The sequence below is a fragment of the Melopsittacus undulatus genome, chromosome Z (assembly GCF_012275295.1).
Source record: "Melopsittacus undulatus isolate bMelUnd1 chromosome Z, bMelUnd1.mat.Z, whole genome shotgun sequence".
NCBI classification, from domain to species: Eukaryota; Metazoa; Chordata; class Aves; order Psittaciformes; family Psittaculidae; genus Melopsittacus; species Melopsittacus undulatus.
Genome location: NC_047557.1, coordinates 44,018,266 through 44,162,444, shown reverse-complemented (window position 1 = coordinate 44,162,444; position 144,179 = coordinate 44,018,266). Strand labels below are relative to the sequence as shown.

Sequence of the window (144,179 nt, the reverse complement as noted above, 5' to 3'; positions counted from 1 at the left end):
TTGTAAATTTGTCTCAGGCTTGTCACCTGTTTCTCTGTGTGATATTTGTGATGTGTCTATTCTATTTAAAAATGTTTGTATTTTGGTTGATAAGAGATAGCTGTTAGAGAAGGATCCATTTTGACGTTTTGCTTTTTTCCCTCAACTTCTTCCCCCTCCCCTTGCTTTAGCTTGCCTACGCCTGTTTAACAATGCTGCGGTGGGACTGTGCCAAGTCTCAGGGTGCCGTGGGGCTGGCAGGAGTCTTGTTGGTTGCACTCTCAGTGGCTGCAGGATTGGGCCTGTGCTCATTGATTGGAATTTCCTTTAATGCTGCCACAACTCAGGTATTTAGGAGACACATGTCTGCTGTTAAATTACAAGTACTCTGCTAGTAAATCAACACAACTGAATCTTTCAGGGGTGAAAAACCTGCAAAAGTATTTTGGCATGAGATTTTTACTTGTGCCTTTCTCCCATCTCATAGCTTTTGCTGTAAAAAATTATGTGGTCATGCTGTAAAATGATATTAAGAGGCAAATATCATGCAGTCTGTATAATTACTAGATTCTGGGTTATTTGATTATTTTGTTCCCAGCATGAATGGAGGCATCCAGTTGTAGATAATAAGCTTTGTCTTTACATCTAAATTATCAGGATGCTTAGATTTTGAAGATATTTTTACTATAGCTTGAATTATTGCCAGATATTCCTTGTCTACCCCAAAATTTAATTATTTTTGGTGTAGCTGTAAATGGTATACTGAAGTTCCTCAGCAGTATTCCAGAATAAAAGCTAATAGCTCTATCACATCCTTTTGATTTTCATGTTACCGTTGGGTTTGTGAATAGTGTAATGTAAGTTGCTTTAATTAGCCATTTAATGGGTAGCTGCATGGCAGATCATAAAACAGCTTTCTTGTTTGTTTTTTGTTTTGTTTCTCCCCCAAGGTTTTGCCTTTTCTTGCTCTTGGAGTTGGTGTAGATGATGTTTTCCTTCTGGCACATGCGTTTAGTGAAACAGGGCAGAATAAGAGAATTCCATTTGAGGTAATAATGAATGGGGATTTGGGGGAAGACAAAACAAGAAGTGTTATGTAGGAAAAGATAACTGTATCCAGAATTAATAAGCAGTGATTAGAAAAACCTATATTGTTTCTCAAAAGCTTTTCCTAGGGTCTGTAAATTCTTATGTCTGTCAAGATAAGAAGTAATGGCAATACATGTGATCGTAGAATGTTTTGGAATGTTCAGATTCTTTTTTCTTTTTTAATAGTGTCTTATATTTATTTTATCTTGAAATTTAAAATGTATAGTTGTCATACAAAGACGAATTTTCATAGTCCAAATTCTGCCCGAAATTTCAACAAAAGTAAGTGTAATTTTAGGAACAAACTCAAATATAAGTCTGACAATTAAATGATAGAATGCTTTCAATGGAAGAATGCAAAAACTTGAATGTGTAAAGATCGAGGAGAAGGAGAGCTTAGAAAACAAAGATTTCTCTTTTTTGTATCAACTACTGGCTCTACTTATTTGTTTTGATCTTAAATTTGAGTTTTCTATTTTTTTGGGGGGGCTTCTGTTCTGGTGTTTGTAATTGACTGTAACATTTGAAAGTATAACATATTAATGTTATGAAATCTATGGTGTCATCAATTTTATGATTCTTTCCTTTTATTGACCTTTTCACACTCAGTCCAGAGTTCCATATCCAAACTACAAGCCATTTAAAAACAGTATATATTTGTTGATTCTGTTCTGTACAGGCAGTGTCTTTCTTGTGCTCTTTCCAACTGGTTTGGCATGCAGGCACTACAACTCACTCTACTACAATCCCCATATGCTTCAAAATAACCTGTTGGGTTGGGAAAGGGTCACGTGTTTATCTTGATTTCCCTGTGTTTTTTATGTGTGGTGCCTGGGTTTTGGGTTGGTGGTTTAGTTGTTTTTTTTCTTACATACTTCAAGATACATAGGTATGTTATGCCTCACACTGTTAATACATGCTTATTTTGCTTGAAAAATGGGAACACCAAGTGGAACTAGTGGAAAGTACATCCTACTTAAATACAGATGTATTTGATATAATGTAAGTTTGATATAATGGATTTGATATAATGTCAGTGATATAATGGGTTTATAGCTGATATAAACCCATTTAGTTTTGTGTTCTGAATCAGCTGATAATATTTTCTACCCACAAAAAACATGAACACTTCATGTGCCGTCTGCTTTTCTCCTGAACAGAATACTTAGTATACTGTTTATTCTCACTACTCTCAAATGCACACCTGTGTTCAGAGTTTCATTGTAATAATTTTTCACTGTTACTGTGTTATATCTGTCAGATGACCCCTTCATTTGCAGGACATCACCTTATTCACTTGACTTTTAAGACACATTATTTGTTTTGCAGGACAGAACAGGTGAATGTTTGAAGCGAACAGGAGCAAGTGTAGCCCTTACATCTATCAGCAATGTTACTGCTTTCTTTATGGCTGCCTTAATCCCTATTCCTGCTTTACGAGCATTTTCACTCCAAGTAAGTTTGTATGCTCTTTGTTGGCTCTTATGCATGGTCCCATCATGGAAAGCCAATGATGATACCTGTTAGTAGTAGTGTCAAAGTTTGCATTCAGTGCTACTGCAGTTCACTGAACCAGTGTGTGATCACTGTTTACCATAGATCTGGGTGATAACAGCTGCTGTCTGCCCTTGATTCTTCTCCTTCCGTTTCGCATGCCTGCAGTCTCTCGCATCCTACTGGCAGGTGAAAGAATACACTGCCTCATCACTGGGTTGAGTGCAAAGTCCAAGATTTATGTAACTAAGAAGAAACAATTCTTCAGAAAGATTTGCATTCTTAAGTCAAGAGGAGTAGACTATGCTTTACTGTGTATTGTAACATTCCTCAGTAGGAATTTAATCTTTCATTCATGTTTGTCGCATTTGCTGCTCTTAAAACTATAACCATAATGCAGTGACAGCAGCAATTATGCATTTGCCATATTAATTATTACTGCAGCAGTTTGTACTCCTTACTTCCAACGTAATTTTAGCAACTTGGAGAAAACTTGAAGAATTTTACTTTCCAGCTGCTTTGAGAGAAAATGTGAATTTTATGTGCTGAACCATGTATTGCTTGCTCTGTCTTTTTCCCTTTGTCTTGTATTTGTTTGGACAATATACCTTCAGGAATATGAAATATTAAGGATGCTGGAGAAAGCTTTCTTCTGCAAGCAAGGGCTCTTTGAAGAAAGCTTTAGGAGTTCCTCCTCTGACACCAGCAATTTATAGCGCTGTCTGACCTTGGTGCAGAGCAGGCAGACTTAATTTTTCAGTAGTTATTTTTCCTCTGCTGTAGCCTGGTTCTCCAATCATTTTTCATTCTCCCTGAGCCCTTGGCTACTCAGAGGAAACACGGGCTGCAATTTTTCTTAATACATGTGGCAACTGTTTTCAAAGATTTATGTACACCTGCATTAAGCTGTAAAATGGTAAACTGTTTGAGATTGCAGTTATGTTACCAATAAGCATTAATAGTTTGTTTACCACTTTCTCTCAGTAGGCTGTTTCATAGTGGATAATAAAAGAAAGTAAAAGCCTGTTTGGTTTTATGCACTTTTTAGCAGATGTCTGTGGCAGCTAAAACTAGATTTCTAGTCCTGACTGATTAGCAATATTTAGCTCTCCTGATTTGCCAGAAACCTAGATGTCCATTCTTACAGGGCATGTGACAGTGAATTGTTTTATTATATGGCAAAGAACAGTGCCAATGTGTGAAATATATTTTGCAGTGTAACACTTCTTGTGTTGGAAGAGGTTACTCATGTCTTCTAAATCTGTGGCCCAAAGACATTCAACATGTAATTTAAGCAGCCAACAGGCTGCTGGAGATCTTCACCGGCAATGAGTTGTTCAGCCTAAATGTATCTTATAACAAGTGTCCAATAGTGATGGACCTTTTTGTCGTAATTGCACTGCTAACCCGTTGAGTGTGAGACACCAAAATTAATTCTTCCTTATCTGATGAAATTTTGCTCAGCCTTTCTCTGTTCTTGCTCTTCACATGACATGTTCATCATATTCATCAGAACGTGACAGGTTGCTTTTGGAACGTACATGAAGACATCTGTAATCGTTACTGTAATCGAAGTATAAGTTAAATATACCTTTCTAAATTTTTTTCTTTTCTTTTTGACTGCTGCCACTCTGGAGTCTGAGTCAGTGAAAGTTCATAAAATAAAGTCTACACAGCAAAATGACAAACAAAGAGTTTCCAGTGAGATTTCAACATATTCATGTACGAACATGTTGATATTATTCAGAATAAAAACATCGCGATCACAGTCCTTTCTAAGGCAGTGATTAATATGGAATCTATGTGTAGGAATATTTGGGTGTCCAGAAGTTAATGTTTGAGTTGCTCAATCTTTTTCTCACATGCATCTGTAATTTGTTTTTGCTTGTGCATAGTAACCCCTTATATATATAGAAGAGATGGAAAAATGTGCAAAAAAGAAAAAAAAGAGAGCTGGAGACCCATAATAAAGATTTACTGATGGCAGAGCAATATATATGACTGATATGTATATAATTAACCACTAAAATAACACCCTTTGTTGTTAGAAAGGAACACCCATTACTTGCTTTGCCTATCTTCACCAGGTAAAATCAAAATCAGGTGATACATTAATCATAACATTCAGGATCCCATAACCATGGCAGATTTTGGTGGGTGGTCTGTATTTATGTATGGATTTCTTTATTTACTGTCTTCTTCCTCCCTCTCTCTTTTACTCCGACTTGTTTAAACAAGAAGTCTTGCAGTCTTTGATAGCTTCCTATCAAGACTTAGAAAGCAATAAAATAGTGCATTTACTTTTCACAGATGCTGCCTTCTTCTCATCTAGATAGTGAATTTTTAGCAGATGGGCTTAAAAAAAGGATTGTTCTTGACCTTGTTTTGCTCTTCATTCACTTTTCTTGAGACATTGCAAGATAATTGTCAAAGTTTCCATAACTGTTGAGGCCCAGCTGCTGAGGGAGGATAAATGGCTTCCTGCATCTAGAAGCCCAGCTTTTAGTTAGAATCTCACATTTTACATATCAATGCTTTCTTCTTTCTCAGCTTCTCTTCTGTTCTGCCAGCTAAAGCAGTTCATTGATACCTCTGAGTTGTTAATTTATAGAACTCAAACACTGCAAGTCTGATGCTGTCTTAGGAGATGCCTAGGGTTAGCTCTTGCCAAGTTAAAAAAATGGAAGTCCATTTACTGATCCTTTTTGAAAGTGAAGTTTTTTAAATTAATTCCATAAAGCAGACAGGGACTGTTGTAGCTTTTTCTTTTTTTTTTTTTAATTATTATTTGTTAATCTTACTAGCTCCTTATTTAAGAAGTTTTAGGGCAGAGCTGCTGAACATGTCCCAGATACTGAGCTACAAGAATCACCTGTAAGAGTGCTCAGGACTTTGAAGGAAGAAGTCTTGAGTTTTCAGAAGTGTTTCATTTCTTAAAATTGTGGCGGAGGAAAAGGTTATCAGGGAAATCCACTGAAGGTTTTTGAAGTTTGTAGTACGAATGTCATAAACATAGCCCTTTGTTTTGAGTATAAATGAAGGAAGGCAGATTATTCAGGGAGCCAGATTATTAATTATTAATTAATATTAATTATTAATGAAGGGAGCCAGATTATTCAGACACCATTATGGAACAAATTCTGCCCAGGAAAGAGAAGCTTCACAAAAAGTCATCTAACACTTCTTGCTTACACCAGAAACTTCCTCCCCTAGCAGCAGAGGAGTGTTGTGTATTCACTAATGAGCAAGTGTGGAACTTTTCCCAATAAGTCTTAGCAGTAACTTTTTCCCTCAACAGAAGAATGACAAGGTTTTTTTTTCCTAAATGTACCAGGTGGTGTGGTGGTGGGTTTGTGAAGAGAAAGAATGTACGTTTTTAAGCTCATTCAGTTATCTTGCTCTGCTAAAGTGGTTTGTCCTCCTCCTTTTACTCACATAATTTACTTTTGCCTGCTCCTGACATGAGAATTTAACGAGAAAAATTAAAGCCTGAAGGAAAAGGTGGGGCACAGGGGTGATCTGGGTCTGTACACTGTCAAGAGGGAGTTGCAGATTGAGAGCAGTAGGGTGGAAGTTTCCTTGATGGACCTCCTCATCTGTTCATCACCTCTGGCTATACAGCACACCCGTTCTCCTTGGGTGGGCTGCCAGGAACAGCACATAGCAGCACATACCTTTGGTGGGGCCCCAGCCTACCAGCCTGGCTCACGTCTCCCTTGCTGCCTCCAGCACAGACTGCCATTCTTCTGTCTCCGTTAACAGTTGCAGCAGCAATAATATTTTTAGGCTGTGCATTATGAAAAGATGCAAAAAATGGAGTATGTTTCTCAGGAAGTGGCCAACATTTTTTTCCAATTAATGGAATTTTTTTACTACTCTCTGATCTCATTTTGCTGAATGCCTTCATTTTACACTCTTGAGTAGGCCCCATTTTATCCCTCCTAGGACTAATATTACCTGTGTTGATTTCTCAAGGAAAAGGTCTAAGGCACTTTTGCACTTGACCATTCATCTCTGAAGGGGTGAGAGAAGATGCCCTGTTTCCAAAAATCTGAAGCATGCTCTCACATTGGGTGCTGCTAACAGATTGCCTGTACTCTGGAAGCTCTGCTACCACATTTTTTTGTTGCTACTTTTCCAATCAGTGTAATAGTTACAGCTTGTGGGGTATTACCATAGTCATTTCTCATACGTTCCTATTCCCAGCCACCAGATGTCTAAATGGTATTGGAGGGGGAGCAGTGGCTGATGTACCAGGTCAGGCACTGACTCATCCATCAGCAGTTCTTCTTTTCCACTCGTTATCAAGTGGCTGTGTGTTTTTTGGTGGGACAACAAATTAAAGCTGCTACAGGAACTAGTTTCTGTATTTAATTGTGAAAACTGAGAACGTCCTTGAATATCTGGGGAGGTGGTTGAGGGAGAGAGAGCGTTCAATAAGAAGTGAGGTATTAAGTTCTAGGAATTTATTTAAGTCCAAATCAGAACAGTAAGGATTGTTTAAAAATACTTTACTTGCAGGGTTGGTACATCAACACCCTAAAAAGGGGTCTAAAAGGGATGCCGTTTTATTAGGTAGATTTACTGTGTGCTGTTGGGTTAGTTTTGATGCTTCTTAAGAATCCAGTGTGAATATAAGTAACTTTAATGGCATCTCTACCACACTCTTAAGTATTATTTTTTATGTTTAGTGGCATTAAGTGTTTGCAGTTTGTGGAACAGAGGACTTCTGTGAGTTTTTCAGCCGTGCTGGGAGGAGTAAGAATTACTGGGTCAGGCCCCAGCTGTTTTTTCCAAATCTCACTAAATCTTAGCACATCCTTGATAGAAGATCTTGATTAGAGACAACTAGTTATTCATGTTATATAAGTGATTCAGCCTTCTCTGGTTTAACAGCAATAAAGCAAGCAGTTGTATGAACTAGGTCCAATGAACACACTGCTTGTAACAGCAGCCATTTGTTTTTCTGACAGATTCAATTAATTCTAGAGAGTATCAAAAGGAAATCACTTAATTTTAAAGTTTTGGTTATAACCTTATATACATTTCTGCATGGATATATATGAATCATGAAACAGTCATTGGATCTTTATTCTCAAAGATGGCTAAATACTAATTTGGCTTTTAAATACTCGGTAAATTCTGGTTTAGTAGTTATGTCTGTGAACAACCAGCAGGACCAAAATCTTACTCCAGGCAGGCTAGAGAGAACAAAAGAGAAACACCAATAGGAAATAATTCTGTTTGCAACATATTTATTATTGAAATTATTAGAAAATATTTACATAACTAGTTGATTCTGTCATTCTCAGAGGGGTAAAAACAGTATCTAGTCTTTTTATTATACTTTGACAGCTTCAATTTGAAATCATTCAGTGTGTTAGTACTTTGATTTTCACAGATAAAGAGTTGCAAAAATAAAAATGTCATTATTTAGCCATTTTATATTATTTACTTGACATGTAAGCCAAGAATTTTAAAAACGTGGATATTGGATATCACATCTTTTTAGCTACCAGCTTTGAGGCCTGATTTTTCAACATCAAAAGCAGCCATTCATTTGTCCTGAAAAAAGGAGGGCCTATTTGTATCAGGTCAGCGACTTCATTTTTGTAGCCCAACTTTTGTTCTTTTTTTATGACTGCTTTAACCCAAGTGGTTGTTACTTTAGAAGTTACAGGTGGGGGAACTTCATAGTTTGTATGATTTCCTTAACCTGAAATCAGGCTGCAATTGAGATAGCTACTGCTTATTTAACAGGTAAAGTATGAGGATTTCAGAGTTCTTTTTCACCTGTTAATGCCTCAACTATTTTTTCCCAGTGTCTTTCCTACTCTTACAGCTATATTCTAGTCCCATCTGTGCTCAGGCTTTTCCTTTGTGATGGCTAGTGCTCCTAACAATTCTGCATTACAAATAAATGCTATTAATAATAATGATAGATCCTGCACCACATATGTTTTTGGAGATTCTCTGGGAATCTCTTTGTGGGAAAGGGTTTGAAGTAGGATTTGAAAGGAAGGGGAGGTTGGGTTTTTTCATTACGTAATACTTGCTTTACAAATTAAACCAAGTACCCTCGTTCCAATTTAAGACTCTTTTTGGCAGACTGAGTCATTAATCAAGTTGTCAAACACAAGCATATTAATACACAGATTTACTATGTGGTGTTGAATTAATTTTGATTCTCCTTTAAAAATAATCCTTAATAAACCCACAATGTTGCTCTTTCTGGCTAAACTTTTAGGGTGAGTACTTGAAGTACTTTAGAATTTAGTAAATACAACATTTTCAGTAAAATTTACTTAAACCTTCACTTAATTTCTGCTTCAACAGTGTGCTTTAATGTTATTGTGATACTTAAATTACTTCAGATCCCTTAAATGTGAGAACTTCCAATTCCATGTTTGGTTTTCCTTCCATCTTTTTTTACTCCAAATACAGCAAGATCGCATGCAAAATTATGATCTGTTGACTCTGGTTTTCCACTTTAAAAATCATCATCACATCCCATCACATTTCAGATGTATTAAAACAATATGAAGTTTATTATGGAAATAAATTAATTAATTGCAGTAGGCTTACTATGATGAAACAGGAATGTAAAAGTGTATCTCCCAGTTTACTCAGCGAAAAACTTGGAAGCATCTGATGGGTTGACATGATAAATGGGTGAACGAATGAGAACTGAAGGGATGTTTTATTTGTAAAGCTGGTGCCCTACATGAAGCTTAGTAACAACATCACTTTTCCTGTGATTGATTTCTAGGCAGCAGTTGTGGTGGTATTCAACTTTGCTATGGTTCTGCTGATTTTTCCTGCTATCTTGAGCATGGACCTTTATCGTCGGGAAGACAGGAGACTGGATATATTCTGCTGTTTTACAAGGTGAGAATCTGTGAGAGGTTGATATATGACGTGTCCTTCTTGTGGTCAGCAGTAAGTGCTGCCATTCCTTGTGAGGAGCTGGAGTTTTTTATTGCATGAGGGTTAGTATGTTACTGTTATGATCTAATTGTTAGTGAGAGACTTCCATTTGCTACTTTGTTTTTTACCTGAGGGGAAGAGTTACAGTACCTCTCTTCCCTCCCTTACCCCATTCCTTTCATGCATATACTTCTGGTTTCATTCAGGCATGTGTTTATTTTGATTGTTGGAGGACAGCTTTTTGAAAGCAGATAAAAGATCCACTCTTTGCGAATATGTCCAGTGCCAGTTTTAGGTAATATTGGAAGATTATATAACTCAGGGTACTGAAAAGCCTTACTTACAGTTAATCACTATGTGTGCTAATTTTTATGCTTTTTAGGGCTTTAAACTTAAATATATAAACACAATATAAAAACTGTAATACGACTTTGGCTTAGCAAAGTGTTTCATGTGATTATGAGGAACTGTTATGGGATAATTCTTGATACAAGTTTCTGTTATGGTTGCAATAGCAGTTTATAGTAGTAACACTGCCATTCTGAAGAGTCTGTATATGGACTCTCACTTGATACATGGCCAGCTCTGAGCATAGAGGTAGAATGAGTCTGCCGTCATCAGTGGAGCTACTGCTTAGAAATGAAGCATGTTTTCTACTTTAGTTTTTTGCTTTTTCCTGCAACAAAGAGCATCAGCTACATTTCTACACATTCTCTTACTGTCATAACAGGAAAGTGGACAATCCACCTCGTGTTATCCTAATGTTTTACACCCACCTAGCAGCTGACCTAGTTTGACATTTTCATGTCAAAAGAGTGAAAGCAATTTCCTAAATTTGTTTTTGAGGGAGTGGTTAGAACAGGGAGTTGATCCCAGGCCAAGATTCCTACTTTCTGTTTCTCATTCAGTCATCATTTCACTGGATGGCCTAATGTGCTTGAATTTTGGAGCCCAGATTCTCAGAAGTACAGACCAATCAGACGTTCTATTTATTCTCTCATCTAAAATTGCACCAAATGTGTATCAGAATTCAGGCCTGTTTGCATATGAAGAAGTGCAGTTAATGAGAGCTTGGTTTGTTTAGCTAGGCAACATTCTGAATTCCTGTCTCCCAAAAGTCTGAGATGTTATCTAGAAGGCCCAAATACTATTTAACAACTACTTTAATAGTTTTAAACAGAAGAACTCAGTGTATCCTGTGTTTACATTTTGATCTAAATAGCTTAATTCTCAGCATGGGCACACAGATGCAAACTCATACATGTCTTGTGTATTCAGGCTGTATGCACCTACCTGAATATTGGCCTGTGCAAATAATGGAGCAGTGTGGGTAGATGTCAGTGTCCTCACAGAGATGCTGGTTCCTTATTCCCTGAACAAAAAATATATGAACATATTCTCAGAGGGCTACACTTTGAACCGTGTCTGAGAAATGTTTCCTAAAGGTGCAAAATAAAATTGATCTCAAAGTGTTACATTTAATTAATGCAAAGCCTCTAATAGTAGTGGAAGCAGTCTCAGATGGAAGCAGGTTATTCTGTCGAGTCTGATTAAGTTTGATCTAAATACGAACATATGTTTTTCTCTTCTCTTACAGTCCGTGTGTTACTAGAGTGATTCAGATTGAGCCTCAAGCATATGTGGAAAACGACAATACCTGCTACAGCCCTCCACCCCCATACAGCAGTCACAGTTTTGCACATGAAACTCAAATTACAATGCAGTCCACAGTGCAGTTGCGCACAGAATACGATCCTCATACGCAGGTGTACTACACCACAGCAGAGCCTCGTTCAGAAATATCTGTGCAGCCAGTAACAGTGGCACAAGATAATTTCAGCTGCCAGAGCCCAGAAAGCACAAGCTCGACGAGGGATTTGCTTTCCCAATTCTCAGACTCCAGCATACATTGCCTTGAGCCACCCTGTACAAAGTGGACACTCTCATCTTTTGCAGAAAAGCATTATGCTCCGTTCCTCCTAAAACCAAAAGCTAAGGTAATCTGGGAACTATTTACCTGTTTTTCAAAAATAGACTCTGCCTTGCCCAGTAATAAAATTATCCTGGCAATGATTCTAAATACAAGGAATAAATAGAATTCTTTTAGAATAACAGTTATTAAGAATTTTACAGCTAATTTCATACTTCTTTAAAAGTTTTATCTTGCGAGTGCTGTAGAGAGATATTTTTCAGATTATGTTACCAGAAAAGGTTTTGGTGACCTTCAGTAATGTAAGTTTGTGAAACTAAAGCCACTTTTTAACGTTGTTATGATATAAATTTCTCATCTGTGGTGCAGAGTACCTTCAATAAAGCACAAACTAGTTAGCCCTGTAGTGTGTATGTATATGAAAAAAGAAAAAAACAGGAGAAATAAAAAGTTTTAAAGTAGACTTGATTGGCGTTTTTTTTTTAACCTGGCTTTGTAGTATGCTATTATGAATTGTTAATTTCTTTAGAAACCTAAAACCAAATGCATTTCCATTTTCTTTTGCAGATCTTGGTTATTTTTCTTTTTCTGGGTTTGCTTGGGCTCAGCCTTTATGGAACTACCCGGGTGAGAGATGGACTAGATCTCACAGACATTGTACCACGGGAAACACGGGAATATGACTTTATTGCCGCACAGTTCAAGTACTTTTCATTCTACAACATGTATATCGTGACACAAAAAGCAGACTATCCAAATGTCCAGCACTTACTATATGAACTTCACAGAAGTTTCAGCAATGTGACATATGTTTTGTTGGAAGAAGATAGGCAGCTCCCCAAAATGTGGTTGCACTACTTTCGAGACTGGCTGCAAGGTAAGAGAAAGTTGCATGAACTTTTCTTAATTCTACAGTAGTAACCACTTGTTTCCCCTCTTTGAATTTTATCACATGGTTAAAGAGTGGGAGCTAGGTGCTGATGCAGACTTGCACATTAACTCCCTGGAACAGGTCACTTAAATTCTTTATGTCTAAGTTTACTGAGGACAGTTTTGAAGCTTTAAGAGATTATATCCATAAGAGCCCATCTCATGCCATTAATTTCTAAGCAGCTGATGAGTTCTGCTTTATAATTTATGACTAAATATGGCCCACTGTCTTGGGAAAATAAATACTGGCTGTTTTGAGAACAATAAATGAGAAGTCCCTGTCCAGCAATACATTTTGGCACAAGCTTAACTTTCAGCACATGAGTGATCTGTTGGCTGCAGCTGGGACTGCTGGCATGAAGAAAATTTGGTGTAGCTTATGTGTTTTATTGGATTTGGAACTCCCTATACATTCTAGATTTCCAGTCAAATATCCTCACTGTTTCTGTGGTGCTGCTTTTTCTGTACTGAAGTGCAACAGGGCAGGGGAAGATGAGAAGGCAGGGCCTTTCAGGTACTATGATGATAATTGTATTGAAGTCAGCCTATTAAAGGTATTAAAGACACTATAATTGCACATGTTGAGACAAATAACTGTTTTGTATTTAAAATAAATAATACTGTTACATCTCAGCAAATTTAACAGCACACATATCCTGTCCAGGAGTACTTTTGTCCTACCTCTGTCTTTTTGTTGGGAGAATCTCCAGGAAGCTTTTGCCAATAGAAAAATAAATCATGCCGACCTAGTGAGACTGTAAATTTTAAACCTAACTGTTTAGAGACAATCAGTGCAGCCAGTGATTCATAGAGAACATGTAGGTAACTGCCAGTGTTTTTAGTATTCCTCCTGAAAATATATTGGGCAATATTAGGAAAGCAGATGCATCTCAGTGATGCATTTAAATGAAATGATCAAGTTTCCCGTGTGTTTAATGTACTGATAAATCATGCAAAGCTATGAGACCAATCAGCTGTTAGCTTTGGTCTTTGTTTTCTTAATAGTTTTTAAGTATATTGGATCCATTCATTACAGTCTACTTACTGGAAGTTTTATTTAAAATATTTTGCTCACATAAGCATATGGAGCTGTAAGGGAAGGTATTACTGGCAGGAAGAAAATTCAGCATACCTTAGATGTTTTGCTGGTCTGGAACTTTACTATACTTTCTAGATTTCTAAGCAAGTGTATTTCTACATGTGTTTCAAAATTCTCTTCCACTTCCGTTGTTTCTTTTATTTCTTTTGTGGGTATTTTCTGTTGTTGTTCCAAAACAGTAGGCAAAAATATATTTGGTGTCCCCCTTTCCACCTCTCACCATCCTCCAAACCTGTGATGGAGTCAGAAAGTTGAGATCATGTTCAGGATCTTCACATATTAATGCTGAACCTCAGCACAGTGCCAACAGTAGATGCGCGAAGAGATGCCTTCGGGTCTGCTCCCTTGCTGGCTTCCTAAAGTGAAATGCTGAGGCTAGCCCACTTGATGTTGCTCCCAGGGGTGCTCATATTCCCACTGCCACTCTCTGAGGTCCACCACATACTTTCCCAAGGCTCTTGCACTCTGGATGTCTCCCCATCCTCTTTGTAATCACTTCCATGTGCTAAGGACCCTTTGTGTCATCCTGGCCCAGTGCCAAGGGCCTGCACATCTCCTCTATGCTGTGCACATTTCCCTGTTTGCTTTTCTGTTAGGGGTGTTCCTATTCTGGTCTTATTGCCCATACTTACCTTCCAACCCATATTAGCGTACCTGTCCTTCTCCCTTGTCTTCCAGTAGAGGAGCTGTGAGTATTCCTGATAACCTGGATATACTGACAGGGTGCATGGAGCTAAAATGTTATACTGGAACAGTCAGGGAGACTCTAGAAGCAGTGACTTGAGGTGATTCAAGTGGAGATGCCAGCCCTGCTACAGAAGGTGCATTGCTTGGCCTGTTGATTGCCCACAGCTTTAGAATTAATCGTTATGGTTGCTAATTTTTATTTAGGTCTGTGTCCTTACTTCTCCTTCCTGCCTTCCCTAAGAGAGGCACAACAATTAAAACAAACAGCTGCACAATTAATACAAGCAGCCCAAAACAGGACTGTCTTCTCAAAGTGTAGTGCTGCATTTAAAGAACTGTGAAGAAGGATATTGAAATGTATCAATAGAAAGAAGTTACATTTTAAATGGTGAAAGGGGTGAACTAAACTGTTATGCTAAAAGCTGCCACACTTGTCATAGTTAGGAAATAATCTCAAGGAGGAGATAGTAAGACAAAATAATACCTGATTTTTACCAGTTGAGGCTGATGGCAGAGGAGGAAAGGTGAAAACAGAATTTGGAAACAGGGCTGGATTCAAGGACGAGCATTGCCTCTGAGGTGGGAACAGTTCTACTGCTGCATTTTTACATGCTGGAGGAGCAGAATAATCAAAGTAGAGACAAGTTTGAACTTAATGGCTAATTCCTGACGACTTGACTAGAGTGCTAGAGATTAATGGCTCAAGGTGGCCTTATGACATGCACGCATTTGTCTGGCAGAATGAGGGAAGAGACAGCATGTCAACAAAAGCTTTTTTTTTACCAAGAAGGTGCCTCTGGTCTTAGCCATGCATTTCTTCTCGTTTACTATTAGTGGTGTCTCTTCCACCTAATGCACTTCCTTTTTTCAGAGGTTTCCTTGTGTGCTGCTTTCTGATGTCATATCATGTTAGCATATTTTCTGTTACTGAAAACGCAACAGAACAAGAATTAACACTAATCATTCATTTAAACTGGAAATGTTAACATTATTTTTGTAAGTGACTGAATATAATCAGGAAGCTAGAATTCCCTGATGACTTGTAATTAGGCTTGTTTTTGCAAAGGGTAATCTTATCTGGTGTTTCATAGTGCCAGCTGTTCACATGAGTCAGTAGGAATTCCTTCCTCACACCCGTTCCTGCATCCCACATAATTTTGGAGGATTTCACTTTCTTCTGAAGCATTAAGCAAAAGTGACCACTGATATGAAAATATTCCATATAAATGTTTTTAAGATTCACTAAATTTTTATAACTTCTCTGCAACAGAGGTCAACAAGTTACTTTTGTAGTTCTGCAATCTAATTACTCTCATTTATACATTTAATTAATCCCATTTATAAAAGACTAAATGTCTTTTAAAATCATTTGTATGAACAGTTTATAATGTAAGTACTATTTAGTTTGAAAGTGCAACTCTGCTATTAATTTCAGTGTTATGGGAAATACTAATGCCTGAAATTCTGAAATTGTTTAGAAATTACACAGAACTGATTGTGGTTTCTTGGTATACTTTCCACAAGCTTTCAGTGTCAGCAAGGTCAGTAATTAAAACAGAGCATGAAGTGGTTAAGCCACTGAGGAATTAAGATATAACAGGGAGCAGGGTTTGAGTGATGACCAAACTTGCAAGGGCAGGGGAGGGAGGAGAATGTGAGAGAACTGAGTTTTCACCTGCTGCAGTAATCTTAAATGTACCTGCCCCTTTTTGACCTCCTCTGCAACCACAGATTTGTAATATCACATGCCAATGAATATGTTTCTTACTGTGGGTCTGTGGAGCACTCTGGGGTTGGATATTAGTCTGAAAGTTCTACTCCCCTGTACTGTCTGTCATGCCAATTTGTATGCTCTTCCTGCTAAAGGGAGCCATTTTTATTGTAAATCAAGCTGTTCTTTGGTGGTCTCCTTCTTTCCCACGTGCTTTTTGACAGCCTTCTCTTAACCTCTCAGACCTCTTTCACATGACTGGTACCATAGCACAAATGCTCTCACCTGGCCACTTACTGAGAGACTGACATAGAGCTGAACTTGGCACAGGAAGGATGGATTGCTGTTTTTGCATGTTCTAAGCAATGTTTACCCTGTCTGGGGACACCAGCAAACTGCTTTTTTTGAAGGAATCTTTGAAGTCCTTTGATGGTGCCAGAAAATGTGACAGCCAGTTGTCCTGCTCCTGGGCAGGTGCTGGAGGGCCGTGTGCAGAGGTGGGGCAGGCTCCTTTCATTGCTTGGTTCTCAGCCTGTTGTTGGCTTTATGTGTGGGTACGATTTGGCCAGACAGTATGGGAGGCAGTTTTCTAAGGGAGAGGGGATCAATTTGTACATAGGAGTGGGAACTGTGGCCTGGAGGCAGTGTCGGCTGAGTGCGTTTTCTCTTTCAGCGCTGTTATCTCTGTGCAGCTGTGGCTAACCTGTGCAATCTGTAATGACAGTTTTCATTACAGCTCCACAGCACAGCTGTGAGGTGGGTCGGCAATTTCCTCCATCAACATTCCCCAGCCTTTTTCTTCCCTTCCCTGGACATGCGGTTTGTCATCTGCTTGCACAGAACCTCCTTGTACTGGGCTGTGGCTTCCTGTACTAAATCTGATCCAAATTTGTGCTGTGAGGTATTCCCTCCCCCTTGAAGGGTGGCAAGGAGGAATATAACAGTTGAGAGTGAATAGGTGTTGGCTGTGATCTTTACATGTGCTGGCAGCAGATCCCACGACTTGTATTAGCTGCACAAGTTGAACAGATGGAACAAATTGACAAAATCGTGTTCACTCACGCTGTGCTCGAGGAGCAGCTGAGTTGCTGTTTGAAGTTGAAAGTTGGAGTGTGTTTTTTTTCCCCTTGTAGTGGAATTTCTGGTTATATTGTAGAAGCTATTGCCTCAGTGCTCTGCAGTAGCCCAGTCCAGTTAATGAGAGCGGTGTGTGTCCTCCTCTGTGATTCAGTGCACTCAGCCAGAGTTTTGGTGAGGCAGAGGGGAGTATGAAGTGTTTCCCCTTTAGATAACAGACTAAATGTTTCCCCTGTTTTAAAGCCCATGGTAGGCAGTGAAATTGGATCAGGGCTGAATTCAGCCCCTCTCTGTTCTGGCAGGTTAGGGCAAGGCTTCAGTTGTATTTTGAGGAGAGGATATATGAAAGAGGGGATAAATGCACATGTGTTTACGGAGTTTTGAGTGTGATGATTCCGGAATTGTTCACAAGGGGAACCGCTTTTTATTCTAGACAAGCTTGGGTCTTCTGCATATACCTCACCAACCAGAGCACCAAGTTGCTGTCAGAGGCTCTGAGAAGGAAGCAGGACAAGATCCCATCCCAGATCTCCTGTTTGCCTTAGCTGGAAGTTGTTTTACACCAGTGGACATAGCATCTGCAGCTTGCTAGCTCAGCCTTGCTGGCCTGTACAATATAGGAAGACTTGAGTCTTGTCCCTTGCACTTTCCTATTTCCCCTGCCTTTCTTTGCACAAAAGAGTGGACATGTAACTCATGCTTTATCTTCCCACAAACTGCTAGTGAATGAGGAGCACCAAATTTAGGAGGCAGCAGGTTGATAATTTACTTCCTGATTCAGCTATGGAAAAGAGTCATCCTACTGAAATTTGTTTCTAAAGAGTGGTTGCTTACCTGTTTGTTCTGTCTTCTACTTGCCTCCCTTAACTCTTCAGGACTTCAGGATGCATTTGACAGCGATTGGGAAAGTGGGAAGATCACTTACAACAATTACAAAAATGGATCTGATGATGCTGTTTTGGCTTACAAACTCCTGGTACAAACAGGCAACAGAGCAAAACCCATTGACATCAGCCAGGTATTGTATCAAACTCCATACTGGTTTACACAGGAATACACAAGTCAGCAGGAGTGGATAAAGATGCAAAGTGCATGTTATATTGTAGTCGCTTTATTCATTTTGATGAGTTAAATGCATGAGTTACACCTTACTGCATGGCCTTACTGACTCTGCTGAAGTCACTTGTTAGCTGCAATCTGGCCTGTGTTGTGAAGTGTTCAGAATCAGTGCTGGGAATGCCTGCCCTTGATTATTAGTGAATGGTGTGTGTTTGGAGCTGCTCCTGTGTCAGACACACTTGGTATCCGCTGAGATTGTGAAAAATATTTTGCTGCATCCGTAGGTAGACTGAGTCTGGTTGTGTGCCAGACAGAGCCAACATTAGCCTTGTTGCTCTAAGTGGCAATTGCTCCCGATCTGAATCAGATTGCCATATAGGGTTGACCTCTGCTCAGCTTTGTGCTGGAATTTTGCATCCAGCATTTACAACTATTTGGTTAGTTCCTACTGATTTACGCAAAACATAGCATTTAAAAAAGATGACAGTGGATGGGGACTGAAATTCTTGTACAGTCACCACTAGATTCAGCTATACTGCTGTAGAACTTAGAATGGCAGTTTGAGCTGCCTAAGTAAAGTATGTTTGAGGTTATCACATGCAGTTATCACACTGCATTTGCTATAGCTTTTGGTAGGTGGGAATATTTTAGGTTTGACTTCTTACAGTAAAACTAGGTTTCAAACCTCTAAGATGAAATCCTGCAGTAACGTAGCTTCTCCTCTTGTAGAGTTCTTATTGACTGTGATTTCAGGCAGAAAAATAGTCTTTCTAATGAGCTTCTTGGCAGATCTCCTTATTGTCTTTCTTTTTTTCCTGGCATTAAAGGTGAAAGATTTACAGAGTACATTGTTCAAAGTTGCTATGGTGTGTAAAACACACTGTTGTATAGCAACAAGCAACATGCTGTCAGGTCTGAATGAAACTTCAGCTATGAGTTAAGCAAAGAATGGGAGTTGACGAGAAAACCTTCATTGAGATTTTGTTTAGCAGAGTGTACCAGGTACACTGTGGAACAAATGTGATTGGACTGCAGCTGCTGATATAATTTCCTGTGCCTGGGAGGGAGAAAAGTGTGGTGCACCCACAGGGGCTGAGCGCTGTACTGTGCAGTTCCAGAGACAGCTTGAAGACATACAGTTGTTGCATATCCTGTGGACTAATTGAATCCAGATCCTTGGAATCCAGGTTTTTTTTTTTTTCCTTTTTTTTCAGCTGCTGTCACTGTTGTTTTTCATTTCATTAAAAAGACCTGAAACTGGAGCCAGGCCAGTATTTTAAACAAACAAAACAGAAAAACCCAGTAATACTTTTCACCCACAGAGTCCTCTGTCAGAGCTCTAGCTGTGCAGGATCTGGCTGCAGAACCCTAGAAGCATACCACTGCTGTTTACCCCACAGATACATTTGCCCACAGTGACCCAAATAACACAGGGCACTCGTCTGCTTTCTTGATGCTGGGCATTTTCTGAATACATAGGTCATAGGAGGCAAGTGTTAGAAAAATTTATACAGATGTTGTTTTATTTTTATAGCTCTCCTCCATTTACTGGGTGGCATTTCCTTCAGTGTTAACAACAGAGGTTAACTGCACACAGACGTGTATAGGGACTCTTGCCAGGTTTTCTTTCCCTGTCTTTAAATGTGTTTCTTGAAGTTGGTTGTTTTTCACTCTTGGCTGCAGGCATTCAGAATTTGGATTCAATTGGCTATCCTGGAACCATATGCTGATTTAGTGGTTATTGTAAATATTATATGAGTACTCATTTATAAATAACCACTTTCTACTGTCACTGTTGTACTTTTTTTTTTTCCATTGTCAAACAATAGTTTATAGATAAGTCACTTCGAGTGAATCTCCATACTCCTTTTCTCTTCCCTCTGATATGTGTGTTGCATCTCCAGGCCATTTGTTGAAAGCTTTATGGCAGGAGCCCTGAAAGCAAAACTCATTCTGAAAGGCTTCTAATTTTTTCCATTTTGCAGTTGACCAAACAGCGTCTGGTGGATGCAGACGGAATCATTAACCCAAACGCTTTCTACATCTACCTGACAGCCTGGGTTAGCAATGACCCTGTGGCTTATGCTGCCTCGCAAGCCAACATCCGGCCTCACCGCCCAGAGTGGGTCCATGACAAAGCAGACTATATGCCAGAAACAAGACTGAGAAGTAAGTAGCATTTCATCTTAATGTCTTACTGTTTATTATATAAACTGCAAGGAGTGCCCCCACTCCTTCCTTCGAGAGCCAGTAACTCTGTAGTGGTCTGGTGCTGCACCAGGGCTCAGAAGCAATATATTGTGTTACTCCGTAGCTTTAGGATACGTATGCACCACTGCAGATATGGCACCATTGCAGGGTTTTATCATGTTGAAAAATAGGATTTATAACAGTTTAAGCTCTAAAAATTTATAGTAAGCATTTCTCTCACCTGAGAGTTCTGTCTGTGAAAGAAACCTGGAGATTGAAAGAAATTCCTGTCTGTGTCATTCTGAAATTTTGTCACTGGGATTACATCATGTTTACCCTCAATTATTAATGCCTAAGGGGTTTTTACCAAGTTAGCTCATATGCAGACTTACCAACACTGATGTGATACCAGAGCTACTTAGGTAGGGGACTAGTCCCATTCTGTGCCAGTTTTCATTGCTATGCTTCAGCTTTCAACTTTCTGAGAGGATTGCTAGTTGGACACCAATGGGGAAGGGGAGAGGGCATGTAGGGGAGGACTGGTACACTTGGAAATGTGATTGGGTAGCTGTGATTCACAAACCCTAGGGCTTTGTGGCAGACCGCCAAGTCTTGTCTTAATGAAAATTTATAGTTGAGATTATAATAGGGCAAATAATGTTTAGCAAGTCAACTGAATGACCCTGCAGGGTCTGGAACACACAACGGCAGTAACAAAATGCTTGTGGAAGATTTTTCTTTTCCTTGTCGTACAGTAGACTTAGCACTATGCTCAAATAGAAGTATGGAGAATGTTGGTTGGTTATATTATTAAAAGATAAAAAGTTATCTGTTTCTTCAGTAAACCATTACTTTTATATTAGGATTTTTCCCCAGTCATTTGCATCAGTAACAGCACATGGATTTCTGAATCTGACTTTCAAAATATTCTCTGGAAATCTTAAAAGCCAACCAGCCTGTTCGAGCATAGTTTTTCTCTAGTTCTGTGTCAGTGAACCTCAGTTAATCCCAGGGAAATTACCTTTGAGTTCAAAGGAATTGCATAAAAGAAGAGTGTTTGGATAAAGTGTTTAAGATTATGTAACCATCTTATTTATATTGCAGTTAGGGATTTTCGGCAAAGTATTCAGTAAAAACCACTTTAGCACTGATGAGAATTAAATACATGTATTGAAATATATATGTTAAATTATACAGAATTGCTTGGGGACTTGGTGTAGAATGTGTTCATCCAATTGCACTGCATGATAAAATCTAGTAATCTTGTGTACTGCTTCAGTGTTTGATTTATGGATGATTTTTTAAAATGTCACTTGTTCCAAAGTAGTAAAGTTTAAATTCAACACTTTTAAGCATTTTGCCGCAGAGAACAAAGTGTTTTGTTAATCCTGTTCTCTGGGTACCTTCTTCCCAAGCACACATTTTAACACTGCTATCCTTCTCTAGTTCCAGCAGCTGAGCCCATAGAATATGCTCAGTTTCCTTTCTACCTCAACGGATTGCGTGAAACTTCTGACTTTGTGGAGGCTATTGAGAAAGTGAGAGCTATCTGTAATAACTACACCAGCCTGGGGATCGCGAGCTACCCAAATGGTTACCCATTTCTGTTTTGGGAGCAGTACATTGGGCTTCGTCATTGGCTCCTCTTATCAATCAGTGTGGTTTTGGCTTGCACATTTCTGGTGTGTGCCCTCTTCCTCCTAAACCCCTGGACAGCTGGGATCATTGTAAGTTTATTATAAGGGTCTTTGTTGAAGTCAGATTCCTTTCAGCATAGCTCTTGCTGTAGTCGGGAAGGTTTTGTTTATGTCTGGTCTTCTGGTGGAGTATGTATATTGCATCATTCATTATATATTTATTCAACTTAAGGGGGTAGGGTTCATGCTAAAGGTACAAACCTTAATAACCTTAATCCTTTGGCCACCTTTTTTTCAGCTTTGAAGGTTTCTTGGAAAAGTACATAAACTTTTGCCCTTGCTCAGATACATGCGAAATAAAGACACAGAGGGAAATTAAGAGCTTTATTAAATATTTAAAGTTATTTCTAATTATTCCTTCTCCCTTTTTATCAGACATAGTTATTTTTCAAGGCAGTTTCTTGAGACTAACTTGCCCGTAAATTTTCCACTAATTTCTGAATGCAGTCTTTCTGGAAAATCGGAAATGGTTAGGTTCTACAGTGTGCACTGTGGAAAGAGTGTGACTGAGCTATCGAGGAGAAAGAGCCATAAAATTATAAACTGTAGAGAATACTCCTCCATGCTTTCTGCTAGGCACCATAAGCCTCTCAGTAAACATTCAAGTTAAGTTGAATGATGATGTTCCTATGTTTAAATTCCATAAACTATCGTATGGTTTATAAAATGCCAGAAGTAGAAAAGCGTAAAACAGTTACTAGTTTTTGTAATGTATGTTTATACGACAGGTATGTTAAAAGGTAAATGTTTAGTCTAGAATATTTTTCATAGCAGTTAATCAAGCAATTTATGTTATTACTCTTGATTCATTAGCTTATAAAAATCATTTATTGTAGTGCATACTTTTTCCCTTGGAAAAGGCGTTTATTTTCAAAGTCCACCATTGCTTTTATGAGTATGCCTATCTTTTTTTCCCTGCTTGGCTTTAACAAATTTTAAAGTTGATTATACAGATTTCCTCCCCTCCCTTTTCCTCATTTTTTTACAAGGTAGATGAAAGAAAAATAAAAGCTTTCCCTTAGATTTAACTGTTCGCTTTGTCCATGTCAATCCCTCAAAGTATCTTAAAAGCTCAGAGCTCCTCTGTAACCTGAGACTCATCAGCTGATTATGGCATTCACTTTCTTCTGAGCTTTAAACGTACTTAGGATTCTGTCATCCTCACTTATATTTGCAGTTGTGCAAAAGAAATTTCAATACAGGTAGTTGAGAGTTACTTCTTCTGGAAGAATTGTCCAAGAAACAAGGTGAAAAATAGAAAATGTATGTATCTGTGATAAGGAAAAATAAATTGTTTTTCAAATCACTGGTAAATTGTGATCAATACAAAATTGATGCTTGGTCTGATAACTGCTTTTTAGGAGTATAATTTAGACTAGCAATTCTGCAAGTCATTGCCATTGAGCACAATGATACAAGGAAAAGCAGATGGTCTTCAGGAATATAGCATGGCTTTGAGGAGTATGTTTTGAAGTCACCATATTGTTCTGCAATATCTTTCTCTTAATTTGTCTGGAGTATAAGAAGTTACTAACAGCTGTTTGAAATCATCTAGGTGGTGGTGCTGGCTCTGATGACTGTGGAGCTGTTTGGCATGATGGGTCTAATTGGAATAAAGCTGAGTGCAGTTCCTGTGGTTATCCTGATTGCTTCTGTTGGCATTGGCGTGGAATTCACTGTTCATGTTGCATTGGTACGTAACATTAGCAGTGTTAGGATCAGAAATCCTTACTTACTCTCCTAAACCCTGATTCTCTGCAATAAATTGGTCTCAAGCTGTTTTGTGTGCCAATAAGTTTGTCTTGATAGAAGTAGTTGCTGAGTCAGTATCAGAGATAAAAGGGGATATATTACCTGTGATACCTATTTGTCTGAGTGATGCAAATATATAGACATAGCAAAGCTCTTAATGCACCTTACTGCAGACTCTCCTTGTCATTTTATGCAGCCTCCCTGTGCAGTGCTATGTGACTGTTCATTCTCTCTTGCATGTAGATTCTGTATCTTGTGGAAGAGAAGATTTTCAGTCACATATAGCGTCATTTGATCTCACTGGACCACTAAAATTTGAATGTATTTGGATTCATTTTCCCCTTGAAAAATCTGCACTTTCTTCTCAGAACGATCACGTATTAATAGGGCACAAGCATGCAGTCTGTAGGAAAATAGTTTTCCAATGTGATGAGGAGGAGCAGAGAGGAGAAAGAAGTATGCTTTATATGCAGACTTTCAACATTTTCAGGGTTAAGAGTCTGAATAGAGTGTGCACTTACTCACCCAGCTTACTCAACTTAATGTGCAAAAATGTGTAAAGATTACAGTGCTTGCAAGGGGGCAGATTTGGGTGTTCAAGATATGCAAACTCATCTTGCTTTATTTGGTGACAAAGAATAATGGGCTTTTTTTCTGTGTTCATATTTGACAATGCCAGCGCTGATCTTTCCAACATTTTGCACACTTAGCGTAAGTAATTTTCCTGTAAAGCTATTCTTATTGGTATCAGAATAATTTTAACAATATCATTGTCTTCATGGACTTGAATTTTATCATGTTACAAAGTAATAAAGAATGAGCAGTCTGTATAATTTCAGGTTGAGGTGCTTGTAGTCTGCTATAGTCTGTAGTATGTTAGTACTGTAGCAATCCAACAAGAAGTAAAGGGAGGGGGCTGGAAATTGGTGTTGAATGGGAATGCAGTAGGCCTTTTAGACTTAAAAGTAGGACTTGTAGACTGCTAAGAAGATCTGGTGGCAAAGGGGGGAGAACTAACAGGGATCTTAGCACACTGGAGATGGCCAGGTCCTAGGAACTTGTAGATGATGTACAAAGTTGGGGCATCTAAAGTGACAGGATGTAAAGAATAATTTTAATAAAAATTATAGGGGAAGTAGGGTAAGGTTAAAGAGGAGCAACTGTATCACTAAGGTGGTGACATCCTTTTTTTCCCCTCCTGCATGGGTAGTTAGGCTTTTTGAGGTAAACCTGTTTGCTAGGACCTGAAATAGTTTGGGAAGTGTCAGAAACTAGTAATGTACAAAAGGAAGAAATAAATGACGGTTTCTTAGAACTAAAGATTTAAAACAGGAAAACTGGAATAAAAAAAGGACAAAACAGTTGTTTCTGAATGGAATGGAAAGAAACTAAGGTAATTTACAGGACTTTATGTATATACATATATTAAAAAGTCGTCTATGGCTGAAGAGAAAATGCCAAGCACACTGAAAATTCCATTTTCTGAAAATTGCCATTTTTTCACATTGACTCTGAAGTCAAAACCTTTCAAACATAGCCTTTAAATAAAAGAATGTCTGGTAGACCTCCGATGATAGCAGCAGTACTGACCTTCACTGCACTTCCTGCATATAAGCAGTCAAACTAGTGTTTCATAAACAAAAAACGCAATGCTGGAACTGTTGATAAAAAGCTTCCTTGAACTTGTTTAAGAGTCATTCATGATCCACTTGTGGCTCAGTTCTCCATGATTGCCTCATCTTTTTAATTTTGCAAATAATTCTGACTCCATAGTAGACTCTTATATTATGCATTCTCTAATTACATACATACACATATGTTTATATACATAGTTAATATGTTTGTGAATCAGATCCCATAGCTCACATTCACGTGAGTCGTCTTATTGACAGCTGCCTTTACCCTGAATGGGATTCTTTATCTATTTATGTATATGGGAATGTACAATATCCTGGAGACATTGATATTTCACAGACCACTTTTAGTCCAATACATGGTTTGTCTACCTACAGAAGTGAGGATTGGAAATCTCACTCCACCTGTATGAATTTTTCAGTCTGCTTGTCCCACCAGATAAATTTTAATGTGTTGACTGATTTCCCCCTAGATTTGTCAGGGAAGTGAAAATAAGCTGCTAGGGAAGAGAGACTTAAATTCTTAGATCCAGAGGAAGATAGCTGCTGAAGCCGGTGTCTTAATAGGCAGTAGAGAATTGCCAAAGAGAGACCCCCTTAAAAATCACAGGAAGAAGATAAACCAGGTTCTTGTCTTCTTAAACCACTAAGTCATACACAGAGAAGACATTCATATGGAACAACAGCATTTGACTGTTCTAGATACAGCTTGTTCACTAAGGAGTTGAAGAGAGAAGGACTTTTCACTTAGTCATATTGTGGCTCAGGTGCTACCATGTTCAGCAGTATTCGTAAGACATTTTTATATGTGTAGTTCTGCTAGCTTTGAAGTAGTAGGAGTTGCAAAAACATTTATTTTCAGTGAAATAGAAGTGTTAAAGTCATGGAAGCCCTGGCCCCATGGGAGTGAAAGGAATAGCCCTGTAATTATGACACCTGAAGTGCTTTCACCATGAAATTAATTCTTGCAGGTGAAAATAAGAAAAACCTGGTAACAAAAGCCTGCTAATGCAAATAGGCATTGTTTCCAAAATTATTACTATGGTCTGACTCTGTAAACAGTGTTTACTCTGGTGGTGTGATTTCAGCAGCAGCAGCAGCTATGTGGTATGACTGCAGAACCAGGCCTTCTCTTGAAGGGTAGCTGGCTATAGAAATAGTTTCATAAACTGTGGTTTGAAGTAATTAACTGTTGAAGAAGTGTGCATGCTACGAAAAGGACTATAGGAAGCTGGCGTGCATCTGTCTAATGAAATGGATTTAATTGTTTTGCAGGCATTTTTAACTGCCATAGGAGACAGGAACCGCAGGGCTGTCCTTGCATTGGAACATATGTTCGCACCGGTGCTGGATGGGGCTGTGTCCACTCTGCTTGGAGTGTTAATGCTTGCAGGATCAGAGTTTGATTTTATTGTCAGGTAAAGCATTTGTGTGTGTCTTGACTTTCTTTTTAAATAAAAACAAGTATGCTTTTAATTTTTGGTCACTTCAGCGTATCTGTCATTTTATTACTATGCATGGTGTGTCAAGCATGCTTACATCATAGTCCTGCTTTCCCTCTGTTTTTATTAACTCCTTGTTACATGCTAGACGCGGTAGTGTTTCCATTGCTGGTATTAAAATCTGTTCCAGGAAAATCTGACACCCAGCATGAAAGAACACAGAAATGGCCCTCTTTAGCAACGTTTACTAATTCTGGGTTTGAGTTAGTTCAGAGTGTCTAGTATTGTTCAGTATTAACTGGGTTTGACCTTTAGCCTTTAGGCTAATCTCCCAGATTTCTTGTATGCACAACAGTTTGTGTGCAAAGGACATATGAACATACAAACATGCTGCAACTGTGCTGCAAGTGACTCTCTGTGGGCCTCCTTCTATCATTGTATGAGGTTTACAGCAATGTAGAACAGGGAGGGGGGAAAAACGCGCTGTTTGGGAGCTGGGGAACCATAAGTATGAGCACAGGGCTTCATATTAAAATTTCGTGAAGCAAGGCCTGAAGGCCCTTCTGTTTAGAACTACAGGCAGACTGTTTCTTATGAATTTAATTAAGAATGTGAATTCATCAAGTATGAGTGGAAAGCAAGTTTTTCATTCAGGGGAATTTGAGAACTGCAATGAAACAGATCCTATTCTATTCCAAACAACCTGTGGAGCTCTGCAAAAAGCTAATCTTAAAAGTAACACAGGTTCTTTGTGGCAAACTACTGCATAAAAAAAATAAATCCAGTCTCTAAAATGGAACTGGCAAAATAAAAATGCTCTGAAAGGTGACTTAACTGCTTAAGTACACGTAAGGTGGATAGATGACTAGGCTTCACTGACATCCATTTGACAACAAGGACAACAAAACATCAGAGACAGGAACTGAGAAGATGGTTGCTAAATCTCATCAGTTTTTTGTTTATGTATGAAAGAGATTTGAAGAAAGCAAGCAGTTTGCAGTTAGACCTCATGAAACCTATGCATTACTACTATACAGATATTGCATGTCCTGAAATAGAATTTATGTTTTTCCCCAAGTCAGTATTTTTAACTTTACTGGTACTGAAGAAACAAGGAGAATTATTCTTTTAGGACCTGATCTTGTAATGTTTGGAACACTTTGACATAGGTTACTTACAGATTTAACCTAAATATACAAGGGTACATTGTTGTGCTAATTTCCTACTTAACCTACCAGATTTTGGCAAGCATATTTTCTATCATAGCAAATGGAAGATTGTAGCAGCCCTTCACACCAAATTTGAATTGGGTGTTCTCTCAGTTTATAAAATGAGCCTTTCAACTTTTCAACTTCACATTATTTTACTTTTTTTGGCCATCAGTTTCTCATTTTCCAACACAATGTGACTTTAGTTTGCCTTGTTTAAAAAATAAAATAAAATAAACTATGGGAGCCTGATCATTGTTATAGTGGGTGAAGAAGATCCCAAACTTCCGGAAAGTGATAGATTAGTCCAACAATGTGGAAGATTAAATAAATTAACAGACATTGTATACACCAAGTGGTCAGAACTATAATCCTCCTGTTTATCCTAGTGCTAGATGGATGTGATGCAAATGTTTTTAATGCCTGTTGTTGATCTCTGTCCCGGTATAAAGTTCTCTTGGTTTATGTTAGTAGAGTAGGTTGGCTTGTTGATTTTTGCTAATGCAGATCAGAATGTTTACAATAGCAGGATATTTGTAGTTTTACAGGAGTCTGATACATTTGATCAGATGTAGAAATGGGGAGGCAGTAAAGTTTGTTGCCAACTAGACAGTGTAATCAGCAGACCCATTAGTAGCAAACTTGCTCTCTGTCCCTCTCCTTTGCCTTCTCCTCCCGGAATTTACCAAGACTGAGTCCTCAAAATCATTAGTTACAACACAGCCTTAAGTTTAGTCTGAGCCCCAGCTGTGCCAAATACCAACTAGCAAGGCTTTCGTTTTACTGACAGGTTTACCTTGGTATTCATGAAGGATCCCAGACCTTAGCCCTCAGTGGTGGGAAAGGACAACCACTTGTGCACTTTCCTCTTCTTCCATAGTACTTCAGCCTTTATGTTTGAATTGGCTGACGCAAAACAAGAGTATTCAGAGATGCTAAATTGTTCAACAAAAGATTAGCCTGCAATGCAGCTCTGCCATTGTGGAGTGCTCTTACTCAGTACAATGCTGAAGCTTACTATAGAATGGGCAGCGTTTTCTTTGCAGAAAGTGGGTTCCTGTGTTGTAAAAAGGTTCCAATTTGAGCTATTTGATAAAACTGGAACTCACAGAATTCTAGGCGGAAAGTTGTGATTAATGAACAGCAAGGGAAACCCTTACCTGATACACTGGAGATTTAATTAGAGATTCTGCTGTAAGATGCAGAAGCATTTCACAGTGGATTAGCTGCTGGGAGAAGAGGGCTTCTTTTCCTTCTAGGCTAAATTGTTTGAATTCTACACCCTTCACTTCATTTGTTTGCTTCTGCTGGGTTTTCACTAATGGGGGCCCCATTGCATTGTATTTGTGCTTTCAATCCATTCAGCTATTCCCTGCACATTCCATATTTTGTGTTTGTGTAACACTTTCATAAATAACATTACATGCTTCAGATTCTGGGAAATTAACAAATGTAATTTTTTTTCTTTCCTTTATCAACTAATACTTTGAGTTGTGGAATGTAGCTTCTCTAATTCAAAAGGTAAAAAAGTCTATCTCTCTATATAGAAAGTGATATAATTATTTCGTGCAATGTTAGTAACATTTAGATTTAATGTAGTATATGTATTGTTTTAATGGATGTAGGAGTAATTTTTAATCCCTTTTTTCTAACAATATCTGTGGCTATTCTCTCCCCCAAAACCCTTAAACCCTACTTCAGGTATTTCTTTGCTGTTTTGGCAATCTTAACTATTCTGGGAGTTCTTAATGGATTGGTGCTGCTTCCTGTTCTTCTCTCGTTCTTTGGACCGTACCCTGAGGTCAGTAAAATTAATGGCAAACAGAAGAAATAGTATTATGTTTGCATCCCTGCCCTCCCAGATCACACTCCCCTCTGCCCCCCCCCCCCCCCCCCCCGTTAGAAACTCTTTACTTTTAAATTATCTTGGAATTTTTTTTATTTGTTTGTTGGTTTTTAGTTTGCAAGTTTCTTGCTCTAGTTGTTGTGGAGGTTTTTTTAATCTTTATCAAAAGTGTTGTTACGTAGTTGATACTCCTCTATGGTTTTAAATAAGTATTGCTTTAGAGGCTGCAATCAGCAAACTTGATGCAAATGTAGGATTATTTATGCTTTTAAAAGCATAATGTGGTATGTGGACTAGTTAGTAAAATAGGGATTTTCCCCAACATTTTGCAAATGACTGTTCTTTTTGCACACACACCTTCTTTCCTACCTCACTGCCTCTGCTGCTTTCCTCAAAATGTTTAACTGAGCAGACCACCAGGAAGGCATGTGTGGACCAACATAGAGCAATGGTGGTCCACAGACCACACCTTGATAGCCAAGACTGGTCTGCCAGAAGGTCCCTCCTGTCCTGTTGCCCCTCCTTGCGGTATGCTTTTGGCTCAAGCAACATTCTTCATGGGTAGAAGCCTTCACTTAGATATTGATGACTTTACAGTATAAAGCTCAAGTCCAGACAGAAATCATTCATAGATGCCAAATTTATATTTGGGTGTTGACTGTTCATTACTTGCTCTACACAATTCTATACCTGCTTTACAATTATTGCATTACATCGGGCAGGCTTTATCACATTATGTCTATATGTGTATGTGTGTGTACAAGAGTAAAACATAAGATGTGTGTACAGCACTAGTAATATTTTAGAAGTATTTGTTTGTTTAGTATTAATAAAACATACTATACATACACATTTGAGGTGATTTTATGAAATCACTGTTATTGCATGCGTAAGTGGGAGGGAAGTCCACTTACTACTTTTGTACATGCAAGTGCATGCACGCACACACATTACGTGCACTTCCTGAGACAGATACCCAGAAGAATGGGTTTTTTGGGATAAACGTCCATCAGAAAACTGGTGCTAGGGTTCTCATGGCATGAGAGGGTGAATTTGTGTCAAGTACTAGTGATTAAAAGGCTAATGCTAACTGAAGGTTACTGAATATATTGTCATTATCAGGTTTCTCCAACCAATGGACAAACCAGGTTGCCTACACCGTCTCCTGAGCCAGCCCCCAGCATCGTGAGGTTTGCTCTGCCACCTGCGCACACACACAATGGGTCAGATTCCTCTGATTCAGAGTACAGCTCTCAAACCACAGTGTCTGGCATCAGTGAAGAGCTTCATCAGTACGAGGCCACCCAAGGCCGTGACGCACCAGTCCATCAAGTAATAGTGGAAGCCACTGAGAATCCTGTCTTTGCAAGATCCAGTGTAAGCATATTGACTGGCAGGAGGGCAAGGAGAGTGTTTGAGGGTTATTTACACCTATTTATTTCTGTGGGAAGCTCTTTCATATTTCTGCTGGTTATGCTTTGTGACTTTGTGCCAAAAGCTATAAGCAGGGACTACAGGGTCCCCTCCTTTATGATCAAGTTAGGGGTAAAGTGGTGGTATGAAAGCAGAGGTCTTTGGCATGTGTAATTGCGGTTACATCATATTAGCACCAGCCACAAGAGAGAGCTCTCAATCTGTTTGATTACTGATTTCAGAGAGAGAACAGGAGAGATTAAAAGATCCAGACCTCTTGCACATAGCTGCTTGTGGATCACCATCTCCTCTGCCAGCACATTTTGGGGGAAAAAGATTGATAGAGCCAGAAGAAAACAGTTTCAGGGTTGTACCAAACCTCAAGCCTGTTGCATCTTGCTGCTGGGTTGCCATAATTGCATTTTCAAAGGAAAGTGAAAAAGCTCTGTCTCCTACCCCTGCTGATGCTGCATGCTGAGCTGCAATGCGGATCTGGTTTTGTTCAGCAGAGGCCTAGAAATAGGTACAAGCACAGCCACATTTGAAGTTGGTCACGGTTTATTGACTGATGTGGCCGCTGCGCTTCACGCTTTTTATGGAAATCAGAAAACAGATTCCTACAGCCTATACAAACTACCCTACTAACATCCTGTGTGTGTACCCTCCCTGGAATAGAGCCTTTTCCAAATGCCTGCAATTCTTCTTGTTGAACGAGTTAAGATGAAGTGCTTGTCACTGATCCCTTTGAAAAGATGGGCTAATATGTAGGAAGCTTACACCAATGTTTTCAGCTGTCATCCTATGTTTTTCTGAAGGTATGCTTTCCAGGTTTTAATAACTTCAGACAAACACTATCTAGAAAATCAACAGTTACCAGACTCTAGAACATTTCCTTTGTAGAGTTTGATCCATGTCAGCTTTTTTGTAATTGTTAGAGCCAGGGTGGCATTATTACAATTGTTCCCAGCATAAAACACAAGTGAGTGTGGTATTTGTTTGCCTTGCTTTGCCAAAGACATAACAGCGCATCACTCTTTCAGGTGGTTCAGCCAGAAGCACAGCATCAGTCAAGTCCCAGATCGCAGTCGAATGCAGAGCCTGGCACACAGCAGACATGGCGTCAGGGCAGACAAGCCAAACGGGAAGCGAGGGAGGGGCAGCGACCACCTCCCTATCGCCCTCGCAGGGATGCGTTTGAAATCTCTACTGAAGGGCATTCAGGACCCAGCAACAGGGATCGCTTGGGCCACAAGACTCGTTCTCATAATGTAAGAAGTCCGACGTTCAGCACCCTGGGTGCCGCAGGACCAGCGTACTGCCAGCCTATCACTACTGTAACTGCCTCAGCTTCAGTGACTGTTGCTGTCCACCCTGCGGTACACAGCCACAGCTCTCGGGGAGGGAGCTTTCCGTCCTATGAGGGATACCATGAAGCTGACCATGGGCCATTTGAGGACCCCCATGTGCCTTTGAATGTGCGATGTGAAAGAAGAAATTCTAAAGTAGAAGTTATAGAACTGCAAGATGTTGAATGTGAGGAAAGGACACCCACCAACAGCTCACAGTAAGGTAGGTACGCCTCCTGTAGCTACAAAATCTGCCTGTGTTGTACAATGGTGTGATCAAAAGAAAGGCAAAAGATAAAATTCTCTGAGGTACCTGTTCCTCAAGTAGGCTTACTTACTGGTTGCTGATCATCTTAAATCTGCTAACTATGAATATAGTACATTTTGCACTAGAAATCAGATTGGATAAGATAGTACTTGCCAACACTGGGCAGTTTTAGTGGGTTCAGACATTAACTGCTTCCAAGAGCCTTGCAAAGTGGGTAAGTACTGCAGTCCCAGCTTACTGGGTGAGGAGAATGAAGAAGAGATCATGAGCAGCATACCTAAAGCTGTGCAACTGCATTTACTGTTGATAGGTCTTGTCTTCTCATCCTGAATCAAGCACGTTCTGAAACGTCACACAGAATGACATTGCTTAGGAGAGCGTGACATTGCCAGCTGCTTCGAGGGTTGTCCTTCTCTTGAATAAAACTCTGTGAAAGAATTTGAAGTCTGAGCACTGAGGCCCTCTGAGAGATGGGCTAAGTGAGAGGTGGGAAGGCCCCACCATGCCTAGTGCACTGCTGTGTGCAGGGGGACATGTGGAGACCCTGGGGAAGTCCTTGGGTTCCCTTGGGTTAGCTGCAGTGGCTGTGGCAGATTTGCATAGAGCAGGGCCAACTTAGCACGGCATTTAAGATGTTCCTCTGAAACAACAGATACACCCAAGAACTTGTGAGACGTGATACATAAATTGTGGCCTGTCTTTAGGCTGGCAACAGCAGATTACAGTGCTGTTTAGAACAGACAGGATACTTTAGCAGATGTTTGGGGAAGAATAAAGCTGTTCATGTTCTTAAATATTTTCCACTAATTTTATAGGGAATATTTTGAAGGGGAGAAACTAATTGAGCTTTTGCACTGAGTGGTTTCTGGGGCTTGTGCCTGAAAAGCCATTTCTCACCAATTTAACCTCGTTTTTCTCTTCAGGGATAAAGTGTTACAATAGGTACTTGGCTCTGGACCCCTGTTTTCTTTCTTTGCTTTTCAGAGCTTTTCAGTGACAGACACTAGTTTGACCAGACCAAACCATTTTATTTGAGTTGTTGAACTATTTTGCATGTATGCATGTACACACACACACATGGAGAGTTTTGATGGAAAATTTTTGATGACTTAATCAAAACATCACCCTCTGATTTATGAAACGTCTCTCCAAACATCCCAAAGTGCAAATAGGCATGAATGCCTTTAGCCTTGCAGTCTAGAAATGTGGCAAGTAACAGTATCCACAGAATAAGAAAATACTTGGGCTCAGCTTTTTCAAGCTCAACTGCATGGTGGTGTGAGATTCTTAAGTGTGCACTATACTCAGTGTAGCATATTCCTCCTTGAAGCATTTACTGATTCTGACTTTGTTGCAGGTATCTGGAGCTGGGAACTCAGAAATTAAAGCATCTGCATTTTTTTAATTAGCCCGATTATTTCTTTACTGGGAAATTCATGACTGGTATGAAAGCAGAGCCCAGGTTTCCTGACCACTAACTGTAACCACAAGAATCAGGAAATGAATTTTGGATTTAACTTGATTTGTTTGTTTTTCGTGAACTTTAATGAATATTTGCTTTTCTTTTCTCTTTATTTGTAAAAGGTAATAACTGAAGCAAAGAAGAGGCCAAAGATAGAAAACTCTATTTCCAGAACTGCTTGAATTGGAGAACTGCTTGAAGTTGTAGAAAAGGACATGCTGCATCAGGACAACAGTTCACTGTTACTGTAACCTATTGTATTATTTTGTTAAATATTTCTTTAAGTATTTAAAAGATGTACACATATGTAATATACAAAAGAACAATGTAAAGTAGTATAGTCTGGAGTCATTTGCCTCTGGGCAATAGAATGGGGACAATATTGTGTGCGCTTTGTACTTTTTGTACATTGATCTCTGTGCCACAACTAAGCTTAATCTAGTTCTAAATTCCAGCATAAGTTGCTGCTGCTTAAATATTTTATAATTTACGTGTATAACTCTATGCAAATATTGCTTATGTGATAGGTTTGTTTTAAGGTACATGTCTCTTTAAAGTATTTTAAGTTTGCATATCACAACCCTGTGGTAGGACGAGATGTTACTGCTAACTTTCAAACACGCCATGCGTGATAATTTTTAAAATAAGCAGATATGAAGAAAAGCAAGTTAATCTGGGAGGCTTAAATAGATTTAGCTATGTGCAGGTTCTGTTTTGCTGTGTGTATCCATGTGTGCATCTGGAAGTTTGCATGCTTTTGTGTGTATGTTCCTGGTGTACTGTAGTTTCTGTTTTACTGTATGGCAACACTTAGTGGGCTTAGCAACCCACTGATGCTGATGTAAGTCTGGCTTTCCCTGTTAGCAGACGATAGTGAAAATCATGTTCGTGTTTATGAGCATGCACCATAGACTGCCATCATGCAAGGCCCAACTGAAAAGAAAGAAAAAGAAAGAAGACAGGGAGTCAAGATTGGGGTTGTGGTTCAATTTTCCACACTCTTAATGACTTGGTTCACATGGCTTTGGTCAAGTCACTTAACTGCCCTGTGCCTCAGTTTCTCATTCTGTAAAATGGGTGTAATTACATGTACCTACCTCCCAGGAATGTTGTGAGACTTAGTTACTGTTCCTGTAGTGCTTTGATTTTTCTTCTTTTCCTTTAATTTTTCTTTGCAAAAGGTGCCAGGTAAGTGCAAACACTATAACCATTCTTGTTCCACTTCCAAAGGTGCTGGATATTGAGAAATGCTGGTTATAGAATTTCAGTGAGCATATGCCTTATTTTTATATCAATACTATTAACTTTGCTTGGCATTAGAAGTTGGATAATTGAGTTGTTTGGAGGTGAGAAACAGCTCAGCTGTGTCCTTCCAGCACTGGAAACAGTACTGTTGGTCACCTTACTTTCATGGCAGGAAGGAAGTTAATAGTAAGTGATAAAAAGTAAATAGAAGGATAAAAAAAATAATCTATTTTCACTTTATAAATATAAATGGCTTTCTGGATGAGCCCAGGACTGTAATGACACGAAAGGCCTGGGATGTTCTTTTCTCTATAGTTTGTGTTTTCCCATGCTGCAGTGGCACTTTCAATTAAAACAGCTAAACTGGGATCTCATTGCGAAACTAATTTAGCTTTTTGCATTATTTTTTTTTAACTAAAAGGGGATAGCTGCAGGTGAAGGGTCTGTAAAAAACACCACACTCTGTATTCCAGCTGGAAACCTTACGAATGGAGAACCTTAATTTAAAAACTAATAGAAGTTTTCATTATCTCTGACTTCCTCTTTCTTCATCTTTGTTCTGCCCTTCTCCAGGCTGTTTTTAAAGCAGGTAGATGTTCAGTTACGTATTCAGAGCCAAACAAACACAACCAATATTCTGTTCCTAACCACAGCAGTGCTGGGGCTTTTGAGTACAATGCCTGAACAGCAGTGGCCAATTCTTTAATAGGAAAGTGTTTTTCTCCAGTGGCTTCAGGGAGTCTATCTTTGCCCACAGACCTTGCCAGCATAACAAATGGGGATAATTAGAATGCACAAATTTCCATGCCTTTTTTTTTGCTCACTTGAAAACACTTTGATATGAGGCACTTGTTTACAGATCTCCAATGTGAACGCTCGAAGAGCAGGTGGCGAGAGCCTGGTGTCATTCCCGTGATACATAAGCTACTGTTTCAATGCACACTAAGGGTTAATGTCACAACTGCCTATTGGTCCGGTTCACTGTCTAACCTGGAAACTCTGAATGACAAAAAGATGAGGGGCCCCCATTTAGCACTAGCAGCATAGTGACCTCAGATCGTACACACTCTGCCACAAAACTGTATGATGCTAATTGGAAGCTGCCTTTAACCACCAAGCACCTGCAGGGCTCCCACTGACACCTCCACCACACCAGGGCTGCCTCGCTTACTCCTCTTCCTCAGAAGGGAAGGGGGCCAGGGCAAGCGTAGTGTCTCCTCCCTGCCCCTGCCCAAGTCCTGTGTGCTGGTGTGTGGGTGAGCTGTCTGCTGCTTCTCCATAGTCACATTGGGAAGGGGAGAACTCAGTGGCTGGCAACATTTGTTTTATTTTGTAATTTTTTTTAATCATGGGTGATATTTATATTTTTGTATCATAAGAATGTTTTCTTACAGTATTTGTCATGCCAGTTTATAACAAACAAGATGCAGGGATTTTATTTCTATTGGAAAACACTATTGCAGTTATGTTGTTACTGTTTAATGGATTTTTATTTGTATAGAGTGCTTACTAATGTTAAATAGGAAAGAGTATATAACATTTACATTAAAGACTTGTCGTAGCTCTTTGTGTAAGGAGTTAAAAGGAAAAAATATCCGAACTGGGTCTCATTGCCTGCCTGTTTTGGTAGGAGTGGGTTTGTGTCATTTCAGTTACAAAGATAAAATTATGCCATATAATTTATTTATATGAAAATTTATTTTTGTAGTGTACATAGTAGTCATCAAGTCTTTTGACAGAAGTATATTTTTAAAGAGTTTATATGTAATGATGATACCATTATGTTTTGGAACACTGCTGAGATACAATTATGGTGCACACTTTTCCTTGTAACCCCCCTGGCAGAAAAGAAAGTGTTTAACAGTGTTAAGAGAGAAAGAGAGTGTGAATAATCATACAATTTTGAACTGTGTTTTAGTTACCGTTTGTGATCTAGTGTGGTTCTCATTTTAAACGTTGAATGGAAATTGTACAAACTCTCTAAATATTAATGTTCAAACACTGATAGAAATTCTAACATGAATAAAAAAAAATATAACTTACTGGTTGATTTGGTTGTTTATAGAATGCTTATGTATTGCTGGTCAGCTGTGCAGGGATGGGCATGTAGTCATTCTGATGAGGAGCATGAATTTGGGGTGTTCTAGTATTGAACATTTTGGGAGATCCAGATTTGCCAATTTTGCAGCAGGATCCAGTGTCTAACATGCTGGGGCTTCTCTGTTGATTCCGTTATCCATGTTATGTCTTGGAGAATAGGATTGCCTTTCATTCTTACTCTCAGTGAACCATTCTGTGTATGCTTTGAACCTGTGGGCGAAGCAGTTTATGTACAGGTTATTTCTTCTTAGAAGCAGGAGGACATTCTTTGCCTTTTTTCCAGCTCTGTGGTTGCTCCCTAAATTGGATTAGAGAAAGAGTCTGTTTGTCCCACTTTGTGGAACAGAAAATAAACAAATGTGGAGTTCTGAAAACCACAACGCCCCATAAGGAGACTCTTGACAGTCCTGGGAAGTGTGCCTGTGACCTGTGTAAGCCAATGTGCAGGTTCCCATACACTGCATGAGAAGAGGCTATGGTGGGTGAAGGCTGTAAGTAGCAACATCTGCCTGCAGTCACCTGCACCATAAACCCCAGTGGGGTTTGTCCTGTGGAAACATACTGTGCTGAGTATCCAGCTAAATGCCACAGAGCCAGCAATCCTTTCCTTTATCCTTCAACTCCTGGGTGAGTTATTTTCACAGGTCTTGTAAATTTCTCACAAACAAAAACCCAGACATGTCTTGGGGTAATTTATGATTCAGCCTCTACTTTTCATGGTCAGAGGAAATACAAATGCAACTTTTTATTTTATGGTTTTGGGAAGTTTAACCAGAAAAGAGAAAAATACGGCGAAAGGACTTGAACTGTGAAACTCCTGCACATGTTTTTGTGTTACTCAGAATACTCTCCTTCGATCCTCACTACCAGACAGACTTGAGTCAGGCTGCAGGTTTGGCCTTAGCAGGTTATAGCCTGTGGGAACACTGGCCACCAAAGTCTGGCATTAGCTCAACTCATTGACTTTAAAGGCCTTTTGTGTCCCAGCCATCCATGGGAGCAGCTCCATTCACAGGACTTGAAATGATACGAATAAGTCAGTGCATTCTGCCAGTCAGAATACAGGATTTTTCTTTATAAATTCCATTTTGCGTCAACAGTAACTATTTACCTTACACTGCTTGTCATGTTTTGATTTCCTCTAAATGGCTCTTCTTGCTGTCAGTCTTATTAGCCTGGGTAAGACCTTCAGTTTTTGTCAGAGATTGGCCATATTTATTCAGGCCTTAAGTAAACATGTGGCCAAATTTTTGTTGGCATAACACATGTATTTAACAGCTTCAGGAATGCTGCATGCTGCTAAACTGCAGCAGCACTGATGTATGAACAGGTGTTTCATTTTTGTTAATTTTCACTCCCAATGAGCATTCGAGACACCAACTGTTTATATCAGAAAACCACCGTTGCCAATTTGTAATTACTTTTAATGGCTGCTGCAAGTAATGAGAACAATTACTACTTCCCTACTCCATTTAATCATTCTTGTCCTTTTTGTTGCAGACAACTTGAACCTTACTGCTGGAACAGGATGCATGCCAGGAAACTGCACTACCCAGCCTGAGTGGCTTAAAAAAACACACGTCCAGTTTAACTTTACATGGTTAATTGCAGCTAATTAAACACAAAAATGAAGCAGTACTGCTGCTTTGACAAAAAAAAAAAGTTTAGCATATATCCTGGCACATTTGGTACTGGAGAAACCATTCTGCTTCTGTGGGTACTACGTAAGCAAAGGAAACCTCTGCCTCAGACTCTTGGTTGTCTGCAGTGGCGCTCAGGCCACTTACCACCCTGCAAGAGCGTTTCATAGGAACACTTCCATCCTTCTTGTAACAGCTGTAACTGCATGTGTCACTGCTGTTTCTGCTGCCACTGTAGCTGTACCTGCTTGCCACTGATGCAGGGTAAGGTTGCAGGGGAGAGAATTGTGGATTAGTGACCGTGGTGTAACTCAGCCTGTTACCACTAAACACAAGGCAGCATGCACTTTGGTTTGTTTTGCTATTCAGGTCATCTTCCCAGGCTCTTCCCCAGGCTTAGCTCAAGCCGCCAGTTAGGAGCTCTGGGATCTTTTTTGCTATTGGAATTAGGACCTCACATAAAGGTAAAAGTGGAGATACGCTTTTGCACAATGAAGCACAAAACCCTAGTGGCTTTTCTGTCTGGTCTGTCCATCCCTTCAGCTCTAAGCTTCACAGTGGGGCTGACCTTGCAGGTCCCCATCTGCCTGCAGACACCATTGCCTCGTGAAGCCTGCCAGGGAGCCAGGCTGAGAGCCACAGCAGCTGGGAAGGGGAGGGCTGGAAGCTGGAGGTTGGAAACCTTTTCCCAGGCAAAGGAGGGCTCTGCCTCAGTGGAAGAGGAAGGTCTGGGAATCTGGGGCCAGGCTTCATTTGGGAGTGAGTGAATTAGGTGGGTTTCCCCGTCCGTTGAGGGGAAAAGACCACTGAAGTGTTGGAAAAGTGATTTATGGTACAAGTGAGAGACTCTGGGTGCACTGGAAGAGGGAGAGCTCCACCATCTGATTTAGGAGACCCATAAGGGTATTGCAATGTATTTCAGCACCTAGGTAAGACTGATTTTTCTGTTCCAGGTTATGCCCAGTTTAACAGCCCTGGAGTTTTTGTTCTGAAGTTTACACTGAGGAATAGACTTCTAGGGAGGAATGTCTGGCTATTGGCATATGGCATACTATTCAAACCCTTCCTTTAATCCACAGTGTGTAACTTGGGCACAGTGACTCACCCTGTGGAGGTGTCCCTCTGCTGTCATTGACTACAAAAGATACACAGATTTCTGACCATGGAGGCTCCAGCTCATACTTGAGCTTGCTGCTCACATCTGAGGGGGAAAATCAAGCCAAAAAAATCACCTTTTGTTCCCCCTCAGATTGTATATCATGATCTAGTCAGTGGTACTCCAGGACTCCTTGAATGGATTCACATACTTCAGGAGCCTTTTTGCGCTGTGTCTGAAACAAGGAGCTGCACAAGGAAACCAACAAGCTGAAGGTTTTGTCTGTGGAAGTGACCTGCCTTACACTCACCTGAGACATGCAGAAGTGGTATGCTGGAATATGCTTGTGAACCTTAATCCTAGGCCTTCAGGACACTGCCATTATGTACAGTCTTTCTCTTGTTATTGTGATATAATTGTGTTCTGTTTTGGCCACTATGTATTAAATTATGACCTTTTTTTTTCTTTTTCTACAGCTGTTACAAAATCTTTTCAGTCAAAAAAATTGCTGAAACCTATATGCAGTGACCTACACTCTGCATTTTACCCCCGTGGAACTGGATCTCCACAGGGAAAAAAGCTTTTTTAATTTGTATTTTTATTTTTTCTTACCATAAATATGATTTTACTCAGAGCTACAACACTTCTTCATCTCTTCGCCCTTCCTACTTCTTTGTTCTCCTCCCTTCCAAGCTCTTCTTTGCTTTTGTCCTTGCACATCCTCAGCATGTCATCCAATATGCCTCATGGTTAGCTAATGAATGCACCTATGCACAGAGATATCAGTGGAGTTGTTCCAAAAAGCCAATTAAAAGAGCTGATGCAGAAGTACAAGATAATGCACCAGTAAGACAGTACAAATGTGGGTCTGGAAAGGCCTAAAGAATCCTAGAAAATAATTCTAATAGCGTCTCAGAATGTGATCCCTGGGAAATGATTATGTGAATTTATTTTGCTTTATTTTCTTTCTCTCCTTTCTGCATATGCTTCACAAACTCATTGAATCACAGAATGATTTGGATTGGAACAGACCTTGGAGATCACCCAGTTACAACCCCTCTGCTACAGGCAGGGACACCTTGCACAAACCCTCCAAAATCTGGCTTTGGACACTGCCAGGAATGGGGCAGCCACCACTTGTTTTATGATTCAGGTTTTGCATGGGTCTAAAAGTGAATTTCACATTTTTAAAAGCCAAGTCATTTATATCTGAGATTTTTAAAAGAGAAAGTACTATTACAGAAAACTCAAGATTCTCCTTACAAAAGGTGACATGAACTCTGTTAATTTGAATAGTTAAGTGGTTTGTTTCACAAACACAGCAAGTAGCTAGGACTATTCAAACTGTTGTTTGTAGTTGCAGAAATGGGATGTGACTGCTGCAACTGATGATAAAAGCACGTGTAAGAAAGCTTGAGTTTTACTACTAATGATGGTTCAGCCTGATAACATAGGAACCCAGATATTCTGCATGCAACAGTACACACACACACATACTGTGGTGCTTTGTTAGCTTGCCTTCATAGATGCATAGTGAACGGATGCTGAGACATAGAAAAGCAAAAAAGGCAGTGAACCGTACTGTGGAAAGTGAAAGGCAATAACAGAAAAAGAAATGAGAGGGAGCTGTACCTGAGCCCTTGTGGGGGGACTCACAAAATTTGTTTTAAAGGTGCATTTGAAGCTTGTGTAAAATGACTAGGGGAGTCATTCTGCCAGACAAGGGAGGCTTGGCTGAGCCTGGATGCTGAGCATAAGAGCCCAGTGTTCCTCCTCATACTGGAGGTGATAGCTTGCTTTGGGGGATATTTTTTATAATGTTGATGCTGGCTTTTTGAATGTTTTTCTATGCAACGTGTGTATGTCTATGTGTGTGTGAGTGTGTATGATGGGAAACACGCGAGTGTGTAGTAAGAACTGTGGTTTCAGTGTGTGGAATTTGCTACTGGCAAGTTATTCTAGCACCAAGTCCAAGATAAATACCAGGTAGGCTTATATTTCGCATGTGCTTTTTTGTCCTGAAATGTTTCAAAAGTCTTCCAAGATGCAGGAAGTTGCACCTGGGGTTTCACAATCTTCTCGGGACTGACGTTCCCAGTGCACATAGCTTCATTTTCTGTTCTGCTCTAATTTTTTGTTGTTTGGCAAACTCCTGAAGGGAAGCTTAAAAGAAGACACTCCAGAGAAGTGTTTTTTCATTGTTCTGGGGGCTGGCTTCACTGACTTCTCCTAACAAATTTTCTTCTGCACTGTCCTGCACACTGTGGCTGTCTCTAGCTTTCCTTTCCACACTCATGTTGCTTTGATTAATTTCTTCAGAGTACAAGTAGGATTAAGCGGAACAGAAGGGCTCAGACTTACTGGAAATGGTCTTGTTAGCTTCCTTAATGTACATGTAATAGAAGAAAAAGGCTTTGAATTGATGACACTTTGCTGTGTCATTTAACATTATTTTCTCTGGCATTAGAGTGCCTTTCCTTTTAAGGTCTTCTTTGCATGGATACTTGGACTAACTCTTAATTTTTTCCCATTGAAATTTTGTGTCAGACCCAGAAGTGGGCTGTGGTCCAGCAGACACTTTTTTCCTGTTCCAGAGAACACACATCCCCCTAATAACCACCATATTATTCCTCACATGCCACCTAACAGGTTAAGTATGTGAAAAACTAAAGACTCTGGAATCCTTCGTGAAGAAGCAATGCAGTAGGAGTGCATAGGATGCCATCGCTTATGGGACATCTGGAAGTCTGTCTGTCAAGCTGGCTTTTCCTGGCTTTTCCTGGGGATGTGTGATAAGTGTGTCTTGGTGTGTGTTTTTCAATCCCTGCACTCTGGCAAAAAAAGAAACGAAAGCGTGAATGGACTTGGCTAGCCATTAAAGCCAGTTAGAGGGTGGCAGATGGGAAGAAAAGTGCCAGAAAAGGCATTGTCCAGGTCTGAATTGTGGACAGCAGCAGCAGTATTCCCTTGAACAGCCACAGGAGCTAGGGAAGAAAGCCTATCTTTGTGTTCAAGCAGTGACAAGGAAGATTTGGGAGGCCTTGGAAGGCTGAGGATTTAGCTGGGGAAGGGTAAAAGGGGCTTGAGCAGGGAGAGGATGGTTTAGAAGAAACAGGACACTTCTGAAATGGGAGCATGGGCTGGTGGCTTGGAGAGAGCAAGAAGTTGGGATCAGTTTGGGAAATAGTGACTTTTTCAACGAAAATGTCCAGAAAAGTTAATGAAATTTACACACCTGAGGAATAAATCTAACTCCTGCATTTTAACACATTCAGAGTATTTTAAAATACTCATAGACATTCATGACAGACCAACGAAATACTACACAAAACAGAAGACATTTCAATTGCAACTAAAAAGTAATACAACATCATCAAAACTGTTATTTTTATCACAAGAAATCAGGCCTTGTAAAATACTCATTAAATGCATGGAGTAATTATAATCTGCTCAGTCCAAATATTATCTTTAAGTGTCCTAACTTACAGTGATAATAATAAATACTACACAAGATTAAGTGGTGCCATTGTTTGGAGGCACCACCATCACTATGGTAAGTAATGCACCTGGAGTTCCTAGATCTGAGAGTCTTGTGGTTTATCTTCTTATAAAAGTGCTTCAGTCATCGCTTTGCCCAGTTTGCTGTCATTTCCTTTACAATTCTCAATGACACAAAACCTCCCAAAATATAAGAGGGGCCAGTGTTGTTCTAGACCCTTTTGTTTCAAAATTCTCCACCAGAGAAGAATGCTTGTGGTGTGGTTTCTTTTTTTACCTACTTTGGATACAAACTCTTTTTTACAAGATCAAATTCATTAATTTTGTTTTTTTTTTTTTATAAAGAAGTATTTAAAAGGCAAATGGGATTTTGTGTCAGTAAGAGTATAACCTTACTAAGAATACCCAGAAAATTAAAGATATTTAACTACAGAAATCCTGCTTGTAAATTCTTGTATGTAAACTCTAAACGCTTGTAAATAGATGCACATCTACAGTCAATGAACACTTCTCACTAAGTTAGCATCTAGAGTATTTGTTTCTCTAAATCTTTGAGAACAAAATATTCCTTAAATAGAAGCAGGAAAGAGCTGTGACAGAAAGAAGTGACACTGTGGACCTGTGACAAGGGGATAGGGAATTCCGCTTTCCCACAAGTCCTTTCTGGTTTTGGTTTATCCTGAGGTCTTGTTCGGGATCACAGCATTTTATTTAGGCAACAAAACAGGTCACCAAGCTTTCAAGAACACTGAGAACTCAGCTATGGTTGTGGAGTTGGATGCTGGGCCTTTTGTTCCACCCTTCAGAGGTAAGAAAGAATTATCAAAGCTTTCTTCTTCTTTTTTTTTTTCTTGCTACACTTTGTTCCAAAGGAATTGGGCTCTGGAAACATTCACTGTTGTAAATCATGGCTTAAATTTAATACTTGTTCATCTGTTCAACTGCTGCTCTCTATTTCAGGCTTTCACCCAGTGCTGCATTGTCGGAAGACCAGAGGTAGCTGTATTGTCACTTGACAATATAAAGGAAATCATAATGGATAGTAGTAATTTACAGTAAAATTACAGTAGTAAATTATGAGTAAAATACTGATACGTAAAAGTTCTTTAATGTCTGCTTTAAAATTACATGTGGCTATATATTTATTGTGTGCCATGAGTCCTTTCCCATTCTTTTATATCTTACAATAACTGACAAAATTAAACCCTTTCATCTACCAGAGATATTCCATAATTACACTATTGTCATTAGTTATTTTACTGCTCTCAGAGATTGACTCGTTATCATTACATTTTTGTAAACATCATATTGCTTGTTTAATACAAACAGATTTTGAGTGGTCCTCTAAGTTGAAGATCAATACATGGACCATAGTGTCATCTTTTAGACTTACTAGCAAAGATGAATGACAACTAGATCCATACAACTAAACCTGATTTAAGCTCTCTTCCATATCTATATCAGGGTTTTAATTCTCTTGTGCTTTTCCCTGGCAGGAAAGTTCCATATTTATTAACTCAGAAGAAGGCACTGAGGCAGGATTTTTCTGTAACTAGTTGAGATTATATGATCTGAAGTCAATGTGGAATGCTGATAGCAGGGTTTATGGTAGTGCAAAGTCTTTAGACCATGTAGTCTGGTCAGGTATTTACTTTCGAGATTCTTATGTGTATCAAAGCATGCGGTTGAAAAAAGGGCATTCACTGGGTCAGCAGAAACATAGTTACAATACTGGTCCTTCTTCCCACACATTCTCATAAAAATGGTAAGTCTAGGTACATGCTCATTTAAGCAGTTTATTGTCATAGCCAGGGGACAATGATGTACAGTGCTCCAGAGCATATGAAATTTGAAACTGCATGCTGTTTGCATGCTGCTGAAAGAAGACTTTGCCTCCATGAAATGTACAATGCCACTATATATAACAATTCATACACATTCAAGGAGTCTATGCGAAAGCACCTCCCTAAGGTTTTCTCTAATATCTCAAAGTACATGAGATCAAATAAACACATATTTGCGGAAGACCCTATGAATAAATGAAAGAGTATCTGAAATCCTACTACATCCTACTACAGAGGATGTGCTGCTTTCCCTGTGAAATGCTGTGACTATAGTATGTGCATACAACATTCAGTAACTTATCTTTCTAGTAGGCATGAATCTGAATTGTTATCCTGGACATCGTTGTTAGTGGTTCTGGCAGTGCAGTAAAACCTAGGAACTTCAGAACTAGATTAGTTTAATCCTTCGTGGAATCTAACCACACAATCATGAACATCTGCTGTTTTGATTGGCTTGAGTTCAGAATTGTGAACTGAATTCAGTGGACTTCTGAAAGTTGCTGCAGTGGCTGAATCTCTTTTATCAAAATACAGAAATCGTTGTTTCTGTTTCCCAACATTCTGTTTTGGACCTCCATAGTGCTCATATATGTTCACCTATGTTGGATTTTTACTTGCATTTGCCCCGACTTCCCACTTCTGTCCACATAAAATACTGAGATACTTGAGTTTGGTCTTCTAAACTGGTGTCAGGTAATGCAGAAATAATAAATTGTAAGGTGTAGTGCCGCAAGGTTTCCTTTTATTTTGATGCAACCTATTCAGTTCAGGAAAAATGCACTTTCTACACAGCTGAGTGACAGCTAGGCATCCTCACAAGTAAAGAAGTCTGCCTAAAGCCTGATGAATACAAAGGAGTGTGAATTCTTGAAACACCCCAGTGAAAACAAAAGTAATGTCAAAGGTGGTGTTTTTTTTTTTTTTCAAGTATTTCACTGTAAGATAAGCTGCAGTTTAAAACATAAAGGCATTTAAATCTTTTGCCAGTATACCCCTGGAATGTCTGATACAGATTTCAGGACTGAAGTTACCCATTTGGTGAGAAATTTTTGCTCAGAGCAATGTGCAACATGTTGGACAATCAGATACTGCTAAACTTGGGTATATATCTAGGGTGCTAAACTGTGTTTTGTAATGGTGGTTTTATTATTAATTGTCTGGTTGAGAGACTTAAACCATTTGGTGCTTGGATGAATTGGAATCCTTTAAGTAAATAGTTTAGTCTTGGCATCCTTTCACTGTAACTGCTGCAACTTATCCAGTTAATGTAGGAGGGGTGGATGTTTCATCTCGAAAGCACATTTAGAAGGACAAAATTTGATTTTATACACACTGTCTCTTACACTAAAAGCACAGATTTTCAAACACTGTATAGAAGTCCATAATTCATGGCCAGCCATAGGCAGCATTTGCAACTCTTTCAGCCTAAACTGAGAAAGAACCCTTTTTTTTTGTGTTGGAGAAACCAGCATGGAATTCAGGTTTGGAATCTGACTTCACAGACTGCACTCAACTATTGCTATCAGAAGTTGGTGGTTGAGAGGGAAAATTTATATTTGAACAGATAGTACAGTCACGGGATATAAACATGCTCCTACATACATAATACTACATTACAATTAAAAATACTTAAGCTTCAATCCTGCAAATATTTACTAAGTGCTTAGCTCTCAGGGAACTCCTAAGTCTGTAAAATTAAGCAGATGTGTAACTGTTTGCAGTATTTGTGCCTTAGGACTTGCTCTGTAACCTAACAAACTCAATGGAGGTTGGGTTTGCAATATTTAGAAACCTCAATGTAACATATATGCACATTGTTGAGGTATTGAAACATTTTTGAAAGAAAAATAGTAGAAACTCATAGGCTAGTGGAAATAATCTTAAAATAGGATGGAACAGTTCTTGGGCTGTGTATATGCATATGGAAAGCACGCAGGTAGCTATAGGAGTATTTCAGCAGAAGTGATATTAGGTTTTGTAGTGCAACAGAATGTTGACAGGATTGCTGGAATAATCTTCTGCTCTACAGCTCTGAGTACCTTAAGAAAATAATTGCTTTCACTGCTGAAACATAGTTTGCCTGGCAGGATAACTGGCCTCAGAAACTTTCCCATTTACTGGTAGAGCTTCTAACAGCAGCTGAGAGAGATGTGTTGATACTTACTTTCCTCTGATTGAAAGTGGTGATGTCTAACCCCAAAGCCCTGCCACCTCCCCCTAAAGTTAATAACCCAGGGAGTTAAAGTCTGGTAAAAGGAAAATCTGTCTTTGACAAGAGTGGAACTGCTTTTTTATGCACCAGTCAAGCTCAGCAGCTCCAGGTAAATCATAGAATCATAGAATTCTAGAATAGTTAGGGTTGGAAAGGACCTCAAGATCATCTAGTTCCAACCCCCCTGCCATGGGCAGGGACACCTCACACTAAACCATATCACCCAAGACTTCATCCAACCTGGTCTTGAACACTGCCAGGGATGGAGCATTCACAGCCTCCCTGGGCAACCCATTCCAGTACCTCACCACCCTCACAGTAAAGAATTTCTTCCTACTTATATCCAATCTAAACTTCCCCAGTTTAAGTTTCAACCCATTACCCCTTGTCCTATCACTACAGTCCCTAATGAATAGTCCCTCCCCAGCATCCCAGTAGGCCCCCTTCAGATACTGGAAGGCTGCTATGAGGTCTCCACACAGCCTTCTCTTCTCCAGGTTGAACAGCCCCAACTTTCTCAGCCTGTCTTCATATGGGAGGTGCTCCAGTCCCCTGATCATCCTCGTGGCCCTCCTCTGGACTTGTTCTAACAGTACCACGTCCTTTTTATGTTGAGGACACCAGAAATGAACACAATACTCCAAGTGAGGTCTCACGAGAGCAGAGTAGAGGGGCAGGATCACCTCCTTCGACCTGCTGGTCACGCTCCTCTTGATGCAGCCCAGGACATGGTTGGCTTTCTGGCCTGTGAGTGCACACTGCAGCTGGCTCATGTTCATTTTCTCATTGACTAACACCCCCAAGTCCTTCTCTTCAGGACTACCATGAATTTCCTTTTTGCCCAACCTGTAGCTGTGCCTGGGATTGCTCTGACCCAGCTTTAGGACCTTGCACTTGGCATGGTTAAACTTCATGAGGTTGGCATCAGCCCACCTCACAAGCGTGTCAAGGTCCCTCTGGATGGCATTCCTTCCCTCTAGCGTATCAACAGAACCACACAGCTTGGTGTCATCGGCAAACTTGCTGAGGGCACACTCAATTCCATTGTCCATGTCAGCGACAAAAATAGTAAACAAGACCGGTCCCAACACCGATCCCTAAGGGTCACCACTCATTACTGGTCTCCAGCTGGACATTCAGCCATTGACCACAACTCTTTGAGTGCGACCATCCAGCCAGTTCTTTATCCATTGAGTGGTCCACCTATCAAATTGATGACACTCCAATTTAGAGACAAGGATGTCATGTGGGACAGTGTCAAATGCTTTGCACAAGTCCAGGTACATGACATCAACTGCTCCACCCCTGTCCCTCATTTCCGTAGCCCCGTCATAGAAGGCCACGGAATTGGTCAGGCAGGATTTTCCCCTAGTGAAGCCATGCTGGCTGTCACCAAGCACCTTGCTCTTTTTCATGTGCCCTAGCATGCCTTCCAAAAGACTCTGCTCCCAGATTTTGTCAGGCACAGAGGTGAGACTGACTGGTCTGTAATTCCCTGGGTCATCCATTCTCCCCTTCTTGAAAATGGGGGTTATATTTCCCTTTTTCCAGTCATCAGGAACTTCACCTGTCTGCCATGATTTTTCAAATATGATGGCCAGTGGCTTTGCAACTTCATTCGCCAGCTCCTTCAGGACCCGCGGATGGATTTCATCAGGTCCCATGGACTTGTGTACATTCAGGTTCTTAAGATGGTCTCGAACCAGATCCTCATGTACAGTGGGCCCAAGGTCTAGGTTTTCACAGTCCCTGCGTCCGCCTTCCAAGACTCGGGTGCTGCGGTCAAGTCTCCTGATTTTCAATATGAAAATCGGTACTGAGATAAAAGACTAAGATGTTACAGAAGTGGCAGCATGAGAGTCTGCAGCTTTATCTGTACCAAGGCTTATTTATTATGTTATCACAGTACTTACATATGAAACAGTAAAAAGATATGTTTTCTATTAAAGTTCCAGAATTTCTTTTTTAACTCCAGTAGCAACAGCAATATATAGATGACAATCCTTTTATAGTGTTTTGGTTTTGTTTTTGAAATCAGAATATTACAAAAATATAAAACCAAGTGTGGATGGCAGTTCTGAAAGATAACTCATCTATTAGACATTTAAGTTTCAAAATTTATTCAGTGGTTTGTAGAGCTTAAATCAATTCCTCTTTTATTCCAACCTACACCCATCACCACTTATTAGGAGGGATACTTCCACTGAATGCTCTTTTACTGTGCCAAAAATCGATTCCAAATGTATTTTCTTGAATTCTTCTTTTGCTACTACACTGTCTCCCCAGAAGACATTTAATTGGAATTATTTATTATTTATAGGCTCTTGCTAAAGCCTATAAAGTCCTGACTGTGATAAATTTTCATTTTGGCCTGTTGGCCAGCTAGTACTCTGAATTATCATGTCTTTGTGCAAACATACTATATAATGAGGAGGAGAAGATGGAGTACTTACTTCTCATTGAACGCATGCACATTTCAGGGGTCTTATTCCTTTCTTCAGTAGGCAAGCAGATCTGAAATGATAGCCAGATAAACTGATCTGAAAGTTGTCGGAGTGCTTTCCTTCCATTTTTCATAAGTCTAAGTAGAACTGTATGACTGCAATGCTGAGAGGTGATTCGAGTAATTGGCTGGTTAATGTTAAGAAGGTGTAAATTCTCCAGAAAAGCCCTACGCACACCAACTGAAAATGCAACCCATGAAATAAATCCATCTGCCTACATTTGTTTTAACTGTAATACTGACCTTAGAGCAAGGTATTTCCGAAGGAGTTTTAATGACCAGCTGGAGTTAATAGCCCCTGGCTGTACCTCAGGCTTTAAACTCTGCCTAGCCAGCCATTAATTCCTAGGAAATGCTCTGTTCCTTGATTGTTACTGCTTAACAGCATGACAACACAGACTGTAAATAGCTGTTAGTAGAGAAAATATTATTGTTAAATGCACATAGTACTTTAATTCATAAAAAAATCAAAAATATTTACAAGCCAAGGGTTCTGGGGGAAAAAGAAAAAAAAAGAGTAAGCAAAGATGATTGTTGTTGTTGGGAAAATAGCCTATTTCATAACAGACAGGGTTAAGAAGATGCACATTCTCAGTGTGTCTCTGAAAAATTCAACACCCTTGGGGTTTTGTCATTGTCCACTGCTGGTGGATATAAGCTAGAGAAGCATTCACATTATCCTCTGCTAACCCTGTCAAAAGTCAGCAAATGTCTGCCACCAGAGCTCCAACACGCCAAAAAAAAAAAAAAAAAAAAAAAAAAAAAAGCTCATATAGGTAATTTGTTGTTAAGACTTACTGTATAGGTACAACATCTAAAGCAGTATAGCCTTACCTGTGAGGGCTGCATGCTGCAAGGGAATTAGGAGGAGAGCATTTGGTTACTGAAAAGGACAAACCAGACAAAAGAAGTCTTGATTTCTGCCATGTCTTTGAGATTTGTTCACAGAGACATTAGTAACCAGAAGGATGAGGACACAGACCCAGTGACTGATAAACCAGAGAAATCACACAGTTGAAAGCCAGTTTTCTAGCTTGCTCTGTGCCACTGGTGTGCTCAGAAAGGGTAGTGTTTAGGCCACCATTTCTCATTCAACCAGAATCATTAGCGAGGTGCTGAGGAAGTTAGCCCTGATGCTATGAAACTGTGTAAGCTTGTGTTTAGCAGCATGTACAGTTGCACTGTTGCTTGCCAAAATACTGTGCCAAACCTTAAGCACAGATCCAAAGGCTGTACAGAAGGGTTTGTTAGGCATGTGGCTGTATTGTATGGAAACACGAGGTTTTTGGAGCCTGAAATGAACTCAGCAAGCCACTGTTAAACTTGCCTGTTTAAAAACTCTGGATGAGAGGAGACTGATGGTGTAGATTTGGAACAGTGCTAAATATACTATGTTACTTTTGGCATGTGTTAAGGAATTTTATCATGTGAATATGAATGAAAACTGATGATGAGTATAAAGCTACTAGAGATTTCACAACCTCAGATCCACAGGTGTCAGAGAAAATAGTGTTATTCGGATACAGATTATTACACAGCAGTGATCTTTTTAAAATTATACCATTATTTGTAACTGGTTTACTATAACTTTTCTAGATCTAATATGGTTACAAGTTCTCTGAAAATGCACAAATAGATTTCTCTACATTTTTAAAGAGTGCTGTTGAAGCTAGCAAAATGACATTTTAAAACCTCTTTTTTAGTAGTTGCAGATTTTCTTAAAACAGACCTCTTGCTTTTTTCCCCCTGCTGTTTTTTTTAATTAGACTTTCTTTATTCCATGACAAATGGGTATCACACTATTATCCAGTTACAGATCAGTCTTCACATGTCACTCCCATTCCCACTAATACACTGGCACAACTCAGAACAGCATTTAATCATGTTCCATTTCTGATTCTCTCGGAGCTACAGAACCACCATCACTGAACAGAGTGCCTGACAAAGTGTGAATCATCAAGATGTCAGCAGCAGCACAAGGACAGCTCTGACAACAGACACACAAGGTCTTGCTGGTGGAGTTTTTCCTCCACCCTTGTTACAGCCTGAGAAAAATTCCAGACAGGGGTCAAGCTCTCAGACTCCTCAGTCTTTTGGCCATCTGTTCCCATCAACAGCTTGTCTCTCACCCTGTGGCATGGGGAAGGGCTTCTGGGAGATGGCAAGTAGTGCTGCAGACCCTACATAGGTTTTGAATATTGAGGAAGCTGGAACCACTGAAGGTAGATAATGTCTCCCTAACAAATCTAATTACTTGTTTGCAGCATTTCCTGTGCTGTAATGTACACCTACATATTAGCATGTTAAAGAACATTTCACTGCTGTATCCTGTATGTTTCCAGTAAATTCACTCACTGGGAAACCACTTCAAAGCCTTTTTGCATTCTAGATACTTTCCCAGTGACAATTTTTTTACTCAGTTAATATAGGTACTGATGCTTTAATTTTCTTTTATCTTTTGGTTTAATTATAGCCTTGCAGTATTTAGTTAAAGCATGGAAAAGGCAAAGGTTGCTGACTTCCTAGAAATCACAAAGCCAATTATGAAGACTGAGGAACTAGGCTTCTTGACTTCTATCATCTGAATGTCTTTTTATTTCTACAATAATTATTCGGCTTACTTTTTGCACCATGCTCCTTAGTCCTTATTCCTAGAGCTTTTTACAATGTTAATATCATTTTGCTCATTTCCAGATGGGGAAAAATTGCCACTTGGAAGAATGAAATTAAATGCTGTCAGCCACCCAGAAGATTCATTGTTCATCCAGTGCACTCTTCACAGAATTGCCTACGAGATGCATTTTGAATATTGTTTTACTGCCTATGATATGCTTGTACAAGCACATGACACTGACTTCAACAAGAGAGAAACATTTCTGTATGGGATAGAAATGGATGTTCATGTGAGGTCAGGCTGGACACATTTTACTTTCAGGCACAGGTGAAGCTCAGGGCACAATCTCTGTTCTCTTATAGTCAATTACCAGTTGTTTCTTGAGACTTTTCAAATGTCATTGGCTGTTTGGTCAGCTTGTACAATCCAATCATCTAAAGTGAGAGCCTAGTTACTGAGAAATTCTTAGGACTTGATGTTTGGGGATCAAGGATAGCCAGTATTTCTGAATGTTTATACTTTAAGATTCGAAACATTAATTATTCTCTGTTTTCATTTCTTTGAACTGAAGGTTAGGAGCAAAGAAATTACCTTAGTGTATCAGGCCACTGGTATAGCAAGCTGGGTTATCTCATTGCAGCAGTAGTCCATAGATACACAACTCTGAGCTGTTATTCATGGATGCATAATTGTTTACAGTAGCTTTATTGCTCACTGCAGATTCTGTGGTTTTATGCCAGCTCAGTAAGTGAAAGGCTCCCTCATACAGTCCTGCCCTCACAGCTACACAGACTGACTTAGAACTAAGGAGTGCCTGAAGGGACACTTCAAAGGTTAATAATGCACAATTTCTTTACTTGACGCTTTGTCCAGACCAGTGAATTTCAGATGAGAATATAAAAGGCAAGAAGGCTGCTTGCACTTATTTTCAGGTCACTAGGAGCTTCACATGGTAGCACCCAGCAGGGAGGAGATTCAGCTTGGTATTCTTATTTAATAGCAGAACCTCTAATGACATTGTAGCCACCCTCAGAGTTACTTTATGAAATTAATATGAAATGAAAGAAGTACAAAAATGTAAGGAAATGCAGAGTTATATTCTAAGTTTGAGCTAAAGCTCTTGAGCAAGCTTCCAGGAACAGTTCTAAGAAAAAACAAGGGGTGTGACATTGTGGGTACAACAGAAACATGGCAGTAAACCATTTCCAAGATTAATAAAATCTTCTACAGAACAAGAAATGCTATGCCTTAAACTTATGATTACTGCAAGAATACTCTTATGGGATTTTGGGCTCTTACTGTGTTTCTTAATACGTTTAGATTTATGTGTGATTTTAATTATATAACTTGGCATTGTGATGCTCACACTTGGGTTAATTTAACACAGTTTGAGTTGATTTTTTTTATTTATAATTTACAGATACATATTCTCAATCTTATCTCCATCATAATGCAAAATTTGTCTTTGATATTTTAATATGCATCATGCATTTGCATAATGCATCTTTCATTTACAGAGGCATATGAAATGGTGTCTTTAAACCAGGCTTTAAATGGTCTGTACAAAGTTGTATAAAGCACTTTTGAACTGTATGTGTTATATATGAATGTAAATGATTATCAGTTATGACTCAGATTCACCATATTAAATTATAGACCGTTTAAAGATCTAATGTAAATATTCAGTTAATGCAGCAAAGAAATTAAGGGAAAAAAATGAACACCATTTTAATGAGAGAATGATGGAAAACAAAATGATATTTTGTCTGGGATGTCACAAGAAAGGGACTAAATCTGAAGATAGACAAGGTTAAAGAAAGGTTAATACCAATAAAGGAAGAAGGAATGCTAAAACAACTGGAAGATTTATGAAAGAGTGCATTCCACAGATTTGCAACTATGAGTATTGCAGGCAAAGGAGTGTAGATGACAAACTGTTTAAAAGAAGCAGTAAAGGCACTGGCATATTGGAGTTATATTTCCTTTGGGAGGTCAAAGAAGCACCATATTCTAGTGTCCAATAAACTAAGTGAAAGAATGAAAAATATGAAGGTTTAGGTTAACATATAGAGAACATGGCGGCAAAGTTGGCAACTTGCAAATTGCAGTTCTTGTTTTGTGCCACAGAGCTGTATTGTTTCAGCCTTGCTTTCCAGTATCTGAAGGGGGCCTACAGGGATGCTGGGGAGCGATTATTCATTAGGGACTGTAGTGATAGAACAAGGGGTAACGGGTTGAAACTTAAACAGCAGAGGTTTAGACTGGATATAAGGAAGAAATTCTTTACTGTTAGGGTGGTGAGGTACTGGAATTGGTTGCCCAGGGAGGTAGTGAATGCTCCATCCCTGGCAGTGTTCCAGGGGGGTTGGAACTAGATGATCTTGAGGTCCTTTCCAATCCTAACTATTCTATGATTCTATGAACACTGGAATTACTCATTCTGCAGACTTGCTATATACTATTTTGGTAGCTACTTTAATACTCAGTAAGTGGAGATCTTTTCTATTTTGAAGGGAATCCCTACTTAGGGACTTTTTGGTGAGGCGAGGATCTCTAACACTAAAAAAATACAGAATTTGCAAAGGCATGAAGGCCAAAGTAGCAGATTTGCTTATCTTATTGTGAACAGAGGATCATATACAACATACAGCAAACGTTAGTATCTTCTGTCTCTCCATCTAGACTTCTTTTCCTGTGTTCTATAGCCTTTTAATACTATTTTTTCCTAATATGAACCATAGAAGTCAGCATTAAGAACACTATGGTTAGTAGATAGAAATTCATGATTTGACTAAATACTGATCTTCATTTCCTCGTTTTTTATCTGATATATAGTATTTATGTTCACACTTTGGTTTTGTTTGGCTTTTATGGAGACATATCCTTGGAAATTTTACAGGTGAAAAGGCAGTCTCATGTTTCAGATAAAACTATGTCAGTTTGGCAACTGTGCTTTCATTTTTAATAAAAGCATTTAATTCAGATGATAAAAGGCAGTTATAAGAGATGTCTTCTCCATGGACAGTGAACCAGTTTTATTGCATTTTTAGTACAGCGAGATGCTATAAGGCAACATTCTGGTTTTACGTCAGTTTATTACTTGTATCATACTGTGGGAAGTTGAAGCATACCTTTTGTGCGTGTGAATTTTGTTTTTTGTTTTATTCCAAAATTTTATGGAGTAAGAACTTATAAACTGTTTTACTTGTGTAACATTTTACAGTATTTTGGGCTTGTTTGAAATTTCAGTTTCAAGTAGGGATCAGCTTTCTCATACTTTTAAACTGTGAACAGAAAGGAATTTATTGAGATCTAATTTCTTAATTTGAAAATCTCATTTGTAATAATCAAGTTTGCAAAGGAAAATAAATTAAAGATTTTCAGTGTATGACGTCTTTGAGTTCACTGATGTACTTTAAATTACGATGGTAACTTCATTTTCTGAGATTTAATGCTTCATAGCTTCAAACAAGTTTCAATAATGATGTAAGTCATGAAAGAATATAACATTTTGTAGCTGCATTCCGATTCTCAACCAGCAATTTCCTACACATCCAAATCGCCATAAATTGATTCAAGCGTGATCTTTATCGCATTTTGTTGCTGTTATTTGTACCCTTGCTTGCTGCCGTTAAAAATCAGCATTTCCCTTTTTATTATGTTAAATTTTGCTAAAACTTCATGTTCTAGGATATGTAAATACCTCTTCTAGTTAAGAAGAGTATTTGATATAAAACAAGAAAGAATACAGTCACACTCATGAGACTGAAATTCTTACTCTAAAGTATTTGATATTATTAACAGCTATCAGTAACAGAAAAGGTCGAGGCAAAGTCATTAACTTTCCATTCCGTAGCAGGTATTTTATACTCCTTCTTAATATGCCATAGAAGCTTTTTGGAGTATCAACAGGGAGTACCATAGGAATGAGAAAGCTCTCTGTTTCCATTCACTGTGCTTAGTTCCCATGGACCAAGCCTTGGAAATGCTCTCCAGTATTTATCAAATGTTCAATCACCACTCAACAGCAGCAGGATATCATGGAAGATTTTCATATCTTATGCTGTCTCAGTGTCTGTGAATCATTGACTTCACTCATTTTTTTTCTGTAACACCTGCTGAGAGTGCAGGCAGGTATAAGAGGAAGTTTATAAATTGCAGACAGAAACATAATCACCAAGCTAAATACTTCAGCTTCTCTAATAACGAACATATTGGAAAGATATGCAGTAGGACAAATTATGAAAATCTTACGTCTTCTGTCAAGATTAGCTAATTGGTTCATATATGGTATAATTTCCCAATTTTATCCTTGTGAAGACACGATTTATACAAGACTGAGAAATTCTAAGGGCAAAGCTTTAATAGATACTAGGAGAACGCTTAAGGTCTGGTTTAAGGAACATTAAGTACCATTGGCCTATTCAGTGCCAATTTTTCAGAACCCTCAGAAGCTCCCGAGCTACAGACCTGATAGTATTTGCATTAAGAAACCAGACATGCTCATCTGTCACCTGGGACATAGAATATAGCAAATGTTCCTGCCCTTCTTAGAAGCAAGAACATCTCTCCAGGATTTCAATTCAAAAGGAATAACAAACGAATCAGCAACCAAAATGAGATGAAAAATTATGCCTGTGTCAACATAAAGATTCTGTGACACACAGTTTATAAAAAACATCAACCAGATCTGCAGAGCCTCATCCCTGCAAGAAGCAACTCCATTTCTCCTTACTGAAGACAGTACATTTTTTCTTTCATGTAACAGTACAGAAAACACAGGCAATGCTGGAACACGAAATTATGCTGGAAAATGAATAGAAGATATGTAAGAGAAAGAACACATGGAACTCTAGGATGTTAGTATTCCTAGATATTGCACTGTCACCCAAAATACAGTATTTAGTGGGGAATTTTTGAAGATATAACCAGCACCTTCAAGTGACATTTCTGCCTATTCAGAAATCCTCTCATGTGGCTAATGAACAGCAGTAAACTGGAATGTATTGGTGACTTGTTACACACTGTAGTCTTCTCTGGAAGTGCAGGAAACCTCTCAATTATTACTGCTGCTTTACTTGCCACACCAATACTTGGGCATTTCCAATTTCATCCATGAATGACAACAATATGTACAAAACAGCAACATCACCTCTTTGTTGTGCTGTAGCAAACATTTCAAACTAGCCACTGACCTATATGAAGGTGCATATCCTGTTTACTTCAGCTTATGGGTCTGAGGGCATTTTTCTTGGTACTGTGCATTTGTTTATTTAAGCAGAATCTCCTTAAAGCAGTGTTGCTTAAAGCAGCATGAGCTTTTTAGTTAATCACTCTTCGTGCATAAAATTTATTACGTATGTGGTGGTCATGTGCACTAATAAATTATATTTAGCATGCACCTTTGTGTGTCTCACCTGCAGTTTAGCCCATCAATCTATCTCCTCCAGTATTTATTCTAACATTCCAAACCTCTGAGCAGCTTTGAACAGCTGGGATTCCCCCCCCCCAGAAAAAAAACAACAAAAAACCAAACCTGTCAAAGATACATTTCCTTTTTTTCCTCCCCAATGAAGGATTTTTCCTATCAAGTTAATACTGGCCAAAAGACAAAGTGGTGATATTTTGACCTGAACCGAAGTGTAGTATCTGCTGTGTCTCATAAAAGTGCAAGCTTAACAAGGGCTTTTGCAGCACACACTAGGGAAGATGAGATTGCTAGGGTTCTCAGGGAGGATCCAGCAATTCTTCAGTATTTGGAAGATCTTTTCTTAAATATTCAGGTCTCGAAGTCATGGCATTCTTATCTACAAGAGTACTGTTTCCAGCGACTTTTAACAGTTTCAAATGAAAACTTTGGAAGTTTCAAAGATTTACTATTAGTAATTCTCTCAGACTAGGCAGCTGGATTAGCTCTACATGTAATCGTACCTTCCGTTAAAGATCAAGACTAAAAAAAATAGTCCCAGTAACATATTTTTTCCACTCAAATGTTCTGCATTCATTAAGTGTAGGAGAGTGACAAACTGCATACATAATGTCCGAAGTAACATAGCATCTATGATTTGTATTGGCATTCACTTGATTTGTACTACCTAATTCATTATTCCTATCATTGCCACTTCTTTTGTGAATATTTAAAATGAGGGTCATTTGAAGGTGATTCTAGCAAGTGTTCATTCCACCCACTGGAGCTTATGCATATTAATCATTCACTTTCATCTTTGCATTATATTTACTCCTATTTTTAGACAACTGTCTACTATACCCTTTCTCACTACTTTCTTAAATGCCTTTTTGTGTGTGTTGTTGTTAAATTTAATTCCTTGGTTTATTTTTCACAGCTTCTGGTACATTATAATGATCTTTCACCATATACCTGGGTGTGCAGGAGAACTGCGGAATGGCTTCTTGCACAGGAAGAAGAAAACTGGTTCTGCTGATGGTATAACCATCAAGCTGATTAACAAATGCAGCTTTTTGCTACTGTATGTCTATGGGTTAGAAATAGATATTGGACAACAATGGAATATGTTCAGCCAGAAACATGATGCTATCAAACTTCTTCCATTCAAGCTTCTTCCACTGTACCAGAAGTTACACATTTCAGCAATGAAATACTTAATAATGCTGACATCTAAGGAAGTGTTAACACACTTGATGGCAGAAAACAAATATAAATCCTCCCATGTTTTCATTTGACAAGAAAGAGAAGGAGTAGAATGATTGAAGACTTTCATGAGTTATGAATTGGACTCACAGTGCAAATACGGACATTACACCCAAAGCTCTAAGCTGCGCTACGCAGATGTCCTGGATGTGTGGGAAACATCCAAGCTGGTTTGTCTTGATGAGTTGCCTAATGAGCAATTGCTGTTTCCCAAGAAAGTACTTTGAAACTTCCACAGACAAGCCTTTAATTCACCAGGTGCTGACGATCTGATAGGATGAAATGAAAAAAAAACCCAGCTGCACCAAACCCCAAATGTTAAGCATTCATGCATGGGGATTTCACTGTGTGGATAGGTTGAATTTGCTTTTGTACTGAAGGGGATTTTGTCTCATTTTAGAGAAAACTGAATGCAGTGGTTATCAGAAAAGGTGACACTTCACAAAACATGAACAGAAGAATACAAAAGCTCAATGAGAATAAGCAGTTTGGACAGCAGCTGAACTGGGTAAATCGTAAACCAGCAACTTCAGCTTTAGCTATAGTGGTAGTCCTGTGTTCATGAAGAATACAAATCTTGAACACAAATGTAATACAAACTAGCCTGTAAATTCACTAATGATTGATGGCTTGGCTTGGTGAGCGAAGATTTTGGGAAAGGCTTTAACCACGCTTACTTCAAGCACAATGACCAAGGACGAGTGGGATATGCAAATCTGGTTTGAAAAGGGTGCTTAGGCAGTCAGGGAATGTCTGACCAGGACTGTCATCTCCTGAGTAACCTGGAGCTACCCACGCACTGGTCCTCCTGCATGCAAGGTTGGATCTGCAGCTGCTCATGCACCTTGACACCTACTGATTCGACCCTCACCTGTCCATACCGACAAGTGAGAGCAAGCACTTCCAGCCTGCACAGTGGATTGTTTAGGTGAGGTGCAGCTTGCACAGAACTGGTCCCACCCTTTATACTTGAGGTTTAACTGCCATGGCCGAGCTAGCTAGGATGGTGACAGCAAAGTCTGTAAGTTGTAGGTTTTATAAGAGTGTTTTCTCCTTAGATGGAAGACCATACAAGGCTAGACGAGATCCATCAGCCCAGGTTTGAAGATAAGTTTTCCTTCTCATATGTTCTGAGCAAGACTGTCATTTCCTGGGTCAATACTGAGCGACCGCTATTGTGAGCCCACTGAGGCGCCGGTGGTGCTGTGGTATCGCTATGTCTAGGTGGGATTCAGTCATAAGCCTGCAGATGGTAGCCTTGCACCAGTGGCTCCTCAGCCAAGAGCACGCACCAGGGGTCTGAACCTGCGGTTCCTCTCGTACTGAGCAGGATTACTATTGCAACAACACATCATCAGTATGGTAAAACTAACCTGTCCCACTACAGTCTAAGCCCGCTCACGTTCCCTATTAGTCGGTGAACAATCCAACACTTGGTGAATTCTGCTTCACAATGTTAGGAAGAGCTGACATCAAAGGATCAACAAGCGATTTCACTATGAACATTTGGCCACCACAACCCAGTTATCCCCGTGGTAGCTTTTCTGACACCTCCTGCTTAAACCCCCAAAAGCCAGAAGGACCATGAGGCCCCGCTTTCACTGTCTGTATTTGCACTGAAAATTAAGATCAAGTGAGCTTTTGCCCTTTTGCTCCGTGGGAGGTTTCCATCCTCCCTGAGCTCGCCTTAGGACACCTGTGTTACGCTTTGACAGGTGGTACCGCCCCAGTCAAACTCCTCACCTGCCACTGTCCCTGGAGCAGGTTGTGCCCGGCATGTGATGGGTGCTTGGCGTCAGAAGCAAGAGCCCCCCTCGGGGTTTGCCACCCCTCGGTAAGTGAAAAAACATCATTAATGACAGACTAATAATATCAGTGAGATTTAGTTTAAAATCCATCTGAAAAGATAAATTTCTGCCTAAGTCTGGGATAGCATTTTCTTTCACTGGCTTTATTCTTTCAAATAATGTGCTTTGTTTCTCTTCAGGTAGAATGTGAACAAATGCCTCACTAGCCAGATTCTTCAAGGAGGAAATAAGGGCAGAGTGGTGTAAGCATACGCATGTAGAAAGAAGAAGATGCCAGGAAAGAAAGTAATTTTAAGAGCTGGTGGCTTCTCAAAAAGACAGGTGGAAATATAGTAGCAGTTTATCACTAGCTCTTCATGGCAGGTAGTGAATGTGGAGGTAAAACCAGCCAGGGGTGGAAAAAACATGGTGAATAGCAGCTGAAGAAGATGAGCAGAAGAGGAAGCATGACAGGAAGGTAACAAATGACCATGTAACTGGGCTAGGGATTAATGAACAGAATTGCATGAAGTAGCCAGTCTGTGTATGTTGGTGTTTTCAGCGGGATTTCCTTCAGGGCCAGCGTAACTCAGCTAGAGTGACAGAATACAGATCTCGGTAATTTTACTACTGATGCTTTTTAACAAATACAGTGCTAGTAAGGTGCACCATGTGTGTATTTCTTGTTTTAGCACCAGCAGAGTTTTTGGTTAGAGAAATCAGGTATTTTTTTAAACCCTAAGTTTATTCAAAGTTTCTTATCTTCTGTTCGCCTGTACCCAAACTGTTCATTTCACGTGGGTATAAAGGCCTGTTGAAGTTGAGAAAAAAAAGTTTAACAGGTTTTGCACTTAAGTCTTAGCAGAGGGAAAAAAACAAACTATCTTATTCGTGGTCAGGGGCAGGTACCTTCAGTCGGCCCACCAGTGAGAGCACCCCTCTCACATTTCGATTTCCCTGCGGAGTCGTCACCTCAACTGCGCACTCTGTACCCAAACCGGCTCTACCCACCTCGCTGTTTAACCTACTCAAGTAACACAGGCATCTCGGCCTCCAGCCATCAGGGGCCCTCTGAACCCATCAGCCGTTAAAACCGGCGAGGTTTCCGTTCCCGCTTCCCGGAATCCCGTATTTGGGAGGGGAAGCAGCAGCGTGCGCACAGAACAGCGCCGCGCAGCCGCCCTCACAGCTGACTGGGCTCCTCCCGCGCGCTGCCACACACACCCGCCCCGCCCGCCCCACCCCCCGCCTAGCGGCGGGGTACGTCCCACGCGCAGGCGCACCTCGCGCCCGCGGGGGGCAGAGCGCGCGAAAATCACAAACCGGCGAAGCGAGCCGTGCGGCGCGGTAAGCCGGTGGGGAGGAGCTGGGGCAGTGCGGGGGGCTCGGACCGGACACCGGCTCTGCCGGGGCGGACGGGTCCTGCCCGGGACTGGAACAGGAGCTGCGCTCCGCGCCCGTCCCGCTCCCCACGGCCCAGACACCCCTCACCGTGGTGGTCGCGGGTGAGAGGGTCTGCGCATGCGTATTGGCTCCCGCGCGGCCTGGGGGCTGCCGTGAGGGGTGGGGCGCGGGAGGGCGGGGCTCGCGCCGGACTCGGTGTGCTCAGTGCGAGGTTGGCGGTAAGGGGGTGGCGCGAGGCCGGCGGTGGGGTCTCCTGCGTGCCGCGTTGCGTTGTGCATCTTGCGGACGGCACAGCGGGCTTCCCGAGCTGCCGCTCTTGAGGGGTCGTCCCTTGGTGTTTCACGACTTGCGGCCGCTGTGCCTCTTCTTGCCTTAACGGGGGAAGTAGTTGTGTTGTACTTCCTCAAACAAGGCTTAGTGAGAGTGGTTTTGCCAAGGGGGGTGGTGGGGGTGGGTGTTGGTGGTGTTCAAAGTCCCTTTACAAACCAAACCATTCTGTTACTCCATTAATGCCGGTTAGGCTGTGAGCTGTTAAAGGCGGGAATGCCTTGCGATGAAGGAGTGCACCTGGGGCAGCATGCACGTCCCAGTACTTGGCCAGTATTGTCTGGTATTGAAAACATTTGAAAAGAGAAGGACTTACACATTGCTGCCTGCATCTTGATGTTCCCCTTTGTTCTAGTGGGAACTGAGTGGTAAAATGTCGTTCTGTGGCACATGTAAGAGACCAGTGCAACTACAATGCATGGATAACTTCCTAAACGGTTCACAGAGGGACGTAGTGAGAAGTGTACAGGTTTGTCTCTGATTTACGATACGTGCTAACTTTTGCACTGTGCAGTCTGGCATTTGCAGACATCTGCTCCAGTGGAGGAGCTCTAGTACCGTGTGCTTTCATAGAATACTGTCAGTATGCTGGCCTTTTATTTGCAGTAGAGGTTGGGGAAGACTAATGCCTTGAAAGTATTGGGAGAAGCTGCTATTTTCATTCCTGGTTTTTGTTCAAAATTGTAGGTAATTAAAGAATTTCCACTTCTCCAAAATTTTCCAAGTTACCATGGTTCATGTGGAAGAATGTCTAAAAACGTGGTAGTTGTTGGTGCTCTATCACAGTGAAGAATTCTTTATGCAGAATTTATAGGACATAACATTCTAGTGATGGCCCACTGAAAAATCTTTGAGATTAATTCGGGATTTTTTTTTCAATGTGTAATTTTAAGGATCTGGAACTTCTCCCTCCCAGTTCAAAGTCCTGTGAATCTTTTTTTGTAAAATTAAAGCTTTCTTGTCTGCAACCATTAAACCAACCAACATTCCATTTTTCTTTTTCTGAATTGCATGGATTATTTAGACTGGATATAAGGAAGAAATTCTTTACTGATAGGGTGGTGATGCACTGGAATGGGTTGCCCAGGGAGGTTGTGAATGCTCCATCCCTGGTAGTGTTCAAGGCCAGGTTGGATGAAGCCTTGGGTGATATGGTTTAGTGTGAGGTGCCCCTGCCCATGGCAGGGGGGTTGGAACTAGATGATCTTAAGGTCCTTTCCAACCCTAACTATTCTATGATTTGCTGTGGTTTTGCGTTCATCTTGCCATTGCTCAAGATTCAAAAATCGTGTTGTAAGAATTCATCATCACGTGATATTTGTAGCAGAAATTTATATATTTATCAAAGTGTATTGTGAGCTACGGACAAGTCAGTGAAAATCTCTCATCTGTAGTGTTTTGGCATGACTGGAGAGAGCCCTCTTGCTGGGCCGTGTTTCCTCCCTGTTAACAGTCTCGCTCCCCGGTTCTGTGTGGATATTTGTTCACTACTGCCATCTCTTGGGCACAAGCAGGCTTGCTGGACGTTCGTTGTGGTTTTCTAGTTGGTTTGTAAAGAGAATACAAACGCGAATGTATTTGCCCCTTGGTGGAGACTTGCCTTTAGAGAACTTGGCAGTGGAATAGTATGAGTCAGGAACCGATCCTGAAGGTTAACTTTTCTCTTATAGGCGTTGATCAAGTTTTTATAATAATTTCTCTGCTTTTTGTCTTAGTTTGCTGGGGAAATGAAATCTGTGTTGATTCCACATCTTCATCTTTGGCTACTAAGAACTGAGTTGTTAGTCAATTTTAACCAAGTTTGAAAGCAGGATAAAGGTTTGCAAACAATTTTATTTCTGTTATTCCATGTTTATTTGGCAGTGGTCCTCACTCAGCACTTGCATATGGGTCTACAGGATGGTGAAGTTAACCATAGGCTAATATATGAAATTAACCACAGAGTATCATGGGTGAAAGTGTCATGAGGAATACCAGTGGGAACTGGGGTTTTAAGGGTGGTGTTATGGGGAGTTAAAGTAACAAAGAATACCTATTTTATGGTACTAGACACAGCTGTTCTCCTGTTAATGGAGTAGCCTTGTGCACTCAGTGTACTTTTAAACCATAACTGCTTTTCTTTCTTTTTACCTAAGCCATATGTTTCAGTATACCGACTTCCAATTGCGAAGGTGCTGGTTTTGACAAAGATGTCTTTCAGAAGGGGTGAAGGATCCTGTAAAGGGTGAAGGATGGGTCAAACAAATTATCCCTGCAATAGTAATACAGAAAATGTTAAGAGTCCTTTGAGACATATTGAATCAATTCTCACATTTACAGGAAGGTAAATATATTGTATGAGATTAATCACAAATAAAAATTTTCAGTCTTTGATTTATGGATTTTTTTTAATACAATGTATTTTGTGCCAACCCAATGTAAAAAGGCACAAAAGTATACCAGGTTGTAAAGATCTTCTTACATGTATAAATAGTACAACAGCTCTCAAAAATAAAGTCAAATCTTGAATTAAACAATTTACCTTTCACTAAGAAGTTAACCAGACTGAACTGTCTGGTTAATGTTATCATAAATGACTGAAATTAGTACTGCTAAAATGAAGACAATGATAATGCTCTGAAAACTTCTGAAACCACTTTAGGACCACATAGTTAATCTACTAAGTTACAGGAATGTAGAACATGTTAAATATTTTCACTTAGTTGTGGGCCACTAACTTTGCAAATATTGCAAAAATACTTAAAATTAGTAAAACTTGGTAATACATTTTGCTATAGAAATAATACTGATTTTAGGTGGCTAGGATAAATGTTGTTAGATGATCTGGAGCTGAATGCTGTATCCCTAATACAAAAATGCTCTATTACTCTTAATAATAAACTAATTATACATAATAATAAATCATAAAGACAACACTTTATTAGTCTAACAGTTGTAATTTAAATCTTTTGAATCTGGGAATTTTTAGTTAAGGCTATTTAACACCTTTTCAAGAGTGCTCTTACTGTATGTAATGGTAAAGGATAGACTGATCAGATTTAAGGTGTTCGCAAGAGGTTTCTGCCGTTATTCTTTTTAACTGTCAGCCTTGCATATAGTTACAGGGTTCTGATGTAGCTCTTCTGTGTGCATTTTTAACTTTTATTAGAAATTCTGTAGGCAAGCAATGCTATGAGGTTTATTATTGTAAGCTTACTAGTAATGAATTATGCAGGTATCATCAGACACAATTTAAAGACTGATGCTTGCTCAAATGTGATGTTCATAGCAGCAGTTACCATACTGTGGTGAAATAAAGTCCGTGAGGCTACAGCAGCAGAAGGAATTTTGTAAATCTTTGAGAGGAATAAATACTTTTTACTAGCAAACAGAGTAAATCTGATGTTATCAGACATGTATTTTTAGCTTGATAAAAAAAATATACTGTACTATTAAACTTTAAAATTAGAGCTGTAACGGTGAGTCTTCCATAGAGGTGAAGTAGACAGGCCTTGGAAACTTAAATTACTTCTTTTGTATCATAATATACAACCAAATTGACATACATGAGTGTCCAAGGAGAGGAGGCCAAGAGACATACCACCAGCTAATACTTTAGTTCTGTGTTGTACATTTAAAGTTTTCATCTATCATTAAGTGACCCAAATTCATAAGGAGCACTCTTCCCACAGAATCCCAGAACTATAAAGCTTTGATTTAATGATGAGGGTGGTATTACTAAACTGTGAGTTTTTCATGAACAAAAGTGACAGAAATCTTACTTGCAAGTGACAGGATCCACTACTTGCACATTAAAAAGCCCATGCCCATAGAATATCCAGGAATAACTGAGAGCTTCCCAAATAAATGCTGCATGGCTTTAAGTATCAGTGCTTTTTCTCCAGTCTAAATGCCCACATAGCTAATTATTGCTGCAGTATGAGTCTGACTGAATCATTGAAAGTCTCTGCTCTAGATGTTTCTGAGGAAACTTATCTCTTCGTTTTTGCAAAGAATGAATAGCCTGATTTAATGCCTGTGAATAGCATGAAACCTTGTCAATGGACTCCAGGGACAAGTGTTTGTGGGAGTGTGTTAAAATAATGTATAACAAAAAGATGTAAATGTTGATGTGGGTGTCATGAAGTTATTTTTATTCTTCTGAAGAATGCATTTTTCCTTTTCTGTCAGGTGTACTTAGGACCATAACTACATCTTTATTCAGAAGGTTTTATTCTGTGGTGTGAGTAGTCAGGGAAGGAGGTTAGAAAAGTAGGAAACTCTTTGGTAAGGTTGATTTTTGTGTTTGTTTGGTGGTTGGTTTTTATTTTTATTTTTGTTTGGTTTTGTTGGTTTTTATCATGCCAAAGAGAAATGCATTCTTTTGTTTGCAAACTTGCTTTCATTGTATATGGACTATGTGAATGCTTTTCACAGACTCTCAGTAGCCTCAACTGATGTTAGGATGAATATGTATAATTTTTACTTAGGTGTATTATACTGTCACTGGAGTTCATATGGAAGTAAGTACATATAATAAAAACAGGAAAGCAAATACTTTGATGTGTGGTTGGTTTTTTTTTGTTGTTGTTGTTGGGTTTTTTGTGGAATATTGCCCTTTACTATTGCATAAACAAGTGTATCATGCTTGAGGAGCCTAGGTTAAATAATAGATTATCTTTGAGGAAGTCCTTGAGAAGCAGTGGTGTCTAATATGCTAGAACCTAGGAGATTTCTGTCTTATATCTCCTTCTGTTATTTGTTTCCTCAGTGACTTTGAACAAGTCATTTTCTGTTTGTGGTTCAGTTTCCTTATGCATATGTAGAAATGCTTTATCTTTGCATAAATGAAGAATTTCAGTGAAAGGCATGTGCTTCATCACTACAGTAAATATTAGAGATGTTTGGAGAAAAAGCATTCACTTAGTATAAACAAGACAACTCTGTGTACTGTATGCATAGCCCTGGATATCAATACTGTAGGCAGTTTCTTAACTGATGTTTAGATACTTGTGATAACGAGTTTGGGCCATATGTCTTTTCTTCTATCTGCGTAAGTCAGGGGTAAAGCTTGAATTTGGGGAAGTTACATGGCTCTTACAGAAGCACAGTTGTCAGAAATATTAAGCCCTTTAGTGATAAGTTGAATTTAACTGAAGAAAGAACAGCTAGTCATACTTCTCTGTGTCTAAATAGATGGTATCTCTTGCTGCCCACCCAATCTCCCAAGCCCTGCACCCCCCCCCCCCCTTTTTTCTCTTTTTTTTTAATGGTGAAACAAATGTGAATATTTTCAGACCATCCTCCCTATTTACAGAATGTCCTTTATAGGTCGTATATGATTTCTTTGAAGAGAGGACTGATGTTCTAACTTGCTGTGTACTGACTAGGAAACTAAGGGATTACTGTGTATTTGCTTATTGCAGAACTTAAAGTGAAACATCTGAAAAGAAAAAAAGCCAAAGCTTGGTGTATGTGTACCCATGAAAGAGAGGAATACTGTTTATTTCATGGTAAAACTTTGAATTAATCCCATAAGTTTTTTTCAGAGGAACTCAATTTTAAGGAAATAAATTTCTCTGTATTCCATTCAAGCACTATATAGATACAAGTTAATAGTAGAAAAGGGCTCAATGATAAGGGAAGCTTGGATGATTGGTTTGGTTTATGAACATAACAGACTAGACTAGGACTATTTTGGTTGGAGGGGACCTCAATAATTACTGAGACCAACTGCCTGACCAATTTAGGGCTGACCAAGTTAAAGCATGGTATTAAAGGCATTATCCACTGATACTGAGAGGCTTGTGGCATCAACCACTTCTCTAGGAAGTCTGTTCTAGTGTTTGACTACCCTTTTGGTAAAGAAATGCTTTCTAGTGTCCCTTCTGAATCTCCCCTGTTGCAGCTTTGAACTACTGTCTCATGTCCTGTCACTGAATCCCAGGGAGAAGAAATCAGCAGCTCCCTCTCCATGTCCCCTCCTTAGGAAGCTGCAGAGAGCCATGAGGTCACCCCTCAGCATCCTCTCCAGCCTAGACAAAGTCAGAGCCCTCCCCACTCCTCACAGAACAAAACTCCAGTTCTGTCACCAGCTTTGTTGTTCCTCTCTGGATGCAGTCAGGGACCTTCACATCGTTCTTAAACTGTGGGGACCAGCACTGCACAGAGTGCTCAAGGTGAGGCTGCACCAGCACTGAGTGCAGCAGATAAATGACCTCTTTTGACTGACTGGTGATGCTGTGTTTGATGCACCCCAGGATGCAGTTTGCCCTCCTGGCTGCCAGGGCACATGGCTGACATGCGTTGAGCCTGCTGTCAGTAAGCACCCTCAGGCCGTTTTTTTCCTGGTGTTCAGTAGAGAAAAGGTTGAACAAAGGCTTTTAGGCATCTGAAGTTACAGTCAAAATGTCTTGTAGTGGATTTAAGGTAGAGGAAATAGTGATAGCCTTATGTAACAGTTTAACTGAGAAGTACAGTTTGTATTTGCTACAAAAATTACTCTCTGCCTGAGCAATTATACTTCATTCACTGGCTTACATGCAGCAAAGTGAGAACATAGTATTTGCCAGAAGAAGGTATATTCAAAGTTAATGTCAGCCCACGAGATACTGTGTGATGTATTAGCTGTCAGACTGGGGATAGGAGAAGGGGTACAAACAATAAATCACATCTAATAAGAATTTTCCATTATTGCTAAAAGTTCTAACTTTTCTGGTGTAGTGACTTGGTGAGCTCTTACGTGGTTAAGGTTTTCAGTGTTTTGAATGCACCATGTGAAATATAGGCTCCACTGAGATGAATGAAGATTTTGCCACTGAAGTAAACAGAATCAGGATTTCATTCCTTTTCTTGTAACCTGCAAAAGAAGGTCTAATTATGTAGTGTTTAGAGTGCTGATATTGGACGCCCATGCACAACCGATGTGTGATGTTACTAACCATAGTGAAACTAAACTGCTGTTAGCAATGACTGCCTGTTTTGCAAAGTGGTGTAAAGATAAGTTACTCCTATTTTTCTGTTACAAGATGCTCTGCAGAAGCAGTTTTGCCTCCTGTAGTTCAGAGGCTGAATCCGACCTAGTGCTTCTGCAGAATTGCATTTATCCTTTGTTGCATTATCTTCTTAGTTGCATTTCTCTTTGTGTGGCTTTTATTGCAGCTGTTGTCACAGAAGTCATCTGGAAATGAACTGGGCTGAGTGAAAAGGCTCTGTCCAACAAACTAAATCCAAGAATACTGTAACATTTATCTGCAGTTGAGCTATCCCAAAAAATCTTCATCCCCTTAGCACTTAGGAGAGATTGCCACATTACAGTGTCCTGTTACCAAAGTAATCTTGAAAGGTTTGCTATTTAGATTACGCAGGACAAAATATTTAAGTTTTTGCCTTACTGCAGAAATAAATTGAAAGGGAGATAACGCTTCACCACCATCCCCCTGCACCCATTTCAAGAAGACTGTGAAGGTGTGTACTTGTTTGTGCTTCTGTTCACCATGCCTAGTATGTAATTTCTAGCTTCTGTATTTTGTGATACAGCGTTGTCAATTTTTTGTGGTAGATCCCTGCATACTGATGGGAAATAAACAATTCAGAAGAAACAAGGAGTTAAAGGCTGAGCTGGAAGCTCTCTGTTCCTTTCAAGTGTGGCTTTTGTTTTGGAAGGCCATGTTGATCTGTTTAACATCAGTGTGCACTGGTCAAATCTGGGATTTGCTTTACTACCTTGAAATAAATTTTTATTTTGTACATATTTTGCCTAATGCTATGCACAGCTTTATGTGGGCCTTGCTGGATTTTGATCTGAATAGTCCTGACATTGAAATTCTGTTAAATTATGATGTCTTGTAGTTTGTTACTTTGCCAGATTTTGTAGAGCTTTCTGTCAGAGATAACAAAGAGGCTTTACTTCATTGTCTATTTTCACAGCTTAAATTTAACTTAAAAATTTAAAATACTTGTGATGTTTGGGTCTTAATATCTTGATTGGCACCTTTCCTGCAGCAACAACTTCCAGTGGCTTTTGATCAGACTTCATATTCAATTTGTGCTTAAAAACCTAGTAATACATTCTGTGGGATGGTAATTCCATCTTTTATTTGTGGAAGTGATAAGTAATTGCCTTGTTGTCCTAATAAGATCCATTAAGGAAACGTAAAAAATAACATCTGTAAAATTCAGTGATACCTCTCCTAAATGCCTTATTTCACGTCTTTCACTATTCTCTTGGGCAAAAGGTAAGAGTAGATGGATGTGCTGAAATCATATTTTTGCCTTTCCCCTTAAAGAGGGCTTTATTCTCAGCCTCTTGAGATGGGGAAGTCAGAGGAAGGTTCTGCTGCTGCAAGACAAGTCTGCCATTAGAACCAGAAAGTTTTAAAGTAAATTTTTGTGTGAAATGGTTATTGTTATCAGAGAAGGCTAATATATATTATTTTTTTGGTCATGGAGCTTATGGCCAGATGAATAGGAAGAAGAAGGCTTTTTTTATGATCATATAGTCCTTTTGGAAGAGAGAGGGAGATGTCATGTTTTCAGAGCATTCTAGAAAGTGACATCTTGTGTGAATCCCAACAATGCATGCTTCCTCAGGGCATCAGTTCTCCAGTTCTTCAGGGCAATAGAGCACAACTGGAAACATCTTTTTGCTGTTTACAGTTTTACTCAGATTGAACCTGTGCTAGAGATTTGATACACCTGTTGTCCATGTAAGTAGCTCTGTTAGTGACTGCAGTCCCTTAAAGATTAAAATTGGGCTCTTTTTACAGTGAGATATGATAATGTAATTCAGAAGACAGATCTGACAACTGTTAAAATACTAATTATCAGGGTAAATAGAGGAAACAAATGCAGAGGGGTAAAACAGATGAATTAAGTCATCTTTGTTGAGAATTGTTGATGTAAATGCTGAATTATAAGGACAACCATCTGCTTGACAACTATTTAGTTTACCAGATTTTGCATTTTGCTAAGCCAGTGTTGGTTCCTTTCTTTTGACAAATCTTTGTTATTTAGTTTTATTTCCAGAAGAAGATATATTTGCATGCAATTTGTTTTAATTTGGAAAGTCTGCATGTAGACAGGAAGTTTTCTATAGAGTGGTTTGATCTTTCTGTAAAATATCTATGGACATAGGCATAAAGAGGATTAGGAAAACTTGTTCCTAATGGAAAAATTAATAAAGTCAACAGTGATCAACACTGGATGTAAGCACAGTCCATAATCAAGGTGGAAATTTTTTCTAGATTATTCTTGACTGCTGGACTGCCAGTGAAGGCTAATTAGACTTAATACCGACCCATAAACTACCCTGTAAAGCTAATTTCTCAGCAAGAGACAGTGTGAGAAACAAGATGACATTAATAAATAACATATATTTTAAATTTTTCTTAGGATTTGCTACTCTTGCGCCTTTCTGCAGTTTCTAAAATATTATTCACTTTTCTCCAAATTTATTTTTGGGGGCTGGTAATGGGTTTTCTTTAAGTAGGAAATAAATCATCTTTGGTCTTTCTACCTAACTAAGTATGCATTACAGTTTTGTTCTTGGCAAGTAAAATTAGAGCTGTCAAGGTGAAGATGAAAAAATATGCTTGTGGTATATTGTATGTTTCAGTTGTGGGAACAAGGTGAAAGAACATAATAGACATTTGAGGTGGAGAAAGAATAAATGAGAAAATGATTATATTCTGGATAACTGCTACTTTTTTTTTTACATAACCCCAAAGTATCATCTGTTAGATAGTAACTTTGTGATACTATTATCATTGTCTTTGAAACATGGAAACAGATAATAGTTAGTCTAATTGTAGTTAGTAGTCTTCTGCTCTGTTAGTGTATCAACCATGATCTACCATAATCGAGTTAAAGGTGATTAAGGAGTCAAAATCATCAAATATACTTTTGTTTATAAAATATACTCAAGTGCTTACTTAATATCTAGTGTTCTAATTCTTAGTATTAGCCTCCTAATATTGGTTAGAGTAATAAAGGTGCACAAAAAGACTGTTCTACTGCTTTTGTGTTAACAACCCTAGAAATAATCTGCAATTTGGAATGTGTGTTTATGTGTTGTGTTAGCTCAGCAGTGACCTGTTCTGCTTGGGGCCTTTGGACCCTGATGTCATATTAGTATTTTAACTGTTTTCTTGTTTTGTTTTTCCCTTGCAAGCTGTAGTTGCTGATGGGCAAGATTTGAAAGAGAGATGGAGTAATGGAAAGTAAAGTGTTCATTTGGAGTGTGTAGCTACTTATTACTGGTTCAAGGAAAAGTACACAAATGAGAGCTTTATGCCTTGAATGCAAGTTTTTGTCACATTCATTTGGAATGCTGTGACATAAGGCAATATTGTACCTTAATGGTGTCTCAGAGATCCTTCTACTTGAAATTACTTTATTTATGTAAAAATAAGAGCTGAATTTACCAGATTAAAGACAAACTAAGTAATAAAATTTAGTAGTAATTTTTGGCAGGCTATTAAAGCCAGATGTGGGGGACATTGAAAGCTACGAAAGTTTGTTACTGAATTTTCTGATTGACAGAAATTCTTTCTGAGGAGGTATAATATTTTAGCATACTCTGTTTTTATTATATCTGAGTCCCAAGTTTCAGAATTCCTAATACTGAAGAAGTCACTTTTTCTTTCTTTGCTTTTTTCCTGTGTTGATGGTTTTATTTAAAAATATTTTATTTTTACAGTTCTAGAGAAAAAAAAAAAGGAATTCCATTATTGTACTATTTAACATGCTGAATGCACAAATACTTCAGACTGTAGTTAAAGAGGTAGTTGTGCAAAGTTTTCAAAAAACTTTGTTGGTGTGTATTCTACCCATGGAAATAGTTCACTCTGTCACAGAGGAATAGTAGTATATCAGACGTGTTCTAACATGGAAGACTGTGACAGTGTGGTACTTGCATGTGTGTGTCTTCAAGATGGTGTAGCAGCAGCTCTGTTGTTGAATATGGTATACTGTATGGCTTTGCCTCAGGATCTGGTAACATAAGTAACTAATGTGTTACATTTCAGACACTAATCCAGGTAGCTCACTTGATAGAATAGAACTAATCCATTGTTAGAAATGTTGCCTTCAGCTTGTGAAAGATATAGCAAGTACCCTCATGCCTGAGCTCTGCAGGGTTCCCTGTGCTTGAAAGTGCAAGACCAGGAGTGTTTGACTGGAGTTTCTGAGAATGGAGTACTTGACTGTTTCGTCCCCTTCCTAGAAGTAAAGGATATTTTAGGGCAATTCACAGTAAATCCAGCTTCTGAATTTCTGAGTATTGTGGAGTAAATAGTCATAAGTAAGACCGAGGTTTTGATTTTTGGCAGCTGAAGTAAAAGGAGTCCCAGCTAATTGAAGAGAGTGGAAACAAGCTGTAAAGAGAATTCAGGAATATAACTGACAGTATGACAAGTCAAGTTATTTATCAAGTTTTTGTTATTTATAATTTCTGTAGGTCTTTTAACAGATTTTGTATCTTACTGGGGTCTGGATGTTTAAATTACATTTAATATTTTTATATTTTGCTTGCTAATAAGCTATATATTCTGTGACAGTTTTTGAGATGAAATCTGTATGTCAGGTTTGGTGTGTTATATTTTCTTTTTAATACATTTAGTCATTTTACTGGGTGCTCTTCAGTAATATTGAGATGAAGACAAGACTAAACTATATCAATAAAATTGCTCTTTTCAGGACTAGATGCTATAATTAAATAATAACCATTTCATTAGAGGCTTCTCAAGAAAACAAACATGTAAGTTCAGCTTGAAAGTTATGCTATTGCAAAATAGACAGGTGCTTGGGATAATTCTTTTTTTCTGGTTTTGTCTTAGTATGGCATAAGTAATGTGATGCAGCAAAATAATAGTACATATTAGTGTATTGGTCAAGAATGAACCAAAGCACATACTAAAATGCTAAACAAGGCCGATGGCCTGTATGAACAATGCAGCAATTCTTGCAAATGTGAATGTCACTTTATACTCTTGTGTAGATCTCAGGATAAGTTTTCTAAGAATGTGAATTGATTGTATCCCGATCCAGATAATAGCAATAATTTTAGCACTTAAAGAATTTTCTTTGTGATGATAATTTTCTGAAAACTGCATTCAGTTCCTAATAGTTTTTGTAAGGGCTTCTGCTACTACCACTGAATTGGTGAGAATAGTTATATAAGGCTTCACAGAATTGCTCAGCCATTCCTTCTCAACAAAAGAGTGCAAACAAAAATGCTTGTTTCATGTAACTCTTCATGATTTATTTCCTTTTATTTTTTTTCAGTATATATATAGGAGTATATTACAGATATGTGCTGCAGATTTCCTGTTCTCTTAATCATAAGGATCGCTTGCTCCTTATTTCTGATATTAGAGTATTTTGAGCAGTTTCAGAAAACTAATTGCACAGAAACATAGATTTGTTTGTCCCTTAATCCACTTTAGAAATGGGACAGATAACTGATTCCTCCATTTTTGCCTGTAAATTTGTCCATGAATGAGCATTTGACAGCAGCTAGAATTTCTAAACTGCTTTAGAAACAGAACTCTGGTTTTGTTTCAAGAGCAAATGATGGGAAAGGAGCAAGTTTAGGATTGATCCTTCTGAAGATGGCCTCTGAGCTCTGCAATGTATAGTTAGGTTTTTTAGTGCAAGTTGTTTGCTTAGGCTTTCATACAACAAGACATTTTAGAGTAGAAAATGTGTTTCAGGTGAGGATTTTGAATAGGACTGCACACAGAACTACTTTGTTTCTTGGTGAAGGAAACCCAGGTTTATGTGACTAGAACAAGTCTGTCAATGGAACACTACTTTGCTCGTATCCAAGATACTCAGAACAGGTATCAGAAACTCTAATAAATGAACATTTGCAGCTAGAAGCATATAGAATATCAAAATTTTCTTTATCCTACTATTCGTGCTGATGTCCTTCCTTTTGACTTTGTTTGTAGTTAAAAAATAATGTATATAAGTCTTTAACAGTTTTTCTGCAAGGCAAAGGCTCTGGACCAGCTAAGATGTTGCTAAGGAGTCTCTCTGAATCAGCAATCCAGTTCATTTAGTTGTGTCCTGGGTTCAGCAGGGACAGAGTTATTTTTCTTGCCAGTAGCTGGTGCCATGCTGTGTTTTGGCTTTAATCTGAGAACAATGCTGATAATACACTGATGTTTCAGTTGTTGCTCCGTAGCTCTTATCCTGAACAAGGATTTTTCAGTCTCTCATGCTCTGCCAATAATGAGGGGCACAATTAGCCAGGAGGAAGCAGAGACAGGACACCTGACCCAAACTACCCAAAGGGGTATTCCATACCACAGCACATCATGCTGAGTATATAAACTGTTCTTACATCAACCTGTGGGTTTTATCAGTTCCCTTCCACCCAGGGAGGGATGAAGATGGGTGGTGTGCTGGTGGCTGTGTGCTGCTGAGTACTAACCCTACAAGCTGTAATTAAGAAGGGAGGTAAACTACCTTTCTTGTGGAGCTGGGATTTCAGACATCTGGAAAAAGACCACCTTACCTAGTGGTGGCTGTGCCATTCTGCATACTGTAATAGTAGATACAGGTATAGGTGACAGGGTCCTTGTTTTCCTTACCTGGGATTCTCTGTTGATACCTAATTGACTGATGTGACTGGCCCCAGAATGCTGGAGTGCTTGTGGTTCTCCCTCTTTCCCACTCTTCCCCCCCCCCCTTAAATTTTTTGGAGCCATTTTGTTAGGGTGCTTGTTTTTCAGTTATTTGGGAGGATTAATCTCGCCTGGGAACATCAAACAGGCTCATTAATTTACTAAAATATGTAAATTCAGATCCTGGTTTTAATTTGTTCTTCATCATGTTCCTGTGATGATAAGAGTGTTTGATGGCTAATTGCTGCTTAGTGCCTATGTCCCTTCAGGAAGCTATGGTGATGAATTCTTGTAGCCTGCTTTTGATACTTACAGAAGACCAACAAGATCTTGGCACTGTACATGTCCATTAAGAGTTCTGCTGACAGCAGTAGTTGCAGGTACAAAGAGGAGTGTAATAGAGAACAAAAGCAGTGGCTTTGCTTTCATTACTTTGAACATGTTTAGTACAAATATGCATTGAACTCTGGCAAGCTCACAGCTTTACCTTTACTTCCTTACTTCCATTTTTTTTTTCTGGACAGGATCCAAAGCCAAATAATGGCTGTGATTCATTATGTGGAATATATTTATTTATTAGTTGTAGAAATTAAACAAGTTTATTAACGATCTTTAGATTTTTATCTGGCTCAGATTAGCATGCTATATAAGTGATGTGATTGTAAAGGTTAGCTATATAAAGACAGCTTGATTTGCAGGCCAGCTGCTGAGGTTCAGGTTTATTTTTTTGGTCTGTAGCTTACAAAGATAAATATTCATTGATTTCTGTGGCATTTCTGTACTTTAAACTAATGATCAATTGCAAGTGTAGAAATTATCAGGAAAGGTCCCCTGACCCCCTTTGTTTTGGTTGAGCCTCATTTTAATGCTTTCATTTACCCGAAAATGGACATTTTCAGTTTTATATCATGCTAAATAAATGCACACTTACATTATTCTCATATGCTTTGAGTGAAAATATTGGTGACGACAAATTCAGGTAATAAAAGCCTGAGACACAGCTGGGTGGTACTTTCTCAGGTAATTTACTGATTACTGTGACCCCTTTGCTACTTTGTCACAATGGGGTTATTATTTTACCCTCTTACTACTACAAAGCAAATTGGCACCCTTATGAGATGTAAACACAGACACCCCTCATTCCTCCCTTTCACATGTGAACACAAAAAATGTTAGCAGAAATCCTACCTCCCATTTTCAGGCTTGGTTTGAAGACAGTGTTATGACTGCCTGATACGGAGTTACAATTTTTTTTTTAGGATTGTGGGATGGCCGAGGACACTCCAGTGCCCAAACTGAACTTTGAATATTGGTTGGATAAAGCTATTGAATGGGGTCAAGCTACTACGCTGGAATCCCAGAAGGATGTGTGCCTTCATCTGCCCCAGCTCCAAAAGTTCCTACATGAGATTTATGAAACTTTGAAACATATGGTAAGTGACTCTAAAAGGAAGAGTGACCTGTTTTGAAGACACCCTGAGAAACAATCTGCACCATGTTTTGACAAAACCAGAAGCTAACAGTAGCAAAGAGGTTTGTGTTATTGACCTTATGTATTGCTGGATAAGAGAGGCAAATTGGGGCAACAGTCACAGGTAATGGAAACAGGATCATGCTTCCTGTTGCCCTGATTTATTGTGAAAGGAGCTTTTTCTTCTTGATTGGTTGTTGTCACGTGAGATTTCCTAGCCAATGCTCTAGCCCCTTTAAGGAACCCTTTAAAAATAAACAAGAATTTGATTCTGGTTGTCAGGTCATAAATTAGATTATCTAAAGGCCTTAACATGCAAAACTGTAACTGATCCTTTAAATCTTAGAGAGTCTGTTGACACGTTAACCCCAGTGTTGTCACACACATAGTGAATTCTAGCAGAATGGTCAGATCTTTGGCATATGCTCCTGACTGTTCTGTTTAGCAATTTAATTATTGTCTGCACTGTACTGAGTGCGTTTTTAAAAACAAATTTAGTTTTTTATATATTTAGTTGTGTTTGTGTTTTTCTGATCATGGCTTTTTCAATATAATTATCTTAAGAAATAATGTATTATAGCAGAAAGATGACTTCTTATGGAAGTATTTATTTTAAAATATTCTTTTTATCTGAAGACTGCAGAGTTATTTTAATTTTCTGAACTGAATTTAACTTTTAAATAAAGTTTTTTTGGGGATTGGTGTTTCTTCCTGGTTTTCTATATGTCTTTTTCTTAAGAGGGAAATTAAAAAAAAAAACTTGCTACTTCAAGTAATCTGAGGCTTACCCTGAAATGGACCTTGTGAATATGGCCCCAGAAAGTCTAGGGCTAGCCCCAAATGTGAGACAAATGTAAGGAATTTATTGCAACAGCAGGAGATGGTTATCGTTCCTGCTACTTGCATGTTATCTCAGAACTGCACCATTTTTAAAAGCCTTCATTTATTAGATAGTAAAGCTACAAAAATGGAAAAATAAGACTGATTGCAGAGGATTGTATATAAAATACATTGTCTACTACTTTTATAGCGAAGCTGGTTTCTATTCGGTTGAAAGTTAAATGGCGGTTTGTTACTGGCTGGTTAGTCATTACGTAAATTAAAGAAAACAAGCAAAAGTAACAAAGACACTTAATTTTGCCCATAGTAGGCATTAATTTCTTCAGAAACTGAGGCAGTATATAAAGCAGTGAGGATGAACACAGATGTAGTTCAATTGTGCTTTTATTATCATGAAATCTTGCTTACTAATACTGTTTTCTGATTAGTGGATGTGACACAAATGAGATTTTCTAGCATAATTAAATATTAGGTGAGGAAATTACCTACTTAAGATTTAACTTACTTGAATTATGACATTATAGCCAATTTCAGGAAGTTCTGCTTTTATTACATATCTGCAGGTGTTCTGTTTCCAGAACATTACACAGCAAAACCATTGTGATTGTAATTTACAACAATCTATATCATTAACGGTTCTCCTAACCTACTTTTGATGTTCAGTGTATTTATTATCTTTTTGTTTGTTTTTATGTTTTAACAGGATTCAATTGGAGCAATCCAGCAGTTCCCTTTAATTGGCCAGCTTTTAGGAAGGCTTTGTTGGAATCCTTTTGTTATAGGATATGGTAAGAACATGTAATGATATTTCTGCAGCAGTTCCATAAACTTTATTCTACAGGAATTAGGAAAATATGACTTGTTATATACTTTGATTTTTCCGCAAAAGCAGAGCAATCTTTTTTACTGAAGTGAATTTTGGAGATTAAAAGATTAGCCAAATTATTTAAAATATGTGGCATTGTGAAATCTTAAATTTACTTTGGGAGCCAATGAATCTAATTGGTTAGTTAGAGAATCTTTACTTGGAAGCAGTAGATTTTAAACCCAATGAGTGTTTCTGTGCATCATGATTTATGTTTTTCTGATTTTTTTGATATATTCATTACATTTTTGTTAGGTTCTCAGTATGCATAAAATCAAGTGTTCCAGATTACTTTCAACAGAAATTTCTTGTGGTTATACAGCAGAATGTTCTATTATATATGCTAATACAAAAGAACTATTTTTTTCTGATACTTGGTTTGTTTTTGCATTGGTGTAGAGCTCTACTAACTTATGGGTGTGTTTGGATTTATTGAGTTTATTCTGAATGTGTGTTTTCTTTATCTTGTAAACTAGTGAAAATGCACATAGAACCAAAACCAAAACAGTGAAGTGGTGCTATGTGAAAAAAGTGTATGAAAAACTAAAAGCCTCTTACTGGTAGTGTATATACGTGTACGTGAGAATAAATGAGATAAAACAAATTTGGGACAGAAAAACTGCTGGGAGGGAGGAGACACTACTTGAGTACCTTACCAGCAGCTCCAGTACATTTTTCAGGAAGTGAGATGTTTATATGTTGATAAATGACTTCTGATCTACTTTTAAGGACAAAACTAATACTGAGCTTCTCTGTGAGTCCCTTAAAATAATATTTTGCTAGCTTTCTGCTACTACTACAGCTACAAAGAAAACCCCCAAAAGTCACATTTTGTCTCTTGTGCTTTATGCCCCCTTTTGGGGAAATACAGGAAAGAACAATTTTTCGTTCACCTAGAAGGGCATATTAAGTCAAGTACAGAGTATGTCTTCTGGTTTGGCTTTGTCTTCTAGTCAGCTCCAAGCACAAGCAGAATGAACTCACCTGCAAAACACATGGTAGGTGTGTGTTATGTCAGCACGTCCCCTCTGAAAGGAAAATTTGGGAAGGAACCATTGATTTAAATATAAAAGACTCGCAGAGCGGCAAATGTGTGCTTTTGTGGCACCTTTTGAGAAGAGCCTTTTTCATACTTAGTAGACTTATTTTTACAATGGAGAGGCTCCCTTTTTTGATAATAGTTCTAGTTTTTCAGAATGTTGGTAATTGTTGATGTTTACAATTACACATATGCTTTTCTTCTAAGCTTTTGTTTGGAGTATGCAAGTCTTTAGACCATCAGTTTTTCTGAGCTGATAATGTGTTCTGGTCTAGAAAGTAGCTTCATCTGTATTTTTCCTCACAGTTGAAAGCCACAGTTGAAAGTTTCTTCTTTTGACTCCTTTTCACAACAATCCCAGCAATACACTTCTGGTTTCCTCTGCTTCTTTCCTCTTTGGGTACCTCAGCATTTTCTAAAACAAGAAAAGTACTTTTTTTGGAAATCAGTCATTATTTCTGAAGATTGCAAGAGAATGAAGTTTTACTTTAGGGTTTTTTTCGGTCTCAAAGTTACAAGCAAGCTGAATCAACGAACTTCACTTGCTCAAGTTTGAATCCTTCACTTCAATGTTTAAAGATGACTCAAATAGATTTTCTGACATCACTAGTCCTCCACCACTTCCTCTTTGTAGAGCCACCTGAGCAATCTTTGGACTGCTGGCATTTTGGATTCAGCAGATTTTGATTTTGTTTGGCACTAGTTCTGAAGACACTCTTTAAGATAGTGCTGGCTGTAGCAGATGCTGACACTCAAGTGGGTTTCGTGTAATTTCTCATTTGGATAAATAGCTCATTCAGCTATGTGTGTGAGACCAGGCCACCCTTGCAGTAGAAGGAACTAATTTTGTTCAATTCAGTCTTTCATACTAATAAATGGAGGAGGAAAAACATTATACTTCTGCATCATGTCCAAACCACAATACCTATCACCTTAGATGAATGTCTGTTGGTGCTGGAAGCTGACATGGCTGACCACTCAGTGCAGAAAGTGTGGTCTCCAAGGGAAAATAATCTCCTCATAAACACTCCTGAGCAGGCGGTGACCAAGTTAGATTTATTTAGAATGCTAACATGAAGGAAGCACAACTGAAGAAAATCTCATGGCTGTACTTGTGGTCCTAAGCCACAAGGGATACATGAGGTATTCAGTCTTGGTAAGGAATTCTAATTTTTTTTTGTCTGTGGCCTGGGGGATTATCTTCTCAGTAGGACCCTCCTGGTTTGAGTTTTGATCCCAAATGTCTTGAATCCCAAACTAATACTATAAATGCTGGGGAATTTCTTGGTGGCTCTGTATGTCACTATATGTGTGCTTATGTATGCATTCATTTCCACAAGAATGTATCAAATCAGCAGGAAATGTAGCTAATCAACATTATCTGATATATTTCAATAACACTTTACAACAAGCTCTAAAAGAGTATTTCTGGCTGTAAGATTAGGGTTTTCTGGTTAGTTCCTTGCATCTGGCCTTGTTCATGAGAGGGTATTTATAACCTGACTGTGTTATGCATTTTTTTTCCCTCTTTTTTTTTTTTTTTTTTTTTTTTTTAGTTGGAGTTACAATATTAACCTACTGAAGAAGTCAAGAAGATAGCTGGTGACCTTTTATGGGATGCAATTTTCACCTTTGAGTTATTAATTTTTTCCTCTTGATGTACTGATTGGGTATTTTAGTAGTGAATGTTCTTTCATGCCATTGTAAGATCAAATGCCTTAATTTATATCCTGGTAATGGTTTTCAGTGTATATGTTGACGATGGGTTTTCAGTGGGGATCAGAGTTAGTAGAATGGGAGGAAAAAAGCCACCAGCAGGTTTTCTGTGGCTGTGTTTGGTCTTTTGATACGGTTATCTTTTGCAGCTGCCATAATTATTTTAAGATCCTTATTCTTGATCTTCCCATCTTTCATCACCAGTTTAAAGCGGTTGTGAAAGGAAAATGGTGAACCTGAGAGCATCCCTCAGAGTGTCATTGGGTTCTTCAGCAAGAGGACTGTAGATCCCTCTTCCTAGACCCATAGGTTTCACAGACCTATGGAGGCTTCTTCGGTTTTGGTTATAGCCAAAAAAGTAACTAACTTAAATAAAATTACTTAGTGTCATACTCTAGATGTATAGTATGAATAGTCAAAAGAAGGAACACTTGAACTGTGTATATACATTATTTAGGATAAGCAATTTGGAATTGTTTTTCTTTTCTCCTTGCCTTTTTCGGTATAGTTTGTGAGGTTTTTTTAGCATAGTGAATGTAATTAGAAATGATCTCTAATGCCAGACTTTATAAACAGATAATATTTTACTACTGGTAATAAATAATGTTTAAAATGTCAATTTTCTAAGAAGCAAATGGCTATCATTTAGTAGTTTAAACAAATAAACCAGTTTTTGTTTATTTTTATTCCCATATAATTTCATGTCAGAATTTTAAGGTGAAACACTTTTTGAAGGAGACAGAGTTGTCTCTTAGTGCTGGTATCTGAATGCTAGTTGGACATAGTTCCAGTCAAAGTGTACAGATGCTTTCAATTTCTTCTGAGTAGTATGCAAGATACCTCCTTTAACTCCAATCTTGAGCAACCTAGGAAATTGTTAGCCTTGTAAAAATCCATATTAAAAAAAAAATAAAAAATCCCTAAACACACAATGGCAGAATACTCAAAATTGTAGTCAGTTAAATCTGTTTGTTTGAGTAACCATTTCTGTGCAGAGATGTTAGTCAGTGGGAGGCCAGTAATGGCCTACAGGCTTGCTGGACATTTATAGGGGAATACTGGTTTAAATCAATATTAGCTTCTCTGATCTGGTGAAAATAACAGGCATTACTTAATGGAGCTTTTATTTTTTCTTCAGGCTTTGCCAACAAAGCACTTGCAAATAATGCTATTTATTACATCCTGGATAACAAATACACAGAAAACAAAACTTGCTGAGTTTGATAATCAAATTGTCTCCTACTATAATTTTTAAAACTCATATGATATTACTAATTCGTTTTTAACAAGAATAATATTGCTTACTAGGTGAATTTTATACCAGAGTTACAATACTATATCAAGTTTTCATAAGTTTTATTCCAATAATGAACAATAATAATGAAGTATTATTCTGGGTGTCTGCCAAAGAATGTTATTCCTCCCCCCGAAAAAAACAACAAACAAAAAACCATGGAAAAAAATCCCACCCAAGCAAACCTATTGAAAATAAAAATTTGGGAAATAATGATTAATTGAATGGCTCTTAAGGTGCTTATTCCAAATTATCAGCTCCTCTGTAACAGTATCTGAGAGGAGGCAGCTCATTTCCAACAGTGGCTTAGAATTAACTAAAACCCGATCTCATCCTGAATAGAAAAGCAAAGTAGGATTATTTTTCTCATCAGAATTTAGCTATTATTCTGCCTGCAGAAATTTAATTTTCCTGAAGCATGGAAAATCCTAATATATTCTTACAGAAAACTTGATGGTTTATATTCTTGTTATGAGTGAACTCGTAACTTTTTGAGAAGTGAGAATTTTTCGATTGTGCAAGCTTTGGACACAATGTAATGGCTATTTTACTCCTGCTGATTATTGTTTATTATTATATTATTTTGATACTGAGTTGAAATGTATTGATTCTGAAATTGCTTGAAATTGTTATATAAATTCATCAATAGGTCATGCATGTATCTCTTGTATAGATTTTGAACTTCTGTTGAAGGAAATGATTACAGAAAAACTATGTATGAATAACATTAAATGTGAGGTGTGAATCTGGTAGTATAGAAGCATTATGAATTGAGACTGATACTTAGGGCTTTGGTTTTGCTGATGGGTAGGGATTGTTGTGTGTGCTTGTCTCTGTGTTTTGATTTTTATTTTTCTATTTTTTTTTCTTGTTTTTCTCCCCCCAAATGTATCCTTATTTGCTTTTTTTCCTGCAGACGAAAGCCAGAAGACTCTGATGTGGTGCTTATGTTGTCTATACAGCAGTGAACCACAGAACCCTGTGGAATTGAAGGCCAACAGCTGGATACAAGTAAGTGAATGAATCCTTTCCAGGACTGCTTTAAATTAAGTTGATTATTTAAAGGTGCTGCATCTATAGCATATAGACACTGTCATTTAAGAAACTGCTCCAAACACAACTTGCATGCATACTGTGTTGATGTATATATCACTCTAATTATAACATTAATAGAATATATTAAATATTAAAAAGATGTGTAATTTTAAAATGGGTAGTTTTCAAGGCTTTTAACCTGGTAGATGCACCAAGATATTCAGATAACTCATATAATAGCTCACTATTCAGATAACTGATTAGTGAGCAGCGAGCACTAATCAGAAGGGAGGCAAGTATCATTGAAAAACCAAACCCAAACCCCTTTTATTTAGGACAAAATAAATAACCTGGAGAAATGCCATAGCTTGTTTTGAAAGCAACTTACATTTGCTCTTAAATTTTATTCTTTTTTGCTTTTGTTTAATCTCCTTCCTGTGAAGAATATAATTCTATCCAAACTTTCTTCAAAGCAGTCTCAGAAAGGAGGCTTGGTGCTTGTCTGTGGATTTATATTTAGTGGCTTAAGGAATAATGAATCCTTAACTTTAATCCCACATTTAGCATTTTGCATTGTACATCTGTTCATATTTATGTATTTACACCCTGAACTAGCAAAGCACATCAGCATGTAAATAACTTGCAGCACATTGATGCTAAATGCTTTACATTGCTGAATAGCAGTTCGAGGATTGTTGATTTTTACATCCTTGCACTCTCCATTGGTCCATGTCAAAATATGCTTATAAATATTAACGGACTTGCTAATATTTGGTGCTTTTATTTGTCTCTTATAGTCCTTACAAGCAGTGGGAGTATAGTAGCCTAATCATTATATATGTGCATGTCTGCTGAAGGTGAAAAAACTTGTAGGCTTCTTTAAGTAGTTAATTTCTTACTTTATAGTTGGGACTACTGCTTTTGGTAGCACTGCCACCTGAAAGGGTTTTAGTTTGGGACTAGCAACTAAGCATTTGAATCAAGCCTCACTGTAGTCCTGCAGGATTTTTTTCTACCTACTCTGTGTTTTTGAATCAGCCTTAGTAGTCATTGTGACTTGATGGGTCAAGAGTTAACCTAAAAGTTATAGGGAAGAGGGCATGGAGGAGTTCAAAGCACAAACATGGTTTACCAGCTATTTTTATCATTCAGCACTTCCCTAGTTGCCTAATGTGAGTGTAGCTCAATATGATATGAAATGCAATACTTTTGTATTTTAACTGGAGGGAAAGAAAGAACTCTTGGAAAACCTATAATAAAAAAAAAGAAAAAAAAAGGATAGGTAAGGGAGAATGAAAAATGCACAGCACCAGGGTACAAAAGTTGAGAGTAAAAGAAAGGATATTATTGGTTTTACAATCATCAGAAGTTATTCTCAGATTCTTACTGTCCAATGTGCATTATAGACTCATAGAATTATAGGATAGTTAGGGTTGGAAAGGACCTTAAGAACATCTAGTACCAATCCCCCTACCACAGCCAGAGACACCTCCCACTAAACCATGTCACCCAAGGCTCTGTCCAACATGGCCTTGAACACCAGCAGGGATGGAGCATTCACAACTTCCCTGGGCACCCCATTCCTGTGCCTCACCACCCTTACAGCAAAGAACTTCTTCCTTATATCCAACCTAAACTTCCCCTGTTCAAGTTTTAACTCAGTACCCCTTGTCCTATCACTACAGCCCCTAGTGAAGAGAACCTTTCCAGCATCCTTGTAGGCCCCCTTCAGATACTGGAAGGCTGCTATGAGGTCTCCACGCAGCCTTCTTTTCTCCAGGCTGAACAGCCCCAACTTTCTCAGCCTATCTTCATAAGACTTTTTGAAAAAAATGGGTTTACCTCCTTTTTTTACACTCAGAATTGAAATTTAATGATACAATAAGAATTATCATGCTTGTTTGCACAGAAAAGCTAAGTTAAATATTTGGCTACTCTTGAAGGTTTTCTTTTGCCATGTGTGATAATGACTTATATCTAAAAATCCCCCAAACATCCAGTAAGTCTGTTGACCCATCTGGGGCACACTTAATATTGTTTCTTCCTGTACTGCTTTATTTGCCATGTAAAGTCAGGCTGAGAAAGTTGGGGCTGTTCAGCCTGGAGAAGAGAAGGATGCATGGTGACCTCATAGCAGCCTTCCAGTATCTGAAGGGAGCCTACAAGGATGCTGGAGAGGTTCTCTTCACTAGGGGCTGTAGTGATAGCACAAGTTAAACCAGTTAAAACTTGAACAGGGGAAGTTTAGATTGGATATAAGGAAGAAGTTCTCTGCTGTAAGGGTGGTGAGGCACTGGAATGGGTTGCCCAGGGAGGTTGTGAATGCTCCATCCCTGCTGGTGTTCAAGGCCAGGCTGGACAGAGCCTTGGATGACATGGTCTAGTATGAGGCATCCCTCCTGATGGCGGGGGAGTTGAAACTAGATGATCTTGAGGCTCTTTTCAACCCTATTTTATGATTCTATGATATGTGTCTCAAAAGACTGTCACAGAAAGAGATCAATATACCTTTGCTATCAGAGTCCTAATTTGAGGTTTGCATCAGCTGGTTTATATTGACTGGATGACCAGCTTCTGCAGTGGTCTGATCTCACCTCAGCCTTGTTTGTAACAATGGGAGCTCTTTACAGCTGGGATCTTCACTACTTGATGGAGAAGGTGCCAAGTACATTGTGATACACTACTGAAAAAATGTCTTAAAGTCTGAAATACATAGATGAAATAAATTTTTGATGGAAAGAATATTGAAATCCAGAAATTAATTCTAAATAAGCTCTGAAATATTAATGCTACTTAAAAGGTTTTTACTATTATGGAAAACTTTCCTGTACTTGTAAAGAGATGATAGATTATCTAAGGTACTTAAGCTCTTCCTGCAGGGTACAGATGGAAAGCCATCCATGACCACACAGAATAGGGCTCTGTTTTGGGTCCATATACACTGATACAGGTGCCATTGAAAAGGGGTTTATATATAAGAACTGCTGTTCAGTTTCTGTGGGAGTGACCTCCACAGTAGCCTTGTCATTTGGCTCTGCTGCTGAGAGTTAGTTTTTTTCTCATCACTTAATGCTTCAGCATATGCTCTGTTTTTTAAAAAGGTAAAGATCAAGATTTTGAATTGTGATCTGCAGTCCTTGTGTTCCCTTCTTAAGAGTTTAGCTTCTCAATTTTCTGCTGGGCTAAACAATGTTGGAAAGGTGGTGGACACCACTTGTTTCCAAATGTATGCAGTGGAAAGCAGAGACTATATTATTATTTCCTTTGGAGACTGTCAGTACTCAGTGAAAAAAATTCACCACTTGAGAGTACTTCTTTGATAATGCAAACATATTTTCACGTAAAGGATTTCCACTTTTCCAAATTTAGTGTTTGCAGAAAACTGCAACATTTGCTTGCTGGAGTGTCTCTGCTTTTTAGGGAAGTAGAAGGTTCCAGAACTTCGGTGTCACCTTGTTATTTTATGAATAGCAAACACGGAAACGTGTTTGAATAGTTTAATATAGTGTGTATTTAGTAAAACGCCTGAATGTACAGCAGTACTCAAATGTTTCTTGTAAAAAGGGGTCTGTGTTTTGGTTTGGCTTTGTGTGTGTGTTTTGTTGTTGTTTTGTTTCGGCTTTGGTATTTTTTTGTTTGTTTGTTTGAGTTGTAAATCTGAAAACATAACATCAAGTCCTTCTGTCTTTAGTATTGTTACACTTGCCTCCTGAAGAGGACACCTTACAGCGTCTGAATAGGAATCTTGTCTTCCAGAAGAATGGAAGGCATATATGTGTTTTCGACATGCCAGCTTTTTGGTTTACTTTGAAGTTGTATTTATTTCAACTAAATTTAATGGAATTCTGTCTATTGTGTTAAATGGTATTAAAGTGTTCTGCAGTGAATTGCTCAAAAAAGCCAGATCAAGAAATTTACTGCCAATTAAGCACAGGATGTTTGAGATTTTTAGTGATGTTCTCCGGATGACCTAGGTTTTTTATGATCATCTTGACTTTTTAATTAAACTACAATTTTAATTGAGTTGGTTCAGTTAATGAAGCACTGACCTTTCACCCCTACTTCTGAATCTGTGCCAGAATTTTCAGCAAAATGGGTTTTTATGACTTTTGCTTTCTGTGTAGCAGCATATCTAAGACTGTGATGAATTAGGATTAAAAAAGTGGTTGCTCTGTAATGGTTCAAAATGGAAACATTTGTGATTTACTTTTTGGGAGAGATGCACCTGCTTAGTTACAAATCAGAATGCTTAGTTACATCGCACTATACGCTTACATCTGTGTTTGATTTTCCTTTACTGTTTAGATGTCAAGAGGTTTTTTTTTGCTTGTATCTTGGATCATCCAGCTACCTGATCAGGTGTTTGTTGACTATTGAATGACAATATTTGTCATTCTTAATAGTTTCACTCATTAACATACATCTTGATTAAGCAACAGTATTCAAGAACAGAATAAAAGCAACACTGTTATGAAAACAGGAGTTCAGCAAAATTGTATTTCTTAACATTTTAGGGTTTAAGCATATTTACTGTTTTGTCTGTCAGGGAAGAGTTGTTTATTGATTTACTGGAACTTTGCAAGATTTAGTTACTCCTGAATATTACAAGAGTGAAGGTAGAAAGTAGACATTGATGGAACTGCAGGGAGGTTATGGAGAATAGTTGATGGAAAAAAAATGAAAAGAAGTCAAGATTTGGGAGTGTGATATACAGGTGTGCATGTTTTAATGTATTTTGGCTTTATTTTGAATGAGTTACCAAAGCATTTTCAGTATTTCTGTCAAATGAGCATATTAAAACATCAGTAAGGCATGAAGGAAATGAGAGAGACTAGGTTATCTTTGAGAAATAGAGGAATTGTCCTCATATCTTTGTAAAATATGCAAAACAGCTTTTATGTGAAATACAAGGTGGAAAAGGGGAGTAGAATCATAGAATAGGTTTTTCTCATAGTAGAATTGGGGAATAGTTTGGGTTGGAAGGGACTTTTAAAGGTCATCTTGTGCAACCCGCCTGCAAAGAGCAGGAACATCCTCAACTAGCTCAGGTTTCTCAGAGCCTCATCCAGCCTCACCTTAAATGTGTTCAGGGGTGATGCATCTGCCTCTGGGCAATTTGTGCCGGTCTTTCACCACCCTCATTGTAGAAAAATATTTTCTTACATGTAGTCTGGATCAATGCTTTTTGAGTTTAAGACCATTAACCCCTGTCTTATCACAACAGGCCTATTAAAAAGTTTTTCCTCTTCTTTCTAAGCCCCCTTTAAGTATTGAAAGTCTGCAAAAAGGTCTTATGGCGTTAGAATTAGAAAATAGTATTTTCTTCTGTGTCTGTTTTATGAGAAGATTTTTTTTTTAAATTTTATATATATTTGTTAAAATACAGTATGCCAAGTATGTGAGGAAAAGTTTGGAACAGGACACAGTTGTTTCCAGTATATAGCAATGACAACTTTGTTGCTTATTATGATGGCTGTTTACTAACTTATTAACAGTGGTGTATATTCTTAAGTACCAGTAGATGGCATTCTTTCTATTACATACAGGTACACATATGTTTTATATTAATAGGTACACAACTTTCCACTTCACAGCATTGTAATACATCATCTTCTAAGGGAAGGTGAATGTTTTCTTTTAATAGTAGTCTCCAGATTAGAAGCCAGCTCATTGCTGCCAAGATTGTGTGGCATTGAGTCTTAGCTGTCTGATGATGCTTGCAGTAGTGAAAGTTCTGTGTTAAGATTCGTGTCTTAAAATTTTGGGCAACAATTCAGGATACTCACTACTAGGAAAACTGATTTACTCATCTTCTTTTCTGTATGCACAGTGCATGCAGTTGGACTGATTTTTGTCTTGCCGTAAGTATTCCAGAGATGTAGAAGAATTCTACAACACTTGTTATGATAAGTAATTCTTCATATTTATGGGGAGGTTTTTAGTATTTAGGGGCGTCGTATCTGAGGATCTGTTTGTTAAACACTGCACACAAAGAGTTTAGAAAATATACTTGGTTCTGAAGTGGCTACAATGAATGACTTGTGATGCAGTCAGAAACAAAATCCAAAAAATAAATAACTACTCCTTTCTTCTAGCCACATTCTTCCATCATGTTGTAAAATTACAAATGGTATTCTGCACAGCACATTTTTTTATTTCCCCTTTTTTATTATGTAACCCTGTATATATTTATATATATATATATATATATGTATGGTTACCCACTTATGTATGGTCAAGTCATCTATGCTAAAATGTTTTTAGTATCTCTGTTGTCATATTACTTGGTTTGCTGCTCCCATGTTGTAATTTATTCTTTCACATTTTTCCCTGATGCTGGTTTCAGAAGTTTATTTGATATAGGCATGAGACTCTTCCCCACACTGTAGAGTACAACAAAGCAGCCATTCTTTTATTTCTGGTACCTTATTAGGAGTCAGTTTTCTTCAATCCATTAGCAGAGACTCGAGCAAGCGTAGGTAATTTGCGTGAACTGATACCACTAAATGCCAGTAGATGTCAGCCTCTGTATGAAGGGATTGCCTTCAGGTACCCCACACGGACCTTCGACACAAAAACATGCGATCTCACACACCGGTTTTTACAGCCAGGTAACTTAGCTGTTAGGGATTAAACTAATAGAAATAACATTGCAGCCTTTCCCTGATTCCATCTGGATGTGTTTTGTTAGAAAGGCAGTATTATGAGGTACTCTAATTTGTCATGAGGATGACAAATAAAGATGAGTACTCCATCTAAGGTAGGACCAAGTTGAACTTCTGCAGCCAAATTAATGGGTATAAAACAATGCTGTTATAGGATAGGCATGAACAGGACATTCACTGGAGTTGGTAACAGGAAATAAAAACTGGGACTTAGCTGTTGTACATTATACTTAAGTTGTTCTATGTTACAAACATTTTCCATTCTTAGTTAGAGCTAAGAGCAATTATTAAAGAAATATGCCTCTTAAAAAGTGGAAGCAAAGAGAAAGAGCCTACCAAATATCCTGCGGCTATTCATTGCCTGTTCTGGAGGCTTTTGTTGAACATGCAAGAGATTATGGATAATTAAGGGCTACTGATTGCTTTTATAATACTGCTTTGTTTGTGTTTGGAGAGTTTATATTATTCTTATATTTCATTATCAGTCAGAGCATTGAAGCACCTGTAGCTTAATGTAATTTTAAACATATTATTGTTGTGCAATGCAATTATTAATGTTCTCATCTTTCATGGAAATTTTAATCCAGTTTTAAATCCCATGTAAGTTTATATCCTGTAGACAGGATGCAGATTTTTGATGGTATTTGTAATTTGACAGGCCATCACAGTAGCATCAAAGGAACCCAAATGTTTTATTTGACTTGTAAGTCAAGGAATGAGGAAGCATAGTAGTTTCTGAATGGGAAAACCTGGTTTAAAAATGTTTCCCAGATATAAGGAGAAAACAGAAAAGATTCTGCTTATCAGTTCTATGTTCAAAATTCTGTTTATACAGGGTTGTGTTTTTTGTGTGTGTGTGTGAGGCCAAATATAAGGGGGTTTTGTCTGAAACTTAACCAGTTGGTTTAATAATGAAGTTGACTAAAGAACAGCAAACTTACCTGAGTGGATGTAATTCACAACAGTTAAACCAGTGGTTTTCCCATTGTTCATTTAAGCAATAAAGGATAAGCAGTGCTTGTGCTACCTTACCTTCTGGATAGTTCTCAGTCCACCATGTTGTACAAGGAATATGTAAAAATGGCAGTAACTATAAAATCATATTTTGCTCATCTAGTCTACCTCTGTTGATACGTGGTGCATTTGCACACAATCTCAAGCCTAGATCTCAGGAGCAGAATGAAACAGAAATCTGAAAAGCACTTTATTCTACAGTGGTTTTTCAGTTACATGATATTAGCAAAAATTAAAAAAACTATTTCAACTGTAGACAGAACAGACTAAATGCCAACTTACCACCCTCTGTATTGCTGAAAGTACATACAGAAAACTCAGATGTGCCATTCTGTCAAAAGTTGATGGTATTAAAACCTAGAGAAGTCAGAAAGCAGCTTTCCTCTTTGTAATTATCTGAGATAAATTCATTGATATGTTAAAACAATTTTCAGTTAATGCAGCCAGTGGAAGGTGGGTGAATGGTTATTTCAGATATGTAATCAAAAGCTATACACACATGTATTACGTAAAATGAAACATAAAAATGAGATGTTTTAGAGAATGCACAAGGAAAATTAAAAGAGTAAATTCTGTATAATGATTTGTAAATAAGACAAAAATACCCAGTCTTGCAAACTTAAGAGCTTACTCACAGGTGGGAGAGAGTTCACAGTGTGCTCAGGATTTCAAACAAGTGGTGAGATACATGTTAGCAGGTATAGACCTGAGTTCTGATGCCTTGTATTTGTTAAGCAGCAGTTTGACACTTGAACTTTTGTCAAAAGCAAGCAAAAGACAGTGTCAGTCAGTACTAAAGCATTGGAAGATGGAGTGCTCATTTGCTAGAGATAGTTGGCAAGTCAGATCTGACGGGGGTAGGGGAAAGTTGAGCTGAAAGGGCATGCAGATCTAAAATTACCTGTTGGAGCTTTGTAATTCTTGTCAGAAGCTGGGCAGGGCAGTGGACCGCTGAAAGATTTCTAAGTTAAATAAATAGAAAGAGGACATCTGACACACAAGGAGAGGCATTTCTGATTGTTGTCTGATACTAGGCTTGCTGTGACATCAGGGTTCCTCTTTGGAAAACAGAGCAAACATTTTCAAGTTCAGCCCTCTCCACAGGGAAAACTGGGGGGGGGGGGTGGGGGGTGGGGAGAGGGGAAAGAGGGGAGTGGGCAAGTGGCTGCATGGTGCTGAGATACCAGCTGGACTTAAATCATGACACAGTGAAGTGCTATATCTGCTCTTCAGACACCTTTTAAAACCCCCAAATCTGAAACTTCAGGGGACATTTTCTAAGCATTCTTTGCGTGGTATAATTTGTAAGTAAGAGGTCCATGATTTTGATTTGATCTACTACAGTGAAGAAGACAGAGGTTAACTATTATATTTTACAGTGGAGCATTTTTTCTGTCACACAGACAGAATTTCAAAGTCTAATCTCAAATTATGAACACTCTCTTGCTGTAAGTACCAGTGCTTCATAGTAGATCGTCTGACCTATCAGATCAGATGTTTGGCTTTCCTTAGCACCTGTGGTGAAAGTCTTCCTCCTGTTAGTGGGTATCTGAGATTTATTCTCTACTGTGAAGACAACTTGCTACACTAAAGTGCTTCAGCAGCTCAGACTCACGTACATGTCATGCATTTTGATCATCATTCCTCAGGTAAACAATAAAAAATGAATTCTCCTTTGGTACACTTGGTGGAAGCAATAGTCAGCCTTTAGGACTGACTTGGTCTCTAACATAGTTCTTTCCTTTCTCCTTTTCTGCTAGGAAGAACCTATCTCTGACCAACTAGTCTGGCCTACTGTCAGACTAGAATTTCACCTGAAAAAGTCAAATGTGTTTACTTTTTATGTAAGACTTCCTGGTAGGGTCCATTAAGCTTCAAATGTACAATTGTTTTCTCAATATCTAATCCACTCAGCTTTTCTGCATCCAGGAATATACTCTCTCCTGTGATGGTGAGTCCTATAACATCTGTTAAAGGAGTCAGTTTCACTTTTTCCCTCTTTAGTTTTGATGATTGTTACAGTGACCTCATTTTGAGCAGGGAGAGAGTTTCACAGCTGGTGAACATTTTCGTTCTCCTATCAAGAGAAGTTTGCACATTAACATTTGTGAGTTCAAGCCCGTCTGCTGATCATCCTAACCAGATGACAGGGGGTAACATTTTAAGTATTTTGCGTAAGTAAAAAGAATAGAAGAAACCATGATCTTCTCTGAGCTGGAGATCAAAGCTCCTTGTCTGACATTTCTCCTTGATTTTATGAAGGTGTTTTTATAATACAAGATTATAAGCTGGAGACTCAGGATCCAGGTTTTTTGAGATGAACTATTTTGGCACAGTAATGACCATGAGATCCTTTTGCCCAGAACTTTTCCCTATCTTCTTTCACTACTGTTCTCATCCTCATCTGTTGGTAAGAGACTGATACACCTTCTCACCCATGCCTGTCTTTTTTCCCCCAGGATCAGTGGTTGTTTTTCTGTATTTTAATTTTAGCCAGCTGCAGTTTTTGTCTGTATATGTGGCTCAGATTCACTTGGCTGTTTTCTTTTCCAAAACTGATGTTTACTATTTCTTCATGTTTACATTTTTCAAAAAAGGAATACTTCTGTTATTCTCTCCATTTTTTTTTATTTCAGTTACTGAAGTAAACATTGCATAGTGCTTATATAAAGAAAATGATGCTGAGTTCTATTAGGATGTACTGCAGGAGTGCAGTAGTATTCAGGTGATCCAGGCACACTCCACCAGCAGCTGGGCCTCGTTCCGGTATGTGTGAGATGATTACTTGAAGTTCTGTTCATACAAAAATAATAGGCCACCTTGGAGGCTTCCTGAAACAATTCCATCCTTGGCAGAATGACTTATTCTAAGACACCTATGAGATCCTCTGATAAACTGAAGTTTCCCACAATATGAATTTGCATTCAGGTTAAGTACTCAAAAATGAGGAGTTTTGTCTTCCCAAACCTGAAAAGTTGTTGTCTGTTTAACATTACTAGCTTTCTTACCAACTTATTTCTTGTAGGAACTGAATTTATTGGAGTGGATACTATCCTTTTAAGGTCACACACCTACCACAAGTTAGGGCAGGGTATTATATGATTTTTTCTGCAAAACATTCAATTTTTATTAAATGTCCTTTTGATGGAGTAGAAGTCTGCATGCCAGTACATCTCCAAGAACTGCAACTGCACTGTATTCTGTATTTTTTAGAAGAAAAGGAATTACATTAACAAAGAGTATGACCATCATAAAAAAAAAAACAACCAAAAAACAAACAAAAACCCCTAAACAAAAAAACTCAAAAAAAACCTCAATCATTTTCAGCTATTAACTATTGTTGCATATAAGCAACACATAGTAAAAACTATATAAATAACATCAATTAGATCATTGTGATTTAAGGAAACAGTGTTGCATGTCTTCATTCTCTCTAACATTACCAGCTTTAATAAAGATGCATTAAGTTATACATGGAGAAGCAGGTTGTACATTGGAATTTTGATAGTCTCTTTTAAAGGTGAAGAGTATTCATTTAATTTCATGGCGAATATACTTGTCATCTTTTAATAAAACTTGTCTACCCACTATTTTTATTTCTATGCACACTGTCAGTTAAAAACACCTCAGAAAAGTTTTTTAGGAAAGAACACTGTATGTTAAGAATAATACAAATATAATGTAGGAAAGCTTTTATTTTTTTATTATTTTTAAGTATTCTGTCTACAAGTCATATTTTTGTAGGAGATGGACATTTAAGCTAACACAAAGAAGATATTTAGTGCACAAATTTTAGTAAACCTCAAGGTTTTTGTTTTTAGTCTGCTTTATTAAGTTTGGAAGAGCCTGAATAATTTGTCATTTCACAGGACAAATGGACCCCAAGACCATTTGATGCTGAAAAATATTAAAATAATGTTATATTTGAAATAAATGATGTCTCTATGAGATAAGAGTGCTATATTAATGACATACATAGGTTATTCATCTATTAAATGGCTTATGAATTGCTAGAGGTCATACTGAGAAACGTTTTTTTCTTCTTATCTAGACAGTTTTGAAAGAAAGAGATTAAGACCAGAACTGAGATTTCAGTTAAAATTATGAACATATTTCATCTGCTATTTATTATTGGGAAAGTTAGCAGAGAAAGAATCTGCATTATAGAGTGTAGATTTTAGCATGGTTTTATTACAAATGCAGCATTTGAAACTTTGTTGTTTCTCCTTCTAAGGAGAGAATACTAATTTTAGTAATATTCAGACTAAAATGAATAACTGGTTGCTTTAGACTATTCCTTATCTTTGTGATAGTATCACTATAACGTTTTGCCACAGTTAAAATAGAAAATAATAAGAAGGCAATGCCCTTTAAGAGGGATGGGGAAGCATGGAGTGGGGGATCTGGTTTTCCCTAGTGGCTGTAGGAAGCCAGTGATCTGTTTTCCAGGAGGCATGCATCCAAGAGAGAAACAGAAAATGTTAAGTCTCCTGGAGCACAATTTATCTCAAAGTTACTTAACCACTTTCTGAGACTCACTCTTGTGGTTTTAGGGATCTTATGGCTGTTTTGGTATGTTTGGAAAAAAGGGGTTATCATTCTTTCTCTAACCTGTGCAAATAATCATCAGGAGCTTTGATGACTGCAAAGACCATAGTGTATTCCTTCAGACAAAAGACATCTGATGGTGATTAAAGTATGTAACTTGTTTTATACTTTTCATATTAACTTTTTGTGTATTTTCCTCTGGTCCTTCAGGAATCTGTGGCACTTTTCCTCAGCCACTCTATGTGGAATTTATCCTTGCCTCTAATCAAAGGTTTATATCAAAGGGTTCTAAAGACATTTCCTCGGGAAGTGGTCTGGAGTTGGTGGAGACAAATGGGCTTTTACCAAGTCCTTAATTTCTTTTCATTCAGCTTTGCTTTTGGTACAGCCTTCTTCCCTCATCTGCTAGGCAGTGGCACGCTGCTTAGTGTAACACTTCATATTTATAGCTAGCAGACAATATGTGCTTTCCACAGGAGCATCTGTGCATCCAGCTCCTGGTAAAATTGTTGAAATGGTGCAGACTGCCTCATAAATTTGTTAGGGAAGAGTGCAATAACAGTTATGTGTTGTGCTTTCAACAACAGCATTTTACTGCTTAATTTTGTGTGGTAGAGCATCAAACATTCAGGAAAATGCATGGAATATGTTTTAAAGTTTTTTATTACTTATTGCAGAGATCAGAATTTGAAATTAAATTTTCTGCTAAGAGAACTGCTACTTATTTTGATGCTTAGGGCTTATTTTATTGCTTTTAAAAGTTACTTTTACCATGAAATATTTAATGTTCTTAAAGAGAAAGGGAGAAGTTATGCATTTAAATCATAGGTTCATTGGAAATGTTCACGTATGTAATCACTTAATGAAGTGACAGATGGGATTGTAATATTATAGTGCTCTCTAGATATACGTCTAATCCACAGTTCACATAGTTTTTGTACTTTAAAGATCTAAAACAAAGACTTACAAAGATGTGGAGTGAAAGGGTAGTGTGTCAGGATGTATCTTTTGGTAAACAGGTTGAAGTGGATGTTTCAGCAGTAGATCTACTTTCACCATGGCACTGGATATACTATAGGGCAGAATGTTTTCCTAAACTTAAAAGAGAAGTATTTAAAGTATCCAGTTTTTGAGCCTTTTGTGCACATTAAAAATAACTTGCTATTCATATTCAATGGTTTTCTTGTTGGACAATATAAGGGGACTTGCCGCAACAGATGCAACAGATTATAGGACTCCAAGTATAATAATTACAGCATGGAGCAGACTTTGCTGGCAGATACAAGAACATAGCACTCTCTTTAATCATAGTGCTTCCCATAGCGTGGGTGGCCACAGGCTGCAGACATTTCAGTCAGTTCCTTCTCCGTGCAGCGGTGATTGTAAACCAGAGCTGAAGTAAACAGCAATCCACAGACTTTTACAGGGTTTTAATTTTGAGAAAGTATAGCTTCCTTTTGCCCCTCCTTTTGGCTGCTTGCCTTTGTCAGCCGTAACCATACAGGGCATGCTTCCTACCAAATCAGTTCTGCTTTCTGCTTGACGTAAATAGTATATAATATAATATATATAGAGGCTTCAAAAAGTTGTTTACTTTTGTTAGTTTTGGGTTGGTGTTGTGGTTTTTTGTTTGGTTTTGAAGATATAAATATATGTTACTTTAAAACCTGAATGTTTTGTTGATTTTTGGCAATAAGAAACTCTGCACTTATATTAAATGCTGTACAATGTTTAATCCCTTTTTAAAAGCCTTTAATCTTCGTTGTTTTCATTCTCCCAACTTCTTTCAGTGCTTAATGTGTGTTTTACTGTTACTGTAAAAAAAGTTTTACTGTTGCTCTAGCCATTAGCACGGCATTTTTCCCCCAACCAAAATGAAGACAAACCTGTTGGTTTGGGGATTTTTTGAGGGAGGGTATTTGGTTTTTTGGTTTGTTTCAGGTTTTTTGGGGTGTGTGTGGGGGTCTTTTTGATTGTGTTATTTTTGTGTTTTGTTTTGTTGTTGTTTTTTTTCCTTAACCTTGTAGCCAGTTTACTGCTTGGAAGCTGTTTTCACCTTCTTAATGTTTTACATAATATTAACCTGGAATCTTGAGTTTCATGAGATAGATTTAAATGGCTAAACTCAGTGTCATGCAGATACATACACGATGATTTACATGCCTTTTTGGAATATGTACATCAGATGCAGTTGAAGGCAGTTACTGTAATGCTGTTATATAAGTGTATGGGCATGACAGAATACATTTTGATAGATGAGCTTTTACATTATATTTAAGCATACATGGAATTAACATGCAAATGCGCTTGAAAGAAATATCTTAAATTTCACTGGGTAACTAATAGTTGAAAGTAAATTTTAATTTGAATCAAACCAGAAGGCGCTGTTAAATGAGATATATGCACAATTTTGCGATCTGACATCACTTTTTAAAGCCCAGTGACTTAATGCTCCTAATGCAATGTTAGGACCATTCAATTTTAAATTGCTGGTTGACATACAGTTTTGAAAACCAAGTCTGCTTGCTTTGCACTGTGTCCTGGGGAAGTAAGGAGTGATAAAGACAGTTTTCTCAGTCTTCTGTGCAGTTTGTGTTCCGGGTATTAACCTGGAAAGGAAAATGTGCTCCTCAGAGCTGCTGTCCCTTTTTATTCCTATCCCTGGTGTCTGTGTCCTGTGTGTATGCAAAATGCGTAGGCCAGAGGTGGAGTATTTTCAGAACCATTGCTTAACATTTCTGTTCAGCTGCACCAGCTCTTAAAGAGTGTGCGACTCCATCTGGTAAACATCTAAGGAAACCCAATTCTAACAATACGTGCTTAAGACTGGACACATATCTGCCTCTTAAACTTGCAAATACACGGTTCTGCCTCTAGCAGGTTAAAAAGTGAGAATCTTAGCTGTGATTAGAGTGGGTAACTTATGTGGGAGGGGGAAAATTGCAGTGAAAGTTAAAATTGACCAATAAATCAAAGATGAGTAAGTAGCTGTATATGGTGTATGATACATACCATAGTATATATACAGTGTGTATTCAAGAATTCTAATGGAATATGTTCTAAAATAATTTTTGTCCTAAAGGAGAGGATAGTGATAGAAGACATTCAGAGATACACATACAATAAGAAATTGGGGTTGGCTCTTTTAAATGGAGACCATTTAAGAATTAAAATGGATTTTCTTGCACAACATATAGGCAATTTCTGATGCTTATTGTCCTAAAGTTTTACTGAGTTCACCGACAGTGTTTGTTGTTGTTGATGATGATGTTATTTCAGTTTTCAGAAAGGCAACCAGAGGGAGTTCTTGGTCATTTCTGACCTATTGTTATACCTCTGAATTGTTAGTTAGCCTTTTCACTAAACCACTTATGAATCACCTTTCTAAGCTGATTTGGACTTTCTCTAGTCACCTCTAGGTAACAGCACTGGTAGGATGTAAAAGAATTTGCAATGCTTGCAAATTTGGAAGTACTACCGTTTTCTTCTAGTTAAAAATAACATAATATGAGTGGGCTGGAGGAAAACAGACTTCTTTTTCAAATAGATAAATTTTTAACAATGCCAAGCTAATGTGAATATAAATAATTTCTTGGCTTCTGGGCCAAAATAAACAAAAGCTAAGTATCTCAAAGAACAAAATTAGAAACTAAGGATTCTGCTTTCCTGCAGGGCTGCATGAGATTTAACAGTAAGTGTCACAATTCGCTAGCCAGCTGACATTTCTCAGAGCACTTTAGTAGTGCCAGGTGGCTCTAGTAAAGAATAATGATTTGTTACTGACAAACAAAAAGAGGTCTCAATTTGAAGAAATTCTGGTGATACGATATACTTTTGCTAAACCTAATATCATTAGTGACCAGAAGTTGTTGCATCACCATTATATGTGTATTTTGTGCTTTTTGATAAAGAATACAGTCATAATTTTTCTCCTTGGAAACTTTTAACAGCTTGATACTTACGAAGTCTAAAGCCAAATCATTAAAAGTAATTTTTCCTGAATAGCATTCTGGGTTAGGTGATCTTTGGGTATTTGCAGCATGTAGCTATTGGAAATACAAAAATCTGACATTTGGCACACTTATTGAAAAAAGCATGTTTGGGATTATCTTTTCTCTAGAAATTACTGAATTTATGGATTTAAACTAAAAGTTAAACCATTTTAATGATGTATCCACTCTTTCTAAACTTAAATTTATTAATCTCTCTTTTCCACTTTTTTTTTTTAAGGAATTCTGTGGGAAGTTTGCATTTTGTCTTTTGAAGAGGGGAAATTAATTTTAAATCTCTGGCTAGTTAAACCAGAGAGCTTTTTTTTAAAAAAAAAAAAAAAAAGATTAATGGTTGACTCTGGTAAAGCTATTAAATTTCCTTTTGTAAGTTAGTGTAAATGTGTGTTTTATTTCAGCAGCTAAAGTCACCCCGTTTTTAATACAAAGAGTAATAGCACTTTCTAGGTGGGTGTTTCTTAAAGAGAAAGGAGAAAGAGGAGATTTGAAACTGCTTTTCCTGTCTGAGGCCAAGAATAGACTTAAAGCTTGCCAACCCGACAATTCTTTAGCTTCTTTCTTATGATTTCCAAGGGTTTTGTAGTGATTTGCAGATGGAGCTTAGGCTTTGGAACTTATCCATTAAACAGTTGTGTGGTCTTAGCCACATTAGTAGTGCAACATGTTTTTCTTATGCTAGTTTCACAGAAGTTAACTGAGCTTGAACTGGTAAGGGAGCAACAGGGCAACTTCCCCATCCTTTCCCATATTTTTCTTTCCTTCATATAATTTGGAGATTAGGCTCAGATTCATTATGAATTGTATGGAAACATGTAACATTTTCATTCGTTTTAATAAATAGAGGTAAAACATGAGGTTAGTCTTTTTAATAAGTTACATATATCAGCAAGATTAACACAGTTCACTGCAAACATTGATTTCTTTAAAAAATCTGAAAAGTTTTTGATTTTTTTTTTCCCCAGTTAAGTTTTTCTAGTAGGTTTTCATGGTCCTTTTGTGTATTTTTGCAATTATTACTTTTTTAAAGAAGCAAATAGCAATTACTGTTGTTGAAGCCAAGCTAAGGCAATTGGCTTTGTGTTTAGAGCACTTAAGCAGTTTTACTGCAAACACTGACTGAAGGTGAGCCTGCTCACATGCTTCCAGGACAGAACAAGTTGAAGGGCTCTGCATCAAGTACAGTGTGGGTACAGAATTTCATAGAATTCATGTTTTCCTGCCTGGGAATATGTGAAAAGCAATGAAGTCTGCACATCTGCCAGTGTTAATTTTGTGAAAGAATAATATATTCCTGGATTATTTATTTTTTGGTTTAGGTTGTTTTTTTGGGTTGTGTGTTGGGTTTGGGGGGGTGGTGGTTATTTTATTTTTTTTTTTATTTTAAAGTAATATTCAATCTAGTAACTTATCTACAGATTTTCTATAACTTGATCACAGTGCATAAATGGCAAGACCCTTGTTTCTGTAGCAGTGTTTAGCAGAATAATTTGTTTACAGTCAACTAGTCTTTCATGGTTGTCAGTGGGGATTTAGATGTGGGCAGATGTCAAATTGTCATTCTAAGTGAATAAAGAGAAAAACGAGAGCTACAGTGAATCCTAAACTTGTGGTATAGAAATTAGCTAATGAAAACCATCCTGCAAATGCATGTATCCATGAGCTGTGCTGAAACAAAAAACTTCTGACTGTAAAAGTCAGAAAGAAATGTAGGAAGAAAACTCCTCCCCACCCTATACTTAGGCACTTTACCGCTGATCCAGTATATTACTGAAGAATATTCTAAGCTTTCTTAAAGTGAAGTTGAAACTGAACTGATTTGGTGTGGAAGATAACTTACTAACCCAGCTGGTTAATGAGCCAGCTAGGGGAGATGGCTGGCTAGGTTTGCTCTTCACAAACAGAAGGACTGGTGGGTGATATAATGGTTGGAAGCCATGTTGGGCAAAACAATCACAAAAAGGTAGAATTTTCAGTCCTTGGGGAAGTCAGGAAAAGGGTCAGCAAAACCTTCACTTTAGACTTCCAGAGGGCTGACTTTGGCCTGTTTAGGATGCTGGTTGGCACAATTCCTTAAATGTTACTGCAGGATAAAGGGGTCCAGGAAGGCTGGACACTCTTGAGGAGCAAAATCCATCGGAAACAGGAACAGCTGGTCCCTATCTTCTGAAAATCAAACTAGTGGGGAAGAGACCATCCTGGCTGAACAGGGACATATTGCTGGAACTTTAAGAAAAAGAGAATTTATCATCTGTGGAAGGAGGACTGTCACGCCATGAAAAGTACAAGGATGTTTTTAGGTTATGCAGAGAGAAAGTTAGAAAGGTGAAGGCACAGATGGAATTAAATCTGGCCGCTGCCATAAAAGATAACAAGAGTATTTTTTCAGATATATTAGCAATAAAAGGAGGGCCAGGGAGAACCTCCATCCTCTACTGGATACTAGGGGAAACCCAGTGACTGAGGTTACTCAAGTAGACTCAATTTGGTAAAGTGGGAGGTTGTGTTGACTAACTAATCATTGAAATATCCATGTGTTGGCTAACTAATTATTGAAATATCCATGTGTGCATAGTCTATTTGAAGTGTATTTTAACTAATTTTAAATTTAAAGCAGAAATCTGAGATTTTAATTAGTTTATCAGGGGTAAGCAGTTGAAGACAATTTGTTTTTACCAGCTTATAAAATATACTCTCATGTGCTGATAATAATTACGTTGTTAACCAATATATATGCCATATAATTTCACCTAATGTATCCTCTGAGATTTTAATAAATGTTAAGAATACAAAATTAATTAGAATAAAACAATACTTTGGAAGCTACATTTATGTTTAAATTTGTATAATATTTGACTCCTTTTATTCTTTTACATTTTGATTTTGGTTTGTGGAAAACTAGTTTTCTGTCTTTCCTGGAACTAAGGAGGAAGTGAGCCAGAGGTCTTCTAAACAAAATTAAAAGTCAGAGGCTTTGTTATGAATGGATAAGTGTATGGAAATAATATGGATTGTGTTATGCCATAGAATTGATTTCATAAACAGCCTCTGAAATACCATGCTGCCTTGTCATTTACAAACTTAGCTACCACGATTCTCCAGAACTGGCTGTTTGTTTGATAGTAAAAAGGTTCTAAAAATACAAGACCTGTTTGTGTTTCATTGTTGATCTTGTATGGGGTATGTGGCATGTAGAGGGTATGGGGCAAAATAGAACTCTTAAGTCTTCAGGCAGGATTTTAAAGAAAATATTACTAAAAATACCTGTAAGAATTAGGTTTGACTGACCTGCTGGAAGCTAGTAAACAAACAAATTAATTTACTTTTCAACAAATCAGAGCAATGTGTATACCTTGCTTCCTGAGGACTCTTAAAAAAATTTAGGAATTAATTTGGGATGTTAGAATCCTAACTATTCAAAGAAAAAAAAAGTGCCTATAAAATAGCATTTTTTAAATAATGATTGGAAATCATATTATCTAATTTATCATTAATGTTGTGATTGACAACATAGTTTTGAAGTATTTTTAAAACCAGTTTGGAAATAGAATTTGATCTCTTGTCTTCTAGACCCGTGTTGAAAGCAATGTGCCACCTGACTGCACAGGGAGCATCTAAAAATAAAATTGATTTACAGACTCTTGAAATTATTGCCATACAAGAAATATTCCGAAATCTGATAAAATGCAAAGAGGAAATAGCACTAACTTCTAATGTTTCCTCAGAATACTTTTTCTTATTATACCTGCTTTTTCTTAGCAGAGCTGAGGAAATCTCGTTTCTTTCAAAGCAGATGGAAAGGTCAGAAATAAACCTGTTTCTTGACCAGATTTCAGAAATTTACCCTCAAGTATCCATGTTGTACTTACTCCCAACAAATTTGCATGGATCATAATTTTCAGCAGAATATCATTAGTAAGCTCTTCTGAAAAAATATTGGCACTCTGTGTTTTCATGGAAAATATATAATAAAGAGAAACGTTCTGTATGTTCTGATCGATAAATGATAAATTCTTCTCTTCTGTCCTGCTCTACCTGTCACTTTGATGGATTCATCCAAGTTGGCAAAAAGGGCCCAGTAGTGTCATGGCTTTTTCAATGGCTCATCCTGGTGAAACCAACATCTCCTCTGTCCAAAATGTATTTCCCCACTGATTTTCACATCTGCTTCTGAGGAGATTCAGTATCATAAATACTTTGAAGAGAGTGTGTTGAGAAGTTTCCAGAAACAGATTGGTTTTTATCTGGTTCCCCTGGAATGTCTTTGAAACTGTGTCATAAATTCCAGGACAGTTGCTACACAAATACAGTAACTAGCATAAAACTTGTCATGTGGCCCTATAATAAAAATCAAGTGCTATTTCTGTGCTGATGTCTCATTTGAGAAGTAATTATACCTTTAATTCAAGCTTCTGTATTTTTCCCTGTCAACATGAGCAGTAAGATACTTCCTATTAGAGAAAGAAGGGAAAAAAGCTCTGGATCCCTGATTAGTGAAGGCAGTATTACAAGACTAATACACCTCCTTCCCCTTTCTGGAGCTGTGGACACTAGCTGAGTTGGTGTCTGCCCAGTGCTGTGCTGTTTATCTCAGTGGAAGGGCAAATTCTGCTCCAGGAAAGTAATTTCCAGGCTTTCATAGATGCATGTGGTCCAAGAGATCAAACTTCAAGAAACAAACTTCATGGAGTAACTCAAAAAATCCCTTATAGTGCATGGAAATTGGCCTTCATTACTTAGAGGAATATTGAAAGAGTTGGCTTAGTTAAAAAGTGATATGTAGGAAACATTATTCAGTTTCTTAGTCCTCTTTAGATACAGAGGGACAATAACCAGGGAACATAACGGTCTGTTTTCTTAATTTGTATTCTCATAAGTCTTTAGTTTCAAGTCTATTCCCTCCACTTTCCCTGAGTGAATTAATAAAGGACAGCCTTATAGCCAATCTATAAATCAGAGGAATAAACGTTAAATCAGACCTCCTCCACTACAAACCTGGAAGATATAGAATCATAGAATAAACTAGGTTGGAAAAAGCCTTTAAGGTCATCAAGTCCAACCATTACCCCAGGACTGCCAAGACCACCACTAAACCGTGTCACTGAGAGCCTCATCTATATGTGTTTTGAATAACTTCAGGGACAGTGATTCCACCACTTCCCTGGCCAGCCTATTTGAATACATGATCACCCTATTGAGAAATAAATTTTTCCTAATATCCACTCTAAAAGCATATGAAGCACTGTTTATGCTGATAAAGTAAATGATTTTATCTCTTTATGCAGATGTTCCTAGGATTATCTGCCTGTTAAAGATATTAGAAATCTCTGTGCAGCAGTGGTTAAATTAAATTAGCTAGAATAACACTCGGTATAAATTGCGTCAATAAAATAAAGCCACTGGCAAGGTTGTTCAAGAAAGTTGGTCATTGTGAGGGCTTTATGAAAATTCATTAATTCAGTTTCAGTCTGAAAGGGATTATGTAACAGAACATTAATCCAAGGCAATCAGGATGGATGTATTCTCTGGCAGCTGCAGCCAAGGTGGTTTCCTTCCTGCTTCCTACTTAATCAATAGCAAGGGAAAACAAGACAGAAATAATTTCCTAGCTGCAGTTCATTTTCCAGAATCATGACACTTTTTTATTTTTTCTCTTGAATGCATTTTTCTGTCTTGTAAAATATGGCATTAGTGGATTAGACAGTGAGTGGTAACGGATTTACTGCCAGAAATAGCTGACAATTACGTAGATCTCAAATTTTCTACTTTGCTTAGGGATATTTGGCAAAAGCGTGCATACATATTTGGTTTGTATTTCTGAAAGGATGAAATGAACTAACTGATTTGTGTTTTTTCAAGTCTCAAATCTTTCATCATATTCCTCTTTTAAAAAGAATATAGACAGTGACACACCCTAAGACCACAGAAGTCATAGAACTTTTGTCTGAACTTTCCTTTTAATTACATATTTTTAAAATGAAGGTCTTTCTTGGTGCTTGCTAATCCTGACCCTTTGTTACAAAGGGTTTATTCTTATTGCCATATGAATAATTCAGTTTATACTTTTAAGTCTCAATGATATATAAAACCCACAAATGAACCTCTGGAAAGGGAATGTAGCTGTTATTGTATCAGTATGTAGCAATAGAAGACCGGAAGAATAGAAAACTGTAACAAATTCAGAGCAGATCATTTGGTAAGCAACATAAAACTACTTCTGCTCAGTTATGACAGCAGGATACAAAAACCTGCTTAAGATTTCTCACAACTGTTTACATAAAATAGTTCAGTTGGGAAGGTACTGGGGTGTAACATCTGTCAAAAGAAGAGCAGAGCTGTAGTAGAGCTCTGAAGAACTGGGGAAGCACAAAACCAGAGTGCTATTGGAGTCCTTGGTGTATGCCTGCAGAACCAATGTACCAGGTGTGTTCATCTGACTTAACTCTGAATCTATCATCAAAGGATTGTTTTGATTTTATATTCAGAAGGGTTTATTAAATGTGACTAGCAGCATTTCATAATGAGATTGTAGAGAATTAAATGTCATACTAAAATTTTATCATTATCTTGTCAAGATAATGAGGAAATTAAGCAAATTAAATTGTGAGGCTAGATCCTGAATTCTGTCAAAAATACTGAGGCCTCTTGAAGAAGCAATACAGAAAAGTAAATGCTAACTTTGAACTTTCTCTTCTTGATCAAGACTACAGGTGAGTTTTTTGCTGTATAGCAATGTTGACTACTGCTATCCAGATGATACCAGACTGAAATTCTTCCCAGAGAACTGGAACCTGCCTAAGGTCTATCTGGTTTTGACATGGATGGCCTCCATTGCTATTGCACAGCTAGTGAAATCATGTGGTGTGTGAACCCATGTTTGACTATAGCATAGCAGCTTGCAGCATTTTCCTTATGGTTGATGGGAGCTACTTGGTCTTTTGTGTTGATGGTGTAAAATGGCCACAACTGACCAAAAAATCTTATCCCAAATAGCAGTCTGATATAGTCCAATAGCAGTGAGTTGTTTTTACACAGCATGTTGTAGCCTAATACTTTTTTCATTGCACTTCTGTTTTTTTTTTTTTCTCACAGAGTTTGCTGTGCCATCTCCTTTCTTCTTCTAAGTGGGAAAGTAATGAAGCTGAAACCAGTACATTCATATCAACTCTTGGCTACACGTCAGCAGATTATTATTGTCACTTAGTTAAAAATGTAAGTACTTTGTGCAATTGAGATTTTGTTAATAATAAATCACCAATTTATAAGCACATGCATGGAGCTGTCATTGTGATAAGGACCATGGTCTGAATTGTGTTTATCTTTTCTTACCTCAGTTACTTTTACAGCCTTTTAAGGGAAAAAATGAAGTGGGAGATCTCTGGACAAATGAGAAAAAATTTATTAGATTATGCTGTAATAGAGATTCATAAAAACAAAATTCCTGTTGCTGTTGTGTTATAACAAAAAATATCCGCCCTATCAATATTTTGCCCTGTGAAGTTTAGATTATATATATTATTTTGTGTATTAGAATGTAAATTTTTGAATATTTTTTTGACTGTGTGAACTGCATTTAAAATGGTATATGAGCTCTACATCTTGGGAGAAGTGTCTTTTACGTTTAATATGTAAAAATAATGGGGATAATATTTCATAATATGTTGATTTAAATTACATAAAGCATATAAAAATTATTAGTAATGCTTCTCTGAAATTTTGCCTTAACTCTTGGGGAAGCAGACCTAAAGCAAATAGCTTTCTTACTTTTCAGATGTGGAAGGTATGTAATGCGGGCTCTGAAATGTTTTGCAGCATAGTTTATTCAGTGATCTGGACAGCGTTATTCGGCGTCAATAATAAAAAAAAAAAACAATTAAAAATAAAGCTAAGTGAATGGGGAAAGTTATTAACCTCTACAGTATGTCAGTCACACAGAGAACCATGGAACTAATGTCTGCTTATTTGAAGTATGTATAATTTATTTTATTTTATTTAACAGATGGTCTTTTCATTAGTAACAGAATTCAGAGGAAATCAGTTCAATGGACTTAACATTCAGGGGAGGTAGGTGTTATCTAAACACCATTTTGATATGTTTTAATTTGTGAGGCCCAGTCTTGGGCAACTTAGGCTTTGGTTGGAAAGATTTTGATATATATGTAGATAATTTCAGGTGTCGACAAGCTTGTTAAGATGTGCTTCACATGAGAGTTTATAGAATGGTCTGAGAGACTTAGAATGGTTTGATTTGGAAGGGACCTTCAAAGATCATCCAGCCTAACTCTTCTTCTGCAGGCAGCAACATCTTTCACTAGATCAGGTTGCCATGTCCAGCCTGGCCTTGAACAAAGCCAGGGGTGGAGCATTTACCACTTCTTGGGCAATCAATTCCAGTGTCTCACCACCTTCACAGTAAAGAACTTCTTCCTTATATCTAACCTGAATATTCCCTGTTCTAGTTTGAGCCCATTACTGCTTGTCCTATTGCTACAATCCCTGATTAAGAGTCTCTTTGTGACATCCTTTTAGGCCCCCTTCAGATACTGGAAGGCTGCTTTCTCAGCCTGTTTTCATATGGGAGGTGCTCCAGGCACCCTTATGGCCTCCTCTGGACTTGTTGCAACAGTTCCATGTCCTTTTTATGTTGAGGACACCAGACACTCTGTGCAGTACTCCCAAGTGAGGTCTCATGAGAGCAGAGTAGAGGGGCAGGATCACCTCCTTTGACCTGCTGGTCACGCTCCTTTTGATGCAGCCCAGAATACGGTTGGCTTTCTGGTCTGTGATTGCACACTGAAGCCAGATCATGTTAAGTTTCTCATCATAAAGTAGGATGAAGCAGACTGAGCTGAAAGCTGATGAGACTGTTGCCAAGAGAAAAAAATTGATTTTTACAATGAGAAAAGGGAAGCTTTGAGCTTAGGTTAATTTTTGAGCATAGGAATTATGAAATGGCTGTTTATTCAAGTTGCAAAGACAAAGGTAGTTTGCAGTTAGAGGTAAACATTGTTTCCTTTCTCGGTTCAGTGGAGCAACACAGATGACAGTGTCTGTGCAGATTGATTGCACACAGTGGAATGCACAGTGCGCTATTCTCCAAGAACATATTTTAAAGATTATGTAGAAGAAGAAGAAAATTGCCTTTGCAGGCTTTTTCGTCTGAGTAAGGGAAGCTGCTTAAGTATGCTAAACCTGGATAAGGAAAGAGAATGTTGTAAAGGGGACTGATTTAAAGTCTCAGGTCTGTGAACTTTACATGCATATCCTGGAAGAAAAAAAAAACAAACTACTGCACTTTAAATACCAGCCTAATAATTACTACTTGTACGGAAACCCTCCTGATAGTAAAACCGCATCTTGAGTTATTTTAGTGTAAGAAACCTTAAACACATATTTGGTTATGTGCTCACTCAGAAATTTGAGTCTTTGAAAATGTTTCATGTTTTATTTCTCTCACTGTGGAAACCACAATGGTGCCTCGTGTCCACAAGTCACAGCACATCTTCCAGCATATGCCAGTGATCATTAGGCAACATCTATTTGGGAGTAGGTTTAATACATGTAGAACCATAGAGTTAGCTCTTATTCACAGCAGCCTATAGTGTAATTTCTGCCTCAAAACTGCATTTAGAATAATTTGCAATTTCATGTGCTGGGAAATACATATGCTCTGGGAAACTTGTGTTTTCCTTTTGCAAATGTTACCTCTTGCATTGTGTGCTGTTTTCCTTTTTATGTTCCAAAGGTTCCATGTTTTGTGTATGTTTCAGGTTCCACTGTCTTTAATAATTTCTAAGCATGTAGTTTTAGCATTGAGGTCAAGTGAGTGGTTCATAGTGAAGATTCAAAGGTCTTAAACATTCCTTCAGCTGTAGATGTGTAAGACAAAAACTTTTCAACTGAGCAATTGAAGACAGCAGCTGTCATACAGTTTGGTTCATAGAAGCTGTCTCTGTTGAGAGGATAAAGGTGAAGGGAACAAAAGAAGGCCTTAAAAGCAGCTAGGTGGTCTTTTGTGAGTGTCTAGCAAACCAACATGGGAGCTGTGAATCTATAGTCTTAATCTGTGCTTTGCTGATCCTAAAAAAGGCAACTATTCCCTCCTAGGAAGGGTGTTATTACTGAGTGAATGCAACTGGCTGCACTTAAGAATTGGAGTGAGATTCCTCATTTGGTTTGCCTTGAGCACTAAAATATAAAAATTTTATCTGATCTCTTGAGATTTTTTAGGCAATATGTAATGACATGTCAACAGTCATTCAAATAAGTATTTTTTCTGCAATTAAGATATTCATATCTTATATTTAACCTGTTGTAAATAATTTAATTTTCTTTTACCTTATTATTTTAGAAGTTGAAGTTTTGACTTTTCTGAAATATGAACTGTATTTATTTTTCCCTCAGAGTTTCAGCCAGTCGTGTGAATACTGTGTCCCTTTTCTGCCTCCCTCTTATTACTTTGCCTGATCTAGCTCCACTGCTGGAAACTCTCCTTCATTACCATGGAGGTGCATCAAAAGAAATTCTCAGTACAGAGTTTCTGGAAGCTGTGAATGAGGCCTTTTTAAAGTAAGCAACATGGTCTGTATGCTTTCTATGCTCTTTTCCTAAACATTATTAATTCAATTAAATGTCTTTTCTCTGTGTTTGTACGTTGGATGCACTGTGCGTCTTCTGCAGTCACATAGCAGAGCTCAGGTAGTTGGCCAAAGCAGAATTTTATGTTGCTGATGTGAAAATTGTGGAATAACAGTTTCAAGTATTGGCTGGAACTTTGTCCCACCTTTTCTGTAAAATGGGAGGTTAAAGTCTCAAAATAATTCTAAGAATTTTATAAAAGACCTGATTACTTTTCATAGAAGTGTGATTTACCTTTCACATGAATCTATCAGCATTCCTAACTTGGTATTTTGAGAGACACCTTTATTTTTCTGGGCACAAGATACATCCTTATGTTTGAGTGCTTCTATATTTCTGGGTTTTTTTTTCCTGTGAAATTTGTTTTCAAGATTTTAAATTTTCCTGGTTTTCAGCAGATGATTTTTAATGAGTTTGAGAGGAGCAAGTTTTTAAATATAACTTTGTTTATTTTGCTCTCTCTAAACCCACTGTTCTGATAAAACTGTCTGTTGATGACAACCAGCTGAGTGAAGCTGCATCAGTAAATTATCTATGCCAGGGAAGGAAAGACAGCAAAAGCACAGCCTACTTCTGGTTGAGAGTTGGTTTATTCAAATTATAGCTGAGGGCCTGTATTATACAGATTTGTTTATTTTTTTAATATTAGAGAAGGTCCTGTGTGAACAATTATCCATTTGTCTCCATTTTAACTGAAGTTTTAATTGCTTTCTCTGTACTCAACATTGTAATTTCTGAGGTGTTCTAATTAAAATTGTTAAATTGCTCCACTTAGGAATCCAGCAAAAATCAATAATTAGTGGAAAAGCACAATTATTAATTTGTACATGTTACTAGAAGTTGAGGAATATATGTAGAAAAGGAATGTGAAGGTCTGTAGTGAAAAACATGTCCCAAAAAAGAGAGAGCTATCTTTCACTTTTCCACGTTTTGTGGCTTCAAACTGGATGTGTTGTCTTCAGAGTGGACGTGTTGCACAAGCAGTAACACAGTTTGGAAAACTTTCAGAGCAAGTTTATAGGTTCAGCACAGGTGATCTATACAGATGTCAATAAGCTGATGGGCGGTCCATCATGACATACTTTTGCCGCTTCTTGATGAGAGTCTGAATCCTTTAGGTGGTCCTAAAATGTTCTTCTGACTGATAATAATCCCTTTCTTTAACTTCAGGGCTACTTGTTTATCATAGCGAGTCTAAATTATTCAGTTCACATGGCTCTTGACTAAGTGATTCTTTAAGGGCCCTTGACAGAAATGTATGGTTTCTGTGAGAACCAATTTAAGCTTACACATGCTTTGCATGCTATGCTCCTGTCCCGTCTCTGATGCTTACATGATCTTATTGTGAATGTGCTTGCTTGTTGTTTTTTTTTCTTTCTCTAACAGCTGAGTTCTGTGTTCCCTACCTCTGTCACTGTGTTCTGAGCACTTGTTTTTTCCTTCTGAACATGGGTGAATTCTGCTCCAAGAACTAGGGATATTAGATACTGGGACTTGCAGTGTTCCACAGAACTGAGCATTGTTCCAGAGAGACCATCTGCAGGGCATTCACAGAAGTCTGTGAGGGCTGGTATTTAAATGAATGTATGGCAAAATACATACCTTGAAAATGGATCCCAAAATGGAGTTAAATCTTTCTTATCAGAAGCTTTAGTTTGCATGCACTCTCCAGCTAATTTTAATTTTTTTCAATCTTAACTTAAGACCAAGGCACATATTTCTTGTTTATTGTTTTGTTTGTTTTTAACAATTTAATTTGCAACTATCATGATAACTACAAAAATTTTTGCAGGGTGTTTTTTGCTGTGATATCTTTTCTTGTTGGGTGGTTACTTTAGTGTATTTTGAGTTGTGCTGCTCCACACAAGTTACAGCGTTGTCTTAAAATAAACTCTGCCTTTTATTTCTTAGTGAGAACAACACTGTACTTCAGCTGAGTTATAAGTGAAGGCTTCAGGTGAAGCAACAACTACTTTCTTAACCATTTATCTTCTAAATGGCTCTGGTCAGTGCTGGTGGGCTGAAGACTCAGCTGCCTCTACCTCATTTGTTTTTTCACTTTTTTGTCTGCAAAGACAGATAATGCTTTGATTTGGACAGCAGTCATACTATCCAGGGTCTTCCTGCTTATCTGTCAGGTGCTGGCACTTTCTGAGCAGACTGATCTACAGGAAGCAGTCTGGGTTTGGAAGAGCACAGGTATGGAACAGGACCTTTCTCTAGATAGGAAGGGAACTTCAGACTTAAACCTCCTGTTTCCATTTGCTGGCATCCATCATAATAATTTTTTTTTTTGTTTTAAAGACGTGGTAAAGTTTCATTTGTAGATGTTGGTGGTCCCCTGTCATTCTTTGCCATTATATACTGAACAGAGTAGTATAAACAGGATTTTCTCTCTCTTGCTGCAAGTTGATCTTTGTGTCTTCTTTTTCTCCAATGTGCTTTGAAAGAACCCCAACAAAACCATACATTTTCGTGTTCCTTTCAGTTTCTCAGAGAAAATGGTATTTTTCTCTCTAAACCAGGAAGAAGATCTCCCTCCCTGAAACTGCTGTCTTCAGCCTGTGGCTTCGTCACTTACCAAGCCTTGAAAAAGCCACAGTATATCTTTTAGACCAGCTGGTTTCCATACAGTTGAATTCACTGGAGGAAGTGGCTTGTGTCATAAAAGACTCATTACTGGTATGTGCAACATACAGTACATTTGATACTGCTCTGTGATGCTTCAGAAGTGACAGAGAGTTTCAAATTTGTCAGCATATTTGAGAGAAATAGCTGTCATTTGGCATACAGTTTGCTAATACAGAGGCAAATCCGGAGTCTTAAAAATGTCACTAAATATTTAGTTTTACACTGAATTGGTGGAAGAGAAAAAGTATTTCATCCAGTGATGAAGAATGGATGAAGAGAAAAGAATCTGATTGGTGGGGGTAGGTACTCAGCACCTGCCTCTGTCTTAAAAAATTCTAAACTTTGGCCAGGGAGGATTTAAAACTGTTGTTTCTTCAATCTTCATGCCTATGGGAGTTTAGCAATTTAAACAATTGAAATTCCTTGTATATTATTTTATTATAGACTACTTAGTTATTTGGTTTTGTTTGCAAATCTGATCAAAATTCTTAGTACAAAATATTTGCTAACTGTAATTCGTTTTCGAATGCAGTTTATTCAGTGCGCTAAAAATCTTTCCTATGAGAAAGCATGACACGATACCTTTTCTGAAATAACGGGCTAATTTGCAACAGAAAATTTAATTGTTAATTACAGTGTGAAATAGCAGGTGTGCTATGCACTGAAATTATGTATTTCATAAAATAGAACTAAAAAATGGTATGCAGTATCTATCTTCAGCCTGTGAAACTGCTTACAGAGTATGTATTTGAGATAGGAAAAGAATGATGCCTTTGAATATTCTTAACTTTTTAATTGAATTTGCAAATTTCCATTTTAGGAATCCATTACTATACTTTCAAATCTCATAAATGCTTCGCACCAACAGCACTTTGTATGTCGTCTGGGGATTTAGGTATTCTAGAAGATAGAGCTATATACAAGGCCTCATTTTTCTTTACCAGATACGCTGTGAGTTGAATACAGGATATAGTACCACACATGGCTATAGAAATAAAACAGAAAAATCTTGGTTATACATAAAAAGAAGTAAAATCTTCACTTTAATTATTGGTTTATTGTTGTTTATTAACAACGTTCACATTTGCCTTGTATTCACATCCTGATCCCTGAAAAGAATGGAACATTACTGTGTGGCCACACTTAGGTTGTCCTTACCTGCCTCTGCTCCAAAGTCTGCTTTCAAAGTAAGATACCCACAGAGTGCAAAGACCAGTGCAGCAACTTTGAATGCTGGTTTAGAGAGGACATCCTGTGGACAAGGAGTGGAATGAATGGAGGCGTAAAGAACAGAGCAGTTGAAAGGTGGATATTATTGGTTGATAGGCGTTGGTAAGAGTGAGGATGTGTATATGGGAGATGGCATGCCAATTAAAAACAAAAGGATTAGAAGCTTCAGAGGGGCAGTATAGGAGAAAAAGATTTGATCCAGAAACTGTGTTTGTAAATATTTAATATGTTGTGCAGCTTGTACATGGTACTATAAGGATACTTCTGTGACATTAGGTCAGTCAGCATTTTGAAACCAGGAGTATGATTAATTTAGCCTGCTGGAAAGATATTTGAATATTTATTTAGGAATGTGGGTGTGCATTTTTGGCAGTTGGATTGTTTGTAGGATCTGACTTCTGTTTGCCTTTGTTTTCTATTATGGATATGGTACAAAAAGAGAAAATTTGATTTTTTTTTCTATTTGGTGGAAAACCTCTAGAGCACAAATAGGCACAAATATGTTAGTGATTTGATTATAGTATATAATAAGAACAAAATTACAATAAACTCTTCCAAAATTTCAATAGCTAAATAAAATATCTTGATACAGTAACCAAACTATATATAAACCTCGTAGAGGTCTATGGTACCCAGGTAGTTGTAAACCACCACACTTCTATTGTGCAAGAAACTTGATATGCACTACTCTTACATTTTAAATCCAAGAGTAATTGTAGTGTGATGGTCCACTAACTTGTGTTTTATATGGTATGCTGTTGGGCTTGTGGTTTTGGAGCTAAACTGAAATTAATATTGGAAATTCTATAGTTATTCAGAAGTAATAAAAACAAGTGAAATGGCCATCACAAATAGTCTTTTAGCTTCTTAGAATTTGGTGGATGAGTGGATGTGTTCTTTTCTGAAGTAGCTTCAAGGCTCCTATGTGTGCGTGTGTGTGTTATCAAGTAAAATTTGAATAAATACACATGTTCTAATTATATGCTTTACCAAAAATGCATATGTATATAAACACATTTTTAAAGCACATGCATGTAAAAAGAGATGTGAATGGATCAGTATCAATTATAGTTTGTGTTCAGCTCTCAGATAGCTTTCCAGAGTGGTTATATTTATTTCAAAGTTATGGTGCAAGAAAAGTGCAATAGGGTGATAGGGACTAAAACTGGCCAGCTTCTCCTTATAAACCATCTGTTACTGCTGTGTTATGCTTTTCCACATTGCCAGCATTCCCAAGTCCAGCCCAGCACTGAAATCATGTTATACTCTTCAGTTAAAGTTCTCTCTGCAGGGTCTCCCTTGCTGTTATTTTTCAGGATTATAGAGCAAATACATTAATGGGTGATATGGTGACTCCTGTGTTGCCTGACAGGATACCACACTGGAGACTGCTCTGGTTCCCACGCCCTTGCATTGACCTCTTGTTGTGCCTTATCCCCAAATTTTGAATATAGCTGATTCCAAGCTCACCTTTCATTGGGAACCGATGAAACAGGCATTAACGAGGGATAAAGGAAGAAGGACAGAGAGAGAAAAGGAAAAGCTTTTTTGCTTATAATACAGTCAGGCTAGATTACAGTTAGTTCCCACAGTATTACTTGTCTTCAAAACCTGTGTTATGGTAGAATTTTTGAAATGGTGCAAGCTAATTTGTTTGTCATGTTGGTGAATTCAGGAACTTTTTAAATCTCAGTGAAGAGATGTTTGTGGTTCAAAGTAAGTGCATGCTTCAAAATAAAGATACGTTTGGCACTTGGGCATGAGAAAAGAATTTAGTGCATGTGAATCTGGAAGTCAAGAGAACTGGTGTTTGTGGTGTACTACCTTAAATCTGTTGTTGTGTGATGCTGGACACAGGATCTTACGTTTACTCTTACTTGTGGTTGTTTCAGAGAGCATTCTACGATGTGAACAAAATGCATATGATTATTAGTCTGTTCTTCTTTGTGCCATTTACTTGTTCCTGTAGATACAACTGTATTTTTATTATTTCTTCATTCAGTTCTGGCTTTGTATTATAAATTACTGGTTTATGATTCTTCTTTCTGATAATATAAATACAAGAGCAGTGAGGTTCTATAGAACTTGTGTTTGTAATAGTTTGTGTTAGAGTATATTGCTCTGGTTTCAACTGTTTTATTTCTTTCAGAAATTCCAGTGTTGTTTTTTGTTTCTTTTTTTCCTGAAGGGGCACACACTCTTGAAATACATAATCATAATATCACACATGTAGCTCCAGTTCCTTGTGTTTGAATCTTTTTGGCTTAGTGCATGTGTTGCATGTTTAGTGCGTGTATGGTGCATGTTTTAAAAGTGACAAGCTCCTAGCAAACGTTTGGCTTTCTGAGCTTCCTGTGAAAAATACTGCATAGTCACAGACAAGATTATTGAAATATAAAATGCCTTTTATTTTGAAGAAATAAGGAGGTAATGTCAGCAATTGAAAACACTGAGAATCCCTCCTGAAACTGATAGTCCCACCCAAACTCCAGAACTGCAGTTGGATACAGCAGAATTGTGCTGCCTGCTCAAGTCCTGCTTCACAACAGGAGCATCTTCAGAGTGCTTTGGAGACTGTTGCACTATGATAGTATTCTTACTCCTAATGCTTGCAAATTAATTTCGTGCAGTCCGTTCATCAAAATGTCATGGAATTAGGTAACAGTGGGGTTGTTTTTGGGGTGGGTTTGCTTGGTTGTTTGGTTTTTGTTTTCCCTTTTGAATACCAGTGATGAAATTCATATTGATTTTAGTCATGTAGATTAAATACTAGGAGCTATTAACTGTTTTCTTGTAGTGAGTACTGAAGTGACTTTCCTGCTGCCTGGAAGAAAAAGGGTAGAGAGGTTTTCATTGTTTCATACAGTACACTTATTTTGGTCCTGTTCAAAAGATTTGATCTTGATATGTATGGCACTGTGCAGATGGACCCTGTCTAGTTTATGTTCGGTTTATCTTAACAACTGTGTGTTGGTACCTCATCACAAAAGTAGGTGTACAGAAGTAGGTGGGGTGTCTCAGAACTGCGGAATGGCTGGGGTTCAATATACCTCTGGAGATTGTCTAGCCCAAGTTCTCTTTTTTTAATTAAAAAAAAAAAAAAAAAGAATGAACTTCTCTCTTTTTTGTCTCATCCAGGAAGTTTTTTTTCCCTTCTCCTAGCAGGGGCAGTTTGGAGACCAGCCTTGCAAAAAGCTGCATGCTGCTCTCCACACGTCAAAAAAAAAAACGGCTGTAAATGCTCTTCGAGCACTAGATGGCACACTTTCAACAGGAGAGCTTAGCTTACAGCTATGTGACAAAAAAGAACTGTGGTAAAACACGAAAATTAGGTGCCATCTAATGTTTGCAGTATAGCAAAGACAACTGTGAGAAACAAGGAGATTTTCTAAACAAGTTTGTATTTAATGTCTCTTTATTTTCTGATTATCATATAGGGACCATATAGAGTAAATTTAGCATTTTGCCTGTGTGCAGAAAAAAATACCAACTATTGCTTTTTAGCTTGAAACAAACTCATGAAAGTTTGTTTTTTTTCACTAGTGTGTCAGGTACATAAGGCAGTTAAAAGAAATGACATTTATAAATGCTATTCCTTCCATGCATGATGAAGTTTATAGAATGCATTTTGTTAAATGTGCCTTACTCTGGATTGTTCAAGAACTATATTTTTATCAAGTCTTCAGGTGTTAACTTGAGAAGCACGTAGTGTGGAATTGTTTTTTAACTTAGGAAAAATATACTTTGCGGAATGTGTAAGTAGTTATTATTCTTGGCACTTTATAGAAGCCTAATGCATCTTAGAGTTCATGAATATGGGATTAGAAAGTAGTATGTATACTAGTGCATGCTTAATCTAATAACTTAAAACACTCTTTTGTGTGGTAGTGTGATAAAAAGCCTCAGTTGTTTAGAAAAAAAATATATATTTTGATGCACTGAGATATTTAGCTTGCATTAGCAACTCTGAAATTCACAGAAGATAATACTGAAAAAATGTCTTCAACCGAAATGTGTGTGGTAGTATTAAAGACAAAGGTGATAAAATAAATTTATTTTCTGGAATGTAATTTTGAAGATGTAGCAAGAATCTCAAAGCACATCCAAAAGGGATTGTCTGTGAAGAAAAAGAAAAGCTTTTTGTAAATCTGCTCCCTATCTCTTTCCTCTTGCATGCAACAACCTGTTCTCTCTTGTCACCTGTCAACAGCTTGATATCACAGGTGTTTGCATTTACCAGCTGTTTGACCTACCTGCTATCACTGTGGATCTCCTTCCATGACATAGTTATTTTGAAGAACCCAATCCTAAGAAAATCTGAGGGTTTAGTAAGAGTTGGTCTGAGAATTAGAGTTTAATAATAGCATTGTAATAGTATCCATGAGTTAAATAATACAGTGTAAATAATAATGTGTAAATAATACAGTGGCAGTTGTTTGAATTGTTTCTTACTAATGACTAAATTTCTTTCATTTGTTTACCAACAGCCACAAGCAGCAAACCATCCTGCCATTTTCAGAATTGTTAGTGAAATTTTCAAGTAAGTGTTGAAATTATAGTGGAAATTGATTCCAATGATCAGTTTAAACACTGAGGCTTTCTTCATTACAAGAAGGATTATTATAACCTGGGATGTAATGTAGTTTCACGCTTTATCTGCATGCCTTAATGTTGCCTTCCATATAGTATACTGCAAATATTGAAAAATGTTAAAACTCTTGTGAACTTTATGTAAAAGTTATAATAATCATTGATAGTATTTTATCCTTTAAAGTTTAAAATTTATTTTGTACTTCAATAGATATGTCTGGTTGAAATATGATATTAAGGTGAAATTTGTAAATGCTGAAATAGTTCGGCCCATGCCAGCATGAAGTTCACTACTAGTGCTGCAAGATCACTGCTGTTGCTGCCAGGAAAAAGTGGCAAGTCATGGTAGTAGGGGACTCTACTTTGAAAGGAACAGAGGCACCCATCTGTCAGCCTGACCCAGTCTCAAGGGAGGTGTGTTGCCTACCAGGCGCACGGACTGGGGATGTAGCAGAGAGGCTGCCTGCTCTAGTAAGTCCCACTGACTATTACCCACTTCTAGTGATCCATGTAGGTGCTAGTGATATAGATAGCAGTATCCTAGAAAACATTAGGAAGGACCACAGAGCTCTGGGAAGAGGTGGTTAGAGTCTCTGGAGCTCAGATTATCTTTTCCTCAATTCTCCAGGATAAAGGGGAGGACCTTAAAAAGGCTAGGAGGATTGGCCAGGTCAATAAATGGTTAGAACAGTGGTGCCATAGTCAGGAGTTTGGGTGTCTTGAACACGGGACCCAGGTTCGTAGGCCAGGTCTACTGGGGGCTGGCAAAGCTAGTCTGACAATGAAGGGGAAGAGTGATTTTGGTAGGATGCTTGCCAGGCTGGTCAAGGATGCTTTAAACTAGATGTGTTGGAGGAGGAGGGTATCATTCCATCCCAACACACACAGTCAGTTGCCAGCACCTATAATAAATGCTTGGAGCAATGCAGAGATATTCTAGCTGCTCCAGCCAGTGAGCTGGCATCACTTGGAGCTTGGCTCAGATTCCTCCATACAAACGCCTGTAGCATGGGGAACAAACAAGAGGAATTAGAGATGTGGGCACATCTATGGGGGTATGATATAATAGGCATCAGAGAAACATTGTGGGATGGCTCCTATGACTGGGGTGTTGTAATGGAAGGTTAGAGGCTCTTTAGAAAACAGGCTCAGCAGGCAGGGAGGGGGAGTTGCCCTTTATGTTAGGGATAGGCTGGAGTATGGAACTCTGTCTGAGGACAGGTGAGCAGTCAAGAGAGAGTTTGTGGGTCAGGGTTAAAGGGAGAACAGTGATGGGAGACGTTACTGTGGGGATCTGTTACAGACCGCCTGATCAAGAGGAACCTGTGGATGCAGCACTCTACAGATCGATAGGAAGAGTCTCACGCTTGCAGGCCCTTGTTCTCATGGGGGACTTCAACCACCCTGATATCTTTTGGAGGGACGGTACGGCCCGGCACAAGCAATCCAGGAGGTTCCTTGATTGTGTGGAAGACAACTTCCTTCTGCAAGTAGCAGAGGAGCCGACAAGGAGAGGTGCCATGCTTGACCTTGTGCTCACCAACAGGGAAGGGGTGGTTGGAAATGTGATGCTCCAGGGCAGCCTTGGTTGCAGCAATCATGAGATAATAGAATTCGATATCCTCAAGACAGTGAGAAGAGCGTGCAGTAAACTCACTGCCCTGGACTTCAAGAGAGCAGACTTTGGGCTCTTCAGGAACCTGCTTAGTAAGGTTCCATGGGATATAGCCTAGAAGGCAGAGGGGGCCAAGACTGTTGGGTAATATTCAAGGATCACCTGCTACAAGCTCAGGAGTGTTGCCTCCCAGCTAGAAGGAAGTGCAGCAGGAGGGCCAGGAGACCCCCATGGATGCATAAGGAGCTGCTGAGAAAACTTCAAAGGAGAAAAGAGGCTTCTAAAAGGTGGAAGCAAGGATAGGTGACCTGGGAAGAATACAGGTATGTTGTCTGGGAAGCTAGGGACCAGGTTAGGAAAGCTAAGGCCCAGTTAGAATTAAACTTGGCAAGGGATGTAAAAGATAACAGGAAAGGATTCTGTAGGTACATTGCGAATAGAAGACAGACTAGGGACAATGTAGGCCCCTTTCGGAAGCTGTCGGGAGAACTGGCTACACAGCATTTGGAGAAGGCTGAGGTTCTGAATGACTTCTTTGCCTCAGTCTTCACTGGCAAAGGCGCTGACCACACCACCCAAGTCTTGGAAGGCAGACACAGAGACTGTGAGAATGAAGACCCTTGGCCCACTGTATGAGAGGATCTGGTTCGAGATCATCTTAAGAACCTGAATGTGCCCAAGTCCATGGGACCTGATGAAATCCATCCACGGATCCTGAAGGAGCTGGGGAATGAAGTTGCAAAGCCACTGACCATCACATTTGAAAAATCATGGCAGTCAGGTGAAGTTCCTGATGACTGGAAAAAGGGAAATATAACCCCCATTTTCAAGAAGGGGAAAATGGATGACCTAGGGAATTACAGACCAGTCAGTCTCACCCCTGTGCCTGGCAAAATCTTGGAGCAGATTCTCGTGGAAGGCATGCTAAGGCACATGAAAAACAACCAGGTGCTTGGTGACAGCCAGCATGGCTTCACTATGGGGAAATCCTGCCTGACCAATTGGGTGACCTTCTGTGACGGGGCTATGGAACTAATGGACAAGGGCAGAGCAGTTGATATCATCTACCTGGACTTGTTCAAAGCATTCGACACTGTCCCACACAACATCCTTGTCTCTAAATTGGCGTGTCATCAATTTGATAGGTGGACCACTCGGTGGATAAAGAACTGGCTGGATGGTCGCACTCAAAAGAGTTGTGGTCAATGGCTCAATGTCCCTCTGGAGACCACTAAAAAAGAGTCCCTCCCCAGCATCCCTATAGGCCCCCTTCAGATACTGGAAGGCTGCTATGAGGTCTCCCACAGCCTTCTCCAGGCTGAACAGCCTGAACTTTTTCAGCCTATGTTCATACAGGAGGTGCTCCAGTCCCCTGATCATCCTCGTGGCCCTTCTCTGGACTCACTCCAACAGCTCCTTGTCCTTCTTATATTGGGGACACCAGAACTGTACATAGTACTGAAGGTGGAGTCTCACGAGGGCAGAGCAGAGGGGCAGGATCACCTCCTTCAACCTGCCGGGACAACTTCCACTAGCCCAGGTTGCTCCAAGCTCCATCTAACCTCGCCTGGAACGCTTCCAGGCATCAGGCACCCACAACTTCCTTTCAGCTGTTACAAAGAGTTGTGTATGTATTAAAATACTATTCAAGATTTAGTCATGTGAGATTTTAGAACACTGCTGATAAAGCACCTGTATTTCGTTGCTTGGAAACTGTGCTGAGTTTCTACAGCTGGCAAAAAGCTCCTTTTGTTTTGGGAATACTTATTATGTTAGAAGCACAGATCTAAGCATTTTGTCTCTTTCAGGGTAACTTTCCCTGGTATTTGTATGCTTTTCATTGAAGTTGATTGTACTATATTGTTTTATGTTAATATGGTTTTATCTAGTAGGGATATAAAAACTTTTGGTTTTATATCCTGTATAGAGGCTTATTCTGTTGCTATATGCATCTACACAGAAGTCCATACTCTTAGACTGTCTTGAGTTTCTGTGTACTGGTTTTTGTGTTTCCGCTAGTGATTATATTTGCCTGTAGTAGTTGTGTGAAATTTCTCTGTTACAATAATGTTAGCTGTTCTTACATTTTAGAACATTATGGAGTTAGATTATTACGCTTTGCAGCCCATGTATTTTTCTGCTCCATGTGCTCAAGGTTACGTTATGCCCTGTGGAAGACCAGTTAAAGCTTTCACCTTCATGAACCTCCACAGCAGATTTTATGATTGCATCATTGAAAGCATATTGAAATGCATTGGTTAAATCTGTAGCAAGGGCTGACCCAAAGTACACCTTTGGCATACACTCATTTCTGTTTGTGCTCCTGATTCATTGCTTAATGATCGCTGTGGAGTCACAGCAGTTGAATAGCAGCTGTATTTTTTAATTTCATTTCAGTGTCTTTGTATAGTTTTCTAAATATGGAACTTGTGAATATGATCAACAGCTTTTCTTGCTAGTTTCTCTGGCTCCAGTAGGAGTGTTACATTTAGCAGTTTAAGTCAAGATATTTTTGTTTGTTTGTTTGGGTTTTGGTTGGGTTGTTTTGGGTTTTTTTTTGGTTGTTTTGGTTTTGTTCTCCAGCTATCATATCCCAGGAGATTGTACTAGATTGTACTTTCTCTCTAGTTTGAGATGGCCCATGGGATGCAATCCCACAAAACACTGAAGTATGCTTAACTGTAGACATGGCAATAGTTGATCTGAACCCAGTAAGATTGCTCAGATGCCAAATTTTCCTAATAAAGTTGTGGTAATCTCTTTTTCTTAATTTTATACTTCTTTCCCTATTGATAGGATAAATTATGTCTGCATTTATACTATATATACACTTACAAAATCTAGTTTATTTGTAGGAGCTGTGTGTGGGAGTGGAGGGGAATTGGGGGAGTGGGGTCTGTTTAAGTAAAATAGAATTTAAAAAGCCTGCAAAGTTAGTACTTGTCAGGCATAATACGCTCAAACACAGCTTGCATCTCCAGCGTACAATGTACCTTATTTGTTCTTCACTTCAATTAACAACGGTGTGACAGGCAGACTGTTGTAATCTAGCTTCTCTATGCTTAGGAATGCATTGATGGAAACTGATGGAGCTCCAGAAGTTATGACCATACTACAGGTGTTTACACAGCTTTTCCTTCAGGCTCATCAGAATGAAAACAAGCCGGTTAGTAAAGATCTATTTCTAAATGTTTCTTTTCAGTAAGAAGGTAGAAAATCTCACAAAGAACAATTTTGCTCTTAAGAATGGTGACTGAATATAATTAGCTAAATATTAGCATCTCCCTGTAGCTGTATATATATATGCCAAAGTTCAATTCAAATATTTTCACCTGTGAGTAAAATTATAGTATGAACCAGTATGTGAGAGCAATTTACCTGACTTCACCCTAGAGTAATCCTGCAACCTAAACTGTGATTTTCACAGGACAGCTCACCTGGTGGTTAAGTTTCTGTCTGTATAGTGATCATGATTATGATCATCTGTCTTTTATAGAAAGGATGAAAAACTTTAGCATGTTTTATTTTTGCAGTAACAGGGTTTCTGGTAAGTGAAACAGAGATAATAACCTCCTCCTCATTTCTCGAAATAATTGTAAGTATTATTTTTGACTAGGTAGTCAAATTTGTCTGTTCAGAAGGTAAAAGGCGCAGTACACACTGGTTTTACTTCCTGGTCTTTACCATTTGCTTTCAGAAGCTTTTCCTCAGTCTGAAGATTCAGATATCCCAGCTTACTGTCTCTTCTTCTGCACAGATTCCTATACAGCACTTACTGAACTAAACAGAATTATTTTTGCATGTATTAATCTAAATAAGAGTAGGATCAGCTTCTCATTTTTAAATTTTAAAATTGAGATATGAAAAAGACTTGTCTTGTTAATAGGTTGCAAACTTCTTTTTAGGCTCCCAAATTACACTGTCACTTCACATCCTGACAATTTTGTTTGGTTGTTTAACTCCAATTCATAAGTTTGAAAAGTGTCGTATCTTTTAATAGATTTCACTTTAGACTTCAGAAAATTTTCAGTTCCTTTGATTTTTGCATCTGTTTAGGGAGATGGTAATTAAGAAAATTTTAGGATTTCTTGGAACTTGTGATGCATTGTCCTGTAATAGGTGGTGTGATTCAGTCTGTCTTCTAGCTTCAGGCAATATGTAGTAAGGATGAAAGTGCAGCTGTCTTGCTTCATATGCAGGTGCAGTGTATGTTAATTTTATGCCACCCTGCCTGCATGCTAGCATCACACTGTGTGGAAAAACACACATAAAGATTCACGCTTGTCAGACACCCAAAAGCCAGTCCTGTTGGGCAGGTAATACATTTGTTTCAAGGTCCTTAATCTATTAGCATTGCAACATGGACTATTGCCCACTTTTTTTGAAGTGTTATTAAATGTTAAGTTTCCTCTATTTAACTTGTATACAGTTTAATTCATGGGCTCTAATTAAGGTATTATCTTAAGATTGTTAAATCCTTTGTTTCAGTTTGTGAATCAGCCATAATGTTAACTAAGAGCTGGCTTAGAAAAATGCAGTCACAGACTGCTTCCTTAACTTTGTTTCAGTCAGTCAGATCACATATTTTTGTCATACCAATATTACATCTATTCATAAGGCACCCATCTTTGTGGTATCTGGATGCCCTTGACAGAACATAATGTGCTCCATTAGCATTTCACAGAGGCATGGTAAAACCATTAATAACAGAAGATCAAGAGGGTTCTGGCTGGGCCATCTAAGATTGTAGGAATTTATAGTATGATTAATTGAAAAAAGGCTAGGCAAAAGGATTTGTCCCCAAAAATTTCAGAAGAACCAGGTCATGTCTGCCAGTTGCACACGTTTGCAAGGGAGGAGGAGTATGACTCTCTATTGCAGTGTGACAGCTGTCAGAAACAGCTGTCTTTTCTAATAATTTTGAAGACTATTTCAAGAGAGCAAGGTTTGGCAGAAGGAAAGCAGAAGAATGTGAAAAAGTGCTGTGGGGGTTAGGAATTAAGTTGCTTCATCTGTGTTTGGGTAGAGTGAAAGAAGTATAAATGGAACATGGGATTTAGACCTACTTAGGAAAAAAGACCATTTATATAGGCATTGAATAAGGAATTTAAGAGTGGGTGTACTGAGATCACTGTTGTGATAATCCTTTCCATGTTTTGTACAAGCAGATTTTCTTCAAGTTTATTACTGTAGTGGAAGCTGACCAAAGGATATTTGTGTCACATTGCTCATAAATTTATAAACTTAAAGTTTTAAGGTTTAGTTGATGGAAACTGTAATTTCCTCCAGGATTATTTTCCCTTGATCATTTCAGAATTGTCACTGGTTCTCACTTGGGAATTTTGTTTTAAATCACTGGATAAATATTTTAATCCAGTGTTCTACTTTTATTTCCTGTTATACATCAGGGCAATTATTATAACCAGCTACATTCAGACTTAGTCTGTCTCTTTGAACTTTGTTTTGCACTTTGTTTTGGGTTATGTAAGGAAAGAACTGCCTATAATACTGTGTTTGCTTGATAGGAAGCAAATTTTTTTTTGCTTTGCTTAAACAGTATGCTGGAAACTGCTTTTCACTTTTCAATACTATTTTCGTATGTAACTCATGTTGTGGGTTTTTTTGGCTACTATTAACTGTGTCAAGAGCTGCTTTTTCATGTTGATTCTTGATGCAAACCAATTGGTTACATGCATTCTTCAGTATAGAGATTATTAATTTTTAATTAACTTAATTCCACTTGACAGGTAGTCTTTTAGAGTCTTACCATACCAGTGATTATCTGAGAGTACTGCATATATGTGTGCTGTAATTTTGATTATTTGTTCTTTACAGAACAAAAAATTAGTACAGACAGAATGTTGCATTGTCTTTGTTCATAAGATGCATTCATCTGTATATCCAAAATAAATTAGTTACTAAATATGGTCTTCATTGGATTTAGAAATATTCTATAGAATCTATGTTTCTTTTGTATATATATATATATATATATATATTTATATATATATATTCCACAGAATCTGTTTTTCAAGAGATGACCTATTTATTAGATATTTAATTATTCCTAAAGAAAGGAGATGGAATAGTTCTAAGGTCAATGGTATAGAGACTTGAAGACTGAAATGACAGAATCATAGAGGTTGAGGTTGGTGGCCCTTTGTTGAACTCTCTCCACTATGTTGATGTCTCTCTTGTACTAAGGAAGCTAAAACTGCACATATTACTCCAGGTTTGGCTGCTGGAGTGGCTGCTCACCAGTGCTGAGGAGTGGCAAAGAATCACCTCCCTCAACCTGCTGGCAGTCCTTTGCATAATGCAGCTCAAGATACAATTGGTGCCTTTGCGTCAAGGGCACAGTGCTGGCTCAAGTTCAATTTTGTGTCCTATCTGGACCCCCGAGTCCTTTTCTGCAAAACTGCTTTCCAGTTTCCCAGTCTGTACTGGTGCCTGGGGATGTTCCTTCCTGGATGCAGGACTTTATACTTTCTCCTTGTTGAACTTCATGAGGCTTCTATCAGCCCATTTCTCCAACCTGTCAAGGCTCCTCTGGATGGCAGCACAACCCTTCTGCGTATCAGCCACTTCTCCCAGTTTGGTGTCTCTGCCCCTTCATCCAGATCGTTAATGAAGATGTCGAACAGGATCAAATGCAGTATTGACCCCTGTGGTGCACCACTAGTTACTGGCCTCCAGCTAGACTTTGTGCCACTGGCCACCACCCTCTGAGCCTGGCTATTCAGATAGTTTTCAGTCCACCTCAAAGGCAGTCCATGTTGCACTTGCATGTGCATACCACTCATTAGACAAGCCTGCAGTAGATATCTGCAGACCAAAAAGATTAAAGGTATGATTAAAGGTGTGTTGCTGCTAGACTCAACTACACAAGCAGCAATGTTCACAGCATACAAGTCATACATACACAGCTAAACTGAGGACAAGTCTGTTATGTATGACTGCCCTACCTTGTGCTGAATCAGATCCTAAGAACTTCAGGTTTTAATTTCTGAATAGAAGGCAATAATCCACAACACAATCTCAGGTATTGTAGGTATTATTAGTTCGTAGTTTAATATGCAGCTGTTCATACTGGAAAATTAAATGAAACTAATTGGTGTCTCTTTTAACCTCTGCATGTTAAAGAGTTGAAGACTTGATATTGCAAGGAAAAAGCCTGAGAGTATTAAAATGTAATTTTCTTCATAGTCTTAATATTTCTTTAAGGCATATATTTAAAAAATACATAAGTACTTTTTCTAAGCAAGCTTCTCCTAACTATCCCCATCTTATCCTAAAATTAATAATCCTAAATTAATAATCCTAAAATTAAGAGTAGAGTTACTTTTCTGTTCTCTTACTTCAGTCTGTATTGTTAATTACTACCTTTGATGAGATTGTTCGTTGTGAGTTTGTTTTGACAACTGACCTGAAGGTTCTTAAAATTATGATTCTGTATCTTAGCATAAATTTTCACTGAAGGCGTACTTTCCTTACCATCACCAGCCTCTTGTAACAGCTTTACTCAGACGTCCTTTTGGTAAGTTTCTTCATTAAATCTTTGTAGCATTAGCTAACCTGCATGATCTGTGTACCTCTTCAAATAACTTCAAAAGGCATGAAGAAATAATTTTACCATTTCTTAAGCAGGTTGTGTTGACTTACCAGTTTTAATAATAATCTTTTAATGTTTTGATTGGGAGAGGTTTTAGATGTTCCTGAAAAAAAGAATTCTCATGTAACAATAATGCAGATATAACTTTAAAGAAAACTAAACTAGAAGTGAATTATAAAGAAAGGGTGCTTAATTTTCTAGAAATTAACATGTTACTGATATTGTAAAAATACAAAATATTCTTATAATATTAGTTGTCATGAAAATTTTCATGTGTGTTACAAGCCTTCCCAATTGTCTCTGAAGCTTGAATTCTGCTGACATTTTAGATTGCAAAATTTGTTATTTTTTCAGGTTTCCCATATCTATAGATCAATATGATGCAGTTTTATGATACTCTTCAATATGATACGTTTTTTCATGAGCAATAATTTCAGCTAGTACAAGAGCCTCTGACAATGTTACTGCACCGATTATATATTGAGATGGCATTTACACTAGGGTACATCAGCCTCATTTGAATATTGCTAGCTTTGTAAATGAATTGTTCTTAGAAAATCAGTAATCAGTATTGTTGAAAATTGGGAAATTTCAAAATGAAATTTTAAATGCTTTATGATAACTGGATCAAGTTGACAAATTTTAGTGATAAATTAATACGGTTAATATGGTTAATTTTACTGGCTGGACAAAGTAGAATTTAAACCTTCATGTTTATCCTCCCTTCTCAGAGCTTCCAGCTACACACTGGTCCGCACATTTGAAACACATTTCAGATATGCTCAAAGCATTGGTAGAAGATACAAATGTTAGGTAAGCAGTATTATATTTTCTAATCTTTTGTCCATTGTACGTTAAGTTGTGAAAAGACGTCATTTGAAGTCTTCAGTGGCTACATTTCATCATTTGCTTCTTATTCTCAAGGTAGAAATTTGTTTTGAAGAATAGGATTCTGTTTACTTACTAAACCTGAAATCTGTAGCATCAGTAGACCTGTCCAGTAAACCTCTGAGTAAATAAAATCTTGTTCCTTTTATTTCAGCAAATAGCTAGCTGTATAGCAGAACTGCTTACTCTCCCATTTCTCTCCCCAACTTTTAAAACCAATTCTGGATTGACAAACAAGAACCCTTCCAACCAGAAAAGCAGCTAGTATTGGAAACAGTGTGTTGTGAGCAGTACCATTTTAGTTGTTATTTGCTTTTTTGCAGGCTTGTGTAAACATCCAAACTTCCAACTTCTTTTTTTTTTATATAGATATGGCTGCTAGACTGCAGTGTCATTGTTTGTTATATTACTGTTGGAGCTGACCTCCCATGTTTCTGACCTGTGGCCCTTCATTTTTTTTTCCCAAATCGTTGATATAATGATGATAATGTTTGTATACATTAATTCTACTTTGTTTGTAGATGCTCTAGGGCTGTATCAAAAAGAATGATAAAAGATACATCTTTCTGTTGCTGCCCTGTAATTCTTTCATATCGGGTGTGATGAGAACTGACTTGCTTAGATCTGCTCTAAGTATCAGCTTTCCAAAGAAAGTTGAACAGCTTTTAAATAAACTAATTTTTATCTTAAACCTGCAATATTTCAATAGAAACACAGAGTACTTAAGCCAGATAGATTTGAAAAAGATACCCAACTGTCCCCCTGTGTCCTGGAAGACTGATATTTGCGTCCACACTTGGTTTCAGCTAACTCATGGAGACTTTTTTGTTATTGTTGAGTGGCAGAAAAAGCTTTTTGCTGTTCCCTCTGAGGCTGAGCTCTTTGCTGGCAGCTTCTTACTTTATGTATAAGCTGCAGTTCAGTACTGTCTCACATGTTCATCCTTGAAGTCTGTCAAACCTTTCCGCCCTTGGAGTGTGACCAGTAGCTGATCCTGGCTTCTTAAAGAAACACATAACTGAAACTTAGAATAAACAAAACAAGTATTATCCATCATACTGTATTACAATAATAGAAATGTATCTGTTCTCCTTCTGTGGCCTAGCCCTTTCTTGGCTTATATGGTCTTTTTCCTCCTTTGCTTTGATAGTAAACTAGTTTGAATAGTATTGTACTTGCCAGAATATTCCCATACTTCCTTTAGAACTCATGGAAAAATTACGTTTTCTACCAAACCCCTCTCAGTTAAAAAGAAAATGGATCTGGCTTGAGTTTTTAAATACTAATATTCACAAGGAAACTGTATACCATTTTCTTTTATTGCTTTATTCCTGATTCTACATCCTTTGTACGTAGTAAGATTAACAGAGGAGTGAAAAATACCACTATGCAGTGTTTCCTCTTGCTTCTTATAATCAGTGCTCTCTCTTTATATTGCCTGGTTTTAAGTGGTTTTATTTTACACCAAATGTAACTCTTTCAGCAAGGTGCTGTGTACTTCTAAGCAACAGATTGCTTCTGTGCCACTGTTATTACATGAAGTCATCTCGGTGAACAGTAAATATTGTATGAAATTTTAAATCAGAAACCAATTGATGTACATTTTGCGGGGGGAAGTCCCAGAGAAAGTGAAGGGCTGCTTTTGGCAATGACATTGGAACAGCTGACAGTAAGAGACTCTTCTGACTGTTCTGAGCAGGCAGAAACAGCAGCAGGGACAGAAGGGAGGGTACGCAAATCCAAACTGGGCACTTTGATGGTACAGGAAAGTTATGATGAGTTGTAAGTGGTGCCTAGGCTCTCTAGTCAAGAATTAAATCCTATTCTGCTAAGTACTTGTTACTGTTTAATGCATACACCATACCTTCATCCATAAAACTGTGCAGCCTGCCCTTCCAGAAAGTCTTAAATATAAAGCAGTATATTCCAACTACGATCTTATCATATTCCCCAGATAATGTGATAGTATCAGACAACTTCATCAACTCCTGAAATTTCTCAGATCTTTTCGAGTTTCCTGTAAGGGGTGGCACAGCAGCTCTTGAAGTCCCCTGGAATAAAGCTGAAGAAAAACCTATAATGCTTGAAACTTTTCCCAAACTTAACAGTAATAATCGTACTTGGTTCTTAACCTCCTTCCAGCTGTACTTCTGTCTGTCCTTCCTTCCACATTTAGTTTGACTTTTTGCTTTGAGATGCCTGCCGTTGGTTTGCATCTTCCTGTTATTTCTCTTTAGTTTATTTTGACTTTTCAGAAGAGCACAAGTGAGAAACTGCAGCAATGAGCTGTGGTTCATTCTCATCTTTTTCTTATGCGGAAACCCAGATGTAAATGCCTTCAAAATTTTCATTAAAGAGTACCTGAATATTAAGAGTGAGAAGATGAATATCCTTAAAAACTTTATATTAAATCCATCTAAATGTAATTCCTCATGAATTACCAAAACCCAGAAAATAACCCTGAAAAGCCTCAGAAAGAAACTTGAAGGCAATATAAAACAACAGTAGCTTAGAATGCAGCATTTGAGATATTACTTGAAGTTTTGAAAATCCTTAAACTGGAGAATATAGTTGATAAAGTTTAATTTTGTGATATATATTTAATACATAATATTTTGTCAAAGAAACTGGTGTAATGTTCTGTCCTACTGACAAAGTTAATCTCTTAGTAGCAGTGGATGTGTCTCCTTTGGTCATGACTGCAAACAGTAGGGTAGTACATGGCTGTATAGTTAGCAGGTAAGGCATAGCTATGGAAGAGTAGTTTCAGGATTTTTATTTTCATATCAGTATGCCAGCACCCTTTGCAGTTAACTTAAGACATTTTAAAACATTAAATAACAAGAAATACTTCTATCTTTGTCATTTTCCAGTTCTGCTGCTGACCTTTTTGAAATCTGGTTTTTGGTTGTTTGTTTTGGAGAATGGCTTGATATTGCTGCAGAACAATTACTGAAGGCTGCTGTAGAACCAGATGCTTTGCTGTGGCTGCTGGCATTTTACTACTGTCCTCAAAATGAAAATCAACAAAGGACTCAAACAGTGGTGCGTAATGTAGTGATGTTAAGCAGCAATAAGCAGTCAATAGTCTGCTTATATCTTACTGCTATAAAACGAATAGTGCACACCAGAAAAATAAAAGTTCTGTACTGGAGAAGGTACTGGCTTTACAAGGTCTCCTGGGAATTGTATTTGAGTGGAGAAGCTGAAAGATAATTATGTGGATTTACTTGGTGACATCTGTAAAACACTTTCCCTCTTTTAAAAGTATATGGTATAGATAAGCACCTTCTTGTCTTTCTTTTGGTAACTTGGGTTTTTTTAATCACCAGTAAAATACTCTAGGAATAGTATTTTTTAAATCACTGTGTAGCATTGCTGTGTTACGGCATCTTCTGATAAGGAAACACAACAGAAATTGCAACAGCAGTTGAAGCAGTAAAGATACTTTTCAGACCTGCTTAGTAAGGTTCCATGGGATATAGCCTAGAAGGCAGAGGGGCCCAAGACTGTTGGGTAATATTCAAGGATCACCTGCTACAAGCTCAGGAGTGTTGCATCCCAGCTAGAAGGAAGTGCAGCAGGAGGGCCAGGAGACCTCCATGGATGCATAAGGAGCTGCTGAGAAAACTTCAAAGGAGAAAAGAGGCTTTTAAAATGTGGAAGCAAGGACAGGTGGCCTGGGAAGAATACAGGTATGTTGTCTGGGAAGCTAGGGACCAGGTTAGGAAAGCTAAGGCCCAGTTAGAATTAAACTTGGCAAGGGATGTAAAAGATAACAGGAAAGGATTCTGTAGGTACATTGCGAATAAAAGACAGACTAGGGACAATGTAGGCCCCCTCCGGAAGCTGTCGGGAGAACTGGCTACACAGCATTTGGAGAAGGCTGAGGTTCTGAATGACTTCTTTGCCTCGGTCTTCACTGGCAAAGGCGCTGACCACACCACCCAAGTCTTGGAAGGCAGACACAGAGACTGTGAGAATGAAGACCCTTGGCCCACTGTATGAGAGGATCTGGTTCGAGATCATCTTAAGAACCTGAATGTGCCCAAGTCCATGGGACCTGATGAAATCCATCCACGGATCCTGAAGGAGCTGGGGAATGAAGTTGCAAAACCACTGGCCATTATATTTGAAAAACCATGACAGCCAGGTGAAGTTCCCGATGCCTGGAAAAAGGGAAGGGGAAAATGGATGACCTAGGGAATTACAGACCAGTCAGTCTCACCTCTGTGCCTGGCAAAACCTGGAAGCAGATTCTCTTGGAAGGCATGCTAAGGCACATGAAAAACAACCAGGTGCTTGGTGACAGCCAGCATGGCTTCACTATGGGGAAATCCTGCCTGACCAATTGGGTGACCTTCTGTGACGGGGCTATGGAACTGATGGACAAGGCAGAGCAGTTGATATCATCTACCTGGACTTGTGCAAAGCATTCGACGCTGTCCCACATGACATCCTTGTCTCTAAATTGGCGTGTCATCAATTTGATAGGTGGACCACTCAGTGGATAAAGAACTGGCTGGATGGTCGCACTCAAAAGAGTTGTGGTCAATGGCTGAATGTCCAGCTGGAGACCAGTAATGAGTGGTGTCCCTCAGGGATCAGTGTTGGGACCAGTCTTGTTTAATATTTTTGTCGCTGACGTGGAATTGAGTGTGCCCTCAGCAAGTTTGCCGATGACACCAAGCTGTGTGGTTCTGTTGATACACTGGAGGGAAGGAATGCCATTCAGAGGGACCTTGACACGCTTGTGAGGTGGGCTGATGCCAACCTCATGAAGTTTAAACATGCCAAGTGCAAGGTCCTAAAGCTGGGTGGGAGCAATCCCAGGCACAGCTACAGGTTGGGCAAGCAAGAGAAGAGATTCAGAGCAGCCCTGAGGAGAAGGACTTGGGGGTGTTGGTCGATGAGAAAATGAACATAAGATGGCTTCAGTGTGCACTCACAGGCCAGAAAGCCAACCATATCCTGGGCTGCATCAAAAGGAGTGTGACCAGCAGGTCAAAGGAAGTGATCCTGCCCCTCTACTCTGCACTTGTGAGACCTCACTTGGAGTATTGTGTGCAGTTCTGGTGTCCTCAACATAAAAAGGACATGGAACTGTTGGAACAAGTCCAGAGGAGGGCCACAAAGATGATCAGGGGACTGGAGCACCTCCCATATGAAGACAGGCTGAGAAAGTTGGGGCTGTTCAGCCTGGAGAAGAGAAGGCTGCGTGGAGACCTCATAGCAGCCTTCCGGTATCTGAATGGGGCCTATAGGGATGCTGGGGAGGGCCTCTTCATTAGGGACTGTAGTGATAGGACAAGGGGTAATGGGTTAAAACTTAAACAGGGGAGGTTTAGGTTAGATATAAGGATGAAATTCTTTACTGTGAGGGTGGTGAGGTACTGGAATGGGTTGCCCAGGAAAGCTGTGAAAGCTCCATCCCTGTCAGCGTTCAAGGCCAGGCTGGACGAAGCCTTGAGTGACATGGTTTAGTGTGAGGTGTCTGTGCCCATTGGAGGGGGGTTGGAACTAGATGATCTTGAGGTCCTTTCCAACCCTAACTCTGCTATGATTCTATGAATTTTAGCCTTGGACATCTGTTCTGATTTCTCTGATGTATCTATACTGATATTTTGCATTTATGAAACTGTAAAAATTGTGTTATATTCCCTCATATGCTAGTTTTCTAACAGAAGGAAACGGTGTTCTAACCTCATGTGCTGTACTGCAATGAAGAGTGCTGTTTGTCTGCATATGCATGCAAATAGCATGAAAGCCGTTAATTTAGACTTACTATATAAGTTTGAACTGGCCTAAGCAATCTGATCTAAAAAGCTCAAGATTCAAAATTTGGCTACAGCAGCTCCAGTTTTTTTCTATTTTAAAACAGATTCTGTTTGATTTGAAAATGCAGCCCAGTGTACCTTGCTAGAAAAACATCATACTTTCATTTTGCGTCTAGTGGTCCATGTACCACAGTATGTTCTTCAACATTCTATTTCCTCCCTTCCCTTCCTGCAACCCAGATGGCACTACAAACACAAGCTCACATTCCAGTCACTTAAAATTTTTCCTCTTTAATTTCTTACAGTCTAGGAGTGGACTGGGGTGTTGGTTGAGCTACAGTAAAAAAACTGGGGTTGACTGGTTTTAGGAAAGAAGGCAACACACAAGCAATAAAAAACTGAAGGTCTGTAGGTGCAGATCTCTGTATTGTTATTCTAACTCCAGCTTCACAGAAAGAAGTCACATTGTCCCATACACAAAATTATCTCCCTGTGTCCACCCTGTTCTATCAGTTTGTTATTTTTTGATAATGTACGACAAACCTTAGTGAGAAAAAAGCTTTTCCACGGACAGCCCACACAGTTACTCATCTCTTCCCAGGGGTCTTATATTTCAGTTCATTATGATTCTTTTCTGTAGTTACTTGAAGTAAGACTTATTTTTTCCACAGGTCAGGCTACTTCAAAATCATTCCCACAGTTCATGCAAAGCTTCTGCCTTTAGTTAGGTATTTGCTTTTTTCTTTTACTTTGTCCTTTGGCTGGTTACCTCTCAGTTCTTTTAAATAGAGTGTTTTCTTTCTCAACCCCTGCACCAGTTAAGGATTAAGATGGAATGGGAAATTCTAGCAGATGCCAAGCTGGAGGACTTTCCATGCAGCCTATTCTTGTGTGGAATGGCATGCACTCATGACCTAACATTTTGTCTTCCTGATACTTACTTTAGATAGCAGCTTAATATCAGCAAGAGTGGAATATAGAGAGTTAAATTGATTTAAAGAAGAAGGAGGCTAATTTTGATGTTCACCAGTCTTCACTCATGTGTGCAGGACTGAATATACTGCTACTCAATCATTTGTTAGAGTCCTTTATACCTTTAGACTCTGCAACACTGGAGGAACAAATCTTGGAGGTTGGTCATAGCAACTTTCCCACTGAGTCTCCAAGGGTGGGTGACATAATTCAAGAATAGCAGCTTTTTCAGCCAATTTTATGTTGAATTGGTAATAGTGCAGGACAAAGTGGGGTGAACGACTGAAACAAATTTTCCTCATTAACACAGTTGAGAAACGGGTGTCTTTTTCCTTTGGGTACTCAGTGGTGTATTTTTCCACTGTTCCTGCACTTACTCATTTTGGTTTTGGCTAGTTTGGTTTACTTTTAATATAGGGAACAAAATTATTGTTGGGATTTTTTGCAGTAGTTGCTTATACTTTTTTTTTTTCAGTTGTATAGGTGCCAAAATCTTCTGTTTTCTACTCGCAGTAAAAATTAGTTTTTATGGGCTAACTCAAAAGGTAAAAACATAAGTTGCAAACAACACAGGAAGAAGGAAAAAAAATGCATTAATACCAGAACATTTTATCAGGAGAGGCCAGGTTGCATGGGGATTTAACTGATTTGTAGCAGCAATACTGAAATGAGCCCTTGAGGAGCCTCTGTTCTTTTGTCCACAATGTGAAAATCTGACTGTGTTCTGCTGGGGGAATTTCTCCATTTCCATTTATTATTTAAAAAAGGTCAAATCCTGGCTCAATGCCCTGCCTGCTTAATTTGCAAGACCTAAGAAAGTTAAAAAATCCATTCTGTCCACTTCTGTCTCCATCAGTATAAATGTGTACAGCCCTTCCTTCCCTGTACTCCCAGCTCAAACTCTTTTCATGTTTGGGTAATTTCTGCGAAGGATGCAGTTTCCTGTTAGTGAATAAATCCAAAGGAAAAATACCATAAGTATGACCTTTGCTCTTCTCTGATCCTGCATCCTTTGAAATTGTTTCCTACAGGTAGAAGCTAAAGCAGTCTACAATCATCTAATGCTGCTCTTCAACCGTATAGTCCTTTCTGTCAAAGATCTGGAGGCTGCTGTACACAGCATAACAGATACAGAGCGGTGTTGTAACCAGCATCTTATAACACATCTTCTTACCAACTTTTTGCTCTTTTCATCTGGTGGACATACGATTGCCCAGGAGTTTATTTACCATGTAAGTATTTCCCTTTTTTCAATGTAAGTAAAACATGGGGTTTTTACTATTTTAGATTTAAGTTCCTGTCTCTTAAAAAAAAAATAAAAACAAATCCACAAATCACATAACAGAGAATTAAAGAATATAATGACTACACGAGCTACACCTAGCCTGCTACATCTTTATTTTCAGCCACAGTAAAAATATTTTCCTTCTTAACACTTTTTGACAAGATCTCACTGAAGAGGTTGCTGTCCCGACAATACAGCTGCAGAAATAATTGGAGCACTAGCTTGCAGTTAAGGGATATCTACAGTTCATTTATACCTGCCACAGACATTTGGACATGCTTGTCCAAACATTTTATTTCCCCTAATTATAAATCTCTGCTGATCTGCTGTAGAGATGATGGAACTGTCTTCTCACTGTTTTCCATTAAGTAAAACAGCTAGTTACTGAGTGTTAGCATTGATAAGGCAAATACTTGGTGCTTCACCAAAGCCAGAGAGAAAAATGGTATAATAAGAGAAAAAAAAGAATTGAGATGTGGAGTGAAGCACAGCATCAGACCCTACAACTCAGAGTTATAAAGCAGGTATGTTTATTACGATGCCAGGCGCAAGGGGGATCGCTCCTCCTAACTTGCACACTGAGGGGTTAAGCAAGCAGATATTTATTACACACAAACATGCATATTCATTAGGTCCCTGAGGGTTCCACAGGGGTATTATAATTCGTTTAGGTATTCATTAACCTAAGTCTCCTCTGTTTTGGCACACTGCCCTTCGATGGTTGTGGGCAGCGGTCTTCAAGATGAAGTAAGCAGTCTTCCTCAGGGTGCACTTTTCACCTTTGGCACAGTTGGATGCCCCAGTAATCACAAATTAGCTGAAACCAACCATATCTGCAAGTTTCTGATAGCTGGCAAAGGTTTAGAACAATGTGACCTTCCTGCAAAATTTATTGCAAGCAGAACTGGATGGGCAGACAAGGAGTATCCTAAGCTAGCAGATGTTCGGGAGTCACCGTCTCCAAACTAACTGATATTAGAAGCATGGTCACGTATTAGAAGGATGGAAAGAAATAGTTCACTCTTGTTAGTAAGACTACTAAATTCTGTTATCACACCACAGACTTACAACACAAACATTGTTCTCTATCTTAGACCTAAGTTAAAAGTATTTTAACTCTATGTTTTCCAGGCACTTGCTTTCCTTATATCAAGAGAATGTCACTTAAGGGGTAAAAAAAGCTAAAGAGGAGTAAAATTTGGAAGCATCCCCATAGCATGTTGCTGTATTGCTGCTGACATTCTTTAAGTATATTGATACAAACAGTAAAATGTGTTTTTCTGTCTCAAGGTAAATTGTGGTTTCTCAGTATGAGATTAGGAATTTATTTCTAACTACAAAACTATACTCCTCCTAAGAAGTATAAACCTTCTGTGCAAGCAGGCCTAGGGCAAGTGTGAGGTTTTAGCATGTTTTTCCTTTCAGCAGCAGTGTGCTCGTACATCTGTATATGGTATATGACATGTATAATGAGCCTGTTCTTGTGTTGCAGTCAACTGGTAACTTATTTTGGTATTCTGACTTGGTGATATTCTCGCTGACTAAACAGACATAACATTTTTCTGTTTAAGAAGGGTAAGGTATTTTCTAGCATGTTAGGTGTAAGTTCACACATGATCAATTTCTCCTTTGCATAAGAATATAATGATAAAATTTAGGGGGTTGTATGGACTTCTACAGTCTCCTGGGTTTAGTTTCTCTTTTGAGGAGCATGGCTGTTGAGCAGTGATGCTGCAATACATACTAGTCTACTTTAAACCTCTTCAGGAAGACTAAAGGCAACTTCTTTACAGAAAGCAACATAACTAACTTTTAAAACTCTGAGTATGCCCCAGTGTTGGATGCTCATGAGCTGTTGTAGGCCAGAGTATGTCAGTCTGATTGTATCTGTCAAATACTGTGAAGGATGCCATCCAGAAGGACCTTGACAGTCTTGAGAGATGGGCAAGAGCAAACCTCATGAGGTTCAGTAAGGCCAAGTGCAAGGTTGAGCACCTGGGTCGGGGCAATCCCAGGCACATCTACAGGTTGGGCAGAGAAGAGATTCCGAGCAGCTCTGAGAAGGACTTGGGAGTGTTGGCTGATGAGGAGCTCAACATGAGCTAGCTTCAGTGTGCACTCACAGCCCAGAAAGACAACCATATCCTGGGTGCATCATAAGGATTATGGCCCAGCAGGTCAAGGGAGGTGATCCTGCCCCTCTGCTCTTGTGAGACCACACCTGGAGTAGTACATTCAAATCCCCAACACAAGAGGGACGTGGACCTGCTTGAGTGAGTACAGAGGAGGGCCATGAAGATGGTCAGAGGGCTGGAACACCTCTCCTATGAAGACAGGCTGAGAGTTGGGCTTGTTCACCCTGGAGAAGAGAGGGCTCCAGGGAGACCTTATAGCAGCCTTCCTTCCAGTCACTAAAGGGGAGCTACAAGAAATCTGTAGACAGACTTGTTACAAGGGCATGCAGAGATAGGACAAAGGGAGATGGCTTTAAACTGAAAGTGGATAGATTTATATTAGATATTAGGAAAAGATTCTTTACTGTGAGTATGGTGAGACACTGGAACAGGTTGCCCTGAGAAGCTGTGGCTGCCCTGTCCCTGGAAGTGTTTAAGGCCTGTTCTAGTGGAAGGTGCCCTGCCCATGGTAGTGGGGTTAGAACTAGATGGTCTTTAAGGTCCTCTCCAACCCAAACCATTCTATGATTCTGTGTAATTATTAATGAGTAGCTAGGCTCTCTATGTGATTTGAAAAGCCCTGAAGACAATATAAGAAGAGCAGAATGCTGGGAAGCAAAACTGGGATGCATGACAGTGGTTTTGGTTAGCATAGTAAACTTTGGGTTTAACAAGTATGTAAAGGACCTCCAGATCTACAAAAATTGCAACTTAGGGCCTTTTTCTGGTACTTTGCCATGTTTTGAGGGAGACTTTTTTATTTTTTTTTTTTTTAACTTCTGAAAGCTTTACAGAGCTGAATTGTCTCCCCAGATTCACCCAAAACTTTCATGTGCTTTCAGTTGTTTTCTAATGAGATGACTTAAAAATGGTTACACTGTCTGGCCATTTGTGTTTCCTTTAAAAACTTTCCGACCTCTTTATTTGTGTCACTTAAACTTGAGAGAACAGTAGAAATCTCAAAACTGTTCAGTTCCACCAAGACATATGAAAAAGACATCTTGGCAGAACTTGTTTTTAAACTCGGATCATTTAATATATTCACTGGTGAGGGACAAATCTGAGTTTGTTGCAAACATGAATGGAGAATTCTTAGTACCTAGCAACATAATTACATTATTTCCCATCCTTCCTGTTTCCCTTCAGATTACTGAGACAACTGACTCAAGCAAAGAAGTCTGTAGCCTTCTTATCCGTACTGCATACAGAATTAACCATAATGGAGAAAAAAACACAAGGACTGTGAAGCTGCTGAATGAACTTCTTAAGAAACTAACACTGAAAGTTTAGATTTTTAATGTTATCTATTTATCAAGCAAACAAATCAGATCTTTATCCAGGTGTCAATGTTTCATTAACATTTCCAACAGTAAATACATATCTTCAGCCTATCCTGCAACTTTGTATTCCATCATAAATATTTGAATTTCCTTTTTTTTGGAAATATTCACCCTTTACAACATAATAGTAAGTACTAAAGATGGTTGAAAATTTTGTTCTGACCACCTTCTTTAACAGGAGACCTTGGTCATTTAAAGCAGTTTAATCATCTTATTGTTTATCTCTCCGAGGATCAGTTTTTCTCCCAGATTACCCATGGTTTTATTTGCAAATCATATCCAGTTGCTTGGTTGGTAAGTTGTTCTTCAAATGTTTTGTTCTATAATTCTGCTTTTATGGAACTAACAGTGATCTCAACTGATGGTGATTCATGGTGAATGGACTCTATGTTCTCAGGAAATCAACACTGTTTCCTGAACTCTTTAGTTCATTTTTTAAATGTTTCCAAAATGAAACTCCTCAGATTTGCTAAATGCTTTTTTTTATTTTCCATACTGCAGCTTTCACAGGACAGTGTTCTCTGCATAGTACTATACTGATAGCTGGCCTTTGTCAGCAGATACTGCAGGTACAGGTTGTTTGCAGTACAGTTTATATTCAGTGTGCTGTGCCTGATACTGTTGTTTATTTGTTGAACAAAACTTATTTTTTTCATGCAGATAAAACAGAGCAAGCACAACATAGGCATAATGAAACTTCCCATTTTGAGGGCAGAATTTCCTGAAGAGATCATGTGGTTGCAACTCCTTCCTTTTTGTGCCCAGAGGTAGTTTGCTTGCTTCATTGTTTAGGTTTTTTTTGTCTCAGGCAAAAGAGCATGGATAGGGAGCAGCTGCTTAGTGTTTTACACTTAGGAAAGTATTTGTCCCAAAAAGTTTTTTGAACCTGTTTCCATCTTAACTTAAGCACATAGTAATGACAGAGGATCTGAACACTTTTCAGTAATTTCTTTTCATATATTACCTATGTCATTTAATGTCAATACTTTTGCTATGTTCAAATATGCTACTTGGAAAACTATTATTGCATATAAAATCAGAGGCATGTATCTTAGAGTAACACAGTTTTCTGAATGTAGCATTTGGGTTTGAGCTAAAGAAAAGGAAAACAACATACTTGGTGTCCCTTGGCTGTAAGAGTGGAAGGGTATTTTCTGTAATGCCGTTGACTGATTTATTTTAATTTTGTTCCTAGTGAGTCAAGTCAGACCAAATTACAGACATTACATATTTTGTCAATCAGTTTGTTAATGTCTATAATATCTGTATTACAAAATATTTAATATTTTAATCCAGCATATGAAGAAATAGTAAATAAGTAATGTATGTTATGAATAAAGTTTTTTTTCTTTTCGAATTCAAAATAGTTCTGAACGAAAAATCAAAAAGAGGTTATGTTGCAATTTTTCAGTTGTTGGTAGCCACATACATCTAAAAAACCAAGATAGAGCAACCCAGTTTCTGTTCCCTGAATATCATACCTGGAAAGCATGGGATTAACTAAAACTAAATTATTTTTTTTTATCACAAGCTCTGAGCTATTTGTCTAGTGTGAGTACATGTGGAGTGCTCTACCCAGAATGATATATCATCTAAAATTTATCACCAAAGGAAGAATGATTTGATTTTTTTGCTCTAATTTCTAATCCTGTTTTTGGGTGTGAAATACTTGAGTTATCTTTAAATTCTCTCCATTTTGCCACAATATGTAACTTTAACTACTTAAAAAGAAAGACTGGCTAACAGTTGCAGTGTATGATTCTTGCAGATTTGTTATGTGAATGATATGGGTATTATATTTATGCATGTATTACAGTTGTTGTAGATGACTGTAACTGTCCTTTCGCAGTGGGGGGGGAGGGGGTGTTGGTTTTTTTTGTTGTTGTTTTTTTCTTTTTTTTGCCACCAATAAAGCACATGAAAATTCTTCTAACTTTCTTAAATGAAATCAATATCCTCTTAAATAGTGACAGGTCAGTTTACACAGGAAGGAGACGTGTGATGAAAGCAGAAAGGACAAAATTACTAGTGAATTGGTACTTTTCTATTTTCCTGTGTTTGGCTTCTTAAGCAATACCATGATTTAAATATTACAAGAAGAGTTTTCTTGTTTCAGAAGGCTTTAAGAAAGAAACCTAATTGA

At 38.3% G+C, this 144,179-nt stretch overlaps 2 protein-coding genes across 3 annotated transcripts in view; both read left to right on the top strand.

The window, feature by feature from the left end:
• Positions 1-37,527, top strand: part of PTCH1 (patched 1) — a 74,984-nt gene extending 37,457 nt beyond the window's left edge. For both annotated transcript variants that reach the window (XM_034072756.1, XM_034072755.1), the window contains exons 10-24: positions 171-326; positions 930-1,028; positions 2,398-2,523; positions 9,332-9,450; positions 11,087-11,486; positions 11,987-12,296; positions 17,799-17,941; positions 19,968-20,151; positions 21,619-21,899; positions 23,425-23,562; positions 26,531-26,673; positions 29,607-29,706; positions 30,874-31,128; positions 32,205-32,733; positions 34,363-37,527. In XM_034072756.1, the coding sequence (XP_033928647.1) occupies positions 171-326; positions 930-1,028; positions 2,398-2,523; positions 9,332-9,450; positions 11,087-11,486; positions 11,987-12,296; positions 17,799-17,941; positions 19,968-20,151; positions 21,619-21,899; positions 23,425-23,562; positions 26,531-26,673; positions 29,607-29,706; positions 30,874-31,128; positions 32,205-32,732 (2,982 nt within the window). In that variant the 3' untranslated portion in view covers position 32,733; positions 34,363-37,527. The remainder of the gene's footprint in view (positions 1-170; positions 327-929; positions 1,029-2,397; positions 2,524-9,331; positions 9,451-11,086; positions 11,487-11,986; positions 12,297-17,798; positions 17,942-19,967; positions 20,152-21,618; positions 21,900-23,424; positions 23,563-26,530; positions 26,674-29,606; positions 29,707-30,873; positions 31,129-32,204; positions 32,734-34,362) is intronic.
• Positions 37,528-62,742: 25,215 nt separating this feature from the next.
• On the top strand, positions 62,743-143,886 carry FANCC (FA complementation group C). The gene is made up of 15 exons (XM_005154921.3): positions 62,743-62,796; positions 78,050-78,223; positions 79,805-79,889; positions 84,932-85,026; positions 108,377-108,496; positions 109,284-109,348; positions 111,689-111,853; positions 114,448-114,604; positions 120,271-120,323; positions 125,055-125,154; positions 129,450-129,525; positions 130,332-130,413; positions 133,362-133,533; positions 138,269-138,469; positions 141,843-143,886. The coding sequence occupies exons 2-15, from the start codon at positions 78,059-78,061 to the stop codon at positions 141,984-141,986; spliced, it is 1,680 nt and encodes a 559-aa protein (XP_005154978.1). The 5' UTR covers positions 62,743-62,796; positions 78,050-78,058; the 3' UTR covers positions 141,987-143,886.
• Positions 143,887-144,179: the final 293 nt, after the last annotated feature.

Bases quoted from the DNA above. Each gene is read 5' to 3' on its own strand.
- FANCC (XM_005154921.3), top strand. From the start codon at position 78,059: ATGGCCGAGGACACTCCAGTGCCCAAACTGAACTTTGAATATTGGTTG. The intron at 79,890-84,931 runs GTAAGAACATGT...TTTTTCCTGCAG, and splicing joins TCCTTTTGTTATAGGATATG to ACGAAAGCCAGAAGACTCTG. The intron at 114,605-120,270 runs GTATGTGCAACA...GTTTACCAACAG, and splicing joins TCATAAAAGACTCATTACTG to CCACAAGCAGCAAACCATCC.